Source organism: Vulpes lagopus, chromosome 23 (genome assembly GCF_018345385.1).
Source record: "Vulpes lagopus strain Blue_001 chromosome 23, ASM1834538v1, whole genome shotgun sequence".
Lineage (NCBI taxonomy): Eukaryota > Metazoa > Chordata > Mammalia > Carnivora > Canidae > Vulpes > Vulpes lagopus.
In genome coordinates, this window is record NC_054846.1 from 33,808,827 (window position 1) to 33,953,005 (window position 144,179).

Sequence of the window (144,179 nt, forward strand, 5' to 3'; positions counted from 1 at the left end):
ACTGTTTCTTCTACTTCTCTTCCTGTATCCCCGGGCTCCGAGAGACCCAGACTGAGTCTGTGGGGCTGGGGAAACTAAGCTATCACGGGGCTGCTGTTTGTCCTGCCTCCCTTCTCTGATGGAAGGTATTCACTCAAACCTTAAAAGTGTCAGGGCACAGAGGGATAAGAATCTAACTCCCATCGAGCACTACCTGCCAAGCAGCAGCTAGTAACACCTGCTTTACCCCTGAGTTGCTCAATTCTAACGTGGGTGGCTCTCGCTCGTTTAAAGGCAATGAACGAACGTTTTCAGGCTACTGTCTGAGCTCTTGTAAGGTAGATGGAGGTTTACAACCCCCAGGGGGGTCTTGCACTGTAAGCTGAAACTGGTCCCTACGTGCAGGGAGCAGCTAGACACTAAACAAAGAGGCAGGTAGGTGGTGGGTGGCAATTTTAATAACAGCAAAGGGAACTTACAGAAGAGGCCTGTCTTAGGTGGCAGTAAGATCAATAGGTCCCAGGATACGTCCTCCAAATCTTAAAAGCTTAGAAAGAGGCCCTCACTGGGTTGGGTTACGTATGTACGTATTCCGTGCAGATGTTTTCAACATCACATCACCATCTCCAGGCTGTTAGACAGGAAAGGCAAGCGGAACATTCCAAGGGGAGGGGGCGTGGAGCCTCTGATCCCCCAGGTCCAGCTCACTGGTCAGTGTACGATGGGATGATTTGATATTCGGATATATTGCAAAATGTTTACCACAGTAAGGTTAGTTAACATATCTTCTGCAAACACATCATTTTGTCGTCATCGTCGTCGTTTTGGTTATGGTAAGAGCATTAAAGCTCTACTCTCAGAGCAACTTTCAAGGATCCAATACAGTATTGTGGATAGTCACCATGCTGTGCATTGGATCCTTGGATCTTATTAGTCCTGTAACTGAAAGTTTGTACCCTTTGACCAACATCTCCCCACGTTTCCCACCGCTCAGCCCTTGGCAACCACCATTCTACTCTGTTTCTGAGTTTGATGTTTTTAAATTCTGCATATGAGAGATCACATAGTATTTTTCTTTGACTTATTTCACCTAGAGGAAAGCCCTGGAAGTCCATTCACATTGTTGCAAATGGCAAGGTCTTCTTGTGTCCAGGGCTGAGTACTGCTCCACTATGTATATAATCACGTAGCACAGGCTCATCCACTCATCTTTTGATGGACACTTACGTTGTTTCCATGCCTTGGCTATTGTAAATAATGCTGCAATGAACCTGAGACTGCAGATACCTTGTCAGTCTCCTGTTTTCATTTCCTTTGGATATATACCCAGAAGTAGGATCACTGGGGCACATGGTATTTCTATTTTTAACGTTTATTTTTTATTTTTAACACCTTGAGGAACCTTGGTACTGTGTTCCAGAGGGGCTGTGCCAGTTATATTGCCATCAACAGCACACATTTTCTTCACAACTTCACCAACACATGCTGTCTCTTGTCTTCTTGATGGTAGCCAGTTGAACAGAAGTGATAGTTCACAGCACTTCTGATGTGGATTTCCTCGATTAGTGATGTGGAACACCTTTTTCCATATAACAGCTGGCCTGTCTTCTTTGGAAAACAGTCATTTTTTTCATGTCTCTCATGAATAAACAAAATCTTTAAAAAAATTGGGAAGATAAATCTATTGGAGGATATAGTTCATATGGATTTGGAAACTGAATTTTGATTGAAATAAATCACCGATGGTCTTCAAAACAAAACAAAAGCTAACACTTTGGTGATTCAAACAGACCTGGTATGTCCGTCCCCTCTGTGTCCTCTCCTATACTCTGGAGCAAAGAAATCCAAAAGAGTTACATGGTCTGGGAATAGGCTGCAAAGTTGCTTCACTCCAAGTGCCACACAGGAATATGAACAGTAGGTGGCACTTTTGTGCTATCTCCAGATTTTCGACCTTTGAAGGGAACTAACTGAAGAAGGACTCCTAAGGGAGAAACAAATGTATATGGTGCTCAAGTGGATAAACTTGATTTCTAATTTGAGCGGAATCTGAAAGAGGAGAGCTAATTATAGGATCAGTTTGTCTTACTTAGTACCTTGTCTCCAACGGTATCTTGCAGATTTCTTATGTAGACTTCCAAATATTGTGAAATATTGTGGCTTTCTTCCAGACTAATAAATTTGCAGTTTGGAGTGGTTCCAAATTACTGTAGCAAGTAGAATTACATGAATTTTTTTTTAAATATTTTATTTATTTATTCATGAGAGACACACACAGAGAGAGAGACCGAGGCAGAGACATAGGCAGAGGAAGAAGCAAGCTCCCTGTGGGGAGCCCGATGCAGGACTCAATCCCAGGACCCCGGGATCACGCCCTGAGCCGAAGGCGAATGCTCAACCACTGAGCCACCCAGGTGTCCTGAATTACATGAATTCAAGCAGGCTTGAAGTTAGGGGAAAAAAAAAAATCCCAATTTGGCCATGTTCCCAAATATCTATCTCTGAGCTTTTGCTCTTTGCAAAGGCGAGGAATAACAAATAAAACAAAATCAAATCAAATGTGGAAAAGCAGTGTGGATTACTAAGAGAACAGTGGAATGGAAACAGAGATGTTCCATTCTTCTTTTTGTAAAATTTACTGTTAGGCTGGGATACAGAATTTTACATGTTTAACAACAGGCCTGCAATCATGCAAAGGGCACTGGTTAAGTCTGGAGGTACCCACGGAAATCTAAAGCTGTGCCCCTTCCTGTGTACCTGGGGCCGGTTACTTCATGCCTCCGCATATCAATTCCCCCATATAGAAATGTACATGGTAATAATAGCATCTCTCTGATAAGATCCTTATGAGGACTAAATGTCAAATTTGTAAGTTATTTATTTATTTATTTATGAGAGAGAGAGAGAGAGAGAGAGAGAGAGAGAGGCAGAGACACAGGCAGAGGGAGAAGCAGGCTCCATGCAGGGAGCCTGACATGGGACTCGATCCTGGGTCTCCAGCATCAGGCCCTGGGCCAAAGGCAGTGCTAAACCGTTGAGCCACCCAGGCTGCCCTTGTAAGTTATTTAGAAGAGTACTCTGCATGTAGTGAGCACACCATAGGTAGAGCGAAAAAAAGTTTCTAAAGTCAATTTGTAGGGTGTGTGGGTGGATCAGTCCATTAAGCATCTGCCTTCAGCTCAGGTCATGATCTCAGGGTCCTGGGATCCAGCCCCACATCTGGCTCCTTGCTCAGCGGAGACTGCTTCTCCCTCTCTCTCTGCCTGGCTCTCCTGCTTGTGCCCTCTGTCAAATCAATCAATCAATCAATCTTTAATTTTTTAAAAAGCCAATTTTTAGGTGATGGGCCAGTGGGTAATCATTTTCCTTCTATTAAGTTAAGAACATGTATTTTCTGACAACAAGCCTAAAACTTTTTTACTAAAAGACTGAGAGAAAAACCTGTACTTAAAAACTTCTCATTTCTTTTGAACTAGTTTCTACATCCCTATCTTTTTCTATTTCTCTAAATCTGCTATACCCACGATTAGACCTCTCTTGGCTGTGAGAAATCCTGACGTCCTGGTTATTCCTCATAGTTTCCAGAATTAGTAGTTTTGATCGAAGTTGAATCTACATCACATCAAATTTACCAGTTTATTCTTCAGTGTACAAGTCAGTGGCCTGAAGAACTTTCACAATGTTTTCAACCACCGCTAGTACCTATTTCCAGAAGGTCGTCTCAAACAGAAACTCTGCTCCCGTTAAACAATAATTCCCCGTTCTCAGGGCATGATCCTGGCGTCCTGGGATCGAGTCCCGCATCAGGCTCCTTGCAGGGAACCTGCCTCTCCAACTGCCTGTGTCTCTGCCTCTCTCTGTGTGTTTCTCATGAATAAATTCAATCTTTAAAAAAAAAAAATAATTCCCCATTCTCCCTTATCCTCACACCTCTAGTGGCCTCCATTCTACTTTGTGTCTCTCTGAATCCAACTATTTGAGGAACCCCATACACATGGGACCATGCAATGTGTGCATCTTTGTATCTGGCTTATTCACTTAGTGTATTGTTTTCAAGTTCCAGTCACATTGTAGTAGCACTGGAATGTCATTCCTTCCTATGACCAAATAACGGTCGTTGTAGGTACCTGTCACATTTGTAGTATCATCTGTTGGACAGGTGAGTTGTTTCTACTTTTTGACTGTTGTAATGTTGCTATGAACCTTGATGCACAAGCATCTATTCTGGTCTCTGCTTTCTTTTTATTTTTATTTTTTTAAAGATTTTATTTATTTATTCATGAGAGACACACACAGAGAGAGGCAGAGACACAGGCAGAGGGAGAAGCAGGCCCCACGCAGGGAGCCCCGCGCGGGACTCGATCCCGGGACCCTGGGGTCACGCCCTGGGTGGAAGGCAGGCGCTCAACCGCTGAGCCCCCCAGGGATCCCCTAGTCTCTGCTTTCAATACTTTCCTGTATGAACCCAGGAGGTGGGATCCCCGGTGGCTCAGCGGTTGAGCGTCTGCCTTCAGCCCAGGGTGTGATCCTGGGGTCCTGGGATCGAGTCCCACGTCGGGCTCCCTGCATGGAGCCTGCTTCTCCCTCTGCCTGCGTCTCTCATGAATAAATAAAATCTTAAAAACAAAACAAAACCCAGGAGTTAACTTATGGAGGAAGTGCCAAACTGCTGTGCACAAAGCTACCACATTTTACATTCAAAGCAGCACCCCAAAACTGTTTTTAAGTATGTGTGTGTGTTTGTTTGTTGTTTTTCAGTTAAACCTAGCCTGGGGATAAGCCCCGCTTAGACTCCCGCGGCAGGGCAGCGCGTTGATGGGCCGCTGGGGTGGGACGCGCCAGCCGCGCTACAGCAGTTCCTGGACTAGTGACCCGGCGGAGACCCCGGCGCGCCTGCGGGGCCCTGAGCCCGCACGCACAGGCCGCAACAGGCGCCTCTGGGCCCTCCGAGCCCAACGGCGGCCGGTCCACAAACTTGGGCTTGAGCCGATCCCGAGACCTAGAGGCACCTCCTGGCTGCTTTCGGTTGCGACTACAGGGTCGACGAGGGCCTGGCCGCAGGTGGGGGCTCACCTGCCCCGGTCCCCGCCGCCCCGGGCCCTCCCAGGCGTGGGCCGTCGCCGCCTCGTTTCCTTCGCTGCCAGTAACGCGTATCTCGGTGCGTTTCGCGGTGTCCCGCCGCGCTGAGGCAGGGCCAGAGAGGGAGACGGACCCCGCAGCGCGAGCTCGGCCCCGCGTCACCGAGGCCTCGGCTTGCGGACGCCGCCATCGGGTCGACCCGGGGCCCTCGCGGCCGCTCGAGCTTCTCCCCGAGGCTCCCTGCGGCCGCGGCTGTCACGGCGTCGTCCGTCCACCAGCATCTGTGATTCACATCGCGACGCTCATCGTGCCCCACGTGGCGACTACCTGAGTACAGGTGTGTCCTCCGGGGGCTCAGCCCCCGCGCGCGAATCAGCGACCACCGAGCCGCCCGCCCTCCCTCCCTCCGTCCCGGGGCTGGCGCCGACCTCCCGCAGCCCGGGGGGCGCTGTCTCTTTAACATGCAATAGAACTCCGAGCGCATCGATCAGGAGCCTCCCAACCCTGCGGCCCAGCGGCCGCGTTTCCAGCCCCGGCTCGACTTCCCCCGTGCCGGGCTCGAAGCGCGGGGGTCCCTAAGCCGCAGCTTCCGTGCGCGGCCACACCTGCCCCCGCGGCGTCCCGCCTGCCCCGCGGCGGGGGCCCGCTCCCTCCCGCGCCGGCACGCTTCGGGGCTCGGCTGGCCACGCCTGGAGCGCGGGGTTTGACTGGGCCGCCGTTGTTGTAGCGACCGGGAGGCGCCGCCGCTCCGGGCGGACGGTTCCGGGCGCCGCACGGTCCCCCCTCCTGCCCCGTCCCCTCCCTTCCCCCCGAGGCCCCTCGCCGGCGGGAGCCCGGCGCCGACCGCTCCTCCCATGGCCGCCGCCCCGGTAAGGAGGGGCTGGGGGCGCCTCGGCGGGGCTGCCGCGCCCGCACCTGGCGGGAGGCGGAGGCGGGTGTCCGCGTCTCCCGCCCCCGCGCCCCGGGCCCGTAGCCCCTAGCCCCGGCCTCGTCTCCCGGCCTCGTCCCCGGCGCTCCTCCCGCGCCCCCGGGGCCCCCGGCCGCGCCCGGGCCGCCCCGCGGCCCCCAGAGCTCTCGAGGCTTCCCGCGGAGCGCCTGCGTCAGAATCGGCCCGCGGGCTGCCGCCGCGAGGGGGCCGGGCCGCGCGCTGTGCCTCCCGGGCCCGGGGACGCGCATTCGGGGGGGTCCCCGGGGGGAGGGGCGGCCCGGGGGAGCGGGGTCCCGGGGCGCGGAGCGCGTGCGGGCGCCGGGCGCCCCCGTCCCGCGGGCTCGCGCCTCCGAGGCCGCACCCGCCCGCAAACCCGCCCGCAAACCCGCCCGCTCTCCTTCCAGGAGGACCCGGTCCTGGAGCGGTATTTTAAGGGCCACAAAGCTGCGGTCACCTCCGTGGCCTTCAGTCCCAGCGGCAAACAGCTTGGTGAGTTCTGGGCTGGGTCTGTCTCGCCGTCGTTGCCGGCGAGTTGGCAGATGCTCCACCGACCGGTCCACGCTGCGCCGCGGGGCGCCCCGGGACCCGGCGGAGGTGCCGCGGCCGGAGAGGCGGGCCCCGCGCTCCGTGGGTCCGGCCCCCCTCCCCTCCCCTCCGCTCCCCCCTCCTGTCCTCCCCGACCCCTTCCCCTCCGCTCCCCTCCCCTCCTCTCCGCTCCTCTCGACCCCCTCCTCTCCGCTTCCCTCCCCTCCTCTCCGCTCCCCTCCCCTCCTCTCCTCCCCGACCCCCTCCCCTCCACCCCCTACCCCGTCCCCTCCCGGTCCCCTCTCCTCCCCTCCCCTCCTCTCCGCTCCCCTCCCCTCCTCTCCTCCCCGACCCCCTCCCCCTCCCACCCCCTACCCCCGTCCCCTCCCGGTCCCCTCTCCTCCCCTCCCCTCCTCTCCGCTCCCCTCCCCTCCTCTCCTCCCCGACCCCCTCCCCTCCACCCCCTACCCCGTCCCCTCCCGGTCCCCTCTCCTCCCCTCCCCATCCCCTCCGCTCCCCTCCCCTCCTCTCCTCCCCGACCCCCTCCCCTCCACCCCCTAACCCCGTCCCCTCCCGGTCCCCTCTCCTCCCCTCCCCGTCCCCTCCGCTCCCCTCCCCTCCTCTCCTCCCCGACCCCCTCCCCTCCACCCCCTACCCCGTCCCCTCCCGGTCCCTCTCTCCTCCCCTCCCCGTCCCCTCCGCTCCCCTCCCCTCCCCTCCTCCCCGACCCCCTCCCCTCCACCCCCTACCCCGTCCCCTCCCGGTCCCCTCTCCTCCCCTCCCCGTCCCCTCCGCTCCCCTCCCCTCCCCTCCTCCCCGACCCCCTCCCCTCCACCCCCTACCCCGTCCCCTCCCGGTCCCCTCCTCTCCCCTCCCCTCCGCGGGCCCCCGCCGGGCCGAGGACTTTCGCGGACTAACCACCAGGAGGAGTGAGTGGGAAGGGGAGGGGTTTGTCCTCGGCCGGGGAGGGGGGAGGGGGGCGGGGGGAGGGTGGGGTGTTGGCTGGAGAGTTTGTGAAAAGTTGTGAGCGGAGCCGGAGCCGGATCCGGAGGACGCGGGGAGAGAGAAGTTGTGGCTGCGCCGGACGCCGAGGCCCGAGCGGCGGCAGGTGACCCCGGCAGCCGCCCCAGGCTCGCTGCGGCCCGAGCCCGAGCCCCGAGCCCAGCCCCGAGCCCCCCCCCCCCCCCCGCGGGCCGCAGCCCCCCTGCCGGCGGCGTCCGCGCCGTAGCCATGAGGGTCCGGGTGGCCGCGAGGTGGACCTGGGCGCGCAAAAGCTGCCTGTTGCTGGCGCTTCTGACCGTGGCCTATATCCTGGCGGAGCTCTCGGCCTCCACCTTCCACGCCTCCCCAGCAGCCGACCTCGCCCGCGAGCGGGGCCCCAGACAGCTCGCAGACCCCCGGCAAGAGGCAGAGGGCTTGTCCCGACCGCTGTACAAGAAGCCCCCGGCGGACTCCCAGGCGCTCGGGGAGTGGGGAAAGGCCAGCAAACTGCAGCTCGGCGGGGGCGAACTGAAGCAGCAGGAAGAACTTATTGAGAGATATGCCATCAACATCTATCTCAGTGACAGGATCTCCCTGCACCGCCACATAGAGGATAAGAGGATGTACGAGTGCAAGTCCAAGACGTTCGACTACCGGAGCCTCCCCACCACCTCCGTGATCATCGCTTTCTACAATGAAGCCTGGTCCACCCTGCTCCGCACCATCCACAGCGTCTTAGAGACCTCCCCTGCGGTCCTTTTGAAGGAGATCATCTTGGTGGATGACTTGAGCGACCGAGCCTATTTGAAGGCGCAGCTTGAAACTTACATCAGCGACCTCGACCGAGTCCGCTTGATCAGAACGAGTAAGCGCGAGGGGCTGGTGAGAGCCCGCCTCATTGGGGCCACGTTCGCCACTGGGGACGTCCTCACTTTCCTGGATTGTCACTGCGAGTGTAACTCCGGCTGGTTAGAACCACTCTTGGAGAGAATTAGTGAAGACGAAACAGCGGTCGTTTGTCCTGTTATAGACACCATCGATTGGAATACCTTTGAATTCTATATGCAGACCGGGGAGCCCATGATTGGTGGGTTTGACTGGCGCCTGACCTTCCAATGGCATTCTGTCCCCAAACATGAGAGGGACAGGCGGAAATCGAGAATCGACCCCATCAGATCGCCCACCATGGCTGGAGGACTGTTTGCCGTCAGCAAGAAATATTTTCAGTACCTTGGAACATACGACACTGGAATGGAAGTGTGGGGAGGCGAGAACCTTGAGCTGTCTTTTAGGGTGTGGCAGTGTGGCGGGAAATTGGAGATCCACCCGTGTTCCCATGTGGGCCATGTGTTCCCCAAGCGGGCGCCATATGCTCGGCCCAATTTCCTCCAGAATACTGCCCGGGCAGCGGAAGTGTGGATGGATGAGTACAAAGAGCATTTCTACAACCGAAACCCTCCAGCGAGGAAAGAAGCTTATGGTGATATTTCTGAAAGGAAATTACTGCGAGATCGGCTGAAGTGCAAGAGCTTTGACTGGTATTTGAAAAACGTATTTTCTAATTTACACGTTCCAGAGGATAGGCCAGGCTGGCATGGAGCTATTCGCAGTATGGGGATCTCTTCTGAGTGTTTAGATTATAATTCTCCTGACAACAACCCGACAGGTGCCAACCTTTCACTGTTTGGATGCCACGGTCAAGGAGGCAATCAATTCTTTGAATACACTTCAAACAAAGAGATAAGGTTTAACTCTGTGACAGAGTTATGTGCAGAGGTTCCTGAGCAAAAAAAATACGTAGGGATGCAGAATTGTCCAAAAGACGGGTTCCCTGTTCCAGCAAACATTGTTTGGCATTTTGGAGAAGATGGGACCATTTTTCATCCACACTCGGGGCTGTGTCTTAGTGCCTTCCGGACACCTGAGGGTCGATCTGATGTTCAGATGAGAACTTGTGATGCTCTAGATAAAAATCAAATCTGGAAGTTTGAGAAATAGAAGAGCACAATAGCACTTTCTTTCTTAGCTGACAATAGCTTCATGAAAATCAAAGAGCCTTTAAAGAACCTCAGTGAAGATTGTATTTTATCAGAAATCACTCACTGGTCATCTGCGAGAGCTCTGTGAAAGCTGTTTCATTTTGGTATAGAACACTGAAAGTGGGTGCCTAGAGAGCTGCTGTTTAATATTTCAAAGTGCCTTACTCATACGTTGTTTTATTTAAGAGCTTTGTCAGTATGGTTTCTTCTCCTTGAAGAAGTTGACTGTGAATTGAGATACACAAAACATTTAAGCGCCAGACTTGATACTAAAGAATGTAAAAGTCTAAGCAGAATGAAGGATGATTTATGTTGACGAGTAAGTTTGTTTGCCCATCCCTTTAAAAACAAAACTCACAAATGGCGTGGTTTGAGCTATTGCTGTTTTGGCTGTATATAGGATTTGAATTTCTTTTTGCTAACACATTACATTTTAGGTGTTATTTCTTTAATTTTCCTTTAATCAAGAAGAAATCAAAGAAAGTTGATCTTAAGGAAAAAAGTTTAGATGTATGTTTCATTGGAAGAGGGCATTAATTTGAATGTGAGTTCGGAGGTCTTTTTAACATGCAGACATCTCGGAAAAAAGTACACCCGCATCTGAATGAAACGGGGCGATATTTACATTCCACACTCGGTGAGCTATTACACTTCACTGATCTGTATTGATACCTCATATTGCTCTGAATTTGTAAGCTGTCCTCTCTGTGAACTCTTTTTGTGTGTGGGGGGCATTTTCTGGTTGCACTTCCTTAAGTTATGAATGTCCTGGAGAGGGACTCATTCACAACATTGTGCTTCCCTTTGTTAATGCTTAATTGTTTAAAGTAAACAGAGTTGTTGGCTCTCTGAAGTTAAACCCAACTGTGTTTACTGAAATGTGTGAAACTGAAAGTGGGCCCCAAGCTACAAAGGCTGTGGGATTCTTCGAGTCATTCTTCCTGATGAGGAAGGATTTATCATAAACCAAGGAGAAAGACTGCCTGGGCACTGGTGAATAATGCTGCGTTGCAGCCTGTTTTCAGCACCAAGCCGGGCACTCAGGCAGCTTTCAGAAAGTGGGTGCATGAATGAATGATGAATGAATCAATGAATGAATGAATAGCTCAGCCGTGGTCCTTTCATGATTTTGGTCCTGTCATTTGACCAAAAGACTCTGTTTTGAGTTTTAGTTTTCTCATCTGTAAAACGTGGGTGCTGGATTAGATCTCAGCGATCCCTTCCAGCTCTGAAATGTTGTGATTACATATTACAATCAATCTTGCAGTCTTTATAACACTTTTTACGACCTCACTTTTAACACCAATAATGTGGGGCAACTTTCAGTCCAGTTATGAAGCTGGAAAAGAGGGAGTTTTAAAATTAAGTGAGCTGAGGGGCACCTGGGTGGCTCAGTTGGTTAAGGGTCCGGCTCTTGATTTTAGCTCAGGTCATGATCTCTGGAGTCATGGGATCGAGCCCCACATCTGTGGGCTCTGTGCTAAGGGGGGCACCCACATGAGATCCTCTCCTTCCCTCTGCCCCTCCCCACTCTCTCTCTCTCTCTCTCTCTCTTTCTTTCGAATGAGTAAATCTCTAAACAAAAATTAAGTGAGCTGAGCTCAACTGAAGTGGTTTAGTTTGAATTGAGTGGAAAGTTGTGGTCAGTGTTTGTATTCGTTTTATTTTGACAGTTGTTGAACCAATTTTGTTTTTATCTTTACTCTTTCAAACTCTAAAAGTAATCTTTTGGCCTAAGAATATAAATATTTTCCAAAACAAATTATCCGAGAAGTAAGTATACTTTTTTTTTTTTTAAAGGAAAAAAAGTATGTTTACTAGTATTATTTCAATGCCATATCCAGAAATCACAGGCTGAGTTTAGGATTAAATCTCAATTAGTTTGCTTTGGTCCAGATTTATGAAAAATGCATACTCCATAGAGAATTAATCCACAGTATTCATAAGTAAAGTTTTTTCAGTGTGTACATGATGATTGGAGGGAAGAAACTTGGCAAAATGTGACTTTAATTTCAAAAAGTAAAAGTGCTATGTATCTTGAATATTTTATTTCTCTTTTGCTTCTTAAAATGAAAGTGCGTTAATAACTTTCATTAAGTTATTTAGCACCCTTAAAGTTTATCAAAGAATTGTCCAAATTCCATTTGCAACATACATGGCCATGGGTGTAATTTAAGAAGGACTTATAATAATACTCTGAATGTTGCAGAAATGGTTGACAGCAGTTGTTCTCCTAAACCCACCCTCTTCCTCTTGCCCAGTCTACTTTTTAATTTAAATGACCCATTCTCTTTTTGTTTATTTATTTTTTTGTTCTTGTTAGCCCCTATCAATCAGAAAAACTAAAATTGATGTGTTCTGAAAGTACTTATTGGAATTATTTTATTCCAGTATCTTGCTGCTCCTGTCAAAAAATTAAGGGGTCATTGAAAAGTAAAGTACTTGATTGTTTACCTATTGCCTAAATTGCAGGACGTGACCCATTAATGTTTTTGGAAGGAATATTTGGAAAGTGTCTTACGTATATCAATAACTTGAAAGTGTCTGGTTGTTCATTCCTCCTGATAGTGTAGGTAACAGAAGAAAGAGACTTCCATATTTTCATCTATAGACATTTCCGATTTAATTTCAAAAACACACGGTCAAATTGCAAACAAAATTTATTTTGAATTCCCTAGTTCCAGTTTATTGGTACCAAAGTTCTCTTTTGCTGTAGACAATTAAGAGTTGACCTTTTAAGTTACTTTACATACTAATAACAGTTTCAGTACGATACTTGGTAGACAAGAGGTTTCCATTTTAAATGGTCACTGTCATTTAGTGTCCAGTTTTATGAGTAGATTGTCTAAATCGGCAATTCTAGCAGTCATCTTTTAAACAAATGGTAACCTAGTCATCTGCAGGATCTCTGTAACTCAGAATAACTTGTTTGTAAAAGAAGATCTGTTTACTCTCCCAGGGGTAGGTTCCTGCACATTCATTTTATGTTGGCAAATCAGACTTTTCTAGGTTGAAGTCAAGAAGTTATTTTTTAAGTTGTATAGTCTTAGTGGTTTTAGGATCTCAGTTTTAATTAATAAAATATTTAGTGTTGACTTGTTTGTCCCTTTAAATTGCTGTTTTAATCATATTTTTAAAAGAGCACAAAAAATGTTGGGGTTCAGATTAATCTCTTTTGAACAATGAATTTTTTTTCCTGTATGATGAGCAGTTTCCATCCTCTTTTCTCCCTTTGTTAATGGTTTTTGCAATATTGATTAAGACATAAAATAAAATGTGTGGCTAATTATTTTTGCAAATGGATTCTAATGATTTTAGTCTGTGGGGTCATTGTTTCTATTGTGCACATTTGTTGATGGTAACAGAGGTGAGTTAAGTTTGTAATTATTTTGCTTGTTTGAAAATATGGACAGAATATTAAAAAGTCAAAGTTCCTGCATTATTTTGCAAGGTGTCATTAACCAAGTATTCTGAAGTGGTGTTAGCACTACTAATGCATGCATTAACTATTTATAAACAAACAGGAAATGATCCCCCAGGCCTCTGGGACCCACTGGGGAAACAAGTGAGCACCTGGGCACAGTAACACCAATTTCAAAACCTTAGGCTAAAAAGAAATATGTCTATTCTGTAAAGCACGTAGCCTCACATTTCCCTTAACCTTCTTTCTGCATCACCGCATCCCAAGTGCCTTTCCTGTCCACCAGTCACATCTCTCCTCCTCCTTAGTGATTCTGCCCACTGCCCTATACCCCTGCATCTCCGCAGCCTGCGATGCTGCCTGGGAATTACTCTTCTGAGTGCGCAGTGGGGAATCACTATGCTAAGACGTCAGATGTCTTACAGCCACATACTTGAGCTCAATGTTATTTTTATTGATCTTTTGTTTTATATATAGTTTAAAAAATTACTATAAATACATATGTTATAATCTTGCTCTCCTACTAAGTGATGGCAATGCTGTGCAAATCATTTTATCTCTGTTTCGGTTTCATGAAAGTAAAAAATGACTGGGAAAATCATAGGGACAGTACTACATAGTGTTTGCCAGGGGTTGGGGGAGGGAGGACCAGAGAATTGTTGCTAATGAGGATGGGGATTTTTCTGTGGGCAGGTGGGGATGTGATAAGAATGTTCTGGAATTAGATAATGACATTGGTTGTACAACTTTGATTTTTTTAAAAAAGATTTTATTTATTTATTTATAAGAGACAGACGGGGGGGAGGGGGGCAGAGACACAGGCAGAGGGAGGAGCAGGTTCCATGCAAGGAGCCTGATGTGGGACTCCATCCTGGGACTCCAGGATCACACCCTGAGCTGAAGGCAGATGTTCAACCGCTGAGCCACCAGGCATCCCTCATTGTACAACTTTGGGTAATAAATTGAATTATAGCTGTAAGTGGAAATCAGTTTTTATTGGAATTTTTTCCTAAAATTAAGGAAAAACTTCAGTCAATCCTTTTGAACAGGAAGTAGGAATTATTATAAAAGGTGAAATGAATTTGTGAATTGTGTAGAACTGAAGAGTAGACAAGTCCTTACAACTTGCTAATAATCAGACACTACTTTTCCTTTTGTGCCAAGCTCAGTCACTTTCTCAGGTTGGCCTGGGAGAGTTGTCTACTGCAGGCCAGGGGGTGTCCTTGGCTCTCTGGTTACTATTCTAACTCTCTTGTTTGCATGTATCTAATCTTGTTCAAAGGGGGAAATGGGAGGTACTCTATTTATTTAGTACTTCTTTATTTAGTTAATGCTGCTGTGTGCCAGATGCTGCTTTATGCCCTGGGTATACATTCAGAAGTGAACAAAACGTATGCTTCTTCAGATGGAATTCACAGTCCAATGAGAGAGACAAATATTAATTAGTAAACACACAAATCATGTGCAGGTACAACTGGAAACAGGAAAAGGTGAACACACTGTAAAGAAAAGAAAGAGTTCTTTGAAGAATAACAGTGGTGACATATGTTTTTGGGATCAAGGAACACTCCTCTGTGGGAGTTCAATTTAGCTCAAGGCCTGAAGAAGGAGTTAGCTAGGCAAAGACTAGAGAGAGAATAGCATATGCAAAGACCAAGGGTGGGGAAGAACTTGTCCTTGATCAAGGAAATAGAAGGCCAGAGGCACCTGGCTGGCTCATTCAGAAGAGCATGCAACTCTTCATCTCAGGGTTGTGAGTTTAAGCCCTGTGATGGCTGTAGAGATTACAGTTGTGGAGAGTGATTATCAATTGTATAAGGAGAAAAATGAAAAAAAAAAAGTATATAGTGTGTGTTTATATATACATATATATTTTATATATTATATATGTAAAAAATCTTCAGAAAAAAATTACTTAAAAAAAAAAAAAAAGACCAGAAGAGAGAGTCCGTAGCTTTGGGAATTGAGTTTCTACGGGAAGACAGAGGCAGTTTGGGGAAGGTCTTGGAGGTTAGACTAGGTCAAATGGTGGTGCTTTAAAAGATAAGTTTATGTCCCTGAAACCTGTAAATGTGACCTTGTGGGGGGGAGGGGGAAGAGTCCTTTCCAGATGTAATTAAGTTAAATATCTTCAAAAGAGATCATCCTGGATTATCTTGGTGAGCCTTGAATCCAATGACAAACGTTCTTATGAGAGACACACAGAGGAGATAAGAGAAGAAGGCTGTGTGAAGCCAGAGGCAGGGATTGGAGTCATGCATCCATGAGCCAGAGATCTGGAGGCATCAGACATTGGAAGAGGCAAGGACTGGGATCTCCTTTAGAACTTAGATTCTTGCCAGCACCTTGATTTTGTACTTCTGGTCTTTAGCACTGTACAAGAAAATTTCCTTTGCTTTGAGCCTCCCAGTTTGTGGCAACTTACTATGGCAGCCACAGGAAAGTAAGACAGAGGCCATATTTTAGGAATTTGGTTCTGAAAGTTGTAAAAAGTTGTTGAAGGATTTTAAGTAAGGGAATGGCATGGTCTGATTTATACCTCAAAAAGATCATTGTGGCTATTATGTGGATACTGAACTATATTAGTAGAGAAATAAGTTAGGAGCTATTTTAGTAACAACAACAGGAGATGATGGTGGTTCAAACTAAGATGGTGGCCTTCAAATTAGGGCAGTAATCTGGGAAAGAGAAATTTGGGAATTGTTAGCATACAGATGGTATTTAAAGTTGTCAAAAATTCAGAAATAACAAGTAAAACCAAGCAATCTCTGAAATAGAAATTATTAAAAGTTTGTTGTGTGTATACCATAAAGACAGTTTGCAAACTGAGAGTACTCAAAACATGGAATGAGGCTCAGAGGTACATTATAAAGCAGCTTTTGTAGTAAGAGAGCAGTGACTTTATTCTTCACGGTGATTGCTTGTAATATTAGAATTTTCTTAAATGATAGGGTATTGGTCAGCAGTTAACCTTGGGAAACAGTTCAGGTTTTGCTTATGATTTCCAGAGACATAAGCAAGAAATGACCCAGATCAAGTTAGTTTTACAAAATAAGCTAAATTAATCTTTGTTTGTATGACTAAATAGGTTTTGTCTGCTCAGGGAATTTTCAAGGCTGGCCTCCATTTGTTTTTAATTTTTAGCAGTAATGGGAATATTTGAGATCACCTGGGAAGAACATAGAACAATGAGGGCAATGGCCCAAGTCTGAGTCCTAAAGATCTCCAACCTCTAGACCAGAAGAAGAAATGGCAAAAGAATCTAAGAAGGAATAATCAGAAAGATAGGAGAAAAACCATGACGGTAGAGTATCACGAAAGCCAAGGTCCAGGGTGGAGTAGAATTGTTGAATTGAGAGGAGAAGATACTAGATAGTCATTAAGGGGGTGGGGGTGGGGGGCTGGGTGGCTCACTCAGTTAAGCACCTGACTCTTGATTTTGGTTCAGGTCATGATCCCAGGGCCGTGAGATCGAGTTCCACATCAGGCTCTGTGTCATTAGGAGAGCGGGGAGGGGACTGTCGCAGAACTAAGCACTGCTGGGCAGTGTAGAAGATCCATGTGAAATGAGTGGATCTGAATTTACAGTGTTTCCAGCCTGTTTGGGGGTGGATCTAGCCCTTTTCACTGGTACAGATATGGTCCCAAAAAAGGCAGAGTGATTGGGACTTGGCTGGGGAAATTTGAAGGAAGGAGGGAGGGCCAAGGGATTGAATATATGTGTAAGAGAGTGATTATAAGTTGGAGAGAGAAATGAAGACAATGAGAGAGCCTCAGGGGAGAATATAGGTCAACAGATTGGAGTTCTGCCCAAGATAGAAGTAACTTGACTCTGCCGTAAGGAGTACTGGTCGTCAGGATGCTGACTTTCAGTTTATGATCTGAGAATGTTCAGGTTCTGCTGATGACAAGATGCAGGGTGTGGCCACTGAACGAGTTGCTGAGGAAGTGTGGAAGAAAAGGGCTTTGGAGAGTCCTGGTTGTCTCGTTGGTCTGAATTGCTCTTCATTTTCACTCTGCTTGGCTGGCTCCTCCTTGTCCTTGATGCCTCTACTTAAAATGCTACTAATAACTCATCTAAATTCCACCCCCACACAAAATTCTCTTTATGACTTCCTGACTTATCTTTCGTGTCTGTTAGCACAATTTAAAATGATATGTTTGCCTGTTATTGACTTGTTTGCCTCTTCTTCATCTGAATGCAAGCTCCCTGGTTAGAGATTTTGCGTATTTTGTTACTTAGGACTTTCCCTGCCCCTCCGACAATGCCTTATGTGTTGTAGGGGTGAGATAGCTGTTGAATGAGCTAATAATATCAGGAGTTGGAGAGGAAAATTGTGACCCGACGTAGGTGAAATGTGAAAGAGAAAATGATTGCCCCCTTGAGAGGGTTTCAGGGAACTTGGGGCTCCCAAGCAGAGTCAGGCATAAGTGGTTGAGGAGAAGGGACTTTCAGGGAGGAGAAGGTGGGTATAGGGAGAGCATCTAGTGGGTGTTTGTCTGGCCCAGTGGTAACTTTTGGAAAGGAGAGCATAGGTGTTGGGTCACCCAGGGGGACATCCAAGCATTCTGGGAGTGAGTACGTGTAATTGATGACCAGAGGGGCTCAAGGCTTCTACTTCTGGTCATGGCTGAGAGAAACAGAACATAAAGTATGGCAGATTTATACCTGATAGCCTTTTAGAAGGTGGTGGGCTCTTGGGTTTCACAGGGTGGGTTGGGAAGGATCGAGGAAAGAGGATGGGAAGACTCAGTAACCTGTGAAGTGTTTCCATCCCTTTTTACAGATGAAGGTTCACTAACTTTGCTGAACTCTATAGGGCTAGTTTGGAGTCTGATTCCTTTTAGACCATGCTTACTACACTAGTAAGATAATTACTTAGTGTCAGCTAGAAGGAACACATGATTAAATATTCCCTCATTCAGGGCAGAGGAGTGTTCAGTTAGTTCCATCATTTATTTATATTATTATACAGTACTTGAATAGCACAAACTAATTCTGAAAGTAGTAAAGTTTATCTAGTAAAGATTAGAATATTATCTTTTTATTGGGCAGCCTTCTTTTATCTAAGTTTATAGATGTATATGCTTGGGAATTACATATTTTTTTTTTCTTAAAAATAATTATAGAGAACTCCTTCTTGTAGATTTCCTTAGAAGATGTCCTTGTTTATTTTTCCTTGAAGAAGACAGCCTTGAAAAAAAAAAAAAAAAAAAAAAAAAAAAAAGACAGCCTTGAGTTTCTTTTTATGACCCAAAGACCAGTACGAACCTGGAAATGCAACAGGAAGTACAAAATCATGATGCCCTCAAACTAGAAATCTGAGTTTATTTCTGATAGTCGGGTATGAATGGGACATAATCAGAAGGACCTCTGAAATAGTTGAAAGATTCAAGAATTTGTATATAAGGTGATCTGAATTATTAGGACTCTCTTGAATATGGGGAAGAAAGGCCTGAGAGGGATATAATCCAAATGCACAAAGTTGCGAAACATACTATATTGTGATTACAGACTTTTTGGTAAGTTTAAAAACATGTACTCTTTGACCCATTCATAATTCCTTTGGGAATTGATCACAGTGATATACTTGCACACATCAGAAATGACACAGGTACAGTACACTATCATTTGTGAAAGGGCAAGATTGTAAACAACCTACAGGGGGTAGACTGGTTAAATAAGTTAAGGTGTAGCTACAGTAGAATACCATGTAGCTATCAAAAAGATGGCATATTCCCCTCCAGTCACAAATGGGTAATTGGTAATCCAGCTTGCCTGTCTGCCTGAAAACAACTGCAAAATGATACAAAATATATGAGGCAACCATAGTCAGGCATTAAGCAACAGAGCTTGCAAAATTGTAATGATCCCTTGCAAGGAAGGAAAACACACAAGGGGAACCCCAGAACAGGTACAGCAGAAACAGTGATGTCCTGGCTGAGTAGAGGCAGCAGAAATCATAGTTCTAGAAGTGATTCTGGAAAGAAGTACTCCAAGAACGACGGACACATATTAGAGGACATGGAGGCCAGTTTAAGGAGCTCTTATTAGCCAAATTTAGAATAGGAGGAGGGTCATAATAAATAATGACAGCTATGGATTATAATCTGAGTCCATACTGATAAATTAATAAATAGAAGAAAAGGGAAAGTTCTTCCTTATAATAATAAATTAAATTATATATTCATTCATTAGTTAAATTATTAATTAATGTAATTTCTAATGAATTAGTAAGTTGTGGAAAGAAGGATGGGTTAGAAATACATTAAGGATGTTCAAATTGTGTGACAGCTCATTGAGGAATAGGGTATTTAAATAGTCTTAAATTATCTCCCTACAAACAACTTACTGAGGACAGAGGGGAATGATACTAACTTTAAGAGGCAAAACCCACCCAAACCAAGTTATCATAGTAAATCTCACCAAAATTGGGACAGATGTCACATACACCCTAATATGGATGATAAGGGCACAATAAAACTTGTGGATTTGCTATCAAAAATACATATCCTGAATCTAATCGTGAGGAGCATCAGGAAGAAAATTGATGAACAACCTCCAAAAGTAACAGATCTGTGGTCTTTAAGAATATCAAGGTTAATAAAGAATATCAAGTCAAAAAATGACTTAGGAAATCTTTCCAGTTTACAGGAGACTAAAGACACTTGGCACTTAATACAGTGCATGTCCTTGGATTACACCATGGACTGAGGAAAATAGCTATAATTGACAAGGTCTATATATAGACTGTGGATAAGCATTAAGAATATATTAAATAGCACTTAATTTCCTGACTTCGTTAACTGTATTATGATCTATGTCAGTGGAGTATCCTTGTTCTTAGGAAATACATGCCAAAGTATTTGGTAGTAAAGAGACATTACGTTTCTAACTTTCTTTCAAATCGTTAGGGAAAAAAAATGCATATAAGTGTTTGGAGAGAGACTATAAAAGCAAATAAGAATGTCAATGATGGTGAAACCTAAAGTAGAGGATATAAGGGAGTTTCTTGTATTACTTTGTAACTGTTCTGTAAGCTTGAAATAATCAAAATAAAGTTTTACCAAAATAGGAAAAGAGTAAGACAGTTCTGTGTTCTGATAAAACTTGCTCTCCAATATATTATACTAAGTGGGCTGGCGGGAAGAAGATGCAGAAGCAAAAAGCAGAGTGGCAGGGATAACGTTACCATTTGTATAAAAAATACATGTGAACAGACATATATTTAAGTACATACATAGGAGGATACTCCAGAAATGGTTAACATTGGCTTCCTCAAGGAAGTGGAACCAGGTGGCCAAGATCTGGAAGGCGAATTTGGTAAATACCCATATCATGTACATATATTACCAATTGAAAAGCTAAGCTACTTTGACAACAGACTCAAAAATTGGAAGCAATGCCATTTCTTTCCAGGATATAGTATTCCTGATGGAGCAAACCTCTAAAATAACTTCAGTTTTGGTTAAATCAAGGTGCGAGAGATCTTGGGTTGACTAAAGTTATTGCTGCTTAGGGTGACACAATAACTACTGACCTTTTGGACATTATGGAAAGCAAACATGTTCTCCATTAGTATGTTCCTTGTTACCTCCAGAGATTCAGCACTGGCCTAGGTGAGCACGGACTTTATGTTTTCCTTTGTCCTGATGAAAATTTCTTGAAACAGTGAATTATTGTTATAGGATATAAATTGTTTTTCAAATGAGTAGATTTGTTAATCTTTTCTCTTGACTTCCTGCTGTTGACATTTTATCTCAAAATAGACCAGTTAGATGATGAATGGTACAAGCCTTGACATTTTAAATTATGTGGTAATGTTTATATAAGGTGTGGCTCAGTAGAAATATATGAAAGCAAATTCCACATTGACCTTATACAACACTGACATCGATAGTCAAATACCTTTTATGATCATGGTGTGAGAGTTTGGTGGGATCAGGTTAAGGAAGTATGGATGAAAAATGTGGAAGAAATATAGAGTGTACCCAGAGCCATGGCCTCCCCTTTAGTCCAAACCACGACTTTCTCCTAACTGGATAATTGTCGTAGCCTCCTAATAGATTTCCTTCTTCAATTCTGTCTCCCTACCTCCTGTATATTTTGCACAGAGCAATTAGAGTGATAGTTTAATTTTTTTTTCTAAATGTTTTATTGAAATACAAGATACGCACCCAAATTGGACAACTTGAATAATTTTTACAACATGATGTGCCCATCTGACACCCAGAGCTAGTACCCCCGCAGTCCCACCCGTGCTGCCTGGCAGCCGCTGTCCTCCCTCCCTGTCCCCCAGTAATCTGCATACTGATTTCTAACTCCATTGATTAGTTTTTCTACTTCTTGGACTTCATCTAAATGAAACTTCATTGCACAGGAGGTACATACTATGAATATAAGACAGTTTATGTATCCATCTTTGATGGATAATTGGGTTTCTAGTTTTGGCCTATTTTGGATCATATTGCCACAAACATTATTATAGGTCTTTTGCTAAACATACATAAGAATTTCTGTTCCACTGAGTGGGATTGCTCAAACAGTAAGTGTATATTCAGCTTCAGCAGATACATCAAAATAATTTTCCAAAATGGTTATAACCACCAGCATTATATGAGGGTTCCGGTGGTTCACGTCTTCATCAAGGTTTGGTATTATTTCTCTTTTTCACTGTAGTCATTCTATCTCATTGTCATCTCACTAGTGCTAACTCATTCCTTCTGGTTTTAATTTGTATTTTCCTGGTGACCAATTGAATTGACCACCTTTTCATACATTTATTGACCATTTGGATGTCTTCCTTTATGAAGTGCCCATTGAAGCCTTTTACCTATTTTCCTGCCTTTTTAAAAAAAAATTTTGTGGGATTCTTTACAGATTCTGTGTTAAATGTAGGATACATGTATTGTAAATATCTTCTTTCACTCTGTGGCTTGCCTTTTCACTCGGTAGTATCTTTCAATGAACACAGTTTCTTAATTTTAGTGTAGTACAGATTATTACTTTTCCTTTAGTAATTTAATCATTTTTATGTCATGTTCATCACCTATGCCAGTGGTCATGCAGGTATTCTCCTGTGTTCTAGTCTAAAAGCATGTCACTCTACCTATTGTATTTTTAGATCTATAACATATATGGAATTATTTTTATATATAGTATAAACCGAAAAAGTCAAGATATATTCTTTCCCCTTATGAATATCCAATCGACCTAACATCATATTTTGTAAAGACCATCCTTTTCTTACTGTCAGAATGGTAATTTTAACTCAGATCATGAGATCCCCTCCTTGCTCAAAATCCTTTAGAGGTTTCCCATTGCACTTAGCATGAAATACACATTTCTTACCATGGCTCTGCCTGCACCTCCTTTCTTCTCAGCTTTTACCCCACTGTTCTCACTCTGTGGACATGCTGGTCTCCTTGCTGCTCCTCAGTCTTTCAAGTACATTATTATCTTGGACAGTCATTTGTGGGGTTCCTTCTGCCCCTAGAGTGTTCTTCTTCTATGTGTCAGCCCAAATCGCTCCTCACTGCACTCAAGTCCATGCTCAAATGGAAGGGGCACCTGGGTAGCTCAGCGGGTTAAGTGTTGGACTTTTGGTTTCAGCTCAGGTCATGATCTCAGGGTCGTGAAACCAAGCCCAACATGAGGCTCTGTGCTCAGTGTGGAGTCTGCTTCAGTTTCTTTCTCCCTCTTTCCCTGCCTTTCCCCACTCGCATGCGCATACAACCTCTCTAAAATAAATAACGTATTTTTTAAAAGCCTTTTTCTCAGGAAGGATCATTAACCACAAGCACTATGAAGGAAGAATATATGAAAGTCCTCTGAACATGTGTGATCTTATCAATGAACTGTTTCACGATGATGTCAGTGCATGCCAGGCAGCCTCTCTGTTTTGTTGTCAGGTTCATCAGCTCTCACTGTATTTGGAAGCAGGACTAATTATCATCTTTGTGACAGGTAGCAGCTCTTTTACACCAGTTTAATTGTTCTCTCTTCATTGTTTTTAGCTTTTGAATTTGAAGAAGTAATTTTGAAGACTTCCATTTTAAGAACTGTGAAAATTGTGCTACCCAAAACCTTCACCACTGTGTGTTCTTAAATGAATGTTAATTTCTGAGGCTTGGAATTTTGTGGATTTGTCCCTTTTTTTCTTTCCTTTTCTTTCCTCCTTTCTTTTTATGTTATTTGCTATAAATGCTGCACCTCCAGATTGTGTATTAAAAGGACATTGGTTATTTTCAAGCTTTCTTAGTTAGAACGGTTATCTGAGTGCCAGGCTGTCATTGTACTGTTTGCTCTCCTGAAATCAACCATTTCTAATTGCCAGTTCAACAAATCATTTTCAGTTTTCTCTGTTGTCTTTCCAGCCACTACAGTTATTTGGAATAAAAATTCAATTTCAGTAAAAAAAAAAATGAGTTAAAGACCTAAATGTAAGACCTAAAACCATGAAATTCCTAAAAGAAAACATCTATGATAATGTCTGACATCAGCTTTAGTAATTTTTCTCTCGATATGTCTCCTTAATCAAGGGAAACAAAAGCAAAAATAAACTATTGGGACTACACCAAAATAAAAAGCTCTTGCACAATGAAGGAAACCACCAACAAAACAAAAAGGCAACTTAGTGAATGGGAGACGATATTTGCAAATGATATATCTGACAAGGGATTAATATCCAAAATATATAAAGAACTTATGCAACTCAACACCCCCCCCAAAAAAAATAATCTGATTAAAAGAGGAGCTGAATAGACATTTTTTTTCCAAAGAAAACATACAGGTGGCCAACAGACATATGGAAAGATGCTCAACATCACTAATTATGAAAGCAGAAATCAAAACCACAACAAGATACCACCTTAAACCTAGTCAGAATGGCTAGAATAAAAAAGACAAGACATAAGTGTTGGCAAGGATGTGAAGAAAGAGGAGCCCTCATGCACTGTTGATGGGATCATAAATTGTGCAGCTACTATGAAAAACCGTATGGAGCTTTCTCAAAAAAAATTAGAAGTATCTGATCCAGTAATTCCATTACTAGGTATTTACCCAAAGAAAATAAAAACACTAATTTAAAATGATATGTATACCCCTACGTTTACTGTAGCATTATCTGCAATAGCCAAGAAATGGAAGCAACCCAAGTGTCCATTGATAGATGAGTAAAGATGTGATACACACACGCACATGCACACTGGAATATTACTTAGCCATATGAAAGAATGAAGTCTTGCCATTTGTGACAACATGGATGGACCTCAAAGGTATTATGCTAAGTGAAATAAATCAGGTAAAGATAAATACCATATGATTTCATTTATATAGGGAATCTAAAAAACAAAATGAACAAACAAAAAACGCAGAAACAGACCGATAAATACAAATAACAAATTGTGCTTGCCAGTGGGGAGGGGCACAACAGATGAAGAGGAGTGGGATGTACAGAAAATAGGATAATTTATAAAAGTCGTCTGAACATGTATGATTTATTAATGAACTGTCTCCCCTATGCTGTTGTGATTCCTTGAGGTAAGGGATTGTGTCTTAATTCTTTGTGTAGATCTTATTTGCAGCATAATACTTTAGAACTCAAATAGGGTCCTAAGTTGTAATGCGTATGATAATTCATTGTTTTCCCCATTTTGTCTACATTAGCTCCTGGAAATTTAGACTTTAATATAAATATTTAATAATATTATGAATTGTGGTAGATCATCAACTTTTTGTATTTTTTTAAAAAGGGGTAGTAGACAGCATTATAGCTTGAAACTTCAAAACTCACTTTAACTATTTTACATAGAACTTGCATAGGACGTGCATAGGCTAAGTCCAGGTGAATTTTATCTATGGCTAAAGAAATTAGAAGGTTTTCAGTGACTTTATATTCTCTTCTAACAGCAATACTAGTTGTATTTCAAGTTTATAAAGTTGCGTTTTTTTCTAGGAGTTCTACAACCTAGATAGTGAATCTCATTGACCTGTTGATTCCAGTTATTAAGATAATTTGGGCTCCATGCATACATAAAATTTGGTTTGGAAAAAAAATAAAAATAAAATAAAATTTGGTTTGGGGGCAAGAGTTAGAGCTATCTTTCATTCGTTTATTCGTTCATTCTTTGAAGCATTTATTTCCACCATTGATTGCACTTGTTTTAATTTCCTTAAAGCCTTAAGCTAATGTCTGACATACATAATTCTTTTATGAATTGTAGAATGTCATAAGAGAGCAGAAAAAGACTATCAAGATCACCTTATTGAGCTATAAAAGACATTACTGGGTCAATTAGCAGAATTGGAAAACAGTTGGTAGATTAAAGTATTGTCAATAATAACTTTCCTGAGGTCGATACTGCCACAGGCATGTGAGAGAATATCCTTATTCTTAGGAAAACACAATGAAGTATTTAGGAATAAAGGTGCCATGATGGTGTATTTACTTCCAATGGTTCAGGAAAGAAAAATTGTGTTTGTGTGTGTGTGTTATGTGTGTTGTGTGTTGTGTGTGCGAGCTTGCAAGCATATGGAAAGAGTGAGCACAAGTGAACAGAAGAGTAAATTATAAACCAAAATATTAACAACAGGCAGATCTGGCAAAGGGTATATTAATCTTTTCATACTATTCTTATGTTTCCTCTTAAGTGTGAAATTATCTCCACATCAACAGTTTTCAAAAATCATCTCATCCGACCCTCTCAGGAAAAGCATTCACTCTTTGTGACAACGAGGTTAAGTAACTTTCCCAGGCAGCCTGAGAGTTAGAGACAAATTTCTCCTAGTCCCGTGGACTGTGTTACACTGTTCTGCCACCTTGTAGTAAATTGTCACTGAGCTCTAACCCAATGGCAGGGGCCAGTGATCCTGACTTGTGGTAGCATAGGATGCAGCCAAGCTCGCACATTAATGATGTGGCTTTGGGTTACTTTAAAAATATTTTTCCACTAACTGGTCAGCCCTACAATGTCCAGTCCTCTGGTACCTGGACATCTTGTTACTAGATATGCTGCCCCATTGTAATGAGACATGCCTACATTTGCATTTCAACAATCAGTGGTTTGTTCTTCTCTTTCCTAATAGCTACGGCTTCTTGGGATACGTTTCTCATGCTATGGAATTGCAAGCCACAAGCCAGAGCTTTCAGATACGTGGGTCACAAGGATGTTGTAACCAGCGTGCAGTTTTCTCCACTTGGAAACTTATTGGCATCAGCTTCACGAGACAGAACTGTTAGACTCTGGATTCCTGATAAGTAAGAGCAACAAAGAAATACCTGCTATGCTGTGGACATATGAATGTGAAAGAAAACGAGCCTGGCTGTTCCTCCACTTCTCAGGAATGCCTGGACTCCCATACCTAGTCTGAGTCACATGCAGGATGTGTTGCTCTTTTCCGAAAGCTAGCAAACTATTTCATACCACTTTTTCTTCATCTTTAACTCATAATTATCTCTTCTATTTGAAATCTATTTCTAACTATGGAAATATGCTTGATTTTTTTTGGGGGGGGGGTTAAAATTTTGTTTTGTTTTTGGCAGGGGGATGGTTATCAATCTCTTTATAAATCTATGGTGAACTTCAGATTGTCTCCCCAGAGAGATACACACTGACATATATAACTGAAATTTTATAGTTTATTCTACTATTGCCCATTTGTGGATCTGTTGGAGGCCTTTGGATCTCTATTAATCCTGTACCAGAACTATTCTTTGGTGCATGTCATTCATTATTGGGCTCCAGAGTTTTCTTGCTAAAGAAAGTTTCTGACAAATGTGTAAATCATTGCATTCGTGTAAGGTCCAATCCTGTTACAACAAACCTCTCTATAGGAGGCTTTTTAAATCCCAGACGTGATAGCTTATCTGTTTTAAGCAATTATTGACCCATGATTTTTTTAAAAGCTTTTGAACTCTTTTTTTCAATGGAACTCTCAGTTATATGTTTTCAAACACACATGAAGATAGAACAAAGAGCACAGCAGTCCCTCCCCACTTTACTCCTCCACCACATCCAGCAGCTGTTGGTATCAGTAGTTATTAGTTGTTTCACCCATCCTCTTGCTCTCTTCCCTCTCTGTCTCTTTTTTTTTTAAGCTAGAGTATTTTTAGAACAAATCCCACAGATCATATCATTTCCCCTCCCTAAATACCTCAGAGAATAAGAATTTGAGCGTTTTCCTTGGCTCTATTATGGCAGGATTTCATTTGTGGTATATGACTAAACAGTCTCAGGCACTCCCAAATGAAAGTTCACAGGGCATTTCCGTGCCAGGAGGCCCTTCTTTTTTTTTTCTGCCACCACCCAAGGGAAACTCCATGCTGAGAAATCTGAACATTACCCTGATGGCAGCAAAAATGACTGAAAAGAAGTGACATGTTATAATGCCATTGTGGGTGGCAACGTAGAGGGGAAGTGGGAAAGAGGGAGACTGGTTTGGGGTCCAGAAGGGAAGCTGTTCTAAAATCTTTAATTTGGGGGATTTCGGATTAGTGGTTCTACCGTCTTCAGCATAACACAGCTTCAGTCTCCCATTACCAGTTCAAGGAATTCTCAGTGAACAAACTATACAAGGGTAGATGTGCTAAAAGCACACCAAATTGTTAATTTGTATGCGTTAATCTAAGTGTAACAGTTAGGCTTGTGTAGCTATCTCTTGGTCCACTTTCCAAATCATATCATTGTGGGGCCAGGGAAATCATGGATCATAGCAGTGGGATGGAAACTGATAGATCAGTTATTGCTGCATAACCATCCTCAAAACTTAGTACAATAATTGTCCTTTCCCATAATTGTGTGGGTTGTCTGGATGGTTCTTTTACCCCATTTAATGTTGGCTCTTACTCATGCAGCTTCATTGAGCTAGAGGTCCAGCACCTTACTCATATACCTGGGGCCTGCTGCTGGCTATTGGCTGGGGCACCCTGGCCCTCTGTATGCCCTCTCTGCACCAGGATAACGACTTCCTTAGAGCATGGCAACTGTGTAAGTAAAAATGAAAGCCACTAGACCTTTGAAAGGCTGGGTCTGACACTTCTGTGTCACTTCTCCCTCATTCTATTGGTCAAAGTAAGTCACAGCCCAGTTTGAACAGGAGAGATTGATAGATTCCACCTCCTGTGGGAGGGGCAAGCATGAACAGGGGGTAAGAGAAGTGATAGGTGGTCGTATTCACAAACATCACTCACACCAGGTGACTGGCAGGCTAAGGAAGAATAGTAGGAACAAGCATGGAGGCAGTTCTGGCCTGGAGTTCTTCACAGTGGGCCATCAAGAGAACTTGGGCAGACAGGGTAGGTAAATGTGTGGGAGGCAGAGAGCAAATGTCAAGACAAGGTGGGGGAAGTACAAACCAGTTAAATGGCAGCATAACAAACACAGGGCACTCCTTTTATGGTTTCTTACATGCTTCCTGTTGAGACCGGATCCAGGGGTTACCAAGAGGTGGGCCCTTTAGAAAGAAGGCAAGCACGGTAGCCTGCTGGAGAGTGGAGTGTAGAACTCAAGAGCAGGGCAGATTGTGATGATTCGGACTGTCTCTTGGCTTCCCGGTCACAGCAGATGCCATTCTTTCCTTTATTTTCTCTACGCTGTATTCTTGAATTCAGGCCAAACTATACTCCTCACTGCCACTCATAGAACTTTCTGGCAAAACATCACTGAATGTTCCTTCCCATTTTCTTTAGTATTAATTTTCATTTTTCCTAGTATGTTATCATGTATCAGGTGATGGAAACTTAGGACAAAGTCAGTTTTACCTTCTACAGACCGCTGGAGGGATAAGCCAGGATGGATCTGAGAGCTTTGAGTAGTGACTCTTCCCAGTGGAATTCAACAAAATGTATTGAGCTCTTTTCATATGCCTGATATTGTGCTAGACGCTGGTCTTATAGGGATGAATAAATCATCATTCCTGTCCTCCAAAAAACTCATGGCTTGATAGAAAAGAATAGGTCTTTTTTTTTTTAAGTACTGTATTATGTAATAAGCAAAATAGATGCAGCAGATAGGGAGCAATTAAGCCTGCCTGGGTTGGTCAAGGGGGGTTGGGGCAGAGGAAGCAATCCAGGCTGAGAAAAAGCAGTAAGTGCAAAGCCAGAGGTGTATTTGAAGCTCTGCGACTGTTCTGAGTCCAAGGTTCAGTGTACCGGCAGGATGCCTTGCCGGAGAGCCTGAGCATTCTACTTCTCCTTGGAGGGCAGCCAGCGACACGTCCATGCTGAGATTTACGTGCTGAGAATGACACTTTCAGCAAGGTAATAAGCAGAGTATGTAGGTGACTGGAGGGGGGTAAGAGATTAGAGCAGGGAGACCAGGTAAGAAGCTTTTGCAATAATCTTGGTGAGCGATATGGAGGCTGTGTCTCCCTTAACATAAGCACAGCTGGCATAGAAAGAAGAGCCATATCGAAAGGGTATTTGGGAAGGGATAGCAGTATCACTATCACTCAGTCCGTTTGTGGGAGAAGCGGAGCAGTTGAGAAGGCCTTCCAGGCTCTGCAAACTCTGTTTCCCGATGTTTTTCAAACAGTTGCATATAAAGATGACTTCCTGATGGGAAGGAAAGTGTCTCCCTAAGACACTCACTTCAGAGAGTGTCTTGGGGACTTTGGAATGCTGACACAAAGTAGTATGTCCCAAATGCCACCTTCCAACTTCAGTGTATCTGCTAGCCTGCCCCTAACTATTTTAACATTTCTCCTTAAGTGCCACATATTATTTTTTCCATCTTTTCTTTTCCTATTCTCTTTCTCTCACTCTAGTCAAGGAAGAAAAAAAAAAAAAAAGAAGAAGCAGCAGCATCTGAAATTTCAAAGTGTTGAGAACTGGAATGTGTTTTGCTTGTGAGTGTAAGATTGGGCCTGGGCTGAGCAAGGCCTTCGATGCACCCCGGGGGGTCTTAGTTCTCATTGGGAGCAGAAACCCCAAGGTCAGATCACCTAGACCTACATTCTGTCAGGGGGAAAATGCCATGAGGGGCATCTCTTCCCTCTCAGCCCAGACAGCCCGTCCACACAGGTTCCGCATGACCCCAGTTTGAAAGCACTCTCTTGGAGCTATTAATTTAATCTATGTTAGCTTTTCTAGGTTGCAGGCCCGTTAGAGTATTTATTGCTATTTCTAGAGGAACAGCAGGAGCTTTAAATTCACAGTTGAGATTTGTTCAAAATATTCTCTAGCTTCCAATTAAAACAAAAACAGCAAGTGCATTTCTGGGTGGGACCGCCAAGGGTCTTTCTTGTTAGGTTTCAGTTGTGACTTTAATTAATAAAACCAGCTTTTAAAAGAGTGTTGATGAAGAAACTTTTCATACTTTTGTTAATTTTTTTATAGGAGTTAAACTTTTTTATGTTTCAAAGTCTGTATACTGATTAGATATTGATTATAATTAAATCAAGTGTTATAAGTATTAAACTATTTCTTTCCAGGAGAGGGAAATCCTCTGAATTTAAAGCTCATACAGCTCCAGTTCGAAGTGTAGACTTTTCAGCTGATGGCCAGTTTCTAGCTACAGCCTCTGAAGACAAATCCATCAAAGTATGGAACATGTATCGCCAGCGCTTCTTATATTCCTTGTACCGACATACACATTGGGTACGCTGTGCCAAGTAAGTGAAATTTCGAGTTAAGATTTCCTATTTTTTTTCCTGTTATAGTCCACGTTTACCCACCCTCCAACCCCCAGAAAAGGGGATTGAGGACAAATTCATTCATTCATTCATATAGCAAATATTTATTGTGTGTCTGCTATGTGCTGGGAAGACTAGGAAACAAAACAGTCAAAACCCCTCGTCATAAAGCCTACATTCTAGAAAGAGGAGATAGACAATACACAGGTAGGGGAATAGATAAATTAGGTCAGATGGTGGTAAGTGCTATGGAGAAAAAGACCTGGATTGGCTGGGGAGGAGGGGACTGCAGTTTTAAACAGGGTGTTCAAGACTGCTTCACGAGAGGAGACCTAATGGAGGAGAAGGGTCAAGGCTTGAATCTATGTAGGAAAGGAATGCCCTGGATTAGGGGAAACCAGCACAAAAGCCCTGGGGCAGGAACAAGCAAGACGGCTAGTGTGGAGCAGAGTGTGGGGAAGGAGGAGAGCCCAGAGGGAGGCTGCAGCCAGATGGGCAGGAGTTGCCATCTACTCTCAGGGAGATGAGATGCCCCTGGAGTGTGTTCATCTCTGACCGACACCTGAATGGGATTGCTCTGACTGCTGTGTGTTTTTTTTTTTTTTTTCTTTAAAACAAGCTCTGGCCAGTTTTATTAAAGAAAAATTTTGCATGATTTACTTTTCACCAGTCTGTTCGAGGTTATGGGTTAGGAGGTTATGGGTAGTAGTTCACATCCTTACTGGGACCAGAGTGGTAGCAGTGGAGATTTCGAGAAGTGGTTGGGTGATAGAGGTAGTATGAGGGACCAACAGAACTTACTGTCATGTATTGGATGTGACAGAGAGGAACTGAGAATGACTCCACAGTCTTTGGCAGTAGGCTGTTGGGACAAGAGCTAATAGCCATGGAGCCTTTTCTGTTCTTCAGACACGCTGGCAAAGTACTTCAGATATTTCCCCAACTGCCCTGGGAGGGTTGGGCTATTGTTTTATTTTCCCCATTTTGCAGATGAGGGAACTGAGTTTCAGAGTTCAGGTTAGAGCTTGTCTAGTTGAAAGTGATAGAAACCAGAGAAATTCTTTTTCTTCTCTCAGGGTGGCTAATTGACTGATGTTTGGTTACCTTGGAATAGAGCGGGGGCCCCTAGAACCAGGGTCTGCGATGCCCACAGTCTCTCTCTAGTCCTCTATATGGCCTCTCTATTTTCTCAAATACCCTGGAACTGAGGCTGAAGTCCTTACAGCTTTGTAACTGGACAGGAAAAACTTCTCCTCCTCCAGTTAGGAAAGTACCAGGGGCAGCTCCCAGCTTGGATCTTGTGCCCATCCCTTCCCCAGGCAGTGAGATACTGTGGTTGTCTCAGGTGAACCAAGCCCCTGAGACCAGTATCCCAGCCAGCTGAGTCCATACCAACCATGCATCCTGGAGGTGGAGAGAGAGGACAGCCCTTAAAAGAAGGGGACTGGCATAGTCATGGTCACTGGGGGAGAGTCTGCAAAGCCTGCAACCAGCAGACTGTGCATTCTGTGTGAAACAACGTGCCCGGCATCCCCAGCTAGGATGCGCTGGAGGGGGGAGTGGGAGCCCAGCTCTGTGTTGCCTTATGTCCCACACTCCTCTTATCATGCTCTCAGTTGGACATTATTGTTCAGGTGTTGATTATAATCTATGGTAATGAGTCTAGGAATAAAAGAGATAGACCGAAGGTCATACTTTTAGTCAGTAGTTTCTTTTTTCTTCTAAGGGTCTCACTTTTGGCTCTGGCCATCTCAGTCTTATTTCTATATATGCCACCTTGATGTGTGGTCAAAAACATGGGCCTGGGACCTAAATATATAGGTTAAAATTCCAGCCCCACCACTTAGCAGCTGTGTGACCTTTTGGAAAGTGACCTAACTTCTCAGTGCCTTAGTTTTCTTACCTGTACGTAACAGTAGCCTGATGATAAAAGTAACCCGCTGCATAGGTTATCATGGTATTTAAATGAGTAAATACACATGGAGTATTTAGAATCATGCTTCCCACTGAGTAATCACTAGTTAAATCTTAGCCATCATCCTCATCCTCATCATTGGACATTTCAATCTTGTTTCATTTTTAAAAACATTGTGTAACTTGAGTTGATCATTTTTTCCCACCTGAGGAGGTAACGTGTGGTGGTCCCAAGAGGCCAGTCAAATCATTTGTATTTATTTATGAAATGATGTTGGGAACAGAGATCTACCATCCAGTGGATCAGACCCGGAGAACTGACAGAGGCACAGGAGACTAGGCCAGAGACTGGGAGTCATTATTTAGCTCCCACTGGAATAGATTCTAGACATGTTTGGCAAAGACATTGGTTTCTATTACCTTCTTCAGGAAGCAAAAACATCGAATGAGAGCCATTAATTATCTAGTGTGTCCTATGTGGCTCTATTTCCTTCCCAAAATAACTTAAGGTGCTTTATAATAACTGTCATACAATGGGGGGAATGAAGAGACGATTCTGTCTAGAACCGTGTAACCTTGGTTAGTGCAAACCTGGCAGCTTTAGCCTGGGTTTCCTGCAGCCAAGGTATTAATGGGATGATTTCACATATTTTCATGTTCTAACAACAAAAAGGAATCCTCTCAAGTTGTTCAGATAAGAGAAAATTCTTCCTGTAGTAAATTCTAGGAGTGTTTTATTCCTTGCTCTAGTCCTGAATCATCTATGTATATTATAAATGCAAAAGAAAAGGTATTGCTAATATAAGGAAGGAGAACTTATGAAGGTTGAAAAGGTTGCCAATACTGTACAATTCTGGTCTTGAGAATATTCATTTAATGAGCATAGCGCTGCTGCGTACCACATATCCGTGTTGCGTGTTAGGGAGAGATGAAAACCGCAGTCAGAGCCTCAAGGAGCTTTTATGTTTTATAGTTTAATGGAAGGAAAATAGATATAAAATAATTATAAAATAATGTGTCCTATGGGAAGGATGAGAGAGTGTGCGGTGGGGCACTGAACCAGGCCTGTGTGAGGAAAAGCCAAGCCGGGGGAGACATTTCAGGCCCAGCACCATGCGATGGGCAGAGGAGGAAGAAGCAGCAGTGTCTTGCCACGTGGGGAGGAGGGGTGGCAAGCCGTTAGCAGACGGGAGCAGCAGGAATAGACACTGCGGCCTGGGAAAACATTTTATGCTCTGGGAACGTTAACTATTCAGCTGCTGCCAGGCCCAGGAAGTAAAGTGGGATGCAGGTTGGCTGGAGCGGGGGTGTGGGAAGGAGGTGTGGAAGGCTCAGGGTCATGGATGTCACGAGGAAGACTGTGGACTTCATCCTCCAGGTGACCTGGAGACGCTGGAGGGCTTGGAATGGGGAGGAAGCACCATCGTTCCCAAGCTCTCCACCGATTGGTCTTACCTCTCACAGCACGACTGCTTTAGAGGGTTGGCGTGAGCCGGGCCCGGGCTCGTAGGCCTCCCTGGGCTGCATCACGACCCCTGGGCAAGGTAGTGTACGGCTCTCCACCTCCGTGGGAGAGGACAGTAAGGAGGCTCCTCACATGGCCTGTCGGGAGCGTGAGGAAGACTGTGCTCAGAACTGAGTGCTGCCAGGAGCCGGCCAGTCCTCCGGAGGGGCAACATCACTTGGGGAGGAACTCAGGAATTAGGGAAGGGCGCCTGCAAATGTCCCCCTCAAGGAATCAGAGGAGAAGGCCACGGCGTCCGCCCGCGTCTTTTCTTGTTTTCCGGTGGTGGTGCCTGGGTTGTCCCTGAGGAACCAGCCCCCCCCACCCCAACCAGCAGCCCCCCGCATGTTAGTCTCTGCTGGTACAGGGCGTGGAGCTCAGGCTTGCCATCTGGAACAGGGCATCTTCTGCCTGTGGGTGTTAGTGAGCCTCGTTGGAGGCCTTTCCCTTGCGATTTCTACCTTTTTCTTTTTAAGTTTATTTATTTATTTTAGTGATCTCTGTACTCCACATGGGACTTGAACTCATAACTCTGAGATCAAGAGTCACATACTCTTCCAGCTGAGCCAGCCAGGCACCTTGTAGGCTTATTTAAGCCTGTGGCTGCTGCGGGACACTGTAGGCAAAGAGCCGACCTGACAAAGATGCTGACTCAGGGGACAGCAGAGCAGTGAGTGGAGAAAGAAAGAATAGCTACCTCATTACGTGGTGTGGTTTCTGGACACGGTCCTACCTGGTTTTGCTAGATGTGTTTGTGTGTGTTGCATGTATGCGTGTGTGAGAAATGGGCCTCAAAAACTCTCACTTTTTTTTTTTTTTAGAGGTACTTCCTATAAGATGTGATAGTGGATGGGGCCACATTTTTTGGAAAAGTGGGAGATATTGTTGCATCCAATGATGTGCACTCAAGACACCTGCTTTCTGTTCATCCCCAGTGCCATCGTCTTAGCTTTTAGCATCAAGGGCCCTTGCAGAGACCTTTGCAGTAATCTCCTAAATGTTCTTCCTCTCTACAGATTTGCCTTCATTCTTCACACCCCACCCCTACCACCACTGCTCTACTGTCTCCACGGAGACCTTTGTGAAATGCGAATCTCATACTGCTCTTCAGGTCAGAACCAGTCAGTGACTCCTTGCTTTGGGATGCTGCTCTGCCTTCCTGTTACAGCCTTGTCTTTTGTCCCTGTCACCATCCCCTCCTTGCAGCTCCACAGAGTTCCTGTGTGAGATGTTCTTTTATGTTCTGTGGCTCTTCCACATGCTGCCTGCCCTGCCTGGAATGCCCCCTGCATCTACCCTCCCCTCACAGTCCCGCCCTGCCTCTCTCCCCCCAGGAAATGTTTCTGACTCTCACAGGCCAAGCTTATTATAAGTCCTTTATGCCACCGCGTTATCCTGTTGATGAGATCTGTCTGCTTAGGATTCTCTTCCCTATTAGACTTTGAATGACAAGTATTTTATTCATAGTGTATTCTCTTGAGAGGCCTTGTTCTAAATTTTGTAGATATCATAGAAAGCAAAACAAAATTCCCAGTCTTGTAGAGTTCCTTCTACACATGGGAGGTGGACAATTACAAAATATGTTAATGATATGTGCTTGTGCTCTGAAAAAAATACTATAGGGTAACAAGGTAGAGAGTAGTAGGGTTGGAAGGTGCGCTTTTACATACAGCTCAGGGAAGGCATCTCTGCTCAGATGACTTTGTGTTTGTTTATTTTAAAGATTTTATTTATTTATTCACGAGAGACACACAGAAAGAGAGGCAGAGACCTAGGCAGAGGAAGCAAGGAGCCCTCTGCAAGGAGCCTGATGTGGGACTTGATCCCAGGACCCTGGGATCATGACCTGAGCCAAAGGTAGATGCTCAACCACTGAGCCACCCAACCCAGGTGCCCCTGCTCAGGTGACTTTGACTGAAGGGAGGGAGCCAGTGAGCCATCTCCCAACAACAGGGAAGAGTGTTGGGAGTCATATACAGCGTGAGAAGCACTGCAATGTCAGTATAGGGTGGGGAAGGCTCAGAGGATTTGTGCAAAAATATGGCTTGAATGGATCAGTGAGAAGTGTGCAGGTAGCTTAGGTGGGGTTTTCAAGGACTTTTTCGAGGAAGAGTCATTTTTGTGGATTTTGTATATCAAATATAAGAGGACTGTATATGCTCGTTGTGATGGAGAATGTTTATGGGGCTTCACTATCTTTCTTTCCCCATTTTGGCCAATCCCTCTTCAGATTGATTATTTCATACTGAGCTCACCTGGTCTCAATGGAATGCCTTTATCTCGCTGGTACCTTGTTCTAAGTGGTTTTCTTTTTTCTTCTCTCTCTCTCTCTTTTTTAATCAGTTGTTTTCTAACTGGCATGAGTGATTCATGTGAAACTCTGCAGAGACCTCCCTGGGGGAAATGTTCTTTGATAAATAATTTGGTTAAATTTAATGACTAAGGGTCTCATCTCTTTGGCAACTCTCCATGTATATGCCCTACAACATGCTCAGAGATTCTTGCTCATGCATTTATTATTATCTTTTTTCTTGGCTCATGCTATTGTAGTTTGACAACAGGAGTATTGAGGGGGCCCACTTAGACCCAGCCTGTCTCCATTGTTTGTGCAACTTCCTGTGAGAATTTAGCCTTGCCAGGGCCAGCCCAGTCTAGGACTTTATTCCAAAGGTGTGAAGGTCCAGAAGTGCTATTTTCACTTTTTACTCAGAGATGAGAATGTTCTGGGGGCACTGAGTCATGCTTAATAAACTTAGGAGAGCCCGAAACATAACCCAGATGCCAATTTACTTATTTATGATAACAATGCTAACTTTCAAAGGGACTAGAATATTTGCGTGCTTCAGTCCAGGCTTTCCTACTTTGCTGACTTTGTCGATGGGCCCTGGAACTAAAGCAAGGAAGTTTGTTGAAAAAATATCTTGATGAATAGCTTCCTCAGGGTTGGGTCATGTGATGGGGTCATCTCTGCCATGTGCACACACCTGCCAAGGAAATTGCATGATCAGCTGGTCAGGTACTTCCTCCCCTGGGGCCAGGCAGGAGACACATTGACTAGTCTTGCCATTTGTGGTTGCTGGGCACCTCCTCTTGGGTGACATAGTACCTTTCAAGTGCAGCAGTATAGTTGGTTAGATTCAGCTGAGAGGCAGTACAGGGTGGTTAAGAGCATGGGCTCACTGGCATGTGATCCTGGGAACATGATTTCAATCTCTCTGGGCCTTGGTCAGCTCCCCTATAAAATGAGTATCAAAGGATACTTTCCTCATAGAGTCTTTGTGAAAATTAAAAACAAGTGAATGAATATAAAGTGTCAGTTAATGTTAGCTATCAACTACCCTCACGTTCCAGTTTTTTCTCCTGTAGATTATACTGGAATCACCTTTAGGTTGTGTTCACAAGTCATTTCACACAATTGCACACAGTGTTTGGGGTTGCTACTATAGGTAACTGCTATCATCCATTGAATGTGCTTTATGTATTTAACTATCAGAGGGAAACTGTTTCTAAGCATTTGGGTCTGAAAATCTCTGCCATTTAATTGGAGAGCATAATCCACTTATATTTATGTAACTCTTCCTATAATTAGGTTTAAGTCTTCATTCTTACTCTGTGTTTTCTACTTGTCTCATTTGTTTACTTTTTCCTCCATTTTTTTTTCAGATTGATTGTTTCTTAGTATTCCATTTTATCTCCTCTTTGGGCTTTTTAGCTTTGCTCTTTGTCTTGGATTTTATTTAGTAGCAACCTCTAGAGGTTATAGTCTATATCCTTATAAAAGTTTTAATGTGAGGGACGCCTGGGTGGCTCAGTGGTTGAGCACTTGCCTTTGGCCCAGGGCATGATCCTGGGGTCCCAGGATCGAGTCCCATGTCAGACTCTCTGCATGGAGCCTGCTTCTCCCTCCTCCTGTGTCTCTGCCTCTCTCTCTGTGTCTCTCATGAATAAATAAATAAAATCTTAAAAAAAAAAGTTTTAATGTGAGAACTTAAAAAATCTATCTCCATTTACCCAACTATTGACAGTTAACAGTTTTACTTCTGTATATGTTATGAGCCCACAAAACATCAAGCAGCCATTTTCTTTTAAAGAAAATAAGAAACAAAAAGGTCTGTACATCTGCCTTCTTTAATTACCTTTTCTAGTACTCTATTCTTTTGTGTAGGTAGATCCAAGTTTCCATCTGTTATCGTTTCCCTTCAGCCTAAAAAAACTTCAGGTACTATTTCTTGTAGTGATGAATTTCTCCTGGTGATGAATCCTCTCTTCTTGTTTATCCTTTTTAAAGGATATTTTTGCTGACATGTAGATTTCTAATTTAGTGGATAATTTTTCTTTTAGCACTTAGGGGATGTCTTCTCACTACTTTCTACTTTGCAGTTTTTTTATGTGAAGGTAGTAGTCATTTGTATCGTTATTCCTCTGTATGTAATGTATCTGTGTTTTTTTTGCTGCTCTTAGGTCTTGTCTTTTTTTTTTTCTTTTTTTTTTAAGCAATTTGACCATGATGAGCCTACGTATGGTTTTGTATATTTTTCTCACGGCTTATGGGATGATGTGGATATATGGATTGATATTTTTATCACATTTGGAAAAATTGTGTTTATTCTTCATATATTTTTCTGCCCTCATTTCTTTCTCATCTCTTTCTGGGATTCCAAATTCACATATGTTGAATCTGGATATCATCCCATGGTTATTGAAGCTTTGCTCATTTTCTCAAACTTTTTTTCTCTTTGCACTTCAGTTTGCATAGTTTCTATTGGCCTTTCTTCAGCTTCCCTGGCATTTTTGTTTCTGGAGTGTCTTATCTACTGTAAGCTTATCAGTGTCTCATGAGATTCCCCATTTATTTGCTCATTATGCCCATCATGTCCTTTAAATCCTGAACATATTTATATTAATTGTTTTAAAGTTTTTGTCTGCTAATTCTAACATCTCTGTCCCATCTGGGTCTAGATTCTCTGCTTCTTTGTATGTCTTGTGATTTTTTTTTTAATTGTGGGCCCAAACATTGCGAAGTATTTGAGAATATGGATTACTCTATCATCTCTAAAAGAAAAATGTTGAGTTTTCTTCTGGTAAGCACTTAACTTTCTGCTGGCTCAGCTAGATTCTCTTCAGGCTTGGACTTAAGCTACTTTAAGGTGGAACCAGAGTAGTCTTTACATTTGTGCTGTAGTACTAGTGGCCTTTCTAGGGCCTCAAACAAATGCCTGAAGTGTTTAGCAAAGTCTGAGAAGAACTTGAACACCTCTCAGTACTGTATAACCTCTGGCATCTTTGTTCACTTCTTCATCTCCAGCTCTTGGTTGTTCTCTGCTGAGCCTTGCTGCCCAGAGCATAAGCAACTTTGTATTTGACCAGACTCAAGAGGGCTTGGAGGCATGTTTTTTTGGAGGGGTTTCTGCTCTTCATAGCTCCTCTCTCACTCACATCCTGCCTTCAAAATTCCAGCCCTGTAGGCCAGTTCTGAATTCTGATTTCTGTTTCATCTGCTCAGTCGGACTGCTACTGTCTCTTTGGGCTCCACATCCTTAAGCTGTGGTTTGGAAAATGCTCCTAGGTATAAATCTGGGATAGATTTGGTGCTCATCACATATGATCTATCTCTCAAGATTCACAGCCCTGTGCTGTCTCTTCTCCAGGGCCTAAAAACAGTTACTTTATATATTTTCCCCAGTTGTATGATTGTTTATAGTAGGAGAGTAAGTCTGATAACCATTACTCCCTCTGTCTAGAAGTTCTGCCAAAGGAATTTAGTGGAGCCTACCAAGCCAATTTCAGAATTCATATGGATGAGTTATATGTGCAAGAATAGCCAAGAAAAAAATGACAAGGAAAAAATTGAGAAGAAACTTGTCCAACCAGCTGTCAGAACACAGTATAAAATTATAGAAGTTAAAATATGGTGATAATAGTATAGTATTAGGAAGATAAGTCATAGAAAGTCTAAAAGCAGTTGCATGTATGCTTATGATAGATGGTATTTCCGATCAGTGAGGAAGTGGATAGACTATTTAATATATAGTTAAGATAATTCGATTTTTGTTTAAAAGAATATACTATTTAATATATAGTTAAGATAATTCGATTTTTGTTTAAAAGAATATAAAGTGGGATCTTTATTGCATACCATACATTTACAAAATTTTCAGATGAATTAAACAACTAAAACATTAAAATTTGTTCAAATGGGGATCCCTGGGTGGCTCAGTGGTTTGGCGCCTGCCTTCGGCTCAGGGCGTGATCCTGGGGACCCAGGATCGAGTCCCACGTCGGGCTCCCTGCATGGAGCTGCTTCTCCTTCTGCCTGTGTCTCCTCTCTCTCTCTCTCTCTCTCTCTCTCTCTGTCTTTCATGAATAAATAAATAAAATCTTTAAAAAAAATTGTCCAAGTGATACTACTCTTCCTTCTAATACATAGTTTATTTAGATGAGTATAGAGGGTCAGCAGAGCAATTGTTTTTCCCTTTAATATTTGAATTTTAAAAGTATGGCATGGACTTTAATAATTAAAATTTTGTGTCTGTCTGTGCTTAGTACTTATCATAAGTTTGTCCTTGGAGCCTAGTCTTACTCTATGTGGCATAGAGATGGTGTCTATTCATGTAAGAAGTGATGACTAGCTAACTATGTTCTTTGGGGTAACCGTTGTTATGATTGTACATTTTAATCCACAGAAATATTTTCAAGATATACTCTCTATTGGGATATATTATATAATATATTCATGCTTTTAAACATAGATTAGTAGTCTTTTTATTTATTTATTTTATTTTTTATTTTTTTATTTATGATAGTCACACAGGGAGAGAGAGAGAGAGAGGCAGAGACACAGGCAGAGGGAGCAGCAGGCTCCATGCACCGGGAGCCCGACGTGGGATTCGATCCTGGGTCTCCAGGATCGCACCCTGGGCCAAAGGCAGGCGCCAAACCGCTGCGCCACCCAGGGATCCCAGATTAGTAGTCTTTTTAGAAAATGAATTTGCAAAATATATCAGGTGTCTTTGTTGCAGTGACTTCACAATTAGAAATATATTCTAAGTACATACTCTTTTGTGTGCAGAAGAAAAAGCTTTGTGTTCAAAGATACTGCTTTCAGTATAATTTATAATGGTGATAAATTGGAAAGAACCAATTTTCCAAATGAAGAAAGCTAGTTAGATGATCATGTAGCCATTTAAAGAGGTCTATAGGCAAGTAATGACATGAAAATGCTTATGTGAGGGAGGGAGGGCAAATTTCAGAACTCATGATTACAGTATAATAGATAAAGTAGCTATCATACATGCAATGTTAAGTGTGATTTTGAGTGATGAGACTATGGACTTTTTTTTTTTTTCCTTACTATATTTCCCATTTTTTTTAAATAAATTAACTTTTATTGGTGTTCAATTTACCAACATACAGAAAAACACCCAGTGCTCATCCCGTCAAGTGTCCCCCTCAGTGCCCGTCACCCATTCCCCGCCACCCCCCGCCCTCCTCCCCTTCCACCACCCCTAGTTCATTTCTCAGAGTTAGGAGTCTTTATGTTCTGTCTCCCTTCCTGATATTTCCCACACATTTCTTCTCCCTTCCCTTAACATCTGATTTTTCTTTAATGAGTAATGAAGAAAACATTTATCATTTGAAATATATGTGTAGGTGAGAAAATATTATCTCTTTCCAGTGGCAAAGAATTTTTTTAATAGGTAAAATTATTATAGCCCTGTGTTCTTAAAAATAATGTATACTCTAGGATAACATGCTTTTTTGTGGTATCCTCCATCAAAAATAAGTACAGCCTATTGAGACAACTTTTCCAACATTATTGCTTTTCCAGTATTAATTTTTATTTATTTATTTATTTATTTATTTTTTATTTATTTATGATAGTCACAGAGAGAGAGAGAGAGAGAGAGAGGCAGAGACACAGGCAGAGGGAGAAGCAGGCTCCATGCACCGAGAGCCCAACGTGGGATTCGATCCCGGGTCTCCAGGATCGCGCCCTGGGCCAAAGGCAGGCGCCAAACCGCTGCGCCACCCAGGGATCCCCAGTATTAATTTTTAGGGGGAAAAAATCTACCTTTAATTTTCAGTTGTTGGTGGTGTTACAAGTGATCTTTGACCATCTGAATTGCAGATATTTTTCTTTATAGTGGTAAGATAGAGCTTACCATTTTAACCTTTTAAAGTATACAGTTAAGTGTCATTAGATATATTCACACTGCACAACAAATTGCAAAAAATTTTTTTAACATTTTATTTTTTTTTATTTGACAGAGAGCGAGCACCAGTAGGCAGAGCAGCAGGCAGAGAGAGAGGAAGAAGCAGGCTCTCCCCTGAGTAAGGAGCCCGATGTGTGGCTCCATCCCAGGACCCTGGGATCATGACCCGAGCTACCCAGGCACCCCCAAATTGTAAAGACATCAGCTTTCATTGGCTATAATATTAAACTGCGCCCAATTCTCTCTCTCTCTTTTTTTTTTTAAGATTTTATTTATTTATTTGAGAAACAGAGAGAGGCAGAGACACAGGCAGAGGGAGAAGCAGGCTCCATGCAGGGAGCCCGATGTGGGACTCAATCCTGGGTCTCCAGGATCACTGGGCTAAGGCAGCGCTAAACTGCTGAGCCACCCGGGCTGCCCCCAATTCTCTTTAAATTTTCTTTTTACTACCTTAAATATTTACTAAAGGCCTACTCAGTGCCATATACTGTGTCTGGGGGTGCAACAGTAAATGAGACAGATGTGGTTTCTGTCTTTTTGGAGCTTACGTCTTTTGGAGAAGTGAACAGAATGCTTGGTGTGACCTAAGTGTGAAGATGAGCTGCTCTAAGAACACACACTGAGGAACTAACCTGGGGGTGGGGGTGGCCCGGAAGATTTCCTGTGGAAGGGACACTGAGCGGAGACTTGCTGGATGAGTAAAATCCTTTTAAGTATTTTAAACTAGATAAAGAGTAGGGGGCAGCATTTGAGGCACAGGGAATAGCACGGAGGAAACTTCCTGAGGCAGGAGCAAGGACCTGAGAAGAAAGGCTTGTGTCCCAGGAAGAGTAAGTAGGGTGATGCAGAGACAGGAAGGCTGACTCTGGAGGACCTGGCAAGTAGTGGTAAGGATGCCAGGCTTTTTCCCAGGGGAAATGAAAAATCATCAAAATGTTTTAATCAGAGAAATTTGATTTCATGTTTAAAGATCACTTTTATTGCCTGTAGAGAAGGGAAGACATTAGTTCCCTTAATGGTTTGAAAAGACAGAACCTGATAATGGATTGGAGAGTGTGTGTGTGTGTGGGGGGGGAGTGAGGGGGAAAAGAGGCAGAAGCGTGACTCCTAGGTTTCTGGTCTGTGAGAAAGTACTGAGAAAAGGAACACTGGAGAAGGAGCAGTTTGGGGAAAAAAGACGATGAGTTCAGAATTGGACAAGTTTAGAGTTGGAGGTGCCTGCAGGATATACAAGAGGAGACGCCCAGTAGGCAGTCGTACTTGTGGGTGGAGATCCCAGGAGAGAAGTCTGGGCATATAAATGGTAAATGACCCAAAAAATAATTAGTATGTTTCATGGCATAGTTAAATCTTTTTATATCTCTTTCATCAGCTTTTTGTCTCTCAGCGGCTGTAGGAATGAATCCTGTTACTGCTATTAACAGATGGATTCCCTTCTGATGCTGACCAGCACTTAAAAAAAAAAACCATAAATGTTGTGTTTATTGCCTTGAACTTCACCTTCAGTATGCAAACACAAAATCCCACCAAAGCAAACTCTGAGACTGCCAGTGTATTTTTTTTTTAAATGAGTCTGTGAAAGTTTAGGTCTGAATGCAATCCAAACTCCCTCATTATACAAATAGAAAACAGTGGCCGGTGTGGTTTTGAATTTTATAAGGTTACATAGCTGGGCAGTTGCAGAATTGGCCCTAGAATTCAGGACCGTGTACTGACTGGGCAGTGTTATTTCCACTTATTTTTACTGCTTCCCCGTCCTATAGAATAACTGCTGGCTTCAGAGTACCAGTTACTACTGATTTGTTTCTTAAGGGATGTGGAACAGACCTACTCTGTTTGGTATCAGACCCTTGAGGGCTGGAATTGTCTTTTATTTTTATTATTTAAATTTTTTTTTTAATGATAGTCACACACACACACAAGAGAGAGAGAGAGAGAAAGAGAGGCAGAGACATAGGCAGAGGGAGAAGCAGGCTCCATGCACCGGGAGCCCGACGTGGGATTCGATCCCGGGTCTCCAGGATCACGCCCTGGGCCAAAGGCAGGCGCCAAACCGCTGCGCCACCCAGGGATCCCTGGAATTGTCTTTTTATAGAATATTCATTCCCATGATAATAAATTTCCAAAGGAAAATTTTGAATTCTTATGAAAGCATTTTGAAACTTGTCATGGTTCGTGGACCCCTTTGGCTCTCTAATGAGGGGATAACTCTATGGCTGTGCATATAATAATACAATCTTAACATGCAGTTTCAGAAACTGCATAGATTACAAGTTAAAGAAATCCTGTTACACAACTGGGCTATTCTCAGGGACTTGTGAACCGTTTGTTCTAGAAAGAAGTTCACTAATTTTCTGATTGTCTCAAATGAGTATCAGTATGTTTAAGAGATTGAATAGTAGCTGAGTTAATTTCCCGGATACCTTACAGACAGTTCATGTGTGCTAATCCATTAGTCACTATTGACTAATACGATGTCCATCTCAGTGACACACTCTCTAGAAGTTTTATTTTTTTTAATTTTTTAAAAAAGATTTTATTTATTTGAGAGAGAGAGAGAGAGAGAGGGCACAAGCTGGGGGAGGAGCAAAGGGAGAGGGAGAAGCAGACTCCCCATTCAACAGGGAGCCTGATGCAGGGCTTGATCCCAGGACACTGAGATCACAACCCAAACCAAAGGCAGATGCTTAACTGACTGAGACACCCAGGCGCCCCTCTCTAGAGGTTTTATTTTATTTATTTATTTTTTATTATTTTTTTTCTCTAGAGGTTTTAAAAGGTAGTTACGTGGTGCTGAATTAGGTAGAAATCTGTTGATGTCTCAGCAGAAATGTTATATCCTCTTAACATTCTTAAAAGTAATAACCCAGTTAGACGTGTAAGCCCTGACAAAGGAAAGGACGATTCTTTCCTGACCAAAGTCAGGACCAAGAGAAGCCTGTTTTATTGATGCTCACCTATTTCCAGGGGAGGGAAACAGCCTTAAGCCTGAGCACGCCTTTGGTTGTGTTGAGCTGGGAGTAGAGCCCCCGCCCTGCATCAGGTTCTTCTCAAGCACCTCCTTCACTCTCTACTTACCTACCATTCTCATCCCCTTCATCTGGTTAGCACCGGAAATTCTCCCGGCCTCTAGCTCCTCCTGCTCAGGATGAATTTCTAGCCAGCCAAGCTGCCTCCTTTTCCTTATTCACTAGTTTCTTTAAAATCCTGTTGCTCCCATGGAACTTCCACTGACGAATTGGCACCTTTCTGTGACAGACTCTTAGCACTATCTAAAATGATATTATCTGTGTGCCCTTTCTAGAATGAAAACCTTATGTGGGCAGGAATCTTACCAGTCTCATTCACCACTCTATCTCCATTACCCAGGACGATGCCTAGTGCTGACTGAGCTCTTGGCAGGTGCACAGTAAATATTTGAATGAATGAATGAATGAATATCTACCCCATAAACTCCCCAAGGACACTGACAGTGTATGGCAACACAGACAGGTTTTTATTAAAGCCTAGTCCAGCGGCTAGCCTGTCAGAGCCCAGTCACATAGCCTCCTGAGAACACTTACCTCATGGTTTCCCTTCATTCTAGGATTTGCTGTGGTTACCCAGAAGCCACACTGAACTGTGCTCTAAATCATTTAGCCAGTTGAAGAAAGTGTCTTTTCTGTCAGGTACTTAAGCAGAATGGCTAAGAGGTTTGGCTGTGGAGCCGGACTGTCTGGTTCAAATCTTCCTGGCTGTGTGACTCCGGCAGTTTACTGATCCTTAATGTGGCTGGGTACATTCACCAGTAGATTGAGGCTACCAGTAGCACCTGTTTTATAGGATTATCTGGAGGATTAAGTGAGTTGCTATAGGTAATGTATTAGGAACTATTCTAAGACATATGTACTCAGTAAATGTAGGCAGGGTAATGACAATAATGGAGGTGGTGGTATTTGACCAGTAATGTCAAAGGGTGAGTATTATTAGGCTTTGTTTTCAATCTGGACATTCTATTTTATTAACCATTCTTTCATCATTGCTTTCTTAAAATATAAAAATCAAGTAATCTCTTAGAAATACTTTTTAAAATATTCACATTAAGTGATTTCTAAAAGATAACTTATTAAGAAGCAATTTGAATCCTTGTATTAGTTGCATTATTATGCAACATTTATTTTTGTGAGGATACTGAATAGGTTTTCCTTCCCCAGGATCTGTGTAAAATGCATATTATCTATTTGAAGCATTTCTATAATACTGTCCTTCATATGTGGATCTTCCTCACATATTTTCTGTAGGAAAACATTAATAAAAAATTGTGTTATTATGAAATCAAACTGAATCTTCCATGCTGAGTAGCATGGAAGATTACTTTCTGGAATTTTAAAAAAAGTACCTCACATAGAACTTAATTATGCTTCTGTGCACCCTTTTTTTATATGGCAAGTCTAAATGACAGATTAAAAGTTTCTGTCAGGAAGAATTATTTTTAGGTCAGCCTTAAGAACAGGGAGGGAGGGGACACCCAGGGTGGCTCAGCAGTTGAGCACCTGTCTTCAGCCCAGGATGTGGTCCTGGAGTCTCCGGATCAAGGCCCACATCAGGCTTCCTGCATGGAGCCTGCTTCTCCCTTTGCCTAGGTCTCTGCCTCTCATGAATTAAAAACAAAAACAAAACAAAACAGGGAGAGAGGAGAGAGTAGGAGAGAAGGAAGAAAACAAAACAAAACAAAAAACCCCTTCAATTATAACCCATACCCTTAATCGATGACCTTTATAGTCATCTGGGCATAGAGGAAAAGTACAAAGAAAATTGAAACATAATCTGCCTATGAGCTAAGTGGTTTTTGGTTTTTGTTATTGCTAAAGTATTAATAATAAAAATACTGTTCATAGTTTCCTAATAGTCTAAAATTTTTGGGGCTTTTTTCTTGGTCTTATGTTTTTCTGTTTTTCCCCTATCACTTAGGGGAAAAAAATGAACCGTAGAAAGGTTCTTAAAGCAAGAGAGTGCATAAAAACAGTAGATGAGATGTCTGAGAATTGTCTCATTTGTTTTTTTAATGAGACATGTGGAAGATAGATGTATCCATGAATCAGGGCCTTCAATTCTGTGTAAGTGAGCTATCGACTGGAGATTTCCAGCCTCCTGAAGTCCAGGAAGTTACAGGCTTGGGGAGTCGATTTTTTTTTTCTTTTTTGGTGGTGTATTGTTTAATTTCATCTTCAACGTGTCAATCTGTTTCTTCCAAAAAGCTTCGGTACAGGGTTAGTGGGATGAGTAGTAAAGGCTCTCATAGGTTATACGGATAATACTGGAAAATGACAAAAATAGAAGAAAGAGATAAAGAATAATTAAAAAAAAAAAAACCAAGGTACTTGGCTTAGGAGGAATGCAGAGTTGAAGACCTAGAACAACTGCCATAAAACTAAGTCATTTAAATCAAGTAATAAAAGGAAAAAAGAAAGCTGGTTGGTCTATATAGTATATTTTGATATGGTCTGTCATTGTCATTTGTCATGCTTATTTTTATTTTATTTTTTTTTATTTTTATTTATTTATGTATGATAGTCACAGAGAGAGAGAGAGAGGCAGAGACACAGGCAGAGGGAGAAGCAGGCTCCATGCACCGGGAGCCTGATGTGGGATTCGATCCCGGGTCTCCGGGATCGCGCCCTGGGCCAAAGGCAGCCGCTAAACCGCTGCGCCACCCAGGGATCCCTGTCATGCTTATTTTTAGTTAGATGCCTGTAGAATATGACTTTGTGGCCATGGTGTGGTAACTAGGGTCTCTGATGTGCGCGCACGTGCGTGTGTATATGTGTGTGTGTGTGTGTGTGTGTGTGTGTGTGTGTGTAGGGAGTGTGTGTGATTGTTAGAAGCCTTTCACAAAGACAGTCTTCTTTCTTGTGCTTTCCAGATTTTCGCCTGATGGGAGGCTAATTGTATCGTGTAGTGAAGATAAAACTATTAAAATTTGGGATACCACAAATAAGCAGTGTGTTAATAACTTCTCAGATTCTGTAGGGTAAGTTCTTTCTCTCTGTGCATTTGTATGGGTTAGTTTGCTAAGGAGACATTTCTTTATTAAAATTCAAATAAAGAAATGAAGGGAAGAAAATCAGAATCTAAGACTATCTTAATCCTTTCCTCCTAGGTTTGCAAATTTTGTGGATTTTAACCCTAATGGTACATGCATAGCGTCAGCAGGTTCTGATCATACGGTAAAAATCTGGGATATAAGAGTAAACAAATTGCTCCAGCATTATCAAGGTAACAATTTCCATGACAACAAAATCCAGTTGATGCCTGGCCTCCTCCAGGAACCTAAGTCTTAAACCCACAGACTGTGCTTCTCAGTGTGGTACGGCCCTCTTAAAGAGAGTCAGGGGCTGCCTTTGAATTGACTGGAGACCAGTTAATTCAATCAACAGTGTAGCCTGAGAAGCTGGGATGGGTGTCAGAGTAGAGAGGGAGGAGGAGGAACCTTGAAAATGATGCCAGGGCTGTTAAAAAAGAAGTTACAGTGAGATGTTCACAGATTGGCTCTCTGCATAATAAGAGAGATCAGGGATAGAAATTGACTCTGAATTCTGAATCAGGAGTTCTGTGAGCACAAATCGGTGTTATAATTGGTGGAGAACAGCATCCTACTGCGGCTACGTATTGAAACCAGAAGAGAAATGAATTGATTTCTTGGTTTGTATTGGATTTACGTTAAAATCCACATTTCCCTTTTAAAAGAAGTATAATACTTACCATGTAGTAGACACCATGCAGAACCCTTACAACAGCTCTGGGAAGTTATTATTATTACTTCCCCCATTTTAAAGATGAGGAGATTGAGGCTTGAGGGTAAGTCCCGTGCTACAATAATGGATAGAACTAGAGTAGGGTTTCCTGTTTTCAAAGCATGTGAAAGAACAGCCTTCTGATGGCTGTGTCGTACTGCCTCCTGTTGGACGGATCGTGTCCAGGAATGAACTGATGGACAAGCTGGGAGAGACTGTGCACCTCTGCAGATAGACCTGTAGGCCCTTCACCCCTGAGCCTCAAGCACCATTAGCTGATTATGAGATTCCTGTTTCTGGCTAGGTCATATACCTTGTGTGAGCTGGTGGCGGTCAGCTATTGGCTATATTATATTGGTTATGGATCTGAAGAGTTTATAGTTATGTGGTTAATAAGCTCATCTTTCCAGGACACACTTTGACTTTTTTTTTTTTTAAAGATTTTATTTATTTATTCATGAGAGACACACACAAAGAGAGAGAGAGAGAGAGAGAGAGAGAGAGGCAGAGACACAGGCAGAGGGAGAAGCAGGCTCCATGCAGGGAGCCCGACATGGGACTCCATCCCATGTTTCCAGGATCACACCCTGGGCTGAAGGTGGCGCTAAACCGCTGAGCCACCCAGGCTGCCCACACTTTGACTTTTAAAGCTACTCTGTCTCATTAGCTCGAAGTTTAAGCTGTTTGATGGCAAGATACTTGTTTTAGTGAACTGGATGGAATTTTGGTGTTGCGGAGACATTGCCTTTCATGGATTGTTGTTTCCAACCTAATAATGCTAATAGGGCAAAGGGACATCTTTAGAATTAAAAATTGTTCTCTGAACTTTTTGCTTTTATCTTCTATGAATCAGTTCACAGTGGTGGAGTTAATTGTGTCTCATTCCATCCTTCGGGCAACTACATCATCACTGCTTCTTCAGATGGCACACTTAAGATTCTCGATCTCTTAGAAGGAAGGCTCATATATACACTTCAAGGACATACGGTATTAACACTAAGATTTGTGCTTTTTAAATAATATATATTTTTAAAGTGTTGATCCATTTTATTATATGTCTTTATTGTTGTCCTCCCAGGTGTAGCACACATTGCCACTATCACACACACACACACACACACACACACACATGCACACACACACACACACAGATGTTTGCTTTCAGGGCTTTGTTTTTATCCTCTGGAAGCAACTCTTAGAAATATTATTTTATTGTAGTTCTTGTCAAAATCAATGTGTATCTTTCAACGGCCATTAAAATAATCTTTCACTGCTGTCTTCCTCAGCATGTAGGGTAGGTTTGACTGGTTAGATGACGATGGATAAGCAGTGTCCCTCCTTGTGATCCTTCTGCTTATGTGGAGGCTGCCCCAGGGCTCTGACACTGAGCCTCTCACACCCTCTCACTCACTCCTTTTCACTAATCTGATTGGTGAGTTTAGAAGGAGAAAGTCAACAAGTAGAGCCCAGTGCTTTCTGTTAGGAGACTGCCGCCAGTGTTTTTCTCTGATATTTCTTGTGGGCATGCCTGCCCTTGTCCTGTCTTGCCTGTGATGGGGTATTCAAATCTGACTCATTTTGGGATTCAGTTCTTCAGCCCATTTGCCCACAGATAAAGCCACATGTTCTCTTTACAAGCCTTTAACAGTAAGAAAGATGACATGCCTGTGCATTGATTTTCAGTTGACTTAGAACCCAGTGAGGAAGAGGCTTACTATTTATGGAACCTGTTCAATCACACACACACACACACACACACACACACCAGCAAATAACGCGCTAAATAAAAACTTGTAAGTATATAAACTATTCTTCCTTTCTGGGTAAATATTCAAACTTCTCTAAATTTTTTTTGGAATGCATCCTGCATCCTCTTTTTTAAAGATGTACTAGGTACTTCCTTTTAACCAAGTATAAGCTGTTTATCTCCAGAAATAGAATAGGCTTTGTGGTCTATGGGAGAAGGGATTCTTTTTGCCTTCATATATCCTGCCTGGCTTCCTGCTTTGCTTTATCATTTGTTCTGCAGCTGTGTTAGAGGGAAGCAGAAATAGACACTACCCAGCTCAGATATATATGTATCCACGGATTTATCCTGAGTAAACAACCAATAAAAGTGATCAAGGATTAAAAAATCCATGGACTAATACAGAATAATAATAATAATAATAATACAGAATAATAGGAGAAAAAGACAATATTTCAGGAGAAAAACAGTGCACACAAAGATGGAATTTTTCACAGCAGAGTAAAGATGTATGGTTGTCCCCCCAGATTTTTCTTATACAGATTAAGGACATTAATAACAAACAATATACTAATACTTTTGAGATGAGAAAGAATTACTTTTATCTTGACTGAAAAATTGACCTAGAGGCTATGTATCTTGTGACTTGTCCAACTCCAGAGTCATTGCTTAATTTCAGGTTCTCACTACCTCTCACCTGGATAATTGCAGTAATTTCTTAACTGGCTCCAACCATTAATTCTTGCTCTAATTCATCATTCTTACAATGGTGATCTCAGTGTTCCACAATCACAGCTCTCCTCCTATCTGTGTCCTGCTGGCAAAACTTGCAGTGACTCAGTGTTGCCCACATGAGGGGAAAGAGCCCAGTGAAGCCTGTTGTGGTCAGGAAATAGTCTTTGTTCATATCACCTTATAGACTTGTCATTCAGTTTCTGCTAGTAATTTGTTGAATAAAGAGTCCAAAACCAGAAAATCTTAACAGACATTAACTGACACATGTAACAAGCTTTTCTTCAAATGAAAAGAGAGTGTATATCCATATTTTTATTAGTATTGCTTTTTAAATCTAGTATCATTTATATGTGTTTTAATAAAATTGAGTTGGTTCTTTGATCATCTTTACTCTGCCTACATTAGTTGGCAGTGACTGGATACGTTTTATCAGATTTACTGCATAAATAGTCTACATATATTAGGATGAAAAATTTATACAGTCTTCCTGGCCATGAGAACACAATACCAAGTGCTTTTTTTCCTTTTTTTGTCTCCCTTTATTTCTTAGGGACCTGTCTTTACTGTCTCATTTTCAAAAGGTGGAGAGCTGTTTAGCTCAGGAGGTGCAGACACACAGGTTTGTATATCTTTCAGCTCCTTCCTTGATTTGGTGAAGGTGAAGGATTCCGAGACCTCGGCTAAGATTCTTAACAACCAGCTAGTTTGTATGTGTTGAGATGATTATCAATGAATTTATATTTTATTAACCAGCTAGTTTGTATGTGTTGAGATGATTATCAATGAATTTATATTTTAATTTAATGCCAAGAAGTCTGCTGTCTCATAGCTGAAACAATGCCAGTTCTGGTACTTTCTGGACCTCAAACAGCAATTATTTCTTGTGCTCCTCTCAATGCTCAGTTACACATGTAATTTACTGAATTCCCAGTGTTGATGTGGCACTTCCATTTGAACTGTTGCCTCGTCTTTTATCTCTAGGTCTTGTTTTTCAAATGTTAAGCTCCTGGAGGATGGTAAATATAAATTGTTAATGTAGCAATATGCATTTTTTTGGGAAATGACCAAAAGTCATTCACAGGTAGGTGTACTGAATGAGGTGGGCTGCCAAGCCAAGAACATGATTTTGAACTTTGAAAAGGTAAGAGAGGATTTTAAAGTAATGAGTTACTTTCTTACTATAAATTTTAAATTGGACAAGAAGGCAACTCAAAGTGTTAAATCTCTCCCTCTCACCCTTAAAAAACGTAGTATTGGGAAGTAGTAGCGCTGTTGTTGAAATATACATCTAGCCTTCCTGACTACTATTATGAAGAACAATCATTATGTATACTGGTTTTTTTTTAAAAAGTCAGTTTTGTTGCTTTTACATGCAAGTCAATTAAGTGCCCACTTACTAATTTTTTTTTATAGGTCTTATTATGGAGGACTAATTTTGATTATTTGAATTGTAAAGACATGATTAAAAGAAATCTCAAAAGGTTACATTTTGATTCATCACCACATCTTGTCGACATATACCCAAGAACACCACATCCCCATGAAGGGAAAATTGAGACTGTTGAAGTGAGTACTGTGGCATAGACATCCTACTGTTTGTAAATGTACATTTTGGGGCAATTGGTCAACTAGATGCTTAAAATTATACTTTATTATGGAAAACCTAGTTATGTCTTAAAACAATAGCACTTTGAGAGACAATTATTTTCACTAATACAATAAGACTATAAATAATGACAGTGGGTAATTCTGCTGAAGCCTTTCAGGTTCACTGCTTAAAAGCCTAGAAATAAAGGTTAAATATTATGTCAGTGATAATAGAAATGAGAAATCAAACCTTAGGCCTGTGGTAATCATGAAGCCTGAATGACTTCGTATTCTTGATGTGTTTAGGGAGCACCTGTGATGGCTGTCACAAGAACAGGACTGAAGGGAAGAATTTTTGTAACAGTTCCTAGAATGGGTATCTTAAAGCCTTTTTTATGACAAAAAAAAAAAGTTCCATGGACAGTAAAAAAGAAGAGATTTAGGCATTAAACCTAGTAATTGAGACCATTTTACTATTTGCCTACATTGCCTACATATTTTCAAATATATAATTATCTATTTAGCCATAGGTTTTCGTTGTCCAGTTCTCTTAGGTCCTATGGATTTAAATGTTCTACTCTGTTCAAAGGCAGAATTCATCTTTGCTGGATACTTGGCTGGTGTTTGTTTTCTTTCCATTTTGCATGATTCTTCTTAAGCCCCTTTCTCTCCCAAGAGCTGATACTGGAAATCACTATTACCTATTTATCTGAATTGTTTTTTCATCATTGACAGAATCTTGCTTTGATTTTGGAGTAGCCGTTTTGAGTTCTTAGCACTTACTCCTGAGTGGCAGTTCAGTCACCCCACACGGTTTATGTGGTGGATCCATACACCCTTCCACGGTCCCTCTGTCTCCACCCAATCAGGTTTTTGATTTTGGATTCTGTTAGCCACAATGTGTATGTGTGTGTGTGTGTGTGTGCGCATTTAAATTTTTAAAACTTTTTAAAGTTTTTTGGGGTATTTTCTAGATTTTGTTTAGTCTAACCTCATTTGGGGATTTCTGTCCTAGTTTTTTCTTGGTGGTGTTTATTTTCAATTCTTCCTTTTAATTTTTGTCCCTCCCATCCTCTGACCATCTTTCTAATTCTTCTAAACAAAGTATTTACCATGTGCCTTATTGCTTCTTTGTGCTGTTATTGTATCAACATGATTAATGTATCTTTTTAAAAATTTCTTTGAAAGAAATAATGTAATTTGTGGCTCATCACATTTTTGTTTCAGTTTCTGCAATGATAGATGTATTTGTGGATTCCTCTGATCACGTATAATGTATACGTGAAATATATTTTATTTTTATTTTTTTTAAAGATTTTATTTATTTATTCACGAGAGACACAGAGAGAGAAAGAGAGAGGCAGAGACACAGGCAGAGGGAGAAGCAGGCTCCATGCAGGGAGCGAAATATATTTTAATTTGAGTTCCCTTTTCTTGTTTTACCCCAGCTGGTTTTATTGACTCGTAGTATTTTTTTATTCTAGCATTTCTGTGGTTTGGCTGGGCTTGATCATCAGTGTTGCTGCTGCCCAGTCATCCACTCAGCCACCTTTCCAGAGTGGTGGTGGGGTAGAGCTGCAGGCTCAGCCCAGGTCCCCTGACTCTAATTCAGTGATATTTCCATGACACCACACTACCCCCACATTAGAGACCTAAGCCTTTTTCTGTGTGCCCACTTAAGAGTGCTAGACTTTCTTTAAAATGTCAACAAGTTGTCCAAGAAGCTCTGCTCTAACAGAGCAGCCAGAAAGCAGTAAAAACAGCTAGGTTGCTTTGTTTGGTAGGTCGAGGTGACCCAGGCCATGTAAAGTCACTCTCAACCATGATTTTCTCAGGTACACTTGAAAAATCTATTAAAATCCAACTTTTCATCCTAGAATCAGAGTTCAGTTATATTATACAGAATGTTGAGCATTATGATGGAATTGTGTTTGTGGCCTTAAGAATGTCAGCCTCTGTGTGGCTGGTTTAAATTACCTGTAAAGCACTCACAGTTGCTTAAATTAAGTACCCAGTATGACATGTATTTGTTAAAACATTTTCAGATCATGTGATGTTAAAATGCCAGAGAAATGAAGTGATAGAATGTTGCATATGAACAGCTGTTTGCCTTTCCCCCCCTTTTTTTCTTGAAAGCTCTTATAGTCAAGCAAGGGTGTAAAGTTTTCTAGACAGAGGACTTCTTTAACATTGGAAGTAAATGTTAAATATCAAAAACTTTTAAAGGCTACAGGTTAATGTCCAAGCACCCCTCATAGAACCAAAAGACTAGTAATTTGAAGATATTACTTAGAATGAAAGAGGATGAATGAGAATAGAAGTTGTAAAAAAAAAAAAAAAAAAAAGAGAATAGAAGTTGTACTACTACTATGTCCAGTTAAGATTAGTACATTTTACTTTGAACTACTATGTTTGGTGGATTAATTTTTTTTCAAAGGTTCAGGCAAGGTCAATTTATATACAATAAGCTACTTTGGAAATATTTGAAAATTAGAAAGAAAAATTTTTTGAGGTCTGAATTCATGATTAATAGTATAATGATCTAGTTGATTTCCCTAACCTTTTTTATCGTAACCACGAGTATTCCATTTCTGAGTTTGAAGCAACATAGTATTTCTATTATTCATATATATATATATTCATATATATATTCATATATTGTATTTTCTGTGAGGTTCATTTGAGTGGCATAATCTCAATCTTTTGGGTGAAATTGTTTGGCCCTTTGCAAACAACTACCTATATGCCAGTGTTAGGTGCTTTGTTTGTTTGAAGGTGGGGAACCTGCAGTCTTAGACCTTGGGTTCCAGCTGAATAAATATGTAAATTACTAATTCTTACATGGATAGAGAGAGTGATAACGGATTGCTTTTTAGAACAGATGAGAGGAGGCCACATGAAAGAAGGCGCGAGGTATCCAATCCTAGCTCCAGCTGTGTGAAATAGATCCCTCCTGTGTCCTTTCCACTGATCTAACTGCAGATCTTTTGTAGCACTTCTGGCCTAGGCACTCCATCTTTTAAAAAAAAATATTAAGTAATCTCTATACCCAATGTGGGGCTCAAACCTACAACCCTGAGATCAAGAGTTGCACGTTCTACTGACTGAGCCAGCCAGGTGTCCCCTAGGTACTCCATCTTAATTAAAAATGTGAGAACAGCTTCTTTCTTTTTTTAGTGGGAAAGAAGTCCAGTTTTAAAACAAGGTATCTTAACTCTGACCATGCTGTGTTATGGCACATGATTAATTCATGCTGTCTTTATCTTCTTCAGACTGGCATGGGCTGAATTGCACCTCCAGATAAAACTAAACATTCATTCTAAAAGGGTAATTTAATATGTAAATGTAATATGTACTTCTCTACAAATCTTGTATTTTATTTCTAGCTATGGCATATATTCATATTGTTTTGGAGCTCAATAAGTGTTCTTCAGAGATTATATAATAATACCAGTAATAATAATAATAACATTACAGACAAAATTATTCTAATTAGCTTATATAAATTGTCATTAAATGTTCCTTAAAAACTCAGTGAAGTACTATTTTTATTCCTTGAGGAATTGAGGCACATGTAAGTTAAAACTTAAAGTTAGTAAGTGGCAGTGCTAGAATTTCAGTGGAGGCACTCTGGTTCCATTTTGTGCTTTTAAGCATTTTGATGTAATGCTTCAAAATAATCAAAATTGAATTTTAATCTGTTAATAGTAAGTATCTATGAGCAGGAGGACATTCTACTAGCTTTAGAGTATGCAACAAAGAACAAAACAGGTGTATTCCTTGCCCTTCAGGATTTGTTAGTAGCAGTCTTTGTGCTCACGGACTCCTCAGTGAGGGGTACACAGAGCCCCAGGATGGGATGGTGCACGTGAGGCTTCTCTCCTGCACAGAGGCCTCAGTGATATATCCTGGTTCAGTGATGGAGAGAACTCAGTCCCTCAGTAGAGTCCCGCTCTATTTCAAGATGAGTGTAGTTACGACACGGTTCTTCCCTTTATTAAGGACAGAGTGCTGTTAATATTCCTGGAGGTTAGCTAGCAAAGAACCTAACTGGAAACATCACTCCCTCCACATATTTTCTTTTGGAGAAGACTGTAAAGTGTTACCAGTAAGACTGTCCTGCTCCATTTAACATATGTGGCAGCAACTTATTAGTTACATTAAGAGTTTTCCAACTCATAGAAGCTTACGGATTCTCTGTGAGAGATGCTGTTTCCACGGGATTTAGATTTTTTGAGAAGTTCCAATTTCAGATGGTAAAACCCGATTGTATTTTTCCTAGAGAAATGATTTTATGTCTACACTAGGTGGCAGCAGATAAATGAGAATGAAAGTCTACAAGCAATCTCTGGGCAGCTAGGCTAAGATTGGAAGCAAAGTGATTCATCGTCAGGCTTCTTATCTTGGCCTCCAGTGGGGACTCAGAGCTGCTAAGAGGAGGCTGTGTTTTCTGCTGTCTGGAGCAGCCAGGAAGAAACAAAGGTGCTGGCAGGCTGAGCTGAGAGGCCCTCATCCTCATCCTGCTAACCCCTTTTCTGGGGCATGGGCACTCCTGGGCACACACCTCTACACACAAGTGGCTGGATAATTATAAAAACCTCTTAATGTTTCCAGAACTCTAGCTGTACCCATCAAACATGATAAGTGCTCTTAGAATCATTCTGCTCTCCTCACAGGCTCTGCCCTTATCAGCTCGGTCCTGGACTGTTGCAGTGGGGTTCTCGCTGTTCCCTGACTTTATCCTTGGTTCTCTGCGTGCCTCTGTCAGATTCATCTTGCTTAAGCACATTGCAGGCTCCAGCTCTTCGGTGCCTTTCCAAATTCCTTCAGCCTGCACAGTTTGCCCCTCGCTAGGCCCCTTGCCTCTCTCACTACTACCCTATGCAAAAGTATCCTGTGGGCATTCTGCCTCTGTGCTCAGGAATGCTCTTCACCTCATCTCTGTCTCTGGTTTTGTTTCTAAACCTATTTTTCAAGGATCCATCTTAATTAAGCCTTTCCTATGTTTCCTACATGGGAAACACTTTCTTCTTTGAGGTTCTTGCATACTCATTGCTGGTACCATACATTTGATACAATCAAACTCCGGACTCCTCAGTGAGGTGGGAACACAGAGCCTCAGGATGGGATGGTGCACGTGAGGCTTCTCTCCTGCACAGAGGCCTCAGTGATATATCCTGGTTCAGTGATGGAGAGAACTCAGTCCCTCCGTAGAGTCCGCTCTATTTCAAGATGAGTGTAGTTACGACACGGTTCTTCCCTTTATTAAGGACAGAGTGCTGTTAATATTCCTGGAGGTTAGCTAGCAAAGAACCTAACTGGAAGCATGACTCCCTCCACATGTTTTCTAAGTGCCCAATCAACACTTTCTTCTTTGACGTTCTTGCATACTCATTGCTGGTACCATACATTTGATACAAAGTTCTGTCTTTGTTGCCCTTTGTTAACTAATTTATATTCACAATCTTTAGTAAGTATTTGATGATGATGTGATTTTTAATTTTTTTCTTTGATCTTGAATTCTGAAGTAACCTCCATCAGAAGTAATTGCTAACCTAGCTAATTATTCCCTTGCTTGCTTTCTTTCTTATATATGTGTTTTAATCTATAATTAGATATCATGTAGCTTTAGATGGTTTTAAGCTTTATACAAAAGAAATCATACTCATTGTATTTCTCTATAAACTGCTTTTTCACTTAAAAGTAAAATCCTGTGGGGCACCTGGGTGGCTCAGTCAGGTAAGCATCTGCCTTCGGCTCAGGTCATGACTTCAGGGTCTTGGGATCGAGCCCCGCATCAGACTGCCACTCAGTGAGGACTCTGCTCCTCCCTCTCCCTCTGTCCCTCCCGCCCCCCCATGTGCGCTCACTCTCTCTCTCTCTCTTTCTCTCTCTCATATAAATAAAATAAAATCTTAAAAAATTAAAATCCTGAGAGTCACACGTATGGATTCTGAATTTGCACAACCATATATTGTACATAGTTGTATTTCATTTATTTTCACTGCTGTATAGGATTCTAGTGAATGTGCCAGAGTAGTAATTACCAGGACTTATGTGTTTTTTTCTACTGTTGACAAACAGTAGAAGGGATTTGGGGTTGTGTTTTTGTTGTTGTTTTTTACCATTATAAACAGTGCTGCTATAATAAACAAGGCTGGCATTATTGAGCTTTCTCATTTTTGGAGTCTAATATTTTGCTTTAATCTGGTCTAATTACTAATGCTTTTGAAAATCTTTCTATATGCTGGTCAACTGTTAGGTTTTCTCTTATATAAGTACCGCGCGCTAACCGATTGCGCCACTGGAGCTCCGAGGTTTTCTCTTAGATAGTTTTCTTTCTTAGGATCACTGTCTTTCACATTGATTTGTAGGTGTGTAAGGAAACCTACTTTTTCAGTTTTAGACATTATAATCTATCTCCTTTTCCATGATCTGATTATTAACTTTGTGGTGTCCATTGTTAAACAAATATTCTAGTTTTGATGTAATCAAATGCATCAGGTTTTTAAAAGTGCAGTGTTGTTATTTTTTTGCCTTATGGTTTTTGCTTTTGTGGCTCTTTTAAGATGTCCTTCTTGACCGCATGTCACAAGGGTATTCTTTGTGTTTACCTTATAGTCTATACCTTGCTAGTTTTAACATAATATTTAGGTTTTATAATTTATCTGCTGTCCACTTTGGTATGTCATAGTGAGCCAGTTTTCTCAACTATGATCATCCTTTCTCTATTGATTTGTTGTGCTATTTTTCTTTTGTATTTATTTCCCATGTATATAGGGCACTGTTTCTAAACTGTTTATGGTATAGCTTTCTATATTGCTAAGTCTTTTAAAATATCTTTCACATTAATTTTATTATTTTTCCCATAAGGTCTTACACATCTTTGTATGCTTATTCTCATGTATTTAAATTTTAATGTACTATAAATGACGTCTTTTTATTCTTTTTTTTTTTTTAATTTATTATTGTTTTTAAAGTAAGCTCTACACCCAGTGTGGGGCTTGAACTCACCATCCCAAGATCAAGAGTCACATACTCTACTGACTGAGCCAGCCAGGTGCCCTGCAAATTATGTCTTTTAAAAATTTACATTTTCTGTTGAAGTACAGACATGCATTTGATTTTGTGTGTGAATTTTGGATCTTGTGAATTCTCTTATTGGTTTTAATTATTTAGCAGTGGATTCTCTTGAATTTCTCCATAGATAATTACATATGAATGACAGTTTTCTTTCTTCTGTTCCAATTCTTACATCTTAATATCTTTTATTTCCTTTTCTTGTTTCAATGAACTGGCTAGGACTTTTTCTGCATCTTTTGAGGTGGGTCATTTTATTTTGTTTTAAAAATCCCTTCATAGAGGTGAATTATATTGATTTTCTAATGAAAAAATAACTTTTTAATCCTGGGATAAATTCAGCTTGGTCATAACAATCTTTTTTTATACGTTGATAGATTTAATAGGCTAATATTATGTTTAAAATTTTTGCATCCATGTTAATGAATATAGGAATATATTTTAGCTTTAGTACACATGATCTTAAAAGGCCGAGAAGTGATATCTTTTAGCTTTAGAATATATTAGAAAATACCCTCTAGGTTGTTACAAATAGCATCCCATTTCTTATGGTAGAAAAAACTAATGTTAACCTTTCTTATATATATATACACAGATTAATCCAAAGCTTGAGGTAATCGATTTGCAGACTGCTTCTCCCCCTGTTGTGGACATCCTGTCTTTTGATTCTACCACAGTAAGTTTTCTTTGACATTTAAGTGGCATCTGATTACTTGGCAAAATCAATTTTCCTTAAAAAAATGTGTGGGAGAGGAGATAAAAAGTGGGCCAACTAGCCTAACATTTTAGCATTAAAAAACCTCATACATAAAGTCATACTTACAGTGTGTCTAAATAGCCACGAGGGGGAGCAGCACCGATTTTCAGAAAAACCGTTCCTTTGATGACCTTAAGCTTCGTCTACATCCCTACTGTAGCGTTCCCTAGTAAACCATCCAGGTGACATTTCACTGTGTTGTCGCAGAACAGATTTTCTTCACTGTTAATTGCCTTTCAGAGATGCTAAACTCACTTCTGGTGTTTTCTCCAGTGAAGCTATTAAAAAAAGTAATCATTTCCCTTCATTTATCCCTCTTGATGGATTATCCAGAGATTAAGTATTTCTAGCACTTGCAATTTTGTTTATAAAACCATGTGTCTGTAATTTATTTACTCAGTGTAAAGTCAAAGATTTCAATTTGAGTCTGTTAGCTTTTGCAAGACAGATCATTGCTGTCATCAAATCCTGCTAGTCAATGCAAAACTGGTCATAAGAATGAATGGGAGGAATGGCGTGCATGGTCTTTGGTCACACTACTGTGATGGTGTCAGTGTAGTTAAATATTTTGGAGAAATTATTAATGTGTGGCCAAGAAAGAAAACAAAAATGCTTGACATTATGACATTACACCCTTTCCAGCAGATCTCAAGAATAGTATTTTTTGTAGAGGAATTCTATAGAGGGACTAGTCCATGTTGAGTCTACCCTGTACCAGAAAGAAATACACTTATTAAAGGGTTCTTTCACTGCTAATCTCAGGCAGAGAAGATCTACATCACTCATGAGATGTTTCAGCAATCACCCAGGGCTGGTGGGGCTGGTAACCAGCAGGCTGATTGTCAAAGGGAAATAAGTCCAGTAATTGGTGGTGACAACTAGAACCTCAAGCAGGTCTATGGTCTTGTCCCTTATAGTATTCATGTTTATAAAATATGCCTCTTAGCACTTCTACATTAATGGCTTACTTATGATGTTAAAAATTAACTGCACATCTAATTGGTTGGTGATTGGTGGCTTATAATAGGTAGTGAGTACATTTATGTTCAGTGACTTACCCAAAAGGCATGCTGTTGAAACTTATAAATTCTAATGAGCTGGATTTTTGCCGCTGTAATAAGAGGAGCAAAAGAGAGGTGGTTTTTGAGAATGTGATGCCTTCTTATGAGTTGTTACTCTACAACTTTTGGGTGTTCCTGGCCTAGATCATCAAAAGTTTTTGGTCTACACTTTGAGACTCACTTTCCCTGATGGTAACTTTCAAGCTGTGCAAGGCCTCATGACATGAAGAATCGAGGTATTTTTTACAGTATGCTATGGAAGTGGCATAATTACCACCTAACAAGTGATAGCAGAGTATCTATCCCTGGATGGTAATCCAAAGGTGCCAAAGTCAACTGGTTCATGGTATAGGACCCTAACTCTGGGATTACAATGTATGTGGAACTTTGAGAGGGCAATTCTATATGACAAACACATGACAAGTTTGCAGCTCTGCTACAAAACCTTTAATAAGACCCAAGAGTACAAATATTATGGACATAAGGGATAATATTAGGTTGGATTATGTAAAATTGCCATTTTGTAGGCAAAAATGGGCCAATGTCAGTGATTTCCTGTGATGAGAAAACCCAGTATATAAGGATTATGAAGAAGACTCTCTACTGTTACTTTGAGTTGTGTGCTTGATGCTTTATAAAAAGAAAACAAACAAGAACACAGGAAAACAAAAACATATTTGTTATTAATCAGTTTTGGATTAGGCTAATGAAGTCCCATCTAGGTAGATTCTTTTACAATCTGGAAGATAGCTAGTTGCCTCCAGGCAAGGTATAATGGCTCCTGATTTTATTTATTTTCCTAGGACAGTCTCTGAAGACATAAATATATGCTCCTGAAGCATCTTTTTATTAAAAAAGCTCTCTGAAATTTTTTCCTTAAAATTTTCAATATATGTATATCTTCCTTTAAGCTTATTGATAGGGAATTGGTTAGAAAACTAAAGTGAGGAGCACCTGGGTAGCTCCGCCAGTCAGGCATCTGCCTTTGGCTCAGGTCGTGATCTAGGGTCCTTGGATCAAGCCCCGCATCAGGCTCTCTGATCAGCAGGGAGCCTGCTTCTCCCTTTCCCTCTGCTGCTCCCCCTGCTTGTGCTTACTCAATCCCTGTCTCTCTGTCAAATAAATAAATAAGATCTTAAAAAAGAAAAAAGAAAACCAAAGTGAAATCACTTTAAATGTTCATCTTCTCATTAATCTACTGGTAAGTAATTCTTAATCTGTAGTCTCTAGACATTGGCTGCTTTTCTTTTGCTTCTGCACAACAAATCAGGCATAATTAAAAAGGAGATTTGTTCTACTCTGGCATAAAGCACAACTGCATTAAGTATTTGTGGTAAGAACTTTGTGTATGATTATAATTTTAAAACCCAGAGAAATACTGGAAGCCGTAAAACAGTGTTTAAAGGTGGTTTTGGTTTTTGTTGTAGTGGTTACTCTTTATTTGGAGGATTTGTTTGGTTTTCATAGAAGATGGGAAGAAATTTTCCTTAGAATTCATTTCATCAAGATAGGACATAAAAAAGATTATTCTTTAAGCCTTCATTTGAAATTTCCTAGTAAGATAAAAGCCAGGTTTGTTATGGTATAGGAAACAGTTGGCTTCTATTTCTGCTTTGATTTGATTTAATATTACATTCAGAATGATTTATAGATCTGAGTGTACTGATACCCAGTACTCTGATGCTTTCTTACTACAAATTATGGCATACAATGTTAAGTTGATATCTTTGTGGCTTCACCTGTGCCTCTAATGGTAGGCAGGACATCTGATAACAATACTTTGGGATCAAAATAAGCTGTTACCAATCTGCATTTTTAAACCTTTGTTGTAAACAAACAAAAAAACAAAAAACAGAATGGGGAGTGCAGTTTGTAAAGGAATATACTGACTATCAAATAGACATAGTTTTAAAATTTTGATCTCAAAATAAATAAATAAAATAAAATTTTGATCTCAAATTCCTAAATCTTTATTCCAATTACATTGTTACTTGTTATCTACTGGTTTTCTGAGGGTCTTCTAAGAGTCCGTTGAGTCTTTTAATATTTTCATTTATTCAGTTAGAACTAGACCCAAGATTTTGTCGTGAAAGTTGTACAACAGCATTTAGCATTAGTACTGACATGTGATGCGGCTATTTGAGATTTCCAGACCGTTCCCCATTCTCACCTCTCCCCTGCAAAAGGCAGGCAAGATAGGAATTTCTCTTCTGTATCCTAACATAAAGTCTTTTTTAAAAACAATACTGACTATAAATACAGTTTATTTAAAATACTCTAGGATTGGGCAGCTCCAGTGGTGCAGTGGTTTAGGCCGCCTGCAGCCCAGGGCGTGATCCTGGAGACCCGGGATTGAGTCCCACATCGGGCTCCCTGCATGGAGTCTGCTTCTCCCTCTGCCTGTATCTCTGCCCCTCTCTCTCTCTCTCTCTCTCTCTCTCTGTCTTTCTCATGAATAAATAAATAAAACCTAAAAAAATAAAAAAAATTAAAAAATATAATACTCTAGGATTATTAAAATATTTTATTCTAGCTAAACTATATTCCTAAGTTTTGATGTATTAATTTTATTATTATTTGCTATTTTTTGTCCTCCAAATAAATAAAATGAAATTGATAATCTTGCTGGTCTTCCCTTGATTAATTCAGACTGGATTCTTCTCTGAGAACAACAACAACAAAAAAGTTCTCATCTTTATTCAGCAAACTGTGTAGAATATGAACATAATGTGGGTGCCTTTCTTTAGAATTGGGGTCAGTATTTCATGTCAAATTCATTCTTTACAATAAAATGAGAATTTGCTATTATATTACAGAAAAAAAATCAAGGGTTTACAGTCTTTTTTTGCTCCATCAGTCAAAATTTTTAAAAGTATGGGGCATGAAAACATTACATGAGATGCTCAGTGCGCTGTCAAGCTGCCTACCTGACTTCAAGAAACCTACAACCTAGCCCAATAGAAATAAGAGTATAAGAAATAAGTGGCGATTTCAGTAGAGTAGATGCCAACTGTATATGATTGTCACGAAAGGTTATTGGTGGAAGTACTCAGAAAAGATCATTAATGGGCTGGAGGAAACTAGAGAACTTCTCTAGAAGGAAACTTTTGACCAGTTCGTGACCTGACCAGAGTTGGGTAGGATTTCGATAGGGACATTAGAGTTGGGGAAAGCAAAGTGTAAGTAGATGTCTCAGAAACCATTGAAAATACATACCACAGTAATAAAAGTGCATCAGTCTGGTTTGGGATCTTTAGGTTGCTTGACTCAATGAGTAGCAGTTGTGATAGAATGCCAGGAGCATGCCTACTACAACATAAATGTCTCTCAATCCATGCTTATTGAATAACTAGTCTGTGTCATTCACTGTTGTTATCTTTAGAAAAAGCTAACAAAACAAAAATACCTTCCCCAGAAAAGCCTGTTTTCTACATTCTAGTGGGGAAGACAGGCAATTCACAGATTAAAAAATAGACTGTGTCGTATGGTAGAGCATAGCATATATAGGCCCCCGAAATTCAAAGGTATAAAAAGCACTAAAGGCAGACGGGAGGAGTAAAGGTGTGCTGTAGGTAGTATGTCCATGACAAGAGGTGACATGTGGGGAGTGAAGGGAACAAGCCCTGTGGATATCTGTGAAGGCATTCCAGGAGCAGTGCTAGAAGGGCAGATTGAGGGGGAGCTTGGAGCCACCAGAGGGTTTCCTGCAGAGGTGGGACTTGTTTGACTTAGGTTTTTTAATAGGCTTCCTGTGGCTACTGTTGTGTTGAGAATGGGTCTGGGGGTGGTGGTGGAGAGAAGCAAGGAGACTGGCCAATTACGAATAGCCAGATGGCCAGTGTCCCTTGACCCACAGTGGTAGCAGAGGAGGTGGTGTAAGTGATCTGACTCTGGATGTATTTTGAAGGCAGAGCCAAGAGGATTTCCTGACAGGTTGGATGTCAGCTGTGGGATTCCCTGTCTCCTTTCCCCAGGGACAGTAAGGTGTAGCCTTGACTAACCCTCAGGGTAGCCAGATTATCTCCTGGGGCTGCATCATTTTGCCAGAGGAGTTGCTGAGAGAAAAAGAACTGTGGCTTTACCACATCCTTTTCTAGGCTCAGGAAAGTGATCTGATCAATTGAATCAGTGCAAGTGATACTCTAGCTGTTGCCATGACTTTGGGACGCGCCATGGTAAAACACACTCCTCCCTCCTCGATGTGATTTAGAATTGTGGTTTTCAGCGAAGTGCGCTGGTTTCCCTGTTGGAAAGATTTTTGCCTCTGCATATTTTTAGGAAGAAAAATGTTACATGCATTTGGAGACACTCCTATGGTATATGCTCTCTGAAAAATATCAATGCATTCATAAAATATATGGACGTACAAAGAGTAGACTTGTAGATGCAGAGAGAGTATTTCCATGGATGTTGTGGCAACAGTTTGTCCTGGTTACTAAACAACGTTGCATAACTAGTTCAGAGTTATTCCAGTTCCTAACTGCTTATGTAAGCAAAGATTTGGAAAGACTTACTCAAAAGAACATGGTGTATGCAAACCTAATGTCTCAAAACTAAAGTTTGTGACTTTAAAAGTGTAAAATGGTAATATGCAATTTATCATCCTCAGACTCCCCATTTATGTTTTCAGGAAAATAAGTAAAAATCAGGTTGCACAAACCTCCTGCTTTCACTACTTTTCCTGTATGCTAACAATTGCTGGATTTACAAATAAACCACCTCTAAATTTGGAGGCAGGGGATCTTCTTTTTTAAGTTTTTAAACTTTGCAATATTTTATAAGGTGGCATTTGATGTATAAATTTGGTACATAGATTTCTGAAACTAGATATGTTTGTAACTTTGTTGCTGCTTACTAAGCTTTAGGAAACAGACAATTTAATGGTATCTTTAGATATTGGTTCAGTGGCCCTGCGGTATCTTTCTCCTTTATCTTGCTCTAAAAATTTGAAAGGAAATGAACATGGATGTTTGTAGAATCTGTATCCGGACTCACTAGCTGGCACCTTCCACACTTTGTCCTCCTTTTATTAAAAGACTTTTAGCCTTCATTTCAAACAATAGTGAACATAGCAAGTAGGATACAGTAATTTTTTTATATCCAGAACTCAAAAAGTTCAATATAACTCCAAGATGCTTCGCTAGGAATAAAAGAAGAATTCTCATCAAGGTTGAGAAATAATTTTAAAACACTGTCCTTCGAAATTGTAAGAAATGAAGGAATTAAATTGTCAAAGACATTTCGAAAAGGAGACATACATGATAATCAACAGGAGTAATGAAGAAAAATGTTTTCATAGATCTTTTACCATTTAGAAAAAAACACCAATTTTTTTTTCTCAAATACAAATTATCTTAGAGATAGAGAGAATATGAGAGATGGAAAGAGACTATTTCCAAATTAGTTGTATCTTTGCTTTTAAAGTATATCATGACCCATATGTTATAAAAACTACCAACAGTTGTGCATGTGGTAGCTGACCTTTAAAAAAAAAATGTGTTTTTGGATTGTAAAAAGAAAAAAATCCAACTAAAACTTTTTAGTCTGTTAAAGGAACATGACTTCTTCCTTCCTTTTTTTTTTTTTTTTTTTTTGAAGACATAGATCTGGTAATCTGTAAAATTTACTGAGATAGTTCAACTATAAAATGAGATTAATAGTGTAGGTTAGAGGCTTTCTTTTTTTCCTTCAACTAAAATGTACTTCTTAATAAAAATCATAATGATCAAAAGTTCCAAGTGTTTGATTTAGCCATACTGAAAAAATACTAGTTTGAGTTTCATTCCTGGTTTCAAGTTTACAGAGAAAGAAAGCTTAGATTAATGAGTGTTTCCTTTTACCAAAAAAATGTCATACTAATTAAATTTCAACAAGAATGATTTAGGACTCAAATGCTTCTTCATGAAATGTACACAAGAAAAAAGGAGACTCTCTACAAAAAGATTTTATAAAACATGCTATTTGGGAGCCCAACAGAGTACTTTGTAGAATTTCCTTTAGAAAATTAGCACATTTCTGGGAACTGGAGGTGTTGATGTTCCAGGTATTATTTTTGCCTTCCAACTTCCTGAGATACACTGTCTTTCGAAGCTGTGTCTCCTAATTGCTGCAGTACTGCCCAGGGCCCCAGGCCTGGGAATCTCAGCTGCACCCCCATTTCCCACAGCTGAGACAGAGGCATGCTGAAAATGCCCAACAGCTCTCTCCGCCCACACATCCAGTAACAACTGGTTCCTTCCTCTTCCTGTGGAAGAGCAACATCCTCTGAGATGAGAAGAAATGCACCCTGAGGAATGCAAGAACAGCAGTGAGCTCTTCACACAGGAAATTACTACAGTAGCACTCTGAAAAGTGCCTGTCTCTTGGACTGTCAGCCCCTAATGAGCTTCCTGCTGCTGACCCAGAGGATGGTTCACTGTGGAGCTAAATACCACGTGTGGCTCTGTCAGAGTTTCATGGAGAATTGTGAACTCTGCTTTCAGCTGTTCTGTCCATGTCTACCTATCTGGTTTTGAGTTATTCGGTGCTGCATACACAGTAAAGCTAGTTGGCTTTGCCCTTCTCTTTGTTTAGCCACTTGACAGTTAGTTATTTGGGGAAGGTAGTCAACAAGTCTTCTAATATGAATTTTCAGTCATTTGTACTTCATGAGATCAGGAATTGTACAATATGGTAGGGCTTCAGAGAGATTAAAACCTTGATAATTTGAGTGAACTGGCTGTTAAGGCCCAGTGCTGGCCCTTGTCTAGTTTCGTCTGTGTCTTTCAATTTCCTTTCTTTTACATTCTGAGGTAGGCATCATAGAAGGTAACAAGCTGTGCGCACAATCATGCATTCCCATGCATAGCTAAAACTCTGTTGCTTTCAACCAACCAACCAACCCGTCTCATGTACATTTCAAATGGATTTTTTCAAAGATTTTATTCATTTATTCATGAGAGAGAGGCAGAGACACAGGCAGAGAGAGAAGCAGGCTCCCGGTGAGGAGCCCCATGTGGGACTCTGATCCTGGGATCACACCCTGAACCAAAGGCAGACTCAATCACTGAGTCACCCAAGTGCCCCTTAAATGGATTTTCACAGTTGAAGAATGTTTTAGTATAACTTTTTTTAAAAAACTAATTCCTCTAGCGTTTTCTTTTTGCATAATGATGGCCACTACAAAGCCCAGTTTGTATATTACATGTACATTTTAAATTGCCTTCCCAATCACTACAGAATTTTGCTGAGTTTCAGTGCTTATGGTGGCAAAATTCTTTTATTTTTCATGTGTTTGTTTGGATTATTTTACTAAAGCACACACAAGTTAACTTGTTTGTTCTAAGTTGAAGGGGAGATGGAGAAAGAATGCCAGGCATTTCCTCTTCCTTTTCAGAATGTCTTTTTAATGAACATTCCTTTCTCTCCTATGAACAAACCATCTCAAGTCAGCTAGGGGCCTCGAAGTGCCTAGTGTCCAATAATCCAACATATTTTCTTTGTTCCTCCAGCCCTAGAGAGGTAGTTGTTTCATGCATTTACTGTTTCTTCTTACCTCCATGGTCCCTTTTAGCCTTTACACACTTCCAAACCTATTTAACCAGCTCGCTATATTAAATTCTCTCTGTTAGATAACTGTTATGGTTTCTGTCTACCTGTTGGATCCTGAATGATCATTCTAAATGTCCTAAATCATCTTTTATAAAGTAAGATGTACTGACCAAGACTTCTATTCAAGAATGTTCATTTCAGCATTATTTATAATAACAAAAAGATGAACATAAATCAAATGTCTTTTAAGAGAGTATTGGTTAAATAGAAGTATAGTATATCCATGGATGGAATATCATATAGCCATACCATATTTAACAACAACTAATTGCAATGTGTGTAATTCCTGCTTTGTTCATGGGCCAGTGGGAAAATTGCTATATGGGACGTGATTAAAACAATTGGCAAAAATGTAATATGGGCTGAATATTAGATATGATAGTATCAATGCTAAGTTTCCTGATTTTGATAATAGTACTGTGGTTATATGGGAGAATGGTCTTGTCCTTAGGAAATGTCCACAATAGTAATTGAGGTAAAGGGGCATAGTTCCTATAGCTTCTCTCAAAAGATTCAGAAAAAAAATTAGGTAATAATGATATAGAAGTTATGGCAAAACAACACATAAATCTACATGAAGGGTATATGAGAGTCCTTTTCATTATTCGTGCAACTTTTATAAAGGTTTGAAATTATGTCAAAGTGAAAATTTAAAAAATCACTTATATGTCTTTATAGGAAAGTATAATTTTTGTTTTGTAAAATTTTTAAATATGATTTTTGTTTATCTTTTTAGTAAGTGAAATAAGGATATTATAAGCAATATGATTCTGATTTTGTCAAGGGAAACAAGTATGTGTATCCATTCAGTGAAATTCTTTCTGAGCATCCTGTATGTATTGTATACTAACCTGGGCATTTGAAATTTACCCAAGGTCATTCAAGGCTGGATTTTGAACTCTATCTAGCTTTAGAAAGAATGCTTTTAACCACTATGTAGTATGAATGCCTTATGTTCTTAGAGCAGTAACTTTCCTAATTATATCAAGAATGAAAAATAGAGAAAACACAAGAAGCAAAAAATTACCAGGAGACAACTGTTGTTAACATTTAAAATATAGTCTCCCAGGAAGAGGTTGCTGTTGTTGACAGAGCCTGCAGAACTGAACCCAGACTTCTGAGGGGCGCTGGCCACCTGGTGCTAATGTGTCTGTGGGGTCAAGGCTGTTGCTGGGAAGAAGCTGACTGGAGCAGCAATCAAACAGGAGTTGATTGCTCTTCTGTTGCCACTGACCTCCAGCCTCCACATCATGGCTCCTTTTGTCAGAGCCCATCAGGGAACCAATTGGCGAGAGAAAGCTGTAGTGTGCAGAGTCCCAATCTCAGCATCACAAAACAGAGTTTTGGAGGGTGGATTTGGAACCAAGAAACATATTCTATACAAGGAATTACTGAATTAAAAGATAGGAACTTAAAAAAAAAAGCTGTAAAGCAAATTCACTCTAGAATGTATGAATTTGGGTTCCCACTAGTACTATATGAAAGTGCCCATTTCCTACATTTTAAAACATTTGTTAGGTGTTATGCTTATTTAATTATTGTTTAATTTTTTAAAAACCTTTAAAAGTGTAATAAGCAAGAGATGTTAATTTTTATTTTTAGTGACTTGTGACTAAATAAAAATGTTTATTTTTGACAGATAAAAATTGGATATATTTAAGGTGTACAATGTGATGTTTCGATATACGAACACATTGTGAAATGAGTACCACTGTCGAAATAATTGACATATCTATTCTCTCCCATAGTTACCTTTTGTGTGTGTGTGGTAAGAACAGTGACCTGTGTGCTTTGACTTGTTTTCATGATTTCTATTCATTTGTATTTTTCAAAATTGCCTATTTTTGTATTTTGCCCATTTTTCTATTGTTTCATTCATTTGAAAATTTATCCTTAAAGTCATTTTAATTAATAGAGTTGCCCCTCTTTGCCATGTGCTACAAAGTTTTGTTATTTCCTCTTTCTGATTTTTGATGGGTTCAGTTGCATTAACTTCTTGAAATATATCATTATTTTAATTTTATGATTTCTTTGGAGTTTATACAAAGAAAGTCCTTCCCTATTCCCCAAATACATCTCTAGCTACTCTTCTTAAGGTTTTATTTTTTTTTAAGTTTTTAAAAAAATTATTTATTTGAGAGACAAGGGAAGAGAGGGGCAGGCAGGCTCCCCACTGAGCTGGGAGCCTGATGTTCTAGGCTCTATCCCAGGACCATGAGATACTGACTTCAGCTGAAACCAAGAGTCAGACACTGAACTGATTGAGCCACCCAGGTGCTCCTTAAGGTTTTATTTTTGACAATTAAATCTGAAATTCTAGATGAATTAATTTTGGTTATAAGGTACATATTTCTAGTTAACAAAGTTATCTTCCGTTTGTATTGTTTCTTTCCTCGCTGATTTGAACCTTCCTAAAACTAAATCCTTATGTACTTGTGTCTATTTGGGGACTTTGTCTTCTGTCTTATTGATCTATTTGTTCTTGATCTATTTTCATAGCTTTTTAATTATTGTAACTTCAAAATATTTCATGAAAATACAGGGCACAAGTTTTTCCATCACATGTTTCTTTGATATTCTGGCCTATTATTTATCCATATGAACTTTAGAATTATTTTGTCCATTCTCTAAAAACATCCTTTTGGAATGTCAATGGGAGTTGCATTCTATTTATAACATAATTTGAGGAGGATTGCCAACTTTAGTATCTCGTATTTGCTCATCTAGGAATATAGTATTATAGACACGTGTTTTAAAGTTTCACTGAAGGAAGTTTAGGAGCATTCTCCTTATATGTGTGTGGTTTCCATAAAAACAGCCACCTTTTCTATGTTCAACTAAGCATTTTGTCTCCTTACTAAGGATGCACATAGACTCTCCCTACTAATTTGCTCTAAAGAGGTTAAGGTAATTTGCCCAGGAGTGCCTGGGTATCTTAGTCGGTTAAGCATCTGAGTCTTGATTTTGGTTTAGTTCTTTTTTTTTTTTTAAGATTTTATTTATTCATGACAGACACACACACACACACACAGAGAGAGAGAGAGAGAAAGAGAGAGAGAGAGAGAGAGAGAGAGGCAGAGACACAGGCAGAGGGAGAAGCAGACTCCATGCAGGGATCCCGATGTGGGACTCAATCCCAGGTCTCCAGGATCACACCCTAGGCTGAAGGTGGTGCTAAACCGTTGGGCCACCAGGATTGCCTTTTTAAAAAAAAAAAAAAAAAAAAAAGAATTTATTTATTTATTCATGAGAGACAGAGAGAGAGAGAAAGAGACTGGCAGAGACACAGGCAGAGGGAGAAGCAGGCTCCATACAGGAAGCCCGTTGTGGGACTTGATCCTGGGACTCCAGGATCACACCCTGAGCCAAAGGCAGACACTCAACTGCTGAGTCACTCAGGTGTCCCTGGCTTAGTTCATGATCTTAGCATCTTGAGATCAAGCCCTAAGTTGGGCTCTTTGCCCAGCGGGGAGTCTGCTTGAGATTCTCTCTCTCTCTCTTCCTCTGCTTCCCCCCACCCGACCCCATCACACATTCATGCATGCTCTCTCTCTCAAATAAATAAATAAATAAATCTTAAAAAAAAAAGAAAAGAAAAAAGAGGTTAAGTAACTTGCCCAAAGTCACACCAACTGTGAAGTGATAGAGGGGAGCTAGGACCCAGATGGGACTAAGTTCAGAGCCCAAATTCTGACCCCTTGCACTCTACAACTCCCCAAATAGTTAAACTACCCACACCACATGACTTATTCTGAATCCTAGTTTTAGCTTCCTTATTATCAGCATGGCTTATTATCCTAAGTAAATTTCTTTACCATCATGTAATACAGTAGCCAAAAAAGCCTAATGCGAATCTGTTTGAGGAGAAAGAGGGGACAAGTTTTGAGGACCTCAGTTCTTGGTTGGGAGCATATGGAGAAAGAGGCCCTAGTGTCAATAGTATTAAGGAATTGATTCTGCAGCCTGCTTTGCCTATTTCTACTTGCCACGTACTTAAATCCTCGGCATATACCAGACTTTAACAAGCACAAATCCTTAACTTAGTATTAGAGTCCTCACCAAAAAGAATTGTGTTTAAGAAACACTGTCTCTTATTGATTATCCAGGAGGTGTGCCATATGGTAAGAATAGTTATTTGAGCTATCGTATCTTTAAAACTTTCATAATAATATAATGACTTTACCTTCTTGACAGGGCTTTTTGGTGACTTTTCTTTTACCGCTCCCCAACCTTATCCGACTACTGATTTTTGATTTGTGTTTGTTCATTGTTTTTAAAGGAAGGATATTCTTTGTGGCAAGAATTGCAAGTGCATAAGTTTTCTTTGGTGGTGTTATTGCCATCAGTTCTGGTGTGTGCAAGTTTACTTCCTTTGTAGAATAGAAGATAACTTCCATTTCCATCAGATTCGGTTATGTATGATCTTTATAAAGTGAATCCTATTTTCCACTGACATTGATTTTTATTTGTTTTTTAAATTTAAAATTTTTAGTTTACATTCAGTTTGCTAACACAAGTATAATGCCCAGTGCTCATCCCATCATGTGCGCTCCTTAATATCTGTCACCCCGTTACCCCATCCCCCCACCGATCTCCCCTTCAGCAACTCTAAGTTTTGTTTCCTAGATTTAAGAGTCTCATGGTTTGTCTCCCTCTCTAATTTTCCCCAGTTTCCCCTCCTTCCCTTATAGTCCCTTGCACTATTCCTTATATTCCACATAGGAGTGAAACTATATAATTGTCTTTCTCCGATTGACTTATTTCACTCAGCATAATACCCTCCAGTTCCATCTACGTCGAAACAAATGGTGGGTATTCGTATTTTCTAATGGCTGAGTAATATTCCATTGTATGTGTAGACACATCTTCTTTATCCATTCATCTGTCAAAGGACATCGTGGCTCCTTCCACAGTTTCCTATCATGGACATTGCTGCTGTGAACACTGGGGTGCAGGTGCCCTTGGTTTCACTACATCGGTATCTTTAGGGTAAATACCCAGTAGTGCAATTGCTGGGTCATAGGGTAGCTCTATTTTTAACTTGTTAAGGAACATCCACAGTTTCTAGCGTGGCTGCACCAGCTTCCATTCCCACCAACAGTGGAAGAGGGTCCCCACATCCTCACCAACATTTGCTGTTTCCTGTCTTGTTAATTTTAGCCATTCTCAGCAGTGTAAAGTGGCATCTCGTGGTTTTGATTTGTGTTTCCCTGATGACAAGTGATGTGGAACATTTTTTCACGACTTACTTTTAAACAGAGCTATGTTTTCTTGGTTAATATCCTTAGTTTGCTGGGCTGGAAATCTTGTGGGCAAGGCTGGAAAACATATTCAAACTCCTATTTTGTTTGTTTCTTTCTATTGATCTGAGGCACTTTTGCAACTCCACACCTATTTGCAGAATCCAGACAGTCTCTTCCAATCTTTCTTTTCTCTTACCGTTATTAGTTCTCAGATCCCAAGGACTTGCAGTTTGAAGGGATCCAGTCCTTCCATGGTCACTGCTTCCCAGGCCCCACAGGTAGCTAGCTCTTCTTTGAGAGCCATTATGTAACAAAACTGTGTTACTGTGTTCTATCTTTTCCCCATAGGTAGGGACTTGCAGACATTTCCCAGTTCACTTGGACAACCTCCGTTTGAAGCTTCAGGTTCAGTAAAATAGATCTGTGCCCTACTTTGTCCATTCTCTAAAATTAATATTATGTAAAATGAATTAATTCTAAATGATCTCTAGCATCAAGCAAATTACCATACTGAGGAATGTCATTCTGAATTCTGAAATATGCATTTGGAGGATAATAGTTAATAATTTAATGAAATTTGGGGATGATAAATAACTAAAATAATTTCTTTTTTTTTTTTCTAAAATAATTTCTTATGTGAAGCAGAATTAGAAATGCATTATTAAGATAAAGTGAAGACAATTGTGTGCTTTGGAAAATTGGTTGAAAGTTTGAAAAATTTGACTAAGCAATGTGCTCTCCCAGATTTGTACTTTTAGAAAATTCTGCGTACTTTCTGTATTATTCTGTACACAGTGGAATTACTGAAAAATTCAAGATGTTAATGCTATCTTAAAAATTATTCTTTCTTTTTCAAGAATTGATTTATATCCATAAGTGTTCCATGAATTATGAATGCATAAAGCTATGGCTATTTACATTTTGGGCACTAATGTGTCAGAGGGTCCTATCCTTTTCTCTCTACCTCTAGGAAAAACAGTTACTTTCTGGTATACAATTAAATGACATGAACAATTTCACACAAATACGATTATTATTTTAAAAAAACGCATCACCATTTTTCAGATTGAGTATACTAATAGGTTTATACCAAATAGAATTGAGGAAAAAAATTGTTTTAATTTCAAAATAAATGACTCTTCCCTTAAGTACACTTAAGATTTTTTATTTAGAGAGCAACAATTTTCTCTAAGATATATTAATGATATTTTAATCAAGTTGTTAATTATCTTTTTATTTGTGCTACTATGAGATGTGACTATTTTTGTGTATTTATTAGTCAAAGGAAATGACAGTCCTGGAGTTTATATCTCAAACTCTCTTTTGTTTATTTTTAGTTTTTGCCTGGCACTCCTTCCAGGCAGTTCTCCTGGCAACAGTGATGTTGCTGCTGCCAGTCGTGTGTCTTATGCAATTAAGCTCTTCCATTATATTCCCCTTCACCACTTACTTCATGTAAATATTCTAGCTATTGTATCCAGCCATTAACTTATATAATTTTTCCTATAGTATTTTATAGTCAAAAAATTTTCCTCTAAACACAGATTTTATGAGAAGCTAGGCAATGATTTATAAGCCAAAAAAAAAAAAATTAGAATGTACTTAAAGTTTTTGTCTTTTCCTCCCACCTCATTCCCTCCTGGTGCCAAAATATTTCTCACACCAGGGTAGGAGATTTGGATCTGGCCACAACAAGTAGAACTTAGTTTTATTTTTACTTTTTTAAAGATTTTATTTATTTATTCATGAGAGACACAGAGAGAGAGAGAGAGGCAGAGACACAGGCAGAGAGAGAAACAGGCTCCATGCAGGGAGCCCGATGTGGGACTTGATCCCAGGACGCTGAGCCGGGATCATGCTGAGCCGAAAGCAGACGCTCAACTGCTGAGCCACCCAGGAATCCCGAATTTAGTTTTTAAACTCCATTTCTTATATGCCTGACACAAGAGAATCTGGAGTTTGGAAACCCTTGCTCTCTGGCCATAGCTCGGCGGACCCCAAATGAATGAATCTTGGGGAGGAATAGAAAATTCCTCAGAGAACTAACCACAGACAAGCTGGATTTCTGTAGGAGCCAAACTCAGGGTGGCGAACCTTGCATTAGGATCATGAAGGGACATGATCTGGACTCAACAGATATTGTTCATTCATTTCTCAAAAAGGAATGTACCAGGTCTTAGGTGGGAAATGAGGGCTGGGAGAAGGATGCAGGTAGGTTATAAATCTGAGCAAAAGCTCTTGTGGAGAGTTACATGGTACAGTGAGAGTATGAACTGGGGGCATTTGACTACATTAGGTGTGTGGGTAAGGTGGAATCAGAGAAGGTTCCCCTGGAAAGACGTTTGAACTGAGATATAAAACCTTGCTATTCTAAATGTGGTCCGTGAATAGTATGCTGGAGCATCACCTGGGACCTTATTAGAAATGCAGATTCTCCAGTCCCATCCTCAATCTACTGAATTAGACTCTGCATTTGAATAAGACATACATTGGAGTTTTAGAAATGCTGATCTAAAGCTTTAGCAGGAGTTGAAGTGAGAGGGTTAGCAGGTCTGGAGTGTCCCAGATGGAAGGAACTGGTGTGTCACAGAGCTTGGTATGCCCTAGGAATTGCAAAGAGGAGCCCGGGGATGGGTGCGAGTAGGTAGTGTCCCGGCAGCCAAGAGAGGAGCGTTTCCAGGGCATGGGTATATCAACGTAGCCAAAAGCCAAGAGAAGGATTGAAAAACGTTTGATGAATTTGGCAGATTTTTGGTTACCATCGGGAGGGCCTTTTTGATGGAACAATACAGGTGCAAGCCAGTATGAAGTGAGTTGAGCAGTGAATATGGGGAGAAGGGTGAGCAAAAGAGACGGCTTGAATAGATCATTCTTTCTTTCATTCAGTACATTTGTGGAACATTGTTATGCACCAAGCAGTGAGAACGTACAGATGAAGAGCTAAGTCCAAAAATAGAGATATATGCCTAAGTTACTATGGGAGGATGTGAACAGAATGGCCAAATAAGGAATGTGTGTGTGTGTGTGTGTGTGTGTGTGTGTGTGTGTGTATACATATGTGTGTGCAGACTGGAAGAAGAAGGTGGGGGACAAAAAGTTAATCAGGAATAACCTTCTAGGCGGGTTGATACCCCAAACAGATTCTTTAAGAATTTGCCTGATTATTTGGGGGGCAAGGACAGAGCTCAGTACCTGCATAGGCAAGAAGGCTGGAGAGGGCATGGCGAATTCAGAATCCTGTGGGCACTCCCGACTGGCTGCAGCCTTGGCCAGAGTTGAAGGGATAGCAAGAGATGGGGCAGGAATGAGAGTGGATGTGAATGACCTTGAATGCTATTTGAAGGTGTTTGAATTCACCTGGAGAATTTCAGGAGGACCAGTGAAGAATTTGAAGCAGGGGAGTGACAAGCAGATTTGAATTTCAGAAGAGGAACTCTGAAAATGTGACAAAGGAGGGACGTGAGACAGAAGTGAGGCGGGAGGCGTGGGGTTTACAGTGGCAATCCAGACACAAGATGGGGAGTGCTTGATCAAGAGCAGTAACTTCGGGAATGGAGACGAGCTGACTGACGTGGAATTTGGATCCACCAAGTAGATCGTTTACCAAGATAGGACACGGAGCTTGGGTAGAGCATCCAGCCCAGATGGAGGCTGGAGCATCTTTACCTGAAGGATCCAGCCGTCAGGTTGCACGCGTGTTCCCTGGCTGCCTCCGTAGTAAGTACTATCGCCATCACGATGAACCAAGGATCAGCGTGATCCTGTCCCGTTCATCAGGACGGATCGTTAGATTGTTTGAGAAATGCTGCATATCTGGTAAATACCGGAACTGAAATATGAAGCACATGAAACTGGTTATGTTTGATAGCAGGAAATATTGGACACATTTTAGTGGTGGCACAGCTTCCCTTTTAAGAACTGCCTTCCCCTCCCTCTTTGTGTGTGTGTGCACGCGCGCACCCATGTGTGCACATAAATTATCATGATCGCTAACCACTCTTGGACAAAGTTAGAGAATCTAGTTCGTATTCTCTTTGACTCATGCCATCTGTGAAAAGTTATGTTTGAATTTTGTGATAGTGTTTGTTTTTTTTTTCCCCAAGAGGATATTAAATTATTTATTAATTGCACACAGTAGTAGCGGATGATGCACAAGCTTCAGTCCCATCTCTAATTTTATCTGATACTGTAATTCCATTTAGATGTATTGCATAGGATGTGCCAGCAATCATATTAATAGCCAGATAACCAAATAAAGTTCTTTTAACCACGAACTCCAGACCGCAGCACATTAACTGTCAGTTCCAACTACACCAGGGTTTCTGGAGACTGTGGCTTCTGTGCCCAGGCAAGTTGTAAATACATTTTCAGATGGAACCTGGTATCACCTTGAAGGAATTCTAACTTCACACTGTCCAGGTACTTTTCCAAGATGGCTTCAGAGTAGACTAACTTTACACAGCACATTTTTAAAAAGACACATTTTTTTCAACTCTGTGATCAGACTATTACATTTAGCAATTGGCAGCATGAGTGCAAAAAATAAACTACATTAAAACCCTTTCTTGGGATGCTTTCCATCTTCCACAGAACAGAAACTGAAATAACCTATTATACAATTAATTAATCATGAAATTTTGCCCATTCACATGAGTATTGTCAAAGACGTTTCTCTGTAGTAGGAACGCCCTGACACCACTGTGCTTGGCTGAGTTCACAAGTCTGTTGTAGCCGGTGGCTTCCCTGTCACTTCTCTGGCTCTCCTATCCTACTGAGCTTTGTTTCCTGGCAGTAATTTAAACCTCCTGCCACTGCCCATAGCTACGGCTGCTGCTGGAACCACCATAACCACCTTAGTTTCATGGTTTGGCAAAGTATTGACCTCCACCACCCTAGGAGCCAGAGCTTCTGCCTCCAGAATTTCCTCCTTTCATGGGTCCAGATTTTAAAGATTGATTGTTGTAGATGCCCAAATCCCTGTAGCTCCTGCCACCTCCAAAATTGCTTCCATCATTACCGAGGGCATTATAGCCGTCCCACTGCCACCATCACCTCCACCACCACCTTGACTGCCCCAAAAACCACCTGACCCAGAGAAGTTTCCTACATGACCAGAGTTGTCATTCCCACCAAAACCACCTCCATGACCACCACCAAAGTTTTCAGAACCACTTCAGCCTCTTTGGCTGGATGAAGCACTGGCCATCTCTTCCTAGCTAGGGCTTTTCTTACTTTGCAGTTTTGACCATTCGCAGTGTGGGATTTCTGAATGCCAGTCTTGTGTACGGAGTCTGACTGCCACCTGCCCTTATATGGTTTGTTATCTAATTTGAGAAACCAGACATATAATGAGGTGAAAAAAAAGAAAAAGGAAAACTTGGAGTGTATTGCATAGAGATATATCTTTAATTCAACAAATTTTATTAATTACTTTATGTAATTATAAAGGGATTATTTTGAACCATACGCCTTACACATAGGAGTTACTCAGCAAGTTGTCAACTCTGTGAAGGAAAGGAAGCTGTGGCTTCTGCCCTTCTAGAAACTTGCAAAATTAGATTTTAGAAGAGTTAGGGGAGAACATAATACGTTATTGAGGATAGATAAGTGAATACAAACTATAGACTCTATACATTCTAACAATGACCTTATAATGTAGCTCAATATTATTTTCATTTTATAAATGAAGAAACTAAGGCCTAGGCAGGTCAAGTAATTTGTCACAAGGTTAATACACAAAAGATAGAAGGTTAAGGGTCTGTGTGACTTGATGTTCCATTCATATAGCCACCGTATTATATGAGAGCACAGAAAATGATATGATGTCAGAAATAGCAAAAATGCAAGAAAACATTGATAATTGCCTTAAGCAAAATTGAATTTTTATAGAGATTTAGGTGAGGGCCAAATTTCATCTATTTGGGGAATATAAGGAAAGACTTCATTATTTAGCAAATGCAAATTAAAGTCAACTAATACAATGTACACTGTGTATACTGAATTCTCATAGAAAGCTTTCATTCTTTGTTTTTTGAATGATTTAATGAATAATAAATAGAAGGGTTGGTTCTCATACACAGCTGTGAATATATATTACTGTTACAATCACAGTTATTATTAATTGTACTATAATATTCACATTATACTACATGATGAATAGAACAATAAATAAATACAATATTTGCTCTTTGAAAGATGTTCTGTAAAGCTTGCCAGTTTTCTGAATGTAGCTTTGTTGAATGATTAGATAAATCCTTCTTTTAAAATTGCTTCTTCATAGCACTGAAACAAGTACACTCAGGGAGCTAAAGTCGCATTCAATTGAGTAAAGCATGATTTACTTTGTGTGTACAATTTAAAAGAATTATCTTATGATTTTTAACACACAGCTCACTTCTTTTGAATCTGGCACTTGAAGAGTTTTTAGGAACAGAAAACAAGGCCTGTAGGAAAGGCTAAGAAATGGCATTAGTTATCTGCGAGAATAAGCAACCTCAGAAAATAATTTTTCAAAAATATATTCTAAGTAATGTCCCTGATGCTAGGAAAACTTTATGTTTTACAAAAATACTGAGGATAGTTATTTGAGGATATACTTTGACCTGTTTATTTGGTTGGCTTTCTGTGTACAGCACTTCCTCGACATACAACGAGGTTACCTCCCAATAAACTGCATTTAATACATCTAACCTATCAAACATCATGGCTTAGCCCTGTCTACCTTGCCTGCCCTTAGCACATTTAAGCCTACAGTTAGGCAAAATCATCTAATACAAATCCGATTTTATTACAGACTGTTGAGTATCTCATGTGAGTTATGGAATACTGCACTAAAAGTGAGAAATAGAATGATTGAAAGTATAACAGTTCTTTACCCTTGAGATCATGTGGCTGACTGGGAGCTGCGGCTCACTGCCACTGCCCAGAATCACCAGAGAGTATCATCCCCCATGCATATTGCTAGCTCAGGAAAAGATCAAAATTTAATATTGGAAGTATGATTTCTACTGAATGTGTATTGCTTTTGCACCATCATAAAGTTGAAAAAATGTAACTTGAAGCATCATAAGTTGGGCTCTGTCTGAATAATGATCATGATACTAACATGGTGGCAATGTGTTTGCTTTTGAGGCACATATAATAAAATCGAAATGATACAGAAAATACAGAGTATAAGGTCTTCATGTAAGGATAATGTGAAATTGATAAAATATTCCATGTTTGTGGGCAGGCTGGCTCAATGTCATAAGGATGCTAGTTTTCCTGACTAAATCTACAAATTCAAGGAAATTCCAATAAGTATCCCAGTAAGATTTTTAATGAAACCTAAAAAAAGGTGATTTTAAAGCTCATATGGAAAAGAAAGGGCCAAAAACAGCCTATTTTTGGAACAGGACACTTGAAGAAATATAAGGTTTGGAGATTCATTAAGCTCTAAATGTGGTGTTTGTTACAGGGAGAGACAGAGTTCACAATGGGGAGTGCATACCCAGACCCACACAGATTAGATGGTTGGTATATGAAAGGCCTGGCTTTGCAGACCCTTGAAAATGGATTAGTCCCTGAATAGACTGTTTGATAAACGTTGCTGGGACAACCGGCTAATTGAAAAAAATATATAATTATTTTCTTACTTTTAGCTACAAACAAAATCAATACCAGGAGAGTTAAAGGCTTAAATGTGAAAATACTTCAGAACCTCTAAAAGAAAACAACATATTTATACACTCCAGGTAGGGGAAGGATTGCTGAAACAAAATACGAAATGCACAAATGACAAAGGAAAGTTTGATCAATTTGACTACATTTAAAACAAAAACTTAAACATAAAATAAAAACAAAAACTTGTATGAATAAAGGAAATCCCATAAAATAGAAATGAAGACAAACCACAAAGTAGGAGATGTAGTATGTATATATATATATATATATATATATATATATATATACAGCAAAATATTGGTATCCAGAATATATAAAGAACTGTTAAATATAAATTAGAAAAAAAAAGAGGTAGACCAATTAAAAAGTGGATAAAGGATTTAAACAGGCAATTTACAGAAGAATGATAATAAACACATAAAATATGTTTAAGTTACCAGTAATCATGGAAATGTACAATAAAGTATTATTGATTTTGTAGAAAAAGGGGAGATTGCCTTCTCATTTAAGAGTAAGTTTGGACAATATCTGAACAATATTTTGGATAATATCTGGTAAAACTTTGACTTAACTTTTCCGTTCTGGAGAAACTCTCACATCTGTATGCAGGAGACATTTATAGACTGCTCATTGTAGTATTTAAAGCAAGTAAATAGAGAGAATATATAAATTGTAGAATGGTCAATGGAATACTATTTGGCAGTGCAAAGAAGTGAACTAGACTTAGCTGCGTCACCATAGACAAATCTAAAAATGTTGATTAGCAAAAAGTACTGCAAGGATACAGTACAATACCATTTTATGTGCAGTTCTAATACATGCAAAAAAATGTGATACAGATGTGATAAGAGCAAGGCGACGTGAATTGGAATGATAGATACCATATACCATATTCAGGATGATGGTATCCTTTAAGAGGGAAAGGAAAGATCAGAAAAGGGTATATTTTATATCTTAAGGTAGGAGAAAGGGTTGCTTTATTCTTTATACTTTTTGATTGAAAGGTTTAAAGCATAGTTGCAACTTAATCAGTTATTAGATAAAAAAAGGATCACTGATTCATTGAAAAACATTAGTATTGCAGTGAGGTTGAATTTCTTATTCACTCACGTATTCATTTCCCTTGCTTGCTGTTGTGCACACAGAGAAGGGGGCAGCTTTCTGAAAGGTGAACAGATGGCTCTTTTGAGACATGTGGGTGAAACTAAACCAAATATGGCTTTCCACGTCAAACTTCCATTTTTTTCCAAGATGTAATACTTACTTGCATATAAAAGATCTTTAAGAAATACATCATTGTATAATATAAGCTATTACCTGCCTCAAAATTTAGATACGCACACGCATGCAGCTTTTTTGAAAAAAGAGCAAAGTGTCATAGTTTGTGTTTGCCTAATCATGTGAGAAGTGAAACACAGAAGGAAATTTTTGTACAGATTTTATTTGTCCTACTTGTATCCTACATGTTCGTGCCTTCAAAATTAATAAGCTTCTCTAGAGATGAGAATAAAGATTAAAGACAAAGACAGTCGATTTGTTGCAGCAGCTGCCTTTTCCAAGGGGACTGAATTAAGCATTCAGATGTTAGAGTTGATAACTGCATAGGGGTATGTTTTTCAAATCTTCTGACAAAAATGAAATTTCCAATTTGGTTTGAAGAACAAAAATCAAAGCCCTCCGTAAAACCTTACCCCTAAAGCCCGAAGGTTCTTTCTTTGAGAAAAGACGTATGATTTCTCCCAAGGGACAAACCAGAAGTCTTTCTCAGCTCAGCCAGTGTAGTTTGGGAGACGCAAATTTCACATGGCATTTCACATGGTTTTATCCAAGAGATACTTTTAAATCAGTAAGACTCGAGCAGGTGGTGTATATTTGCACAAAGATACACAAGACACTGGGCAGATGTACAAAATAGGTGTGTTTTTCTTCTTTAGGATTTTCTTCCTAATCACTTTAGAAATTGAGAATGAACCTTTTGGTGTGGTCCTGTGACAACCCCGCATGGGTGAGCCTATAGCTCCTTTTTCTGTTTTCCTGATTGGTACATCCACTCCTTGGTTAACACAGGATTTTGATCTCAAGGAGAGAGCTAAAGATAGAGCAGCACTCTGAGTCACTTCTCAAAGGCAGCCATACTCTGTGTCAGGATTCTCAGATGAAGTCAGTGACTGAATCATTTGTGCTGATGGTAAGCCCAGTGTAAAGCCTCCTGCTCTTGGGCCACCACTTCCTCCAGTCCTCCACTTTTGATAATTCATCAACCCCAGAAGTGTCTCCAATCCGCTGAGCCTCCTGCCTATTCACTGCCTGCCCCCTGTGTCTCAGTCCCTCTGTTTTACCTTAGATTCTGTAGTCCATTATTACCGCCATGCCCGTGTGCCTTCCTCCCCTCTGTTGTATCTCCCACGAGATTTCCACCTGGTTAGATCCATTTCTTTGCCTCCTATATGCCAACAACCATGCCGACTGATTGCACTTGAAATGTCTTTATGCAGAGTTCCAGGGCACTCAGTACTGCCTAGCCAACCCATTTACTGAATAGTCATCACCTCACTGTCTTACGGCATCCGTGCTCCCTTCCTACTAGATCTTTTCCATCAGCATACATTTACAATGTATTTACCATTTTTAAAAAGGAAAACTTCATCTGACCCCTCATCCCTGTCCAGTTCCTGTCTCATTGCTCTGCTCCCCTTTAAAGCAGAACTCCCCGAAGGAGTTGGCTCTATTCGATCTCCATTTCTTCATTTTCCACTCTTCTGAGTCCACTTCCAATTAAATTTTTGGCCCCACCATTCCACTGATGTCAAGATCCCAGTGATTCGTCTAAATCAGCCTTTCTACAGCACTTGGTCCTGGTCCTCACCTCCTCCTCCTTGAAACTCTTCTGTCACTTGGCTTCTGGGCCACTACCCTCTCCCACCTCATGGGCCACTAGTCATTTTTCCTGCTCCTTCTCTTCCTGCTTTTTGAAGTCTTTGCAATTCTCCCTTTTTTTGTTTGATTCTCCTTGAGTGATCGTAGACCCATGCGTATAATATTTACATGCCGAGGGCCCCAACTTCAAGGCAACAGAAGTTCCTGTACTTGGGACTTTTCCAGACCTTGCTCTGTGTATCTCTTCATCTGACTGTCCCTTCATATCCTTCGTAAAAACTGGTAAATATATATATATATATTTTTTTTTTTTTTTCCAAATAACTCTCCACAACTTATCCACAGAAATCTAGAATCATATACTTCCAGTGGCATTCATGACTTTTCCCTTTGGAAGTTATCTACCTTTCCCGTTAAAAAAAAATACATCATCAATGAAACTGTATCATAATATAGCATGTTACCCAGCTTTATTTGTCATTACCTGACATTATTACATCATCTATCTGTATATTTATTTTCCTGTTTCACCCACTTGAGTATAACTTTGTGTCAACAGAATCTCTTTTGTTTATTCATTGCTTACGGTAGGCAGCATGCAGGTCCTTTAAAGATGTCCATGTCCCCATTCCCAGACTGTGTGAATGTGTTTTCTTACATGGCAAAAAGGACTTTGCAAATGTGATAAAGTTAAGGTTCTTGTGTCGGGGAGATTATTCTGGATTATCGGCGTGGGTGCAATATAATCACTAGAGTCCCCGTAAGGGAAGGAGGGAGACGTGGGAATTAGAGAAGGAGATAGGGCAATGGAAGCAGAGATTAAAGTGATGGGGTCATGAGCCAAGGAAGGCAGGGGCCACTAGATGCTGTAAAAGGCAAGGAACAGAGACTCTCCCTTAGAGCCCTGCCGGCACCTTGGTTTTAGCCCTGTAAAACCTATCTTGGACTTCTGACCTCCTGAGCTTTAAGATAATGACTGTGTTGTTTAAGCGACTAAACTTACAATTTGTTACAGCAACAGTGGGAAACTAAGACACTTCTGTAAGTGCCATTTAGAATTTTTCTGACATGTAAGTGCTAAATAAAAAAATGTCGTATGAGTGTTATGTCTTCATTATTTTAGATCTCATAAAGAGATTTTTGGAAATAAATAATTCACTAATTTCAAATACTTTTGAAAAATAATATTTACCTTTATTTTTATACAGGCAAAAGATACTTTTTGTTATCCTAGTCTATTTCAAGCAGGCATTTTATAAGTGACTGTGTCTGTGTGTTGCAATTTAAAAATCTCAGAATATCTGGAATGGAAAGGACTTTGAAGGGCATTCAGTTGAATTTCCTGACCTCATGTTTGTATATTTTTCATAAGATCCCCAACAAGTGACCATCCCAAATCTATTTTAGAATTTTCAATGATGGGAAACTCACTTTTTAGTTGGAGAGGTCAAAACCACTTCTGGATAGACTTTTTGACTTTTGTCTGTTCGGTTTTCTACTTACAGAATTAAACCAAAACTAAAAATATTAGTTATAAGTGAAAACTGATTTATTTTAACCCATTTATTAAAGATATATCTGGAGTCCAAATCATTGATTATCTTCACACGTGAAATGCCTACTTTTGAGAAGGTCTTTATGCTAGGCCATCAGAAACCATCAGATATGCTGGGATGGGGGAGTGAAAATCAAAAAGTGATTTGCAAATTTGCAGTTATGTCATAAATACTTCAATTGCTACCTCATTGTGACTCTGAGGGGGCATTTCAGATAGTAATTTTCAGTAGAGAATGGTATTGGTTTAACTTTGGTTTTTTTACTTCTCTCTAAATACTATAAAATTATTAACATTTATATTTTGTTGATGGCTCAACTGATACAGGACAGTGAATTCAGTGAATCAGATCCATGAATTCAACTCAACAACTGGCGAACCTTATCAGTATCGCATGCACTATGCTAGACACCTGAGAAAAAAAGATGTTGAAGTTATGGCTTCTGCCCTCAAGATACTCTCTCTCATTAACTAGTTGGGATATAGACATGTAAACACAAATATAACAAGAAATGATGGTGACAGTGCTCTACTGATGGCAGGCCTGATGGCTTACGAGAGTGAAGGGGCACCAGTGATTAGTTCTGGCTGCCTCGCCCGGATTGGGAGACGGTGAGAGGGGAGAAGGAAGAGGAAAGAAGGAAAGGAGGAAGGAAATAAATATAATGCATGAACTTCAGTGTGTAACAGAGCAGCACAGTATCTTGAATGTTCCATTGTTAATGATATAAATAGTAATAGTTTAAATGTGTGGACCTTGATTACATTTTTGGTATATGTGCTGCCGAAGCGAGCACTTGATTACATTTTTGAATGGTTCACTTCCTGATAAAAATTTGCTTGCAAATGCCATGATTTTCATTTTCTATTAATATATCTAAGAAATTCATTCTCTAATGTAAGTGACAAATGAAAAATTATGCATTAATTTTACCATGGCATCTGAACAGTCTGTTAAGAGTCAGTGGCCCGCAGAGTGTCAGAGGCTTTGTATCTAGTTCTCAGGACATATCAAAGTTGTCTGCATCAGTCAACTCTCTCTTATTTTTGTACATTCAAAGGAAGAGTCAAGGCTTTTAATCTGCAGAGGTAAGGGTTTCTCAGCCACTCAGATTTATTCACGCACTTGGTGAGGATCTACTTCCCATCTTTGAGGTGGCAAATGTGGACCTATCCGAGGAAAACTTAGGGGTAACGATTGTCCTGCCATCCTTTTGGATGAATGGTTTTTCAGAGAACTCTAAACTCCACGAAGGAAAGTACCGCATCCCTCTTGCTCTTTGCCGTAGCTCTAATGCCCAGCATAGGAGGCCTTCGTTTGCTGACTCAATCAATGAATGAATCCTTTACCTCACTGTACTTCAACTGTCAGCAATAAAAGTAGGCACTAAGGGAACATGGTGTGATTTCTTCCTTTTATGGAGCACCAAAGCATTTGTTCTTGTTTGCAGTCTTATAGTCACTTCTCTGCTAGTGTTTCTTTGTCATTCTTCAATGCCAGTGATGTGCCAGGTGCTGCGGGGGTTCTAGGCCTTGCTCTGTCTTAATTCTCTCACCACAACAGAGAATCTTTAAGAGCAAGGCTTGCACCATACTCCCATTTAACATCGGTAAATATTTGGTATGATATAGGTGCTCAGTAAGCATTTACCCAGGAAATGAGTAGTAACAGCTTTGAGGTAGGAGAAGGCCTAGGTGATTGGGAACAGCATGGACAGCAGCCTCATTTGAGGAACTTGGGATAGCCCAGAATATCAAATGTATTTTTTCCCTTTTCAATTTTTTTTTTAATTTAATGAGTGAGTGTGTTAAAACTTCCCCAAACAGGATGCAAAGTCAGGGTTGGTTGGTGAGAAATAATCTAATTTCTAGGTTCCAATACCTCTGAGAAACAGAAAGAGAGAGACATCTGTTGGCTAATATTGTGGGATGTGGGATGGAGACTTCATACTTCCCCCTTTCTCTGCCATTACCCTTTGCTTTTTTCCATTACCTCCACATGTCATAGCATAGTAATTTATTTGTTGCTGGCCCCAAACAAAACTCAGTGACCAGGATGGGTTTTGAAGATAAATGTAGCCTGCTAGACAATCAAACAAAATATAAGTTCATAAATTTCTGAGGATGGTAAGTAGAAAAGTTACCAAACTTTTCATTCTGAAGGGTCCAGAATGAAAGCTTCAGGAGAATGCTGCCCACTGCTGGGTTCTCACGGCCTGGAAGGGTGCCTAGCACGGAGCAAGGCCCCCTGAGTATGTGCCGAGTGAACAAACAGAGACTTTGAGCAGATACACTTAGCTGGGTAGGAGTATGAAAATGTGCGTTATACATCCTTTCAAAACAAACGAATTGTGATTGGTGGATTTTGAGTTCGTTTTTATTATTTTCAACAAATGGTGAACTTGTAAGATTATGACAGAGGGAAACTTGGAAGTTTTCATCTTCCTACAAAAATAGTTGGGAGCGAAAAAAAACAAAAAACAAAAATGGTTGGGAGCCTCATAAAGAAAGTGGCCTTGATCCCAAAGTTACAGTACCTGGAATACTTCAGCATCTCTGAGATGTATGATTGGTTGTGGTTCATACATCTTTCTTGTGGTCTGCTCAAGTTATTCAATCTCCCTGAGTCTCTGTTTCGTCATTTGTAAAATGGGAATATTAGCAGAACCTACCTGATGAAATTATTGTGAAGATTAAATCAGTTAATAAGTGTAAAGTACTTGGAACAGTGCCAAGTACATAGTAAGCTCTGTATGCTAACTGTCATCACCACCACCACCATCATCATCATCAGTATACTTCCCACGTTTGAGGTAACCTCTCTCAGGAACTCTCACATGATAATCAGCAATGTAAAATTGATTAAAATTTTTAAAAAACTGGGACTCCCAGGTGGCTCAGTGGTTGAGCATCTGCCTTTGGCTCAGGGCATGATCCTGGGGTCCCAGGATTGAGTTCCACGTTGGACTCCCCGAGGATAATCTGTTTCTCTCTCTGCCTCCTTCTGTGCGTTTCTCATGAATGAATAAATAAAATCTTTAAAAAAATATTTTAACTTTCTGATGTGTATATTTGTATTTTTGTTTTCATAATAGGTTTATTAAGATACAATTCACATACTATAAAATTCACCCTTTTAAAGTTTATAATGTAATGGTTTTTAGTATATTCACAAAGTTGTATAACCATCACCACTATCTAATTTTAAAGTATTTCACCACTCCAAAAAGAATTTTAGAACACTTTCTTCCTCCCTTTCTTTCCTCTCTCCCTCCTTCCCTCCCTCTCTTCCTTTCTTCCCCATAGTCTCCACGTCTGCCCAATATGGGGCTTAAACTCATGACCCTGAGATCAAGAGTCACAGGCTCTACCAACTGAGCCAGCCAGGCGCCCCAGAATTTTAGAACATTTTCATCACCCTCATACCATTACCAATCTCTCCCCTCTTCTTCTCTCCTCCTGGCAACCCACTCATCTCAGTCTGTCTTCATATATTTATTTATTCTGACCATTTCACATACATGGAATCATACAATGTATGATTGTACATACAATGTATCCTACAGCTTCTTTAATTTAACCTAATGTTTTCAAGGCTCATCCACATGCTAGCATGTTCTGTACTCCATTCCTTTGGTGAGTAAATAATATTCGCTGTAGAGAAATACTACATTTTGTTAATCCATTCATTATCACCACATTTGGATGCATATGGATTGTTATCATTGTCTTGGTTATTATGGATAATACTTCCACGACATTCATGTACAAGTTTGTGTGGATGTATGTTTTCATTTTTCTTTGGCATATAGCAAGGAGTGGAATTGCTAGGTCTTTTGGTAATTCTATGTTTTAACATTTTTAAGGAACTACCAAAACTCTTTTTCAAAGTGTCTGCACCATTAAATAGTCCCAGTAGCAAATATATGAGGGTTCTGATTTCTTTGTACCTTCTCCAACATTTGTTATATTCTGTCATTTTTATTTTATTCATCCTAGTAGGTATGAAGTGATATCTCATTGTGGCTTTGATTTGCATTTCCCGGATGGCTAATGATGTTGAGCATCTTGTTATGAGCTTATTGGTCATTTTGTGTGTCTTTGGAGACACATTCATTCAGATAGATCCTTTGACCATTTTTTGAGGTATTTTTCTTTTTATATTTGAATTATAGGAGTTACGTGTTCTTTATACATTCTTAAACAACTCTCATCAAATATATGATTTGCAGATGTTTTCTTCCATTCTGTGGGGTTTTTTTTCTTTCAGTTTCTTGTTGGTATCATTTTAAGCACAAAAGTTTTTAATTTTGATAAAGTCCAATTTATTTATTCATTTAGTCATTTGTACTTTTGGTGTTGTGTCTAAGAAACCTCTGTCTAATGGAAAGCCAGGGAAATTTACTTGTGTATTTTAAGAATTTTTTTATAATTGTAGTTCTTATATTCAAGTCTATGATCCATATTAAAGTAATTTTGTATATGGTGTGAGAGGTAAGGATTCAAATCCATACTTTTGGGTTTAGACATCTAGTTTTTCCAGCACCATTTGTGGAAAACACTGTTCTTTCCCCCATTAAATTATCTTGGCAACCTTGTCAAAAACCAGTTGGGCAGAAGTTGAAGGGCTTATTTCTAGACTCTCAGTTCTGTTACATTGAGCCATGTTTGTCTTTATACCCATTGCCATACTGTCTTGACTACTGTACTTTTGTACTGAATTTTGAAATTGGGAAGTACGAATCCTCTAAGTTTATTCTTCAGTGTTATTTTGGTTGTTCTGGGTTCCTTGCATTTCCTTATGAATTTTAAGTTCAGTTTGTCAATTTTTGCAAACAAGGTAGCTAGGATATTGATAGGAATTGTATTGAATCTGTACATTATCAGTTTGGGGAGTATTACCATCTTAAAAGTATTAGCTCTTCTGGTCCATGGACATGGGCATGGATGCCTTCTCATTTATTTAGATCTTCTTTAATTTCTTTTAGTGATGTCTACAGTTTTCAATGCACAAGCCTTGCACTTTTGTTAAATTTATCCTAAGTATTTCATTCTTTTTGGTGTTATTATAAATGGAGTTGTTTTTTAAATTTTATTTTCAGATTGTCCATTCCATATGTTTGGAGGGGTTTTTTTATTTTTATTTTTTTGTGATAAAACTTACACAACATAAAAGTTAACCATTTTAACCACTCTTAAGTGTACAGTTTACTGGCAAGAAGTAGTCCAAGTGTTGTGTAATGATCACCACTATCTATTTTGAGAACTTTTTTCATCATTCCAAACAGAAACTCTGTACCCTTCAGACAATAACTCCACCTTCCCCTTCCCTCTGGCCCATAGTGACCTCTACTGTGTCTGTCTCTGTGAATTTGCCTGTTCAACATACCTTATATTAGTAGGCTCATATGCTATTTTCCTTTGTGTCTGGCTTATTTTACTTAGCATAGTATTTTCAGAGTTCATCATGTTGTAGCATGTATCAAAATTCCAGTCATTTTTGTATATACAATACTCAATTGTATGTACGTACCACGTTTTGTTTCTACATTTATCTGTTGGTGGATATTTGTGTTGTTTCCACCTTTGGCTATTGGCAATAAAGCTGCTGATAACAGTATCTGTTCAAGTCCCTGCTCTCAGTTCTTTTGGGCATGTACTTGGCAGTGGAATTGCATCATACGGTAATTCTGCATTTAACTTTTTGTGGAACAGCCAAACTGTTTTCTACAGCAGCTGCACCATTTTATATTCCTACCAGCAATGCATGAGAGTTCCAGTTTTTCTGCATCCTCACCAACACTTGTTATTTCCCATTTTTTAAAAAATAATGGTCATCTTGATGTGGTATTTGTTTTTAATTAAAATTATACTACATCTACCAGTTCTTTTAGTGGTAGGATGCCTCATCTCTCAGATACATACAGAGCATATTTCATCTTAAAAATCAAGGAAAATGGTGTATTTTCTCTGTTCATTATTAGTTTTGTTTTCTCCCTGTAATTGTAATTTCTATAATACTGGAGTTGAAGATAAACAATTAAATAAAAGCTGGGTATTTAGAAGAAGAATATTAAAAAAAATATATATATATATATATCATGTTAAATCTTAGAAAATATAACTCCTCCTATCTTTTCCATGATGTCAAAGACAACGGATACCACTGTTAGGACCTTACCAGACAAGGGTGAAGAGATCAGCAGATATTTCTTGAACCCTTCTTTATTGTCACCGGATTGTTCACCAGCAGCCTTGAAAAAGAAAACAGAAGACATGAGTGACATCCCTTCTGAGAGCCAAAGAAGCATCCCGCTCGCTGTGACTGACGCTTTAGAGCACATTATGGAGCAACTCAATGTTTTGACACAGGTGGGCTAGCATGCTTTGTACTTAGGGGTAAGTTATACAGAATAGTCCTGGCTACAGCAGGTTGCAGAACTAGCAGAGCTCAGGGTGGCAATCAGTACAGCAGGGCATGCTCGGCTGAGCTGCCATCAGAAGATCTCGCACAGGTAAGGTCAGAGCCCATGTGTACATATGCATGTGTGCATTGACACGCACTCATGCACAGATGTGCACCTGCCATTGTGCCCTACCTGCCATCTGGAGGCTAGAAGGAACAGTGGAGACTAAGAATGATAGCAGTGGTACTCCATGCTATAAATGTCTCTGATTCTGCTCAGTAATATTTTACCCAAAGATTTTTGATGTCTCTTGTTCAGATTAGGACACTATCAAAGAAATCTTTAGGGCCATGAGAGAAATGATTAACACATTTGGTTAGTATGAAATTTTGACAATGTGTATAGTTCTCCACAGTGAAAATATTCTCACCATCCAGGATATAGCTTTCCTCATTCCAAAGCTGTGTTATGTGGATGTCGTGCTCTTCTGGAGGTGATGGTTTTTGCATACCTGTTTTAGAATGTTACCTCGTCCTTTGATACCATTTTACCTTCGCAAAGAAGGCATACTGTGGATTTTTATATACCAAAGGTCTTCCAACTGTTGGTCAGTAGATATAGATGTCATTTAAGGGAAGTGTTGCATTGAAATGGATACATCAAAGGTTTCTGCTGATTCAGTGTTTTCCCTGAAGAAGTCTTATTGCTCCTCTGATCTATAGAATGAGGTTGCCAATATTTGCCAGAGCAGACCCTGTTACAAGTTATAAAGAGAGGCTATAATGTGAGCTAGAGAGATGTTAGTTACTTTTCTAGAATACTTATTTCAAGTTGAAATAGCTCTTATATAGAAATCATCTCATTCTGTTCTCAAGACTGGCTGTACATTATAATCACCTGGTTATAAAACGTACAGACACAGATGGCCAGTTCTCATCTCCAGAAGATCATTGCCATTGGTCTGGGGTAAGGCCCTGTCATTTGTCTTTTTAAGCACCCCATATGATTCTGTTTTACAGCCAAGGTTTAGAGCCACTAATTAAACGAATACTAAAACCATAGATGACATCTCCGGGCCTTTCAAAGCAAGGGGATGTATATGGGTTTGGGGTCCTGAAAGATTGTGAGAAAGAGCCATGTGAGAACTTAGAGTCATCACAGGATTTATTTAAAGAAAATCATAGTAAAATCACTAACTTTAGTCATCACAGGATTTATTTAATGAAAATCATAGTAAAATCACTAACTTTCACTTTGCAGTATTGTGCTAGGGGTGACCCTCTCTGTATTTATCAGATGTGCCTTCCCTTTAAAGGCAGCTTCCCTTTTGGCCTCATGCCAAATTTGGCTTTGGTTGACTTATTTCCCATATCGCTATGACTTCTTCACGTACACTGTCAAATTCAATGTCAGGTCCTTCTTAGAGCCTCTCCCGAGTGAATCTTTCCATTCTCTATTCAGCCTCATGACCCATCTTTCCTTCTTACCTGATTCAAGGTTGAATGAGTAGTTTAAGATTTACTAAATGTCTCTAAGATTTTTTATTTTTAATTTTTAAAAGCTGGCTTTCTTTTATAATTGAAGAGGTTAAAGCAAGCACAACACACTTGCAAAATAGAAACAGTGCCTCTGTGGGCAAATAGTAAGTAAAACATGGTCTGATTCACTTTAATTCCAGATGACTGAACATCTCTTGACTCAGTTGCAGTGTTTATAACTTATTTGCACTGAACTATAATGAGAAATAAAATAAAATTACATTTTATATGGTAGATAAATTGAGTTACCCAGCCTTAAAGGTGTTGATAATATACATACCAACAGCCTTAGCATGTGGAATTGTGATAATACATGTGTATGGCAAAATGCTTGGCCCATAAAGCTAACTTAGAAATAGTAGAAAATATTATCAACATAATTTTTAATTAGTCAAAATCTATAGTATGGAATATGAAAGCAAAAGCAATTAAATAATAATATTTTAAAAATTGTTTACCTTCAGAGGGCCATAGGGAATCAGTTTATTATCTTGAAACTTGTGGACTAAAATGACGAGGCCTTTATCTTGCCTTTCCTTAATGAATTCCACCACTGGATAACCAAGCTTAACGCCTAGATCTACTCATTCTTGAGGACTATAAATGATGGTATTCTAATTCCATCATTTAAAAAACTTATTAGTTGGGATAATTTATAAATAAGAGACACTTTCCTCAACTGCTTGGTTATCCAACGTCAAGAGAAAAGAAATGATCAAACCTTATTAACATGCCTTCTAGTGAAATAGACCGCTACCTGTAGTCTTAACTATAGGTCTTAGTAGAGTTATAGTCTTACAGATCTAATCTGAGTCAAATCAAGCCTTTGAATCTAGCTGCCAATTTATAGAAAATAAGAGACCAGAACAGACTGACCTGCACCCTTAGCATGCTGTTCTTACAATTCAGTCTAGTGAAAGCAATACAGACAAACTCTACTCTAAATGGCCTGAGTCTGTCAACAAACTGTTAAGAAAGAGAGGATAAGGGATCCCTGGGTGGCACAGCGGTTTGGCGCCTGCCTTTGGCCCAGGGCGCGATCCTGGAGACTCGGGATCGAATCCCACATCAGGCTCCCGGTGCATGGAGCCTGCTTCTCCCTCTGCCTATGTCTCTGCCTCTCTCTCTCTCTCACTGTGTGCCTATCATAAATAAATTAAAAAAAAAAAAAAAAAAAAAAAGAAAGAGAGGATAAGAAGCTATAAAGTAAAAGGAACTTTAAATGACATATCAAACTTTGAAAATGGACGAGACAAAATTATGGTCTCTAAGAATGTACACTTGAAAGATAAAACCATAAAGAAATTCAAGAGAGCGATTACTCTAATGGTGGGATAGTGGCGATTGTCAGGGGAGGGCAGGAGTAGGGATTCTGAGAGGCCCTTGGAAAGAAGTCTAGGGGTGCTGGCACAGTTCTAGTTCTTGACCTTGGATGCCAGTTATAAAGGGATTTTTCTCTTCAAGATTCATTCAGGGACATGTGTTTTGTGCAGCTTCCTGAATCCATTTTTTTCTATAATAAAAAGTTTAAAAGAAATCTAAGAGATCGAAAATGAAGTGGTCAACATCACAAAAAATTAGATTTGCCAGATTTAAAGTAGTACTCGTGTGTGTGTGTGTGTGTGTGTGTGTGTGTGTGTGATTACATGCTCATTTATTAGCCAAAGGAGTTAGAAGAGCTAAGATTCATCAAGTCCTGTGTACTGGGCACTCATATAAAGTGTTTTATGTGCATTACTTCATTCAGTCTTCCTAACATCCCTGTGAGGTGCTGTGATTATCTTCAAGGTTTGAGAACCGATGCCGGTCATTATAATATTTTTGAAGTAAACTAGGTGTCCAGCTGGTATAGATAGGGTGCACCATGGATTGATTGTGACAGTGATCAATGATGACATATAAGTAACACCTGGGCTGGCCATGTGGCATTCCAACCCTCCCCACTCCCCACACTGCTGTGTAGCGTGCAGGACTCATTGAATGCTTCCTGTGGCCTCTTCCCTGACATTGGTGCTTCAGGAGATCAGACAAGAATTGTCTACAGAGGCCTCGTTTTTTCTGTTTTCTCACCAAAGGCATCAGTTTTTATCTTCTCCTCACATTTCCTGATAGTACCTTGGCCAATTGTAGGGCCCAGAAGCAGGACAAGTTCTGGGGCTAATTTTTGAGACCCTTCCTGGCAGAGGGGTGGACGTTCCCGTTCCTAAAAGGATCTCCTATGCAGAGATGACCATCATTTTCCTCACCATCAGGTCACCAGGTATTGATTATTTTGTCCTCCCTTTGCAGACTGTTTCAATCTTGGAGCAGCGACTGACATTGACAGAGGATAAGCTGAAAGACTGCCTTGAAAATCAGCAAAGGCTATTCAACGTTATCCAGCAGAAAAGTTAACCAGAAAAGTGTGAGCAGAGGCATGTTAAATGAACACACGCACATATGCTCAGGAAGGTAGGACACGATGCTTCATGCAACACAACTATGTACTCATTATCATGGCATTTCTTAAAAGGGTGAGCAACAGAACAAAAGACAGAAAAGGCGTGATTAATGACTAATTTAAACACACAAATCAATGTCAAGGAGAATTCAAATCATTACCGTTTACAATTGCAGTAATAAAGTGGTAAGTATTCACATGGCTCTATATTTTCCCCCATATTATTGTAAATGCCAGTTTTTGTTTATAGACCAAATCCTGCCAGGAAAGGAAGCAAATCTCTGAATTTCATTGTTAAATTATTTTCAACTGATCACATTCAGGCAATTCCTTAAAGCAATGGATGTATTTCTTTCATGAAAAACGCCCTTGGGGTGAAGTAATGCTGTTACCCCTAAAACAGCATCCTGTATGCAGGGACCAAGTTAGTAGCCTGACTCACGTTAATGTCAGCTCAAAAAAATTTTTTTTTATTCTTTTTTAACAATGCCCTGTTATGATGATCTTATAAAATTCCCAAAGCACAGAATTTCCACAGCAAGAATGCACTTATTTTAATTAACAACAGCACATATGTGACACAGGGCAGTGGGTTTTTACTTAATTTATGGTGTACATGGCTTATCCTTTGCCCAGCCTGAAAGAATATGAAGAGCTAGAGATGCGTAAAGTGCACGTCTTTCCTCTCGTGGATGAGTGCACTTACTGATTTGGGTTGTGTCCAGACCTATGACCCCAGGTTACAAAAGGGCGCTAGTGGGATTTCAGTATGCTGTGATGCTTGAATGACGCAACCGTGATATTTACACACACACACATACACATATGTCCATGTGCTTTGGAAATGTTGTTGCTTAGGGTGATTTTGGTGTCTGAGTAATAAGTACCTATTATAGTCACATCATTGTCTTCCTGTTTTTTTTAAAATGAAAGTGAATTGTGATTTGAAACAAAATGGAAATGAGTCTAGCATTCCGAAAAATGCTAAGCATGGTTGGTTACAACTTAAGAATTTTGTTTTACCTAAAAAATAATAATAATAAATAAATAAGAGATTAAATTGAAGAAAAACAAATTAATGTTAGCTTGTTTTTCTGTTAACCTAAATCAAGAACAAAGAAGGTGGGAGAGGGCAGTTCACATTTATGCTGTCTGTAGGTAAAATGGGGAAATGCCATCCATGTTTTGAAAAAAGAAGAAAAAGTCAAGTCCTATTTATGTGGGATTCTGTATTTATAAATTTTTCCCAAGCAATTTCAATCATATCTATACAGTGGTCTTGTGTTTTTTTTAAAATCACCTCATTGTGTGTTTTAAGTGCCTTTTTGTATCCTACTAGGTGTGAACTTCTAGACGTTTTCAAGAGTTTATAAAGACTAAGTGGCATTGTATTTTTATAGCCTCATTCAAAAGACTAAGAAATGAAATGTCATACTGATTTTTGTTTACAATGTCTCAAGCTTCAAACAATAAAGGCAAAATTTTACCTTTAAGAAAGTTGTTCTTTTCTTTTTAAGTGGTTAAAACCTTGAAACACTAAACCTCTTCTCCAGCGCAGTCTCCTGCACACTAGCCTTGTCCTGGAGCATTTGTCAGAGTTTCCTGGGCCCTATCCCCCGACCACGGGCCCCCCAGGCCGGCGGGGCCCCAATATCTGCGTCTATAGCAAGTTCGCAGGTGCTGTAGGTGCTTGTTGGCCCACGGCCTACACTCTGGAAACCGGTGCCAGGGCTAAGCCACTCCTTACAACGTGGTGTCCCCTGTATTTTTACAGGCACCACAGACTGTATGGTGTCCTGGCAGGTGCCCAGGCTGAAGACCTTTCTCCCACGCCTCCCATCCCTCCATTCCTTCAGCAGAGGTGGTCCGGATGGAGGAAATGCCTGATCCCCTCTCACTGCCTCTGCCGCCTACTTCCCTGGGCCCAGGTCACCATTGTCCCTTACCCGGATGGCCACAAGTGCCCCCCAGCTAGCTGGCCTGCCTGCTGGCCTTGCATCGTTGGCCAGAGCCGTCACTGAAAAGCAAGCTTACACATGTGCCTCTTCTGCTCAGAACTTTCCAGGGCTTCCCATCCTTCACAGCAGCATAAAAGCTCAAGCCTTGACAGTAGTAATGTGAGCCCTCCCCCTCCTGTGGGCCTCCTCTCCCCTCCGCCTTGGGTCACCCTCACTCACGGCCCTCTGGCCATACTGGACTCTTTGCCTTCCTTTGAAAAACCAAAACAGCTCCCGCCTGAGGGCTTTTGTGTTTGCCATTCCCTCCGCCTGCAACTCTCTCTCCCAGTCCTCATAACATTCCAGCCCTGCTCACAGGTTGCCTCTCAAAGACTCTTTTTTTTTAAGATTTTATTCTTAAGCAATGTCCACACCCAACACGGGGCTTGAACCCATGACCCCACGATCAAGAGTCACAGACTGAGCCAGCCCGGCACCCCTTCAGGTTGCCTTTTCCGAGGTGCCCTCCCTGACCACCAGGATGAAATCCCTCACTTCGATTCATTCCCTGCATGTCTCTGGTCCAACGCAACATTCTACTTCTTCCCCTGTGGCTCTACCTTCTCAAAAGGACAGTGCTGTCATCTTTCGATTTCCCCGCCAAACACATCGCCTTATTCATAGGAGCTCAGCAGCTACTTGTTGAGCAAATGAGCATTTTCATTTATTCAAGTTTTTGGTTTTCAATCCACTGCCAGCCGTCAGTTAAAAGGAGGCCAAGCGGACTGGAAGAAATAGCATAGGTAAAAATTTAGAGGCTCGATGTTTGGGGCAGAGTGGGCATTGCTCTGACTTGCTGTTTGTTGTAAACTCACTAGTTACATGCACAGTCTTTTTTTTTTTTTCTTTTTAAAGACTTTTTAAAAAGATTTGAGAGAGAAAGAGATTTAGAAAGAATATGAGTGGTGGAGTTGGGGGTGGTGGTGGTGAGGAGTCAGAGGGAGAGGGAGAAGCAGACTCCCCCCCCTGAGCAGGGAGCCTGATATGAGGTTTGATCCTAGAACCCCAGGATCATGACCTGCGCTGAAGGCAGACACTGAACCGCCTGAGCTCCCCGCCCCCGCCCCCCCCCCCCCCAACCAGGCGTCCCACATGCACAGTCTTTGAAGCTGGAAAGACCTGTGTGCACATTCCGGCTTTGTTCTTTTCTAGCATTGTGACCTTTAGGAAAGATCCTCCCAAAGCTTAGTTGCCTTACCTCTAAAAAGTGAAAATAATAATTGAATTATGTTTGTGAAATGATTAGCACAGGAGCTGTCACAGAGCTAAATGCTCAACAAATGGTAGATATTACTGCTATTTATTAATCATTTTGTTTCCCTGGCCTGCATTTCCAAATAATATGATTTCAACTATAACTGTGGGAAGGATACAGGTAGTAAGTGGTCATGAATGAATGCACGATATTTAATCCAAAATTAGTATTTTTTTTAATTAAAAGCACAACAAAAAGAATAAATAAGGAAAAGAAACTAGCGTTCCATACACAGGAAACCTCAAGGTACAGGCCAAAAGCCATCCTCTGAGCAACTTCAGAGGAATTCAGCCTGAGAATACAAATGCCATAATTATCCTAAATAGAGGCAGAGCAGAAATGAGAAGTGGGAGACGGGCCTGGAATGTGAACATGTGAACCGAGTTAAGTGCCAGTCAGACAAAGACTTACCCGGAACTCATACTATTCTCGCTCGCCCTTTGACATTTGGAGAACAAGCATCATTTGCTTGCTGCCTTTTCTTTAAAGACAAAGCGATCCAGATCCTCACTTAGCATTTCATTCACATGAGGGGCCAACTTGGTCTGTTGTTCCCAAGATGAATTCTGTGCATCTAAGAGGATTGAAAGATAAGCCCTCTGTCCCTGGGTAGAAATACTTGGCTGCCGAGAGAAAGAAATGATTCCAGCATTTGGAGGTCATTGACAGTCATGTTCAACTCATGGGCAAATTCACTAAGACGTGTGTGGATGGGTCTGTAATAGATATGTGAGTGGAATTATATCTTCAATACATTCATATTCCACTGTGGCTTATTCAGTATTTTTGCCGTAGCAAGTCATGTGGATTTAGACTTCATGCACCAGAGGATTTATGAATGTACATCGAATCTAGGAACACGGTGTGATTGCCAGGTTGTCCTCCCTAAGCCCCAGCTGTGACTCTCGGTCAGGTAACACAATGGCAGCGTGGGCTTACTAGGAAATAGATCAGCGGCTCGCCAAGAGGCAGAGGTTAATGGGGGTGAAGAGGGTGTGAGTAACTACTTTTTTTCTTTGCAAAATACAAAAATTGCTTTTTCTTTTGGGCCAAATCTCAAACATGTTCCTAATAAAAATAAAGGCTCTGCTTTGAGATTCTTCTTATAAATAAAGTAGATTTCACAACAAAAGCAGTAGGAGAACTAGCTCACTCATCTAAAATTTCTAAACCTCTAAAGCAAAAAGTACATGAGGGGAAAAAATTGGCAGAAATGCAACACAAATAATTGAGAATATCAACAGCTCAGAAGCAGAATTGTATTAATCCATGACATAGTATTACACAAAACTAATAAAGCAGACTTAGCATAGCTACAAAGAACTACATGGAGATATAAGCAAATTTTCTTTTTTGTCTAAGTGTATTTTTTCATGTTCTGGATTACATGGTAAGTTGTAATACTATATTCCGTATATCCAGAGAGCAAATCGTAAAATTAGAACCAACAAGATAAAATGCCCAATCACACAGTAAAATACGAAAATGAAAATGAAAACTTACACTCCTCAATAATATTTGGGCCAAGTGAAGAAACCCCAAGATGTAGTGAAGCATATCTTTAAATGCAACCAGAAATGCAATCTATCAGATTTGATGTGATACCACCGAAACAATGAAAGTATGAGCCAAGTAACTTTCTAAAAATGTACGAAGTGGTCATAACAGGTGAAAGGAAAACATAACAAAGTTCAAATAAAAATGTGGAAAATAGTTGGCTCTTTGAAAATTTTAAAGCTACCCATTAACCAAAAGGAGAAGAAAACTTGTTTTAGTTCAAAAGTAATTAATAAAACGATGGCTAACTTAGAATTTGGCCATTTGGGTTACCATGAACATTTGTAAAGTAAATGTCAGCAACTAATCGGAGTAGGGAAATTGGGGGAAACAAATGTAATAGATACGTGAGTTATGTAATTGTTGATTTCAAGATTTTTTTCATGGCTCTGGAGTGGCAGTATGTGTGTACTTTTTATGTAGCCTCGCATTGGCGGGAGGTGGGGATGTCAGGCTGGCATTAGTGTAGCTGCTTTGACACAGATCCTTTTCTCCACTGTCGTACTCTAATCCTTCTAGACCCCTGGTTTGGCATAAAAAGTGTGGCTAGGACAAACGAAGAGCAGGACACTGGCCTTCTGTGAGCCAAAGAGTATTTTTACAAGGATTTCTCTTTCCTCACATTCTTTGTACAGATGTATCAAGAAAATTAATCATCTGCTTTGTTCTAACCTTTCTTCCTTTTAGTGACTCAAAACCACGGCCTGACAGGAGGAGAATGGCCCTGATGTTTTTTAAATATCTATCACAAAATGATTTTGTGTTAACGAAAGAATACCTGTAAAAACAAAAAAATAAATAAATAAACTTTCAAAAAATACAAAGGGAAAAAAAAAGCAGCAGGTCATCACTTTGGAATGAGACACCTCTGTGTGTGCCCAAGATCTTCCTGTGGCCCAGAGAAAGGACAGCGAGAAACTCCCATGGCAGGGACCAAGAGCTCTCTGCTGGGTCAGAGGGAAGAGGTCCAAGACTAGGGTAAAGGGCTTCTTGGCTGGTAGGTCGACTCCAGGATACCTTTGCGTCTCATAATTTTAATGAAACACTATCGCCACCTTAGGTTGTTTCCTCTGCTTAATCCCCGAAGGAAATCCCTTTGCTTTTCAGAGATAAAAAGTTAGTAGTAGAACAAAGAGAAAGTCAGGGGAAGCGCCTGGGCTTTTTGCTATAGAATTTCACTGAAGCCTTTCCAGGCCCCACGGATAGACCCCAAGGGCTGTACTGTTTATTCCTACACCTGGATTGAATATCAAGGTCTCTGAGAAGATGAATCATTTAGAAACCCGACGTTCTTGTAGGTTTGTTGCTTTTTCCGAACTCACTTAATAACTGTGTCAAAGGCAAAAAAAAAAAAAAAATCACATAAAAAGTTCAAAGTCGTTAAATCCTCTTTCTGCACTGCTTTCAGGGAGTGAGAGCCAGAATTGCCAAGTGCCGGGGCTCCCGGTCCCTGTGATGTTGCTCATTCCTTCTTCCTCTGAAAGGGAGAGATTAAAGGCCCAACGTGAGGGGCAAAAGGAGAACAGGCTGCTTGAGGTGGCAGTTTTTACACCAGGGAACACCTGTCTGAGACTTTCAGCGTCCTCCTTTCTAATTTCTCCCGAAACTGCGTGAGTCAGGCCAGAGACGCGGGATGTGGTTTTGGACCAGGTGGGATCGTGAAAAATCCACATAAAAGGAGTTGTGGCCAAAGAGGGTCCTGACTCTTTGTTCCCAATGCAGTGGATATTCAAGAGAGCATCTGTAAGCTCAGGGGCCTGGGAATCAGCAGTGGGAAGTCCTATGGGGCCAATGTAAGAAACTGGGGCCCATAACATCCTATGGGCCAGACTATATTTATTCACCGGCAGCACAAGCATTTGATGTTTTAGGCTTATGTAATAATCCAGTTGCTGTAGAGCCAAGTGTCAAAACGCAGCTCCTCATAACCCCCAAATACACCCTTTTCCCTGGTGTTGCTCAAGTTGGCTGCCGGGTCAGCTGGAGTCCCAACTGGCGCTGGGCACATGCATTTTGTTCCTCGTCTGTGGTATTTCCAAGTAGGTGCTGACACTTAAAGATGAAACAATGGCTCGTGAAAATCCAGGTTTCTGGGTTCTGATTGGAAACGGGAAGACCTGGCACTGTATTCGTGTCCTTTATTCTGTGTTGTGTGTTATGTTACTATAAATACGGGGCATCCAGTGTCCCCTGGCAGCACCTTCCAGCTCACCTGTCTGCCAGTCTTCTGCTGCCCTGTTGAGTCAGTGTCTGAACAGGGGGGCTTGTGTGTCTAAAGGCCCAGCTCTCACGAGCTTGCAGACTCGGTCGGAAATGATAGAACTAAGGAAGCAGAGCTCTTCATCCTGAGGAAATGGGCATGCAGTGGTGCTAAATGGGTGCGGGGACCCAGGCCACAGCCCGGCCCCTCCACTCCTGAGTCAGCCCTTTTGCCACATTCTGTGCTGCCTCCTTCACTTTATATTTTATTTCATGACAGTCAATATATTTCAAAAACCATCAAACTCTAAAATAATTGTATGTTATGTGGAAAAAAAAAAAAGGAAAATCATACTCTGTACAATAGGATGAGAGCAGAATCAAAGGGCCCTTAGGAAATTTCTTCTATTTTTCCAGACTTTCTTTAATAATTATGTATTAACTTCTATAACAAAACAAAATTCTATTTTTTTTTTCAAAATTCTATTTTAAAGCATCCTAAGCACATTGAAGCAGATGCATGGCCTAGTCATGACAAGCCCACTTCCCTTTGCCAAATACTCACTTCCTTGTTTCCGTTACAGCTCAGATTGGCCAAGTGCCTCTGCCCTGACTAATGAGATGGAAGGGGACGTCTTCGAGTGGATCAAGACTTTCAGGGCTTTCAGTCTTTAACATAATTATGTGAAAATGTTAAGCAAGGGGCACCTGGGTGGTTCAGCAGTTGAGCATCTGCCTTCAGCTCAGGCTGTGATCCTGAGGTCCTGGGATCGAATCCTCCATGGGGCTCCCCGCAGGGACCCTGCTTCTCCCTCTGCCTGTGTCTCTGCCTCTCTCTCTGTGTCTCTCATGAATAAATAAAATCTTAAAAAAAATGTTAAGCAAAATTCTGGAGGCAGAATTATAGATTCTAACCTCAGGGGTGGGGTAGTAGGAACAGACCCCCAAGCTCCGTTTTAGATACCCCAGTAAACAATGGTCTATGGTGTATGTAATCATTAGGTTTTCTATTACGTGCAGCCAAAAAAGCAGGTACACATAAGAACCTTTACATTTTCTTTCAGATAATCAATTTAAACACATTATCTGGAGTTCAGATTCTTTTTCACGTCCTTTCCTAATACTACCTAAGTAAATTGAAATGAGAGCCGATACTTTCGATCATCTCATCCAATGAGAGGGGGTAGTCAGGAGATGACTAGAAGGCTCCACACCATATTCCCTTTAAAAGCATGCCCATAATCATCCATTTTAATTCAGTTCACAGGTTTGGTTCTAATAATCCTTAGGTTTCATGTTGCTGATCGATCACATAGGGAAGTCTTTCCACTGATCATCCCCAAAATGGAAAGAAGCGCACATTTGATTCCATACAAACATTCTGCTCATGCTAGAGACACACAGGGCCGCTTAGGATGGGTTACCATTTGATCTGCTTCATTTATGATGCTGGCTATTAGAGGTGAGGGGGGGTGGCGTCTAAGAAATTTAGAGAGGAGAGATGGGATAGAGAGAGGCCAAGAACCAGAAGAAATTGGAAGCCATTTCATAACAATGGCTTAAATGTCTGGAGATTTTTATCTTGAAGCAGAGAAGACTTAGAAGATGTGAGAACTCTTAAATTCTGTGGGTTCAAGGCTTAGAGATTCATTTAGTTTATTTTAGGTTATGCAGAAATTTTAGAAAACTCTATGTGAAAATGAAGAATCTCAATTACAATGCGGGCATTATGGCAACCCGGGAAGAGTCGCAGTCACATCTGTCGGGAAAGAGAGGAATTGTGGTCTGGCCAGGCCTAACTGAGCCTAGACCTTAGATCCGGTGCAGGATACGAGCCGTGCCCATAGAGCCCATCACAGCTCCAGGTAACCTTTCATTCCAGACCCCCAGCACCAGAACTCCGATTCTGGGGCTTCATCACTAACACGTCCTGGCTATTTTTGTTTTGTCGCTGCTTTGCTGATGTTACCATTTGATTGATCTCTCCCCGTTTTTCTAGTCCAAATGCTTGAGAGAAACAACTCCATTGATGAATTAAGTCATCACCATCCCTAGGGAGCCAAACACTTACTTGGGGCTTCCCATAGGCCAGGGATCAGCCCATAGGTCGCCCAGAATGATCGCCCACACGGAACATGGCCACTTAGGTACAAGGAAGCGTGTTGCTTCCCTTGGCTGGGAGTGGTGTTCACGGCAGGCCCAGCTGCTCAAGCGTGAGATGCCGTTATAGGAAATGGCAGGCTCCAGGTATGAGCTTGCCACATAGGAGCACTGGGCATTTATTATCATTTTTTAAGATTTTATTTAAGAACAGGTTTGGTTCTAACAATCCTTAGGTTTCATGTTGCTGATCGATTAAAATAGGAAAGATTTTATATTTTAAGAATTTATTTATTCATGAGAGACACAGAGAGGCAGAGACATAGGGAGAAGGAGAAGCAGGCTCCCTGTGGGGAGCCTGAGGCGGGACCTGATCCCAGGACCCCGGGATCACGACCTGAGCCAAAGGCCAACACCCAACCACTGAGTCGCCCGGGTGCCCCAACACTGGGCATTTAAAAAATTATTTCAGAAGGTAGAAGGAGCTAGAAACTACAGAAAGGTAGGGCTAAACCAGATCTGAGGAACACTGTCAGTGCTTTCTGAAAGCAAAATGGACTTCCTCGAGAAATAGAGGAGCTCCTTCCTGCGACGTCTTAGACAAAGCTACATTACCACCCGGCGGGGGACTTGTGCCTTAGAAACAAAGAACAGCACCTTGAGGATCGTCTCCTACCCTGAGATTTCCTGATCCTGTGGTTTACCTCTGCTGACCCGGTGAATGCGGCAGGAACTCTGGGGTGGAGTCTCACAAATCTGAGGCGGCCTTCAAGAATTTTGAGCCTCAAGCGACTCTGAGGATCCGGCTCTGACTCTTCCCTGAGGCAGATGTTTGACAGACTGCAGGCTGCACAGGGTCCCCTGTCCCCCAGAGTGACCCTAAAAACATCCTGCTCAGGTCACCGCTAGGGTTGGTTTACGAGAGGAGCAAGCATTTGACGGTGACGAGGAAGCCTGGGATCCTCCCCTCTTGTCACTAGTTTGAAGTGAGGTGTTGAAGATCTCACATTGAAAGTGGGGGGGGGGGGGGGCGCCTGGGTGGCTCACGGGGTTGAGGCTGCCTTGGGCTCAGGTCATGATCCCAGGGACCTGGACGGGAGTCTCCCTCTCGCTCTGCCCCTCCACCTGCTTCTGCTCTCACTCGCTCTCTCATAAATAAAAATCTTTAAAAATACAATAAAATAAAAGTGTGTGTGTGTGTGTGTCAGACACACACACACACACACACACACACACACACACACAGCTCATCCCATAGTAATGTATCCCAGGAGGGGCTGATGATGAAGGGCAAGGGGGGCAGCTGTGGGAGGCCCTTGCCCCAGGGATTGCCAGTGGTTTCTTGGCCCCTTCCTTGGGGACAGCGTTTCTGGGTCAGGGGGAAGGAAGTGGGGGGACGACAGCGCCCCGGGCGTCGCCTTGGGCCTGGGTCTCTTGAGACAGCCGAAGCTGGGGTTCGCGGCTGCCCGAGAAGCGGGGAGCCCGGGAGGTTTACCCGAGTCACAGGCACAGCGCCCACCTTTCTCTGCGGCTTAAATCCCACCTGCTGCAGAGCATTTTGAGGCCCCCCACCCCCAAGCATATTCCGATTCATGGCCCCTCTGTGTGGCCCCGGGCAGGAGGGGGACCCTGCCAGCCCCAGGGTGAGCCCCGGCTGATGGCCCGGGACCTGGGGGTGGGCCAGGGGCAGCCCGAGCAGGGCCACAGCCTGTGGCTACCTTGAGGTGGTTCCCTTCAGCCTCCGGAATGGTTCGCACACCCTTGGGGAAGGGGTGACCCGGGAGAAGCCCAAGTGTCCCCGGACGTTATGTGACCCGTGTCACATGGGAGGGAGAAGCCCTCCGTGGCCAAGAAATGTTTGCAAAATATCAAATTATACAAAATGCAATCGCTTGTCAAACACTGATGAACTAATGCATATTGGGGATCCCCGGGGGGCTCAGCGGTTGGTCACCTGCCTTTGGCCCGGGGTGTGACCCTGGAGACCCGAGATCGAGTCCCACTTCAGGCTTCCTGCATGGAGCCTGCTTCTCCCTCTGCCTGGGTCTCTGCCTCTCTCTGTGTGTCTCTCTCTGTCTTTCATGAATAAAAAAGAAAAAAAAAAACGAATGCATAACTATAAATGTCTAGGAAGTTTGTCAACTGTGACTTAAAAGACACCACACCTATTTATAATAAGTATATGCCCAGGAAGGAGCTAGTACAGGAAGCATCACATAGACTTCTTTAAGCCAAAGACCAGATGGATTTCTTGGGGGGTTTTGTTTTCATAGAACACGTTAGGATTTTGAGGAACACAGGTTGGGAAGCTGTGCTGAGTCATCCACTTGGGGGGTTTGCACCTTACTGAGTGAAAGGGGGAGCAAGAGAAGACAGGAAGCAGGATCTCCTCCTTCCCACACCTACCCCAGGGTTCCTGGAACTGACAAGACTTGCTGAAGGGGTGCTGATGTGCCATGCTGGCTGTGAGCCGCCGTCACCCCTGGGCCTTCTGGGAGCACCCCGAGCTCCGATTCAGCGGGTCTGCAGGAGCCCAGGCAAATTATACACACACACACCTGCACACAGTAATAGGAATACATAGTCTCTATATCTTATATACAATAGCATAGAGATATTTGCCATTTGTTTTATGGGGACAGTGAACATTCTCATTTTAAGAATAATAATGGGAAGTAACCTAATGACTCTTGCTTTCTAATACTCCTTAGTATTTCTCTCTCTCTTTTTTTTTTTTTTTTACTTTTTATTTTGAAATCATTTCAAAAGTTGAAAGAAGACTATGAAGCCATATACTTTTTTTGGGGGGGGTGATTTTATTTTTGAGGAATCTCTACACCCAAAGTAGGGCTCAAACGCACAACCCTAAGATCAAGAGTCACATGCTCCACCGGCCGAGCCAGCCAGGCCCCCGAAGCCATATACTTTTTTAATACAGGTTTTTCCAAGTGCTAACGTTTTGCCATTTTTGCTTATCATGGATGTATCCATCATTCTTTCTATATCTATCCATCCATCTTCTATCTACCATCTATCATCTCCCCACCATCTATTTTCCCAAAACAAAAGTTGCAGACACGATGCCTCAGTCCCACTAGAAATGTCAATGAGAAATGTCAATGTGTATTTACTAGAAGACAAGGACATTTCCCTGCATAACCACAGTTCAGCAATCAAAAGAAGGAAGCTGACATACAGTATCACCATGTAATCACCTACCCCATTCAAATTTCACCTGTTATTCTGATAAGTATGGAAAAAATTTTTTTCCTTCTGTTTCTGGATCTGATCCAGGATAATGTGTCATATTTACCTTTGATGTCTCTCTAGTATTCTTTAGTCTTTATCTTTCATGACTTCAATGTTCTTTAAGATTTCACACCACTTTTTTTTTTTTTTTTTTTGTAGACTCTCCCTTTGTTTGGGTTCACATGATGGATTTCTTTCTGATAACATAAGCATTTTGCCAGGAATATCATGGAAGTGGTGCTGTTCCCCTGCGTGTGTCATACCGAAGGACACATCATGTCAACCTGTCCCATTATTGACAATGCTCATTTTGGTCTCTGGTCAGAATCAGGCATGTGTATTTAAAATAATAAGCGAGGTTAAATGCCACTATTCCAGGGGCACCTGGGTGGCTCAGTTGGTGAAGTGTCTGCCTTGGGCTCAGGTCCTGGGACCATGTCAGGCTCTGTGGGGAGTCTGTTTCCCAGGCTCCTTCTCCCCCTCCCCCTGCTCATGCTCTCTCTCTCTTTCTTTTCTCTCTCAAATAAATAAATAAAATACAATCTTTTTTGGGGAAAAAAAAAGCACCATTCTAGGTATGAGAGTTGTCTTTGCTCCGGCCCTGCACAAGAAGATGAAAAAAGAAAACAGGAAGTAAAGAAAAGCATAAGAAAGTGCCCTACTGAGGACAACCAGCTTTTCTTGTTTAATAATTTCCTTGATGGTGAATGAAAAGAGAAATATAGTTTTCCTTTTTCTCCCTGCTAACAAAAAAGGGTGTGTTATGGTTGACACATTCAGGAAGTATCAAGTTTGCTGTTAAACAGATTATAAAACATGTTTTTGCCATATCAAACCATGAGATTATTCTAGGTCATGTTTTTATTGCTTACTCAGTCATCCATTTGCATGAATCAATTTTAACCTGCACATTTATCCAGTATAATCCAAACATTAATAGTACATAAGTTACAAATGGATGAGAGTAATGCCAGCTTGGGGCTGGAAATTTGAATTCTGGAGCAGCTGTTTCAAAGGTAAGTGGCACATTGTGGAAAGAAGGCAGATGGCCTTCTAAAGAGCACCCAGCCTCCCCTGTGGGGGCGGGGGCAGCACCAGAATCCCTATGGAGCAGGAGTCTGGGGCAGCAAGCTGGTTAAAAGAGGGATGGCTGAGGGTTGTCTTGAAGCTGTGTCACTGGGAACGCCCTTTTGAAACTTAAATTATGTAAACAGATCACAAAAGTAGGAAAATTCTCTAAATATGCTTTTATATCCACCTTGTATACTACTGAGAAAATGGCATATATATGTGTGTATATATATAAATATTTTTTTATATTTATAAATATTATATATTTATGTAATTATTTTTATTTATAGCAAATGACTCCAATCAATCTGGTCACCAGAGCTTACAAGGTTCTTCCTGGTAAATTGCAGTTTCTTCTAACAGGCCAATAGGCATGATTTGATCCAACCCAGTTGGTGTGTCATGATACATAGCTGAGTTGGTAAAGCGTGTGACTCTTGATCTCGGGGTCATGCGTGTAAGCCCCATGTTGGGCACTGAGTCTATTTAAAAAACAAAAAAGCAACATATGCACACGTTTTAGGTAACTACCAGGCAGGCATGCACACTCGTGGCTTGGGCAGCTCCCGCACTGTGGCTCTATACGTCCACCAGCATCTTCCCAGAGAAGCATCTTACCTGAGGTCGACTTGCTGGTACCCACAGGAGGACTGCACAGGTGACATTTGGGTTAGATCAGGCAAGAGGGTCCTCCAAGGAGTGGAGGGACCCAGGGCTAAGAGACCCAGATTTGAGTGGGCATGGGCTGCAGAGTCCATGAGTGGTGGCTCGTGCAAGGCCACTGGGTCCTGTCTCAACGCTCCTGACTCACAATTTCACTATAAACATTGTTTCTAACATTCTTATGTTCATTAACTACCCTTCAGTGTTGATTCACGTAAGTATACTCTCTATGCTAAGTAACCAACCATAAGATGTTGATTTAGATTCAGATTCTTCACATCTAATTAATGGTCCCTTGCATTGACTTGAGTTAATGCCCCCACACACAAATGATTTAGACAAAAGTTTTTTTTTTTTTTTTAAGATTTTATGTATTTATTCATGAGAGACACACAGAGAGAGGCAGAGACACAGGCAGAGGGAGAAGCAGGCTACCTGTAGGGAGCCCGATGTGGGACTCGATCCCAGGACCCCGGGATCACAACCTGAGCCCAAGGGAGATGCTCAGCCACCCAGGTGCCCCTAAAGATTTAAAAACAAATTATCATATAGATAAAAATATCACATTATTTTTAGTTTCAGTAGTTTTAGTGGTAATGGATGGCTAATGGGGATTGTAGGTAAGAATGTCGCCAGCTGGTGGCATTACCAGGGTTTGCTTTACCTTTATGAAAGCTCAGAGGAGGCTGAGGCTGCAGGACACCACGAGAGTCACAAACTAAAGGTGCCACATAGGGCAGCCCAGGTGGCTCAGTGGTTTAGGGTTGTCTTCAGCCCAGGGCCTGATCCTGGAGACCTGGGATCGAGTCCTGCGTGGGGCCTGCTTCTCCTCCTGCCTGTGCCTGTGTCTCTGCCTCTCTCTCTCTGTGTCTCTCATGAATAAATAAATAAATAAAATCTTTAAAAAAATAAAATAATGGTGCCACATAGCACGGAAATACGGAGCACTTTGCTTTCTCATTACAAAATTTTCACTCTGTTTATTATAGAAAAATCAGAAAATACAGTCAACAAAAAGGAATCAGCAATCCATAATCCAATCTGGCAAGGATCATCAATTTTAAACAGATAGATTATATAGATGCGAATTAGTATTTTTTTTACAAACATGGAAACTTTCCTTTTCCTCTAAATAAATGGTCAATAGCTTTTGATAGGAATGGTTGTATACCTTTGAAAGGCTGCGCTAATTAATTAATTGGTTAAACATGACCAATCTGCTATTATGAGTCTCTTAGAGGGTTTCTACCTTCTTACTCCTGGAAACAGCCCTGCCAAAGAGTATTTTGGCAAAGTTCCTTGATCATTTTCTTTCTTCCTTTTTTTTTTTTTTTTTTTTAAGAAATCTCTACACCCAACCTGGGGCTTGAACTCACATCCCCAAGATCGAGAGTTGCATACTCTGCTGACCGAGCCAGCCAGACGCCCTACTTGATCATTTTCTTAACAAAAATTCCTGGAAGTGATGCCGTCAAATGAAAGTTCATGCATATTTCAGTTTTCTCTTTTTCTTGAATTCCTTGTCCTTAACTAATATCTGTTTATCTTCTCAATAACTTGCTTCCTATTTCAGTGACAAATAGATGCAACCATCCATCTCGACTCCTCTCACCACAGTATCTACCCACTTTGCAATAAGGCCATAAGCCCTGCCCTCCCTTCTCTTGCAGAAGAACTGGCCTCCCAGGAGGCAGGGCTTGGGTACCTTTTCACTGTTTAAACTCAGCCCTTTGGGGATCTCCAGGCTAGTGGCCTTGATGTAGACATGTTGACAAACTCACAAACAAATGTAGCTCCAGTCTCAGGCTCCTCCTCCTACCTCCCCCTAGAACTCCAAATCCCACCACCCCTTAACATTACAAATAGAGCAAGCATGTCCAAAGCTGAAGCTCCAGTCTTCCCAATCTGCTCCTCCCACAGATGTCCCTATACCTCAGTCAACGGCCACTCCGCCTAGGCCGGAAAACTCAGAGGCTTCCTTGGCCTCTCTTTATCCCTCATGCCACCCTTCCAAACGTGCAACACATCCTGTCAGGTACGCTGTCACAATACATCCAGTCCCGTGTCACCATCACTCTGATCCGAGCCACCAGGACGTCTTGCTGGGATTATTGAAATAGCCTCACAACCGGTCTTCCTAAAAAAAAAAAAAAAACAACAGCTGGTCTTCTTGTTCCTGCCCCTGATGCCCTACGCCGCCAGAGTGGGACCACTAAGGAATGTGCCAGGCTCTAGAAGTCTTCTGCTCAGAATCAGACAATGGCTTTCCAAGCTCAGAGTGGAAGCAAACTTCTTGGAAAGACCTTTGAATCTCACATAATCAGTCCCCTTGCCCCTCTTGCTCACTCTCCTCCCACTCAGGCCTCTGCAAATGTCCTTCTTTCTGCACAAAACCATTCTCCAAGGACACTGGAGGCCTTCCTCTCTCACTTCCTTTCAGTCTTTACATAAAGATTGCCTTTCTCTATGGCTTTTCTTGACTTTTTTTTTTTAAGACTTTATTTATTTATTCTTGAGAGACACAGAAAGAGAGAGGCAGAGACACAGGCAGAGGGAGAAGCAGGCTCCATGCAGGGAGGCTGATATGGGACTCGATCCCAAGTCTCCAGGATCAGGCCCTGGGTTGAAGGTGGTGCTAAACCACTGAGCCACCTGGGCTGCCCTTTTCTTGACACTTATTATTCATAAGTCACCCCCTCCCTCATACTCCTGATAGGCTTCTCTATTTTTCTTCATATCACTACATATTTTATGTATTTCCTTTGTTGCCTAGATCTCCACCCCACCCCCCATTAGAATCTAAGCACCAGGAGATTGGTTGCTGTATCTCTGGTCCTTGGAACAACCCCCAGCATGTGACAGGTGCTCAAGAAATGTTTGTTGAGTGAGTACGTTTTTCAGAAAGGAGATAGAAAAGTAAAATAAGAGAATTGGGAGAGGGGGAAACATCCATAAATTCAAAATGGCATACTATTCAGCCACGAGAAGGAAGAAAATCCTGGCATTTTTCACAACAGGTATAGATCTTGATGATATTATGTTAAGCGAAATAAGACAGAGAAAGACAGATACTATGAGGTCAGTTATAAGAGGAATCTAAACATGCCGACAGAGGGGCACCTGGGTGGCTCAGGCTGCTAAGTGCCTTCCTCTCAGGTCATGATCTCAGGGTCCTGGAATCGAGCCCATGTTGGGCTCCCAGCTCAGCAGGGAGCCTGCTTCTTCCTCTCTCTCTGTCTCTCCCCCTGCTCGTGCTCTCTCTTTCTCTCTCAAATAAATAAAATATTTAAAAAATAATAATAAAAAAATAAAAATGCTGATTGAAGAGGGAGTAGAGGGTAGTTACCAGGAGCTAGTGGGTGGGGGAAATGGGGAGATGTTGGTCAAAGGGTGCAAGCTTCCTGGGCACCTGGGTGGCTCAGTGGTTGAACATCTGCCTTTGGCTCAGGTCGTGATCCCAGGGTCCTGGGATCGAGTCCCACATGGGACTCCCTGCAGGGAGCCTGCTTCTCCCTCTGCCTGTGTCTCTGCCTCTTTCTGTGCATCTCATGAATAGATGAATAAAATCCTTTTTTAAAATAAAAGGGTACAAGCTTCCAGTTATAGGTTCTGGGGATCTGAAGGACAGTATGGTGATTATAGCTAATAATACTGTGGTATATACATGAAAGTTGCTAAGAGGATAGATCTTGAATGTTCTCACTGCCCCCCAAAAATGGTAATTATATAACATGATAGTGTTAGTTCAAGTTCTAGAGGTAATCATTTTGCAATATATATATCTCATTATACATATGTATCATTTTGCAAATCAACAGGTTGTACACCTTAAATTTATACAATGCTTTAGATCAAGTATATCTCAATAAAGCTGGTGAAGAAAAAAATCACCCATAACCACACTATCCATCATTTAAATTCATGTAAACCCTCATTCTTTTTTCCTATACTCATACGTATTTTTGGTGGGATCACTGTGGACATAGTTTTAAAACCTGCTTTAAAATTATTGGCATGCATATAATTTAGACTTTATTTATTTATTTTTTTTGTTTAATTTAGACTTTAAACACATAGCCCCACATAACCTTTAAGAAATCCCAGTCTTGCTGGGAGTTTATGAGGGTCCATTTTTACATTTCCTCCTTCAAAACTTGATATTATCAGATTTGGTGTGTATATAATCCAACCAATATAATCGGTTTGACTCTGATCTTGAAAACTTTCTTAGCTGACAACTTTCTGTGGCTTCTCAGATTCCCCTGTCACCTTAATCACTTGTTGCTGTACACACACACTTCCTTCTTCCCTAATAATTATAGGGATCCAAGAGAATGGAAATCGAGCAGTCTGGCTAGAGAAAATTTCAGAATTTGAGAATCTAGCTTGCTAAAATTAAAAGAGCCTGATGGTTTAAAGTAGGATGATTGGATTAGGATGCGTGAATTAGCCAAATGTGGACAAAACCTATTATTTCCTAGTGGATATTTAGGCAACCGTCATAAATGATAGCTTCCCCATGCAGTCAAGTGATTGTACATCGCATGACTCCAGAGGGTGCCATTTACATGGACTACACCGAGAAGTCGCCCCCCGGAGTTGGATAATGTGGTCCCCACCCCCACCACCACCACCACCAAATCTGCCCAGATTGCACTTAATTCAGTTTTAGGAACTGTTTCTAAGATGTTGTCTTTCTCTGGCTCTACCCTTCCCCTACTCCCCATCATCTATTCAGCATTTGTCTAAGGAAAGCGGACTTTCTTTTGTGATCATCAACTTTGAAAAATTATTCTTTTCGACCCTCTCTTTGGTGGACCGCTAAGGGGATGCAAACTATGTGATCCAGTGAAATGAGCAGACACGTCTGTCAAATGAGTCAGCTACCAGGGCACTGTGGGAGGAGTTGGGAGAGAGCAAAGAGTTGAGCTCTGAAACCACCATCTCGGGTGGCTCAGTCAGCGGCACCCGTTCAGTCTCTCCCTGGGGCCCCATGCCTTCCCTGCTCCACCTGTTTACTCCATCCGTTTGCCTCTAACTCGGGCCCTGTGATGTATGTTTTGGTCTTATAGATTTGAACCTAATCCTTCTCATTGCTATAAGAACCTTTCAGTGTTTTAGACCTGAGCATCCCTTTCTACCAAATTAGGAATTCGACAAGCCCTTACACCAAATGTTAGCAAACACAACAACAACAGGTCAAGGCTGAGCTGCTCTGGCTGACAATGTCCTACCTCTCCCCTGATGCGGCTCTTCTTGAACCTGTAGGTCTCCAGGAAGCAGAATGTGAAAACCTTGTACCTCTGTTGAAACTCCCATAAAGGATCCTCCTCTTCCTCCCATCCCCACTTGGGCTCTGTTAGATCCCCTTGGAGGCTAGAGTGAGGTTCTTGCAAAAGTTTAGAGCAGAACACCAGAGCAACTTGGCCATCAAAATAAAGAATGTTTTAATGTAATATTTTAAACAACCAAAATGAATGCAAAAACAATGCATAATGAACAAAATATTCACGTGTTAAATAAAGAGAGGAGCAGCAAGGGTGCCTTGCCGAACCAAGAGGAAGAGTTAGTCGGAATGATGTTGTCTTCCGGAAGAAAATATTCCTTATCTCAGTTACTGATGTTTTGGTGTCCCGCCAATTTTGAGCGCCAGTGGAGTGCCTCACTCGTCTCGCCTGGCTCCCCTTTACATCCATCACTCCATCCGTTGCTGTATAACAGTTCCTCTTGTCCCTCAGCCCCTCTTACACTGCATGCTCCCTGAGTAGAAGGATCGCATCATGCTCCTCTGTATCCCCAACCTATTAAGCACATGGTAAGCATATAATCAACCTTTTTTGAATAAAATGAATCAGGCCAGAAACTACTGGCCATGGGTTTGGGTTTTTGTTTGATTTTTTTTTTTTTTTTTTCCATCTAGCTCAACATCTAACAAGCCCTATGATCTTGGGCGAAACAACTCTGGCTTCAGCTTACTCATCTGTGAAATGAAAGACGTGGCAATCTCGAATGTCCTTGTCTATCTGCCTCTAGGAGTCACCCGTCTGGAGAAGTCCAAGTGTCCCCAGACAGTCCCTCCAGGCTGGTTGACAGTATCAAGAGGGCAGCTGCAAGGGTGCTGGACTTTTGCAAAAGATTAGAGAGCAAATCTTCAGAGTTATCTGTAAAATGCCCTTTTGGCCAGATGATTGCTTTGAACTTACAGTTTTGCTGGGAGTGGACTTAGAGAGCCATTGAGAGGCTAATTTCCCTGGCTATGCTGTCCCAGTTGGGAAATAGAGGCATTGCCTCTGAATAAATCAACCTATGGCAAAAAATACTTTTCTCCTTTTTGTTCCATTCCTGTTGGCCTGTTGCCTTTAAGTGTGAGGAAGAAGTATAGAAAAGCATTTTATTGCCTTGTCACTGATGCAGGGCCGTTGAGCACCACAATCAAGAAAGACTTCTTAAGATGTTTTAAGGTGCAAAAAGGGCTTTTATTATAGCATGGGACTAGGACTCATGGGCAGAAAGCCCTGCGCTGTGATAGTGCGGAGGGACTGATTATACATTTGGGGATGGGGGGGTGCGGATGAAGAAAGTCTCTAAAGGGATTTTTTTAAATATTTTATTTTATTTTTATTTATTCGAGAAAGAGAGAGAGAGAGGCAGAGATATAGACAGAGGGAGACACAGGCTTCTCATGTGGGGAGCCCATGTGGAACTCTATCCCAGGGCCCCAGGTTCATGACCTGAGCCACAGGCAGATGCTCAATTACTGAGCCACCCAGGTGTCCCTCTAAAGGGATTTTTGTATGTTCAAGAAGACTTCCTGGATCCTGGTGGTCTCGCTAGCAGCAGGCTAAGGTTACCTTTAGTCCCTAGCGAAGCAAGGACACTGAGGCAGCTGTGAGTCCCTTGAGGAATTCCCACTCTGTCCATCTCGGGGATTCAGCAGCAGCCTGCAAGCTGTAAGGACATCTAATTTTAACTACATTTCGCTTGCCTTGGTTTTCCTCATCACCACCAACCTTGATAGGTCCTTGAGAGGGAGGAAACGTCACCCAAGAGTGAAGCAGCTCATAGGGGGTGCAGAACCGCACGGCCGCCAGCACCCCTGGCTCTTTACCATGCGGGCCCCCAGTGAGTGTTCAGAGCCTTCTAGAAGAGAAGACCTGAGCAAAGAAGTGCCCCAAGTCTGTTATGTCATCCACTGCCAAGACGTAGGAGCATTGGGAGTCAGAAAGGTAAGAGAAAAGGAAGAAGCCAATCATCTTGTCCTGGGGAGGACTTGAAAATCTCATCTCCTGTGGTCTTCAGGACTCTCTCGCGCTGAGTTGGGTGCTAACATCTCTCAAATTCTGATCAGGACGCTGGGGGGAGAGCAAAAGCCGTTCAGGAGGCATCATTTGCTCGCCAGGAGTGTTCACAGACAAGTTCCGATTTGTTTGAAAGGAATTCCTTGACCTGGGAACGGAGAAGTTTCCCCAGATAAAGAAATACCTTTCTCCCCTCACGACCAGGCCTTGGGTGGGCACGTGGCTTTACTGAAACCATCTCACTGGCCAAGTGTCTGCTTGTTAGAAGGTCACCTGTGGTCAGAAAGGCCGGCTGGGGAATGTAAAACAGGCCATTAGGTTGATTTTCGCACCAAAGAGGACTTGGGCCTTGTCAGCGAGACATCAGAAACAAAGGTTTCCAAGGTAGGAAATTAGGTCATTCCAAAAGTTCTCGATTCTGTGGCTAAAATTCCCCACCTGGCTACAAGATGCAGGGTTTTTCTTTCTTCCTTCCAGGGCCAAGCTAGCGCCTGGCTGTTTCCACTAAGGAGTGCTGGGCTGGAAAGCGGCCTCCTCTGCCATCCTCAAGCCCTAACCTTGAAATGACAGCTTTGGAGCCGCAGAGCCTGTAAAACTTGTTTGGTGCTTTCTCTCTCTTGCCCTCTCCACTCCACCCCCATTCCCTTTTTTTTTTTTTTTTAAATGACTCTGCCCTGTTGTTGTTAATTCTACTTCTCCCCCTCCTCCACCCTTGACCCCAGGCAGTGGGAAAGGCGTTAGGATTTAACCAGCCGTGAACAAAGGCAATTTTTGCAGTCTTGGAATGTGGAGGTCATTCTCCCCGGAGGGCGAATGTGAGGCCAGAGGCAACAGGCCCAGCTCAGGCCTCGGCCCCAGTGTGCGCCATCCAGCCGGCCGCTGGGAAGCAGAGGGACTCCACGGAGCCCGCGAAGGTCTGTCAGATACTGGCCTGTTCGCCTGCTAAGTGTTTCTCACTTTAAATAAAATCACATGGATTCGGGCAGCCCAGATGGACCCAGGATCAAATCCCACGTCGGGCTCCCTGCATGGAGCCTGCTCCTCCCTCTGCCTGTGTCTCTGCCTCTCTCTCTCTCTCTCTCTCTCTCTGTCTCTCTCATGAATAAATAAATAAAATCTTTTAAAAAAATCACATGGATCAAGAGACAACAGTAACCACCCAACATTTGCAATTTTTGAGGTAGCTAGCAAACCTATCAATAAAAGGGGGCTTTTGAGATTGTGCTTTTTTTTTTTTTTTAAGATTTTATTTATTTATTTGAGAAAGAAAGAGAATGAGTAGAGTGAAGGGCAGGAGAAGCAGACTCCCCACTGAGCAGAGAGTCCCTAGGATCCTACTTTTATTTTATTTTATTATTTTTTAAAAGATGTTATTTATTTACTCATGAGAGACACAGAGCTAGAGAGGCAGAGACACAGACAGAGGGAGAAGCAGGCTCCATGCAGGGAGCCCGAAGTGGGACTCGATCCCAGGACCCCAGGATCACGCCTTGGGCCAAAGGCAGGCGTCAAACTGCTGAGCCACCCAGGGATCCCCAGGATCTTACTTTTAAAAAAATGATTACTTTGGGGTGCCCGGTGGCTCAGTTGGTTAAGCATCTGCCTTTGGCTCAGGTCATGGTCCCGAGGTCCCCTCCCTGTGGGGAGCCTGCCTTTCCTTCTCCCTCTGCTGTTCCCCCTGCTTGTGCTTTCTGTCTCACTGTCAAAGAAATAAATAAAATCTTTGGAACAAGCAAACAAAAATGATTACTTTGTTTCTGTAGGTGATTAAAACTTCTTTTCCCTACTTGCTCAGTGGATTTTTTTTTTTTTTTTGATTACCCCATGCATGATATGGTGATAGAATTACTGAGGCAGAGGTTTGGAATATAAAATGCAAACCATCATCACAAAGGCTAAGAACATGAAATAGCAGGAAGCTGGTATTGAATGAGGACCGTGGGGTGAGGGGTTTGGATGGTTCCTCCTTTTACGCAGCACAGTACTTGCTTTGAGTCAAGTCTCGGGGTGCAGGGGAGAGCACGGTGTACCTTCCCATGGCCACACGGTCTTGTTAGAGCTGGTGGGTGTGCAGGGGGTGACCGGTGACCCAGCGGTGTGGCCCACAAGGCTGGAACACACTCTTCAGAAACACTCTTTGGAGTTTCGGTGAACCCCAGGCCCAAGAGCAGCCCCACTGGGGAAGAAGGCGAAATAAGTAGACACTATGGTCCCTAGGAGAGCTTATTATTCAATTGCACGAAAAGAACCCAAATTCAGAGAACTTCTCATCAGCAAGTGGAAGATTCCAAATACAGCCAAGCACAAGGCGGCACTCGGGCCCTCCTGCCATGCCTGCGCCGGGCCTGCTACCCCCGCACAAACCGCTGTGCCTCGGCCCATCTCCCTGCATCTGCAAGATTTCCACTCACCCCAGCCCTTCCAGGAAACCTCCTGACACCCCGGAGATGCATGTCCTTGCGCTTCCTCGTGCCTGTCCCCACCCCTGCCCTTAGCACCCTCGGTGTGTGAGCTGTGACCTCCTCCAGGGCCTTGCTGGGCACAGAGGCTCCTGCCTACCCAGCATATTAAACAACCCGCAATCACGAGAGAGCAAATCAGGGGACAAACCCCTGCCAAGGGTTAGCGATGACAGGGAAGAGGGCCGGGGTCGTCAGGGAACGCCTCTCAGAGGAGTTGGGTGTCGAGTAAGGGGGTGGAACTAACTGGATTGGTAGGAAGAGAGCAGATCATTAATGGGAAACGTCAGTAGCTGCACCTGCTCCTCTCAGGGAACCTTGGCCGGGGCGTTAGGGAGAAGAGGATCAATGCACGACAGAGGAGGATGGTTGGAGGACCTGAAAGCACTGTGCAGCCTGGATTTGAGGCGCACACCGTGTAATCCGCTCTGCTGCCGCAGACGAGAGGCTGGGCCCTGCCAGCAGCGCCCCGATCAGATGCCCACCGACAGTCTGTATTCGGCTTCTTTAAATCCCACTGTGCTTCCAGTCTAATGCAGCATTTCCTTCATTTCCTGTCGGAAATCCTGATGCATAATTCAAGGGGGCTGCGGCCTGCTTCCCGTCCTACCCTAAGCCTCTGCCCTCCCCGCAGAGGTCGAGCCCATCCAAGTTTTCACGAAGGCTACTCGGTCTCTATCTCCAGGCAACCTTGATCTCACATTCACCACGGCTCGAGCATCACGTCTCGTGCAGTCGTGTCGTGAAAGCCTGGCTGGCGTCCTGCGATCACAACGGCACCCTCAGGAAGAGGAAATGAGCAGGGCTGTGAAGCAGAACACGCTGTACCTTTTTAAACATTAACCATTGTTCAGGTCTGCAGACCTGGCTGCTAGAGGAAATGACGGGAATCGGGAGTGAAGTGCAAAAGCTCTTACCTATGGAAAATTTTAGAGTTCTCATATCCGCCCCGATTCGCTCAAGTTTTATTTTATGTGTATTATGTGTAATATATATATTGCATATGTTAAATTTATAGGTATATATTATATGTAGTCTGTATAACATACATAATATTTGTATTAAAGAAAGAAAAGTACAGCTAAATTGACCCCGTCTCTGCAAATAGCTCTGTCTGACCCGTGTCATGTTCGGAAGAGCAAAGTCATCCCACGTGATAGCATTCAAGCTAGGATGACATCATAGCATTAGAACATTACTAAGGAAGGAGCTTCTGTTCCATGAGGACCTTTGTTTTAGCAACTAGGAGGAATTTTTTTTTTAAGATTTTATTTATTTATTCATGAAAGACACACACACACACACACACACACACACACACACACACAGAGAGAGAGGCAGAGACATAGGCAGAGGGAGAAGCAGGCTCCATGCACCGGGAGCCTGACGTGGGACTCGATCCCTGGACCCCAGGATCACACCCTGGGCTGAAGGCAGGTGCTCAACCGCTGAGCCACCCAGGAATTCCCTAGAAGGGATTTGATAGGGGCACCTGGGTGGCTCAGCGGTTGAGCACCTGCCTTTAGCCCAGGGCGTGATCCTGGAGACCTAGGATCCAGTCCAGCGTCGGGCTCCCCGCAGGGAGCCTGCTTCTCCCTCTGCCTGTGTCTCTGCCTCTCTCTGCGTGTCTCTCATGAATAAATAAATACAATCTTAAAAAAAATAATAAAGAAGAAGGAATTTGATAGCTTTTGCTATTTACCAGCATAGCCTGGACATATATGAGTTAGCATTGATTTTTAGAATTCCAGGAGCACTTGTTGCTGCTGTCTTGATTTTTCTTTTTTAAGTTTTTTTCTTTTTTAAGATTGTATTTATTTACTCATGAGAGACACACAGAGAGAGGCAGAGACACAGGCAGAGGGAGAAGCAGGCTCTATGCAGGGAGCCCGACGTGGGACTCGATCCCGGGACCCCAGGCTAAAGGCAGATGCTCAACCGCTGAGCCACCCAGGTATCCCCTGCTGTCTTGATTTTTATTCATTTTTCTATGAATGTGAATCATGGAAACCAGCTTTAAATGGTTCTACGAGCAACGTGATGGTGTAATCATCATCATTGTTGTCATTTTGTTGTTGAACATTTACTGCTATGTACTGGGTACCGTGCAAATGACTTTTATGCATTAGTTCATAGAACTTGGTGCTTCCTTCTGTTATTGTACTTCTCAAGGTGAACTAAAATATGTCGTACAAGCATCTGTCTCTACTCTATCCTGCCTCCACTACAAACTCCCGAATTCAGAGCCTGTATCTTCTTCATTCTGGTATCTCAGCACCCTGCACATACGGGGCACCCAGGAAATGTCTGTTATGTAAAGAGAAACAACTGAGGTAATAAAATCATAGTGTTTGCAGGATGTTAACTTTATATATATATATATATATATATATATACATATATATATAATGATATTTTTAACAACAAAATCTGGAAACTAACTATCTTCAAGCTATAGGGGAATTGTTAAATATATAAGCAACAGTACAACTAGTCTGTGATATCAGGGTGACTTTAGAAATAAAGACTGCTGGAGAGAAACCTTATAACCCTGAAAAACTTGTGACAATGTCAGATAAAACGTCCCGGTACTCAACTGTACATTCAGTTTGTATACAGGTGGTATCTATGCAACCCTGTTAAAGAAGGAATATTATTCGTAAAGATGGAAAAAGTACCCCCCCAAAAATCCCAAAATTCTGATAGTAGTTAAGGTTGAATAATTATGAACATTTTTTCTACCTTTTCACATTTTTTAAATTAAAGTTTTATATTAAGCACATCAACATAGCTTTATTTTTTTGTTTTTATTTTTTGTAAGTATAGTTTTAAAAGAAAACAGCAACCTTGTCATCGGTTAATGAGATAATGGGTGATGCTTGTTTATTTAGCTGGTCCTCACTGCCAAAATCTTTCACCATAAACATCTATACCTGTTTGATTAAAAAAGTTTTCTAAAATATACAGCAAGGGGGACACGTGGGTGGCTCAGTGGTTGAGCGTCTGCCTTTAGCTCAGGGCGTGATCCCGGGTCTGGGGATTGAGTCCCACATCGGGCTCCCTGCGAGGAGCCTGCTTCTCCCTCTGCCTGTGTCTCTGCTTCTCTCTCTGTGTCTCTCATGAATAAATAAAATCTTAAAAAAAATAAAATATACAGCAAGGGCACTTGGAAGTAAAACCATTAACATCCATGTCACCCCCTCTCTCTCGGGGTTCAGAAGACCCACTTGGGTCAAATTTATCAATGTCTGTAGAATCCCTCAAAATCATGTTTGGTCTACATGATGGCTTACTTGGTAGCTGTCACTGTCCTGTTACAACGCAAACTGTGAAAAATAGCAACAATGAGAGTCTGGTTGTTTGACGCTGGTTGGGCTTACAGGGAGACAGGCGCTTTCTTTTATCAGCTAGATGTACACTGTAGGGTGCGGTGGACCACGCTACAGAAAAGACAAGGCCCCAGTGGAGCCACACACTGATACACCCGGCTTGTCAGAAACACATTTACCACCACCATTCAGAAATACAAGTGGCCTGTGTGTTGGGAGAGCTTCCCCCTTCTGAGCCCCAGTCAGGGTTTCAGATCAGAGCTCTCTCCAGCCTTTGCACCTTTGGATTGTCTCTGCATTCAGGGTTCGATTCTCGTTCACCTCGCCTGGCCACTTGTATTTTATTTTATTATTTCACCTTGTTTTATTATATTGGATTGTGTTAACTTACCTTATATATATATATATTGTTTTGCTTCTTTTTCCCCACCACGCTCACCCTTCTAGCCAGCACGCTTCTTGCTTATCTGTTCCCACAGTTCTACAGAAAACAGTGACATCGTTTGCAGCCACGTGTCCGGTTAGCAGGCAGCCCCTGTCTTGGTTTGAACAACTCTTTTTGTGTGTGTGTACTTTGCATAGCTCCCGGATTCAAGTGACGTTCGTTGTCCAACAAGAGAGCCTCCCAGACAATCTCTGGTGGGACAAAATGGGACATTCCCAACTGAAGAACAACAAAATAATAATAAAGAAATGTACACCCTTAAGCAAGCATTTGCTTGGCTCTGCGCAAATCAGAAGAGATTATTTGCAAACCTCAGGATTAATGATCAACGAATTAGCAAAATTCCTGATCCTATTAGAAATGCTAATCTGGTGAGAACAGAGAGCACCATTTGCGGAAGGGGCTGAGCTGTCCAGGCCGTGTCTGTCCCCACTGTCCTGGCTGTGTGAGAAAGGAAGCCAAAGGGGAGGGAAAAGCACATTTGTTCAGCACCTTCTGTGTCCCAACCTTTGGGCAAGGGGTTCTCGAACACTCCATGTGGCTAATTCCTCACAGCAATCCTCCAAAGCAGGATAATGACCAGTCTGGGTCCTGATGAGAAACCAGAAGATTGGTGAGGTGAAGTAGCCTGACCTGGGCCACACAGCCCAGGAAGGAAGTGGAAAATGGGGACTTGAACTCAGGATGTTATGAGTCCAAAGTCTGTCATAGCCTCACGGTTAGCAGTTGCAGAAATTGGTTCATTGGCTGGCAGCAACATCTCTGGCTATTAAAGACCAAAAAGCAAGGTACAGGTTGTCTCTGCAGGGCTGATCCCAGTCCCCTGCTGTCACGGACTCCAGGACTCACTCCCACACTGACTGTAGGGCACAGAGCAAGATGAGAAGTCACGTTATCCCTGAGAGACTCCAGGAGATCATGACCTTAGGAATCAGGATTTATGGCCACTGCCTTAATTCTGAATGGCTGACATCGTGTCATTTGAGCAGTGGCCACCCGATGAGTAGAAAGGGCTTGACGGCCAATAGAGCCATTCTTTCTCCTTAACCAAGGGCTTCTTGTTTTGGAAATTCTCCCATTATAAAATCATTCCTTAGGATGCCCAAATATCCAGATAAAAGACACAGACCCTTAAAATGGGATCACCTGACACTCCTTGATAACCCAGCATCCTTGCAGGAAGTATTGGTGAGGCCCATACGCCAAGTGCTTGAGTGGACAAGCAAAGAGAGGAGTTCTAGAAGAGAAATTTCTCCTTGACCACATGAACCCTCACCTTGCATTCAGTCTTTCTATTTCAACTTCCCTCTTGGTCAAATATCAGTAATAACGGGACACTGAGAATAGGAGTGGAAGCCAACCATAAGTGGAAATCTGAAACGGACTCACATGATGGGTTTTGCAGGACTATGAGCTAAACTAACTTTTAACATTTATTTATTTATTTATTTATTTATTTATTTATTTATTTATTTATTTTATTCATGAGAGACACAGAGAGAGAGGCAGAGACACAGGCAGAGGGAGAAGCAAGCTCCATGCAGGACGCAATCCTGGAACCCCAGGATTACACCCTGGGCCGAAGGCAGACACCCAACCGCTGAGCTACCCGGGCATCCCATTAACATTTATTTTCAATGCACATTTAATTTTAGAATTATAGAAACACTATGAAGATGGTACAGCAAGTTCCCATATACTCCATACCTGGTTTCCCCTACCGTTAATATCTTGCATCAGCATCGCACATTTGTCATAGCTGTGGAACCGAAAATGATACACCATTATTTACTAAAACCCATAGTTTATTCAGATGACCTCAGTTTCTACCTAATGTCCTTTTCTGTTCTGGGATCCCATCCAGGACACCGCATTGCCTCAGTTGTCGTGTGCCTTTTGGCTTTCCCAGACTGTAACAGTCTCTCAGACTTTGTTTTTGATGACTTTGACAGTTTGAGGATTACTGCTTAGGTGATTTAAAGGATGCTTTTCATGGGGTTTATCTGATGTCTTTGTCATGGTTTGACAAGGGTTATGGGTTTGGGGGAGGACGCCTCCAGAGGTAGAGTGGCCTTCTCGTCATATCAAGGGTGCATGACTTCTCGCTATGAACATTGACATCTAAGGAAAATAAGTCATGTGGCTAGCCAGCCTGAACCGAAACTGGACTTGGATGTTTTCTAAAACGACCAAACCTGTGCAAAATCAGATTGCCCATCTCTCTCCAAATGAACCCATGTTTCATTCAGTCCCAGTCCCTGGTGGCACGGCTTATGCAAGCTCCTTTTGCAGACATTTGGAGTTCCTAAGGAAAAACAGCTGTCCTAAATATAGATCGTAGTCAGGATGCCACGTACGAAGAGTTTTGCTGAACTGAGAGCAAGTGAGCACTGTCCATAAAGAACACCTACTGGGACCCCGGGCTGCTTAGCCTCCAGGACCCCACTCCCTAGAGGACGTTAGCAACCAACTGCACTTTCACGTTTCCTGCCTCCTCATCCTTGAAAACATCTCCAGACGGTGGGGCTGCCCCGAGGAGCCCAGGCCACTACCTTGGAGGGAAGGTGCTGGCGGATTCACTTGTCATTCGTGTTGCATAAGGACGTGATCATCTTTTTAGGGATTTAGCCCTGATTCAGTACAACCTTTAAAGGTCTCTGAGAAGCTTTCAAACTTGGAAATGGGGGATCCCTGGGTGGCGCAGCAGTTTAGCGCCTGCCTTTGGCCCAGGGTGCGATCCTGGAGACCCGGAATCGAATCCCACATCGGGCTCCCAGTGCATGGAGCCTGCTTCTCCCTCTGCCTGTGTCTCTGCCCCTCTCTCTCTCTCTCTCTGTGTGACTATCATAAATAAATTTTAAAAAAAATTAAAAAAAAAAAAAACAAACAAACTTGGAAATGGAAGGGGTGACCCAGCAGGTGCTCTGCAGCCCCTTCCCTCTTCCCTTCCTGCAAGCAAGCTCCTTTCCAGGTGAGGCCAGTGTCCTTCAGGGAGCAGTTGGGGCCTGGCTGGAATGGGGCCTCCCAGCCAGCAGCCCTGGGGACAAAGCCTGGGGGCTCCCTGCCCTGCCTGTCACTTTGACACTGTCCTCCTTACGGTTGTCTCCTTTGCTTGCTTCTCAGGTAAAATGCCTCCTGTGGCTTTTGCATGGATGTCATGCTTATTTTCAGTGATTTAGTCTTCCACCCTTTCCATTTCTCCCTTCTTGCCGAGCCATCTTGTGCTTTCCCTCCTTCTGCTTGGGTCCTCCCATCCCCAGCCTCATGCTTTCACAGAAAGCACAGGGACTGGGGGTGACCCCCGTTACGTCCCCCAACTCCATGAGTGCCTCTTCCCGGGCTCTTGGCTGCCTTCCTGCCATTATGGAGAGAGTGAGGAGGGGGATTGTGGTAGCTCAGGCTCCCTCCCCAGAGAGGGCTGAGGCAGGCCCAGCCAGCGGGGGCACACACAGTTTCGCAGGCCTCCTTCCACACCTCTTTTTATGTGCTTTTTTTTTTTTTTAAACAATCCCAAGGGACCCATTGCTGCAAATTGCCTGTTAGTGTTTTCCTCTCGTGCTTTCTGTGTGCTCAGCATGTGGAAACTAAGCAGAAGTGCAGAATGACCTGAAAAGAGATCCTAGGCCTCCCTGAAGTGGACCGTGGCCATTGCAGAGAGCCCCGCCTTCCCCTTATCAGCATCCTAAACGGATGTGTAAGAGGGCGTCTGTAATCGGGCCCATGTGCTCTGGGCTTGACTGATGATCAGGACAGATCTTAGATGTTACACAATCGCCAGCTGCTTTGATCTTCTCCGTCCTCGTCAGGATAGCCAGCTGGATAAATAACATTAGTCTACGTGGAGCTTCCTGGACAAATGGTTAAAATTGATAATGTCCTACATTTTTGTAGAAGTGCAGTTGCTTCAGATCAATGGGGCTAATCTTGTGGAAACCGCTAATACTAAGCCTTTTTATAAGACAAAGAGCTTTTGTGTTTACAGGTTCAGATTTGGGAGGTAAAATGAGTTTTCTGGGAACTAAAAATGTTCCTTTTAGAGCTAATGGATTGTGAACATCACAGTGTGGTTACTGAGCTCTTAAAAAAAGAAAGAAAAGAAAAGAAAAAAGAAAAGAGAGCCCAAACAACAAAAGTAATAAAATCTGCATTATTACCACCAGCTTATTAACTTTCTGCTTATGAGTTTTTCAAAGATGACTCCCCTTGACAGCTTGAGAAAAATATACTCTTATGAAACAGCTAATCATTCTCCAGGCTTGCTCTTCTCAGAACACACCCAGGTGGGTTCAGAGCCTCCTGTAGGAAAATGGCTCGGTCACAATTGTTTAGAAATGTGTCTTATAGTTGAGTAAGTAACCTCATCATTAGATTCTTGAGTATAAATTTCTCAGGACTCTACATGGCATGGACTCAACTCACACTCTCAAAAGATATTCCTCTGTAAATGGAGAGGTAAATATCGAAGCCTCATTCTGGCTTTTCTGTAGTTGGGGGAGTCCAGGTGGAAGCAAAGTCTCGTCCAGTTGGGGAAGGCCGATTGTTTGACTTTTAGCGGACCCTTCATCCACTGGGGCCTCTGTTGCCTTGTGCCTCAAATAGGGAATTGGCTGATGCTCCGACTCTAATAATCTGTGCTTCTAATTAGAACAGTGATTAGGAAAGAGGGTTCCACCATCAGAGAGCCCTGGCTTCAGACACCGGCTCCACCCCGACATAGCTTTGTGTTGTTGAGTGCACAGTTAACCTTCAAAGCTTCAATTTCCTCATCTGTAAAATTGTTTTGATAATAATTGATTATCAAATTATTTTGATTTGATTTTGATAATAATTCCTACTTGAACAGGTTGGGAGAACGATTAGAAGAGAGAATTACCTGAGACACTCAGCCTAGGCCCTGACTTACAATATGTGTCAGATGAATGTTACCTTTCATTAGTAGAGGTCAAACTATCATTATATGTGCTGCCGAAGCGAACACGGTAGTGGCCGTGTTGCTATAACAAAGGTTGATCCGTGTGTGGTTTCTATCCTACTCTCATTAAAGTCATCAATTTTTATGGGGATGGATGAATCAGGCAAACGGGTCACGGAGAAAGGCCAAGACTCTTACTGTTATAAATTCCGAGGAAAGGTTGCTATGATTAATATGGCATCAGTGTGCAGCTCCCAGTGTTTGGTGCAAAACAGAAATTAAGTTTGTAGTGTCCACTCTGGATGGCTTGGCATGACCATCCCTGCTGGGAAAGCCAATCCCCCCCTGGCAATGTGGTTCTTCTCCTCGATCGTCTCTGAGCCAGGAAGAGAAAGGTTTAGAAATAATAATCTGCGGCCAATGGTGGTGGCTAATTATGGGGGTATGTACTTTCTAGGAGTGTGTGCCCATTGGGGGAAATGTTCTGGGTCCCAATCAAAATATCACGGCTGATCCCGACCAAACCCACAGTAGCAGAGGACTTTGTGCCAGATGAAACAGATGGCGACAAGACAGGTGGAAGAGAAGTGAGGACCAGGAAGGGGGTGGAAGTGATGCGGGCCAGGAAGGGGGAAAGCCCAGCTGCAGTCACACTTAAGCTAGCTGGGAACACTGGGAAAGCCGTGTGAGTCTTCTCATCTGTGAAATCAGGGTAATATGTGCACCTCTCAGGACAAAATGCAAGGGCTCTGCAAAATCACAGGGCATTCCACAAATGCAAGGCACTTGCTAAAAGATTCCAAATGGGCAAAGCAAAGAAATACAGAAATATGTCATTGGGAGTAAGACCTGCCCTGAAAGATTTCCTTCCTCTGGACTGATTTGAAGTCAACAGTTTCCTGGTTTGATCTTTTCTGGTCTGAAGTGTTTGTCTACCTCATGGCTCCTCCACACATTTGACCATTTCTACCGGGACAGTCAGGATGTCAGACTCCCCTTAACCCACTGCTTAGACCCAGGGCTGCCCAGGCCCCAAGCAGATCTGAAATTGCATTTGTTTCACTCTCCCACCCTCAGATTAGAAGCTGCTCAAGGGTGAGCCCCCTGCTGGCCTCATTTACCAGGGCCTGGCACAGACTAGAGTGCTTGGCACTTAATAAATACTCCACAAATGTTGAGCGAAAGGATGCATCGAGACACTGGATGCTGGAGTGGCACCTGCAACAGACATAAGCAAATTTTAAATCTTGTTTGTTTGTTCGTTTTTCAAGATTTTTTTTTTTAATTTATTCATGAGAGACACACACAGAGAGAGAGAGAGAAGCAGAGACACAGGCAGAGGGAGAAGCAGGCTCCCTGCAGGGAGCCCGATGTGGGACTCAATCCTGGGACTGGGATCACACCCGCAGTCGAAAGCGGAGGCTCAACCACTGAGCCCCCCAGGCATCCCAAACAAAATTTAAAAGGCAGAAATTTCAACAGATTGAGGAGGGCTCTGGGAAATATTTCGGAAGACTCCTCTCCTTTGCACCCCTTCCCCCTCCCTCCCTAGACTCCACGGAGGAGAAGGCTGCTTATTGCTAATTTAGGATACTTTGCAAACCAAAACTGAAAATAACTTCAAAAGAATGTCACGTCTTAGGGACACTAAATGCCATTGCCAGGAGATGTTGCTTATAGCAAAGTAAAGCACGGTCTCTTTTCCAGTTGCTGTTGCACAGAAACCGTGGTTCCAGCTGACTAAAATTGCTGCCTGAATGAAGGAATGAGGATCTGCTGGGAAAAGTCGGCTCCTAATGGAGGGCTGTGGTTTGAAAAGGTTCCCACGCAGTGATTTTTTTAAATGCCCATTGACCTAACTGCAGTGGCTGCTTTTCCATCATAATCGGTTATATAATTACCGTGCAACTTTGGCTCTGCCTCTTACAAGACTGATTTAAACGCACCCACCTAGACCAGAACCACTGACCTTTTATCTAGAATCTGTGGGGCTTATTGGAATTACATTGGCAGAATTAGAGAATCTGGTGACTTCAACCAGATTAATCCTGGGAAAATGGGGCTCCTTAGCCTTCCCAGGCCTGTGAGGATTGTCCGAAAGCCAACATTTGGGATTTGAATGGCTTGAGAAAAATTGAACTTGGTGCCTTAGTAAATGGTTGACCCCAAGTGACTCCCCTCACCCCACCTCCCGAATTTTGACCTTTAGCATTGCATATTGGAGCCTAGAGCATCCGAGAAGCTATGTTAGTCTGAATTCTGTGATAGAAATAACAGAAGCTAAGGCTTGATATCCTAAACAAACAAATGAACTTTTAAGAAGGATATAGAGTAGCTCACAGAACAGGAGAAGCTGAGGATCTGCTTCCTAAAAATGTAAGAGAAGCTCTAGGAATTGAGGTGTTAGGAATAATGCCGTTTTCTTTGACCGTTGCGACCAGAGTAAATGATTTGGGACCATTGTGAGTTTGTGTGTCACTTCTCTTGACATCAAAATTCCAGATCAAGAGCATCTTGATAGACCTACTTTCAATCATGTACTCATCCTCCTCTTGGCAAGGTCAAGGGGAGGCCCCAAGATTGACAGTCATTTCTCCTATCAGGGAAAAGTAGTTCTCCAAAGAAAAATCAAGCCTCTTGGTCCTCGGGCACTGTGGCACCCGTGGCTCCCCTCTGGCGGGGGAAGAAGTGGTGCAGTTCTACAGGGAGAGGTGTGGAGGTGGCTCATGCTATTTTTAGCTCACTGTCTTGCAGCTCTACCTCCTATCTTCTCTCTCCTCCAAACCATGAATTAGCACACTAGGCATTGCCACACCAGGATAGCATACGCTCCTCCTCAGGAATAATCTGCGATGTGTGAGCAGCTTAGAATTTTGGAGAAAAAGAAAAGTGGGCAAGAGGAGTGAAATTGGAAACAGAAGTGGGTATATCATGCCCTCCTTTTGAGCTGCCGAGTTGATTTTATTTCTCCTCAGGTCAACACTTTTTTTAAAAAAATTTAATTTGAGAGAAATTCAACTTGTATTCCTACTGCCGTACCTTGAGCTTTTTGTGATTTCTTAGAAGAGAAAACAAAAATACAGTCATGGTCAACGTTTAGTTCCTTTTTCCAGCACTGACCTCACTATAATTTTTATTACATCATATAATTAATTAGACCACACATAATTTAACATGTTCTTTTGTTGTTGAGATAAACCCCCAAAATGAGATAAACCAAAAGTGCCAGAGGAGTGGGAAAGTTATTGAGCAGAGCCCCCCTGCCCCCACTCCCCAGACAATGTGTTCATTTGAATGTTTGCTGGCTCTCCAATCTTTGATGTCTTCTGTCTTGGGGTTTCCATATAGGTGATTTCTCTGCTGATAGTAGCTAGCAACTCATAAGGCACCCAGGGCTTCATCACATACATCCTGGAGTGGAACAAAACACCCCCCCACACACTAGAGCAGAAATCTCTTCCAATGTTATTTATGCCTATGCAAGTTCTAGTTGGGGAATAGCTAATTCCATTGCTGTTTTAGACATATAGATGGGCTTGTCTCTCCCTTAAACGCACTTAACATTAAAAAAAAAATTAATTTGTTTATTTGAGAGAGAGAGAGTGAATGGGAGAGAGAAGTAGAGAGAATCTGAAGCAGACTCCACGCTGAGCACAGAGAGAGCCCAACATGGGACTCAACCCCACAACCCATGAGATCATTCCTTGAGCCAAAACCAAGAGTCAGACACTCAACGGACTGAGCCACCCAGGCGCCCTTAACATTTTTAAAAACTTTGGTATGTTTTATACAGTTCAGTGAAAAGTTGATCAAGTTTGATTCATGTTAGAGCAAATCATTATGTTCACTCTGCTCGTCTTTTTCCTTTCAGTTCAAATTACCTACTGTAGCACTGCAAATTTCTCTCATGCCTCTGTCACTGTAAGCCACCAGAGCAGAATGGAGCTGATGTTCAGTGAACACCTGTCACACGACAAGCATTTTGACAAGTGTTTTTGCATATATCATTTCATTTACACTTGTAGTATCTTCGGTGAACATATGTGTAACCCAAGATCCAGAGCAGTTAAAAAAAAAAAAAAAAAGTATCCAGGGTCACAAAGCTAGTGATTAGTAGGTTCATATTGGAACCTACATCGGGATCCCTGGGTGGCGCAGCGGTTTGGCGCCTGCCTTTGGCCCAGGGCGCGATCCTGGAGACCCGGGATCGAATCCCACATTGGGCTCCCGGTGCATGGAGCCTGCTTCTCCCTCTGCCTGTGTCTCTGCCTCTCTCTATCTCTCTGTGACTATCATAAATAAATAAAAATTAAAAAAAATTTTTTGGAACCTACATCTGTTTGATTTTAAAACACATTCTTAAAAATAAGTAAATACATAAATAAATTCTTTCCGTTCATTTTATTATGTCAAATAAGATAGTTAGATATCAGCTCATCAAGAATTACTGAGCAGCCCAGAAACAAATGTATACTAGGAGTTCTTGGAGACCACATAGTGACAAAAAAGATGGATGAATAGGAGTTAGAAAGAATCCTATTTTTGACATATTTGACATAGAGTCTCTTGGTTCTTTCTCTCCCCCTTTGGGAGCACCCAGGGGGTGAATGGACTGAGTACTCCTGAGTTCTGAGCTGAGCAGGTTAGGTCAGGAAGAAGGATCACTGAAAGCTGGGGGATCATGGAGTAACTCCAGAAGCTTGTAGAATAGACCAAACAAAGCTTTCATTTAAGTGGACGTTGATTCATTCGTTCATACAATGAATATTTATTGTGTGCATCTGTGAAAGGCCAGGCACACAAAGATGAATAAGACATGGCTCTTCCTTCAATGACTTCAGTGTCTATCAGGGAAGAGAGATATAAGTTAACAAGCTTATATCATGTTAACTTATAAGGTAACAAAAGGATAATAGATGTATTTCCATTGCACTTGGGTGCCGCTTCGATAGTCAGCATATTGTGGACACATGCTGATTTTTGAACATCCATTATCTACTCCATTTTTATTTCCTTTTGAAGGATTGCCTCTTCCCCTAACCCCCCACTGGAGAGTGCAATGAGACTGTTAAATCTACATGCCCTGAACCCTCTACTCACCAACAAGTAGCCACCTGATCAACTTGGAACAAATGTTCATGTTTTAGAATCAAAATCTTGAAAAGAGGATAGAAAGCTAGAAAATAATTCCCCAGAAATGATGGAAGATCATTCATTTGGGGGCAGGGCACTACAACACTGTTGAAGAGCTCCTAGACCTATCGCATCACCACCCCCCCCCCCCCCACCTCCCACCAGATTCTATCAATTTCTGAGCCTTCTGGTCAATCCTGAGGGTTGACAGAAACACTCTCAATAAATTCCCATTATTAAACAATGAAAGATTCCCTTGATGAGATACGGGTTGTTAGGAGAAGATGGAAATCAGGAGGACCAGTTAGGAGGCTACTGCAGTAATTCAGGTGAAAGATGGTAAGAGATTGAGCCTAGTGGCTGGAGAAATGGAGAAGGGGAAGATGGATTCCTGACTCAGGAGATCGGGCTCCTTGGGCTTGGTGACTACCGGATGTGGAAAGCCAGGAATATGAAGAGTAGGATGAGGAGTTTTTCAGTGAAACAGAGTAGGACAGCTCCCCTCACCTCTTTTCTGTTGGTCTAGAGGGTATAATCTGAGCTGGCCTTGGTTTTGGCAGCATTTTCTTACTCAAGAAGGCTGTCTTCTTCCCACTATACCCTCCCAGCCCTGGGCTGAATATAATTTTCTCCTTAAAAAAAAAAAAAAAAAAAAAAAATCCTCCCCATTATCTAGAAATCTTAGCAAGGACACCAAATTCCTCTTTCCATCTTATCTCTTGAGCCCCAGGGGCACATGTTCAGTAGATTCTTAGAAACAATCCTGGATGGCACATAGTAGTTCAACACCAACAAGCAAGCTCTCGTGATGACTATATGTCACAGGCATACTTACTACATTTGTGGTCCCATTTACATTCTCACCTATGCAACCACAGCCCACGCAGTTCACACAGCCTCACCTATGGGGATTCCCAGGCTGCTCTGCACTTATAGGCTTTACTACAGAGGAAGGGTTTTCAAGTGCTTGTGGTCGTGTGGGAAGAATCCAACAGCACTTGGGTGTGCAGAGTTGGACTCGATGGACTGTCCTGTCCCTTCCAAAGGGACAAGGAGAGGGAAACCTTTGTGAGTCAGTGCCCTCTGCCTGCCTGTCCTTTGTACCAGTCTTTTGAATCAATAAATAGTGACACCCATAACTACAACCTCTTATCTGCATGAAAATAAGCCAGTAGGGAAGTTGTGCAAGACACACAACATCTGCAAAAACTAAGGACTTTCCCCTCTCTAGAAAGCCCCTAAGCCCTGGATTTGGGGAGGCACACTTTTGAGATGGAAAAGATGAGTCGATCATAGCTCTAGTTGGATCTTTCTCTAGTTCCTCTTATTGGAAGATACCTTGGAACTTGAGTGTCTTCAAACAAACAAACAAAAAGGCAATTAACATTTTCACAAACCTAAGTGGTACTTGAAATATCCCATTATTTCCTGGGCAATCTTCTGAAAAAATAAAAGCAAGGTATTGGTGTGTTCTAGTAGCCTTCGGAAATCCAGCATTTTCAAATCCCATATTTAATGCTGTCTAAGTAAACAAAATGCTGTGGACAGTCAGATTATAAAGGAAATCTTGACGGATGGGAGAAAGGAAAGAACAATGTCTCAGGTACAACTTATGCTCTACGGCAATTTCTGCTGGATGATAAGATTATTGTATTTGTTACAGCTTGACCACCTGTATTTCATTCCAAATAAATTTTCTTCAGTCTCTTTGCCAACAAAGCACATTTCATAGAAATGCCTCAAAATCAATTTATACTGCTTCACCAGTTTTATGCATTTCAAATTTAAGGAAACAACAATTAGGATATTTTCAATGATGAAAAGAACTCCATTAAGCTGCCACAAATGTCAAAAGTTCCTGGCTATGCTAACACTTATGTAATTGTTCTGGAAACCCCACGCACCGGAATAGACCTACAACACTAGGCATGACTCACTGAATATTTCTATGCACATAGAAATTTAGAGCATCTCTCTAAAATGCTCTCCAGTTGGGATTTATTTTTTTTTTCAAAGAAAAAAAATACAAAATATGGTACATCAAATCCAAAAGTTCTTTCTGTAATTTTTTTGGAAAGTACTGCCTCAGACGAGAGCCTTAGAAGATGCTGCTGTTGTCACTAATAAAGCAGCCAGATGGGCTAGCATTAGAACAGGTTGAAACTTTGAAATTTTTCCTGGAAAAAAAAAAAACAAAAAAGAAGAAGAAAACAAAAAAACCCCCAGAGGACATGTGGGTTCTCAAATTTCCAAATGGTCCTCATTTCCTCTTGTGACTTTTATTCCCAAGTTTGTTTTTTAAAAGCTGTGGCTGGTAGCATTATGACTGGTGTCCTAATCCCCTGAGCAATGTCAAGGAAACTAATCCACGCCACAGGATGCTCATCCGCGCAGGCAGGCCTGGCCCACAAAGCCAAGGCTCATTGGTAGCACAAATTCTGATAGTTGATATTGGAAATCTTGTGCAAGTCCAGATTTTTATAGGGAATTTACAAAAGCTCATGGCATACCTGTATCTCCAAGAGCCTGGGTTTGGTGGTACTTTTAATACCAAGGTCATGAACTTTCCGTTGGCCATAGTCACCGAATTGGGAGTTCCATCAGTGGTGAGCCAAACCAGTTTCGCTGATGTGAAGGTTCTGAGGGCAGTGTTGCCAGGCGGTTGGAACAGTTGTAGACGGGAGTTTTTGTTGAGGCAGGAAAGAGGCAGGTCAGCCATGTGGAGGCCATTGGGAGGCCACCCCAAGGAGGGCAAAGAGGAGGAATCTGGCGGCCAATAACCATCGATGGACCAAGCAACCCAGAGGGAGCCCCAGGGCCAAGGACAGGGTTTGGGAAGAGCTCCCAAGCTCTGGGGAGGGCCAAAAAGCCAGGATTCCAGTTTTAGGAATGAGGACTCGAATTACTAGGTAGAGCCTGTGGCAGGAATAAAGTGGACACCTCTCTGGGGTCAACGAAGCAGGAGCTCAGAAGACACTCCAAAGCCTGGCTGACCAGACAGACAATGAGCTGGGTGAACTGCTTGTATTTCCTCGGCCCAAGAGGAGACGTGGGCTCAGCACCTGGGCTGGGGCCTGGCGACAGGTGGGGCTCTCTACCCCAGCCAAAGGTCGAGCCTGATTCCAGGGCGGGGTGCCAGGTGGATGGCGGGACACCACCCACACCAAAGTCCTCGTGGCCCCCAGCCCTTTTGTTTCCACAACTTCATTCTTTGCTTTTTTTTCTTTCTCTCTTTCTTTCTTTCTTTCTCTTTCTTTCTTTTCTTTCTTTCTTTCTTTCTTTTCTTTTTTTCTTTCTTTCTTCCTTCTTTCTTTCTTTCTTTCTTTCTTTCTTTTCTTTCTTCCTTCCTTCCTTCCTTTTCTTTCTTTCTTTCTTTCTTTCTTTCTTTCTTTCTTTCTTCCTTCCTTCCTTCCTTCCTTCCTTCCTTCCTTCCTTCCTTTCTTTCTTTCTTTCTTTCTTTCTTTTCTTCTTTCTTCTTTCTTTTTTTTTTTTTAACTTTCAATATCTACTTTCTCAGCAACTTTCAATTATGCAACAGAGTATTATTATCCGTGCTCATCATGCTATACGTGATGTCCCCAGGACTTCTTTTCTAACTGGAAGTGTGGACCCTTTCTGCAAGTTGTTTTTGTTATCTGAAATTCACAGCCCAGACTCCTCAGGCTGCTCATCTTTCAGGATCTAGTTCAAAGAGTATCTTCTGTGTGAAGCCCTCCCAGGCCCCGGTGGGTTCCAGGAGCACTTTACACAGCTCTCGGTTATGACACTTAGTACACTTTGTCCTGCCCTGCTGTCCTTCACCCGTCTCTCTCCCCATCAGCCTTCAGATTTCTCGCCAAATGAGTCTTGGCGCCTCCGGAGCCCAGCATGGGCCCATCCCAGGGCAAGATCTCAATAAATATCTGATGATAAATAAGTAGAGTGACTGAGTGAGCAAGTGTGTGTTAAATTCAAATGGATCAATTGATAATTAAAGTAATGAATGAAGTGATGCTTGACAATTCCATATGCTGACAAAAATAAATAAATAAATGCGGAACGTTAACAGTAGCTAACATTTGTGTCCTGCTTGCTGACTGTCCCTGTCCGGGGCTTCTGTCCTCCATCCCCCAGGGGGATTATCTTATTTCATCTTGGCAGCAACCCAAGATGTAAGGGCTATTATAATACCCATTATACAGATAAGAAAATGGAGGCATTAGGCTAACATTTTAAGAGCTTGATCTGATCTGGGATCTGTTTATTCTATTAAGCAGTGGAATTCCTCATTCCTCGGGCCTTCCACTTGCCTCGGGGGAGGTCGAGGCCACTGGGGGTTGGGAGGAAGGTGTGATCAGGCTCTGCTTGTCCCTCTGCTCTCCCCCCACCCTGGGTCTTCCACTAACAAGGAGATGATGTCCCATGCAGTCCTCCTGGCAGGTCCCACGGGATGCCTACCCTGTCTTTCCCGATGGTTGAAGCCTCCCCAGAATTGGCCCCAGCTCCCTACTTCCCCTAGGAGTGCTTTTCCTTGCTAGCTGTCAGGTGTGGGTCGTGGCAGAAATTGAAGTGAAGTGATAGGGAGGTTTCCTGGTCCTGGGATAACTACCCCCCGCCTTGGGGCGAGGGCCATGCGGAGCACCTTGCATGCCTCGGCCTCTCAGTCTCTTCCCTGCCCCCCGAGGTCGGCGGCTGCATCCCTCAAGGTACCTGCGAGCCCCTGAGATTGCCACGGGCTCAGCACCTCTCCGCTTGTCCTGGAGGCTGGAAGCAGAGCCAAGTCCGGGCCTCCAGCTTGAGGCCGACTCAGCAGCTACCCATGGATCACCCCTTTGGGATGTGCTCGTCCTCTCCCCACCTGCCCGTCGCCACCAGCACCCTTTGGGGTCGAGCACCCGGGCCATCACCACTTTCTCTGGCTGGTGCCCAGGGTCTCCTTCAAAGCCTCACGTGGAGGCAGCTTTCGAATCTACTGATCTAAAACACCCACGGCGCTCGGGGCCGCAGCACATGTGCTGGGCAGACACCCAGGAGATTCTCCCGGCCCCTGCCCGAGGATGCACGCAGATGCACCAAGGGTCTGCAGTTTTCCCGGGGCTGCACTTGTTGCGGGGACCACCAGGCGCTGCATCACGATCTTGTACCCCTGAAACTAATATCACACTGTATGTTCACCACCTGGAGTTTATTTACTTATTTTTAAAGATTTTATTTATTTATTCATGAGAGACACACACAGAGAGAGGCAGAGGGACAAGCAGGCTCCATGCAGGGACTCGATCCCAGGACCCCGGGATCAGGCCCTGAGCCAAGGTAGATGCCCAATCCCTGAGCCACCCAGGCGTCCCCACCACCTGGAATTTAAATAAAAACTTAAAAGTCACAGAGATCTAAATCATTGGTGTGAAATTAGAGAAAATTAGAGACCGAAGCCGAGGACGCCAGCAGGTAAGAGGAGCAGCGCCCCAGGAAATCCCAAATCCTCTTCCTGACTTCTGCCCTTCTTCTCTGCTCCTTGGCAGCTCCGGGCTCCCAGTTTGCTCCCAGTTTGCTCCCAGTTTGCAGCCGTTGCCGCTGATGGGTGCTGATAAGCTGTTGCGAAATGATGCACCAGTGGGAGAGAGGAGGCCCAGAGTCCGCACCCGCCCAGCTTGCTTTGTGAAATTCCAGACTGTTTAATCGGCTCTACCTCACCCCCAGAACTCCGGATTCCACTTTTCTTAATGACTCCCCGCCCCCCTCCTTAAATGCCTACACAGTTATCTTTGAAGAAGGAGAAAAAGAATAGATGAATCACTTGCAGGAAACGGGGGGCAGAGACATGTGGTTGGAACGGCAGATGGCAGTGTGTGTGGGCACAGGGCTGTGTCTGTTGTTCCTTCCACCACCCTCTGGAAATGAATCCTTTTGGAAGAGTACATTCATTCCAGGGTGGGGGCTGCGCCCTCTTTCAGGTGCTAACATGCAAACCCATAGCCACACGGATCCCTCTCAGACATCCGAGCTCCAGGGAGAGAGTGGAAAACTCAGGCCCCGACCATCTAGCCTCTCCTCCAGGTTTTGACATGAAACCTTCGCAAGGGACAAACTACAGACGCTTAGTGGCAACAGACTTTCTCACGCTGTCTCCTTTGCCCCGCAGGATGTGATGTAACTACATAAATATTCTCTCCATGTCACAGGGCAAGCTCCTGACCTCATAAGGGATTGGCAAACACCTATAGGGAAGCTGCGGGGAGATGCAGTTCAGGTAAACTATGCATAGAGGCAGGGAAACCCAGACTGTTCTTGGTGGGGCTCTGGGGGGGGGGGGTGTCGCATGAAAAGGACATGAAGATATTTTGACCTCGTAGACAAGTGCCCATGTGTTGCTCTTCAAGGTACCTCTTGCTGTAGGTATGGAGATGACACCTACTGGGGCGGTTCCACTTGGATAGCTGAACTAAGGTTCTAGAAACCCAAGAATTCAAGAGAATACACAATTTGATCAACTTTTTTCAGAACTTCATGTAGGCACTCCTGTTACTTCTACTTAAAATTTCCAAGGGTCACCTGGATGTATCTGCTAGGATAAGTGGTTTGGTATTTTATCTTTAGATGTATGAAACTCACTTCACAGATAGACTCTCTTCCATTGCTGTTTCCCTGTTTCCATCGCTGCCATCTGCCCTCCCGACCCTAGCACCGTACTACAGGACCCGGTTGTGTGCACACAAATGTGCAGAGGGATAAGAGCTTGTCACCTTTCTCCTTGGTGTGTAGAAGTTGAAAAATACTTCTTAGCACAAATTATAGACCATTTGGAAACAGCGTTGTGGTTGGAGCGTTTTTAAAATTAACAAACACTCTTTTAAAAATGATCCTTAATAATAAAAATCATCTGAGTAAGAGTGAGTAAACTCAGTCCAGAAACCCATCTGAAGAGCCATAAACAATCTTTCTTCAATCATAAATCCCATTAATAATAGAATTTCTACCCCCATACTCATTATGACTGGGTGACTCATTTCTCTGAAAGTCCTTCGTCTCAACCTTCACAAAAGCACTAATTCTTGAATCCTAAAAAGCTTTACAATTATTTTTCACAATTTTAAAACATGACTGTACTGGACTAAATTTTGTGCCTCTCGACATTCCCCAGCCCCACCTGATCCCCGGGCTTTGGCCTCCTCCTGAAAGGACAGAGCCCTGAGGGTGCAGCTTTGGAGAGACCTTACCTGCTGCAACAGGAGCCAGGGCCTGCTCCGGGGCCGGGTCTGAGCTGATGAGGCTCTCGTACCTTCTGGATGGCCGGTCCCATCCCATGGCTTCCAGGCAGCTGAGGATCATCTCCCCCACCCCGAGGAACTGCCTCAAGGTGACTTGTAGGACAAGCAAGGAAATTCGCAAATTTCCTTGTGGGGTTATTACCAGTTCCTTAACATGCCACCTGGCATCCGCATTCCTTCTTTCCCCACTTTCTCTCCCTTTCTCTCGCTTTTGAAGCCTTGAGATTGCACCTTCCAATACAGGCTTCACAAGGGATCTTTGCCTCTGGTTTTATTTTCTAGAAAATTTGACCAAGATAATTATTTTCTTTTTTTTTTTAAATCACATTATAGCTTCAATCTGGCCTCCTGCTTATAGTTTATTTTCTTCCTAATTAGAAAGATGAATGGAGATCTATAATCCCTACTAAGATTACCTAGAGCTGGTCCAATGAAGTGTGTTGGGGTTGAGAATATGTTTCCTGAATCGCATTCACCTAACTTTCCTGTGAGTGAGTTGTTTTATTTTTGTTTGTTTGTGTTCTTTTTTTTTTCCTCACCGCAATAGGATTGTAGGACTGGATATAGTCGCTCTTTTCTCAGATGACTGCTTCTGCCCAGCGTGGGGTGGAGAACCAGGACAACAGACAGTGGCTTTTCCCATATATCCACCCTGCTATTTACAAACCTACTTCCTGATCTCCATCTTACTATCCCCGATGGTGTCTTATACCTTCATTATGTCCTTACCTCCCATTTCACTTACAGCGAATTCCTTGATACGTAATTGTGATAGAGTCAGTTCAGAGTAATATTCAAAATCCTTTTGATTCAGGACATCGTGTAAAATATGTATCTTGTAATCAGCAGCTAAAGAGCATCAGCTGCCCAGAGCAATGTGATGGTTGGGGAGCGTCAACAAGACCCTTTGGTGCCACAAGTCTTCCCCAGCCTGAGAAAGAGAAGTCGAGGGACTTTTTCACTTCTCTGTTTAATGGGTCAGCTCATCTCCTCTCATGGAGGGAACTGGGGGGTGACGATAAAAGCTTGTAGATGCTTGGTGTCATCACCCTTCCCTTTCCGCTGGGGCAGAAGGCAGGTCCTGCAAATGCTTGGCGAGGAGGTTAGGGATGTTATCTTAATGAGCTAAAATTCCTCAGAAGGTTTGCATAGATAATAATGGCTGAGGCAGAGCTTAAGACAAACAACCTTTCTGGGATTAAAACAAAACAAAAACCAGGGCTCTTTAACCCTGAGCAATTCTAAGGAGTGAGAGCAGTTTTAATTAGGACAGGAGATTTAGAATGAGTTGAGAAGGAAAAGTCAGGCAGCAATGAGTTTTGGATCAGAATGTGCTTTGGGAGTTATCAAGTATCTCTTGGTGTTTTCTGTTTGAAAGTAATGATTGATTAATGGTATTTAAGTTCAGTGGCTACAATGAACGTAATATTTTGGTCAAAAGTAAGATGTCAAAAAATAAGATAGGATTTTTATTTTACTGATTTTTATTTTTTTAATTTTTTTTATTTTTTTGGCAATCAGAGATGGGTAAGGAATGTGAATAGAGGGCAGCTCAGCGGTTTAGTACCGCCTTCAGCTTGGGGTGTGATTCTGGAGACCCTGGATCAAGTCCTGCATCGTGCTCCCTGCATGGAGCCTGCTTCTCCCTCTCTGCTTCTCTCTCTCTGTCTCTCATTAATAAATAAATAAAATCTTAAAAAAAAAAAAAAAGAATGTGAATAGATGGTTAACAGGAAAGGCAATCGTACAGCTTTTAAATACACAAAAAAGATGCTCTCCCTGACTCTTAATAAGAGAGATGCACAGTAAAGTCACCACGGGAGGGGCGCCTGGGTGGCTCAGTCCCTTAGACGTCTGCCTTTGGCTCAGGTCACGATCCTGGGGTCTTGAGATCAAGCTCCGCATCCAGCTCCCTCACCCACTGACCCTGCCCCCTTCCCCCTGCACCCCGCTCATGCTATCTCTCTCTTGCCTGCACCCACTCTGTGCACTCTTTCA

At 41.9% G+C, this 144,179-nt stretch overlaps 2 protein-coding genes and 1 long non-coding RNA gene across 11 annotated transcripts; 2 read left to right on the plus strand and 1 right to left on the minus strand.

The window, feature by feature from the left end:
- Positions 1-287: 287 nt before the first annotated feature.
- LOC121480990 lies at positions 288-6,579 on the minus strand. Of its 2 annotated transcripts, none has more exons than XR_005985175.1 (3): positions 6,441-6,579; positions 2,076-2,186; positions 288-1,963 (listed from the first exon to the last, which is right to left on the minus strand). It is a non-coding gene; the product is annotated as an uncharacterized LOC121480990 (long non-coding RNA). The 2 variants fall into 2 exon arrangements; XR_005985174.1 differs by lacking the exon at positions 6,441-6,579 and adding an exon at positions 3,682-4,321.
- POC1B (POC1 centriolar protein B) lies at positions 5,264-98,764 on the plus strand. 8 transcript variants are annotated; one of them, XM_041737963.1, is made up of 12 exons: positions 5,264-5,395; positions 6,391-6,475; positions 26,040-26,211; positions 30,384-30,563; positions 48,118-48,225; positions 48,355-48,470; positions 49,842-49,975; positions 52,021-52,089; positions 52,884-53,036; positions 60,733-60,813; positions 93,036-93,254; positions 97,117-98,764. In XM_041737963.1, the coding sequence occupies exons 3-12, from the start codon at positions 26,066-26,068 to the stop codon at positions 97,219-97,221; spliced, it is 1,311 nt and encodes a 436-aa protein (XP_041593897.1). In that variant the 5' UTR covers positions 5,264-5,395; positions 6,391-6,475; positions 26,040-26,065; the 3' UTR covers positions 97,222-98,764. The 8 variants fall into 8 exon arrangements, with proteins under 8 accessions (XP_041593897.1, XP_041593895.1, XP_041593900.1 ...); XM_041737961.1 differs by lacking the exon at positions 5,264-5,395 and adding an exon at positions 5,785-5,927; XM_041737966.1 differs by lacking the exons at positions 5,264-5,395; positions 6,391-6,475 and adding an exon at positions 5,822-5,927.
- Positions 7,461-12,820, plus strand: GALNT4 (polypeptide N-acetylgalactosaminyltransferase 4). The gene has a single exon (XM_041737960.1). The coding sequence runs from the start codon at positions 7,742-7,744 to the stop codon at positions 9,488-9,490; it is 1,749 nt and encodes a 582-aa protein (XP_041593894.1). The 5' UTR covers positions 7,461-7,741; the 3' UTR covers positions 9,491-12,820.
- Positions 98,765-144,179: the final 45,415 nt, after the last annotated feature.

What these genes read in the sequence shown, in the direction of transcription:
- POC1B (XM_041737961.1), top strand. An exon ending in AACTTCTCAGATTCTGTAGG is followed by an intron (nt 48,226 to 48,354) that starts GTAAGTTCTTTC and finishes CTTTCCTCCTAG; the next exon opens with GTTTGCAAATTTTGTGGATT. An exon ending in CAGGAGGTGCAGACACACAG is followed by an intron (nt 52,090 to 52,883) that starts GTTTGTATATCT and finishes TTTTTTTTATAG; the next exon opens with GTCTTATTATGGAGGACTAA.
- GALNT4 (XM_041737960.1), top strand. Translation starts at nt 7,742, where the DNA reads ATGAGGGTCCGGGTGGCCGCGAGGTGGACCTGGGCGCGCAAAAGCTGC.